Below are 140,291 nucleotides of genomic sequence, written 5' to 3' on the forward strand. Positions count from 1 at the left end.
AAAGAAGTCACTGTTGTTCCACCGTCACCCAGTTTCTGGTCCCAAGCTGTCCTATCCGTCTTCTGCCTCTTCTCATCTCCCCCTCTGAGCTCTCTGGAACTCCCATTCTACTGTACTCTCACCCTTTTCTAGAAATTTCTCCCAACCTCCTGGCCCTAATGGACACCAGGCTTCCATGGAGACAATACTTTCTGTTCAACAGGAAACTATTTTCTCTCTCATATTCCAAGTGCCTCTGAGCCAGGAGGTGGGAGCGGAAAGGTATTTTCCTTATTCCCTATTGTTCCATCCAAGTCATTTCTCTCCCTCCACATTCTCAAGAACTCCGCTTCCTTTGAAGTATACACCAACTGCGTAAGTCTCTCCCTACCTCTCCCAACTGCATCCACCTACCTCCAGACCAACCTCCTTGTCATTCTGGACTTTGGCTCCGGGGACAGTCTCTACTCCGCCCCCACACTCTGTCGGCATTCTGGTGACCTCACCTCCCCGGACAAACTTCAGTACTTTGACTTCTCAGTTACTTGAACTCCTCACCTCCAAAGATTTTTACCACCACGGCCACACAGCCACCCATTCACCCAGCACGCTCCAGCCCTCCGGTCTCTGGCCCGGGACTTCAGGCATCCCACACCGGCACCAACCCCCTTCCCTCCAGTTCTCTGATCTTTGTGCTCCCTCTGCCCCTGTGCTGAGTGTGTGAAGAGCTCCGATCTGGTCACCCCACTTCCTCCAGTCCCCCCTCTTATTTCTTTCCTCTCCCCTTCCCTGCTTAGATTTTCTCTGCTTAGGACCTTCTAACATCAACGAATTCTATTCATTTTATTAGTCGACTCTCTCCATCCAATAGAAATTGTGCTCCACAAAGTGTCTGCTTTTGTCATGCTATCACGCCACCCCTAGAGTCATGGCATGCAGCTGGTGATCTATAAATGCTGTGGAAGGAAGAAAGGAAGGGAGGAGGGAAGGAGGGAAGGTGACAACTTCAGTTAGAAAATAGAAGCACTCCTTTGGGAATGTCCTCGCCCTTCCACTGACCCACCTGCATCTTTTCTCCATCCCCTTGTGACCGTCAGAAGAGTGTCCCTAAGTCTCTCTGAGACCCTGTGTTCCACTCCTGATCTCCTCCCGCCCCTTTAAGAATGATTGATTGAACTCCTAAGATGTCCTGCCTCTCCTCTGCCATCACGGGTTTCCTCTCTCTGAATTAGATCGTTTCACTTGCTTCTACTCGCTTTCATTTTTCGGTATCCCTCTCTTGAGCCCGTATGTACATCCAACTAATGTGCCATTTCTCTGTTCCCTCAACCTGATTCCTCTTCATTCTTCAACCCTCTTCAGCGGTCATCTGCCCCAGAGAGTGACCCTCAAGATGGGAAATCATGTGTTCCAACGACAGAAAGACTCCAAGAACCTGGGTTCCCAGTGGCTCCAAGCAACCACAGGACCAGCTCTGGGCAGCCGACCGTCATTCTTCTATTTTGCGTAAGAAATTGTTTAAGCCATTGTTCTCTTGGGTTTTTCTCGTATATCTGTAAGATTAACGTTCTCTTTTCTGTCAAAGTTAAACCTGTAGTCTGAGCCCCACCCCCACACCCTGTATTCAATGGTAACTAGAGCCCTTCCCTTTGCCCGCCCCAATTTTTAAATTAGCCAATCACACAGACTGTAACCCTGAGCTCCTCCCATCAGGGCGAGCGGGCAGTGCTGCATTAGGGATAAAAGGAGGAGGACTGTCCAGCGCAGTGTGCTTGCTTGCCAGTCTGTTCCGTAGCACACCTTTCTGCAGAAGTAAATGTTGTCTTGCAGTGCAACTTCTGAACAGTGTCTGATTTCTCATGGCACCTCACTATTTCTAACGTATTAACCTAAATGATAGATTTTATCTCTCCTTATGTATTGCAAGAATCTTGATGCCAATAGCTGTGTTTGTTTCATTCAAAGTGTTTTGCAACCTCCAGGCGCGGTAGCGCCTGTAATCCCAGCGGCTGGGGAGGCTGAGGCAGTAGGATCGCGAGTTCAAAGCCAGCCTCAGCAATTTAGCAAGACTCTAGGCAACTTAGTCTATAAATAAAATATAAAGAAGGGCTGGGGATGTAGCTCAGTGTTTAAGCAGCCCTGGGTTCAATTACTGGTACCTGAAACAAACAGAAAACAAAAGTTCTTTGCAGAACACAGATTCTAAATAAGTGATTGCTGGGGCAAATGAGATCTTGAAAATCAGCCGGAAGCATCTGCATAGAAAACAAACCACCCAGCCTAAGCACCAGCCTAGGGTTAGCAGCTGAGGTTCCTTGGCTAGGTGGGTCAGGTGTCATGGTGGGATGACCCAGGCAAGGGAAAACAAGGAAGTAAGAGGAAGAGCCAGGTTGTAGGTAATGGTTCATGTTTAATTATTGGTGTAGACCGACTGGCTTTGTTGGTCAACTGGAGTTCCATCTCTAGGCTTCTTTTCTTTTTGTACCAGTTTCAGTGAGATGTAATTCACATGCCGTGCAATTCATACATTTCAAGCATACCATGTAATGGTTTGTAGTATATTCACAGAGTTATGCAGCCATCACTACAGACCATTTGAGGACATTTTTAGCACCTACAAAAGAAACCCCACACTCTTCAACAGTTGTCCCCATTGCCCCACCCTCATCCCAGCCATGAGCAACTGCTGACCTACCTTTCATCTCCATGGAATTACCAATCTGGACTCTTCATATAAATGGGATTATTCACTTTGTGGCCTTTTTTTGGTCTGATTTCTTTCAGTTACCATAATGTTTTTGAGGTTCACCCAGGCCGTAGTATTTATCAGGACTCCATTCCTTTTTGTGGGTGAATAATATTCCACTGTACAGACATACAGTTTTTATTTATCCACTCATCTGTGATGAACCTTTGGACCATTTCCACTTTTTTGAATATTATGCATAATACTGTTACAAACATTCATATATAAGTGTTTGCGTGTATGCATGTGCAATTGCTGGATCTTACCATAACTCCATGTTGAAACTTTTGAGGAATTGCTGGACTGTTTCCCAAAGCAACAGCACCATAGTTTTTTCCCATCACCAGTTTATGTCTCCACATCCTCACCAACAGTTGTCATTGTCTGCTTGGGGTTTTTTATTACAGTCATCCAGGTGGGTATGAAGTGGTATCTCATTCTGCTTTGCATTTGCCTTTTCCTGATAGCTAATGTTGTTGAGCATCTTTTCATCTGTTATTGGTCATTTGGACATATTCTTTGGGATAATGTCTATTCAGATCCTCTCTGGTTTTTAAATTGGGTTATTTGCCTTTTTCTTGAGTTGTGAGAGTTCTTTCCATTTTCTGGACACTAGTCCCCTCCCACATACATGATTTATAAGTATTTTCTCCCATTTGTGGGTGCCTTTCACTTTTTTTGATGGTGTCCTTTGAAGTAGAGAAGTCCTTAAGTTTTTCAGTGAAGTCCAATTTGTCTATTTTTTCTTCTGCTGCTTGTATTTTTGATGTCCTCTAAGATACCATTCCTGAATCCAAGGACATAAAGACTTACCCCTGTGTTCTCTTCTGAAAGCTTTACAGTTTTACCTCTTACGTTTAGGTCTTTGGTCCAATTTTAATGAATTCTTGTACTTAGTGTGAGGTAGGGATTCATTTTTTTTCCCCCTTGGGCAGCATTTGTTGAAATTCTTTTTTTATTTTTTATTATTTTGATTCACTGTACACAAATGGGGTACAACTTTACAACTTTTCATTTCTCTGGTTGTACACAATGCAGAGTCACACCATTTGTATAATCATACATGTACATAGGGTAATGATGTTTGTCTCATTCCATTATCTTTCCTTCCCCCGCCCCCTCCTCACCCCTCATTTCCCTCTACACAATCCAGTGTTCCTCCATTCGTCCCTTACCATCCCCCACCACTGTTATGTATCATCATCCACTTATCAGAGAAAACACTCAGCCTTTGGTTTTTTGGGATTGATTTATTTCACTTAGCATGATTTTCTCTAACTCTATCCATTTACCTGCAAATGCCATAATTTTATTCTTCTTTATGGCTGAGTAATGTTTCATCATATATATATATATATATATATATATATATATATCTCACAGTTTCTTTATCCATTCATCTACTGAAGGGTATCTAGGTTGGTTCCATAATCTAGCTATTGTGAATTGAGCTGCTATAAACATTGATGGGGCTGCGTAGCATTTGTTGAAATTCTTTTCCCATCAGATTGTTTTGCCATCGCTGCCAAAAACCAACTGATCATAAATGTGAGAGTTTTTCTGGACTCTCAGTTCTATTCCATGAAATCAATCATGTGTTTAACCTTATGCCAACCTCACCGTCCAGACTACTGGTGCTTCATAGTGAGTTTTTTAAAAATACTTTTTCAGTTGTAGATGGACACAGTATCTTTATTTATTTTTTTATGTGGTGCTGAGGATCAAACCCAGGGCCCCACACATGTGAGGCAAGCCCTCTACCACTGAGCTACAGCCCCAGCCCTGCAGTGAGTTCTGAAATTGGGAAGTGTGAGTCTTGCAACTTAGTTCTTTTTAGGGATTGTTTTGGGTATTCTGGATTCCTTGAATTTGCATATGAATATCATCATTAGTTTATTGATTTCTGGAAATAAGCCAGCCAAGATTTTGATAGCAACTGCATTGAATCTGTAAATAAATTTGGAGAGTATTGCCATCTTAACAATATTAGGTCTTCCACACCAAAAAATATGGAACATATTTCCATTTATTGAGATCTTCTTTAATATCTTTCAATAATGTCTTATAGTTTTTGAAATAATAAAATCTACACTGTTTCTGTTAAATTGATTCCTAAGTATTGTATTACTTTCAATTCTATTTTAGATGGGATCATTTTCTTAATTTTACCTTCAGATTTTTCATGGAAAGCATATAGAAATACAACTGATCTTTGTATCCTGCAATCATGTTGAACTTGCTTATTGTTTTAACAGTTTTTTAATGGCTTCCTTAGTACTTCTACACAAAAGATCATGCCATATGAGAATATAGTTTTACACCATCCTTTCCTGTTTGAGAAAATGAAATATTGTACTAGAACCTCCCCGTACAATATTAAATAGAAGTAGCCAGAGTGGTCAGTCCCATTTGCTTCCTGAAACTCAGGGAAATGTATTCAGTCTCTCACCATCAAATATGATGTAAGCAGTGGGGTTTTTTTGGTTTGGTTTGGTTTGGTTTGGTTTGGTTTGGTGCTGGGGATTGAACCCAGGAGTGCTTTACCACTATGCTACATTCCCAGCCCTTTTCCTATTTTTAATTTTTTTAGACAGGGTCTCACTAAGTGAGGCCCTAGGCAACTTAGTGAGATCCTGTCTAAAAACATAAAACCTAGGGCCTCACCTGGCTTTTGACTTGTGATCCTCCTGCCTCAGCCTCCTGAGCCACTGGGCTTACAGGCACTTGCCACTGCGCCCTGCTTAGCAGTAGAGTTTTTACAGATACACGAACCTGATGAAGTTCTTTACTATTCTTGGTTTGTTACTTTCTTTTATAATCACAAAGGGACATTGGATTTTGTCAAATGCTCTTTCAGTATGTATTAAGATAATCAGTATTTTCTTTTAATTTCTTGATATAACATTTATTGATGTGGGGATGTTAAACCAACCTTAAATTCACTTGGTGATGGTATATTATACTTTTCATATGCTGCTGGACTTAATTGCTTGTATTTTGTTGAGAATTTTGTAACTGTATTCATAATATATCTTAGTCTATAGTTTTCTTTTTTTGTGATGTCTTTGCCTGAGTTTAGTATCAGGGTACTGGTCTCATTGAATGAGCTGCGAAGTGTCTAGGTTTCTTTTTTACTAACATCTTGGTCAGTCTTGACCTTCATAACACACCATAAAAAGCCAAGGCCTTGAAAGGTGTATTGGAGTCCTTAAGTGGAATGTGCGTGACAATCAACTGGGTAGAGTATGCATTGGTTCCAAGTAGATTTCTGGTTCCAGGGCTTTGGGACTGACTCAGAAAGTCTGCATCAGGGCTAACAAGTCCCTCTGAGAGATTCTGCAATGAGTACCCTTTCATTTCCCTGTAAGAAACATTGATGGACTGGGCCAGTGCCTCAGGAGGCTGAGGCAGGACGATCACAAGTTCAAAGCCAGTCTCAGCAATTTAGCAAGGCCCTAGTGAGTTCCTGTCTCAAGATTAAAAAAGAAATTAAAAGGGTTGGGGATGTGGCTTAGTAGTAAGTGCTCCTGAGTTCAATCCCTCGTACCAAAAAAAAAAAAAAAAAAAGAGAGAAAAATAATTGATAGACTTACATAAGCTGAACTCGGCTAAGAAGCCAACGAGAATGAGCTGGAAAAGCAATGTTTTGTCACACAGGAACCTTAGAAACTTTAGTGTGTGCATGTCCATTGTGAAAATTCAATTGCAGAGTTAGAGTATGCATTGTTTCACAACTTATTTAGCCACAAAATCTGTTAGTTTTGGAGGGGTACCTCACAGATTGGACGTTCCATGGCGCACACTTTGGGAAACACTGCCCCAGAATTACTCCACTCTCCCTCCAGCCCCCACGGGGCTTTTTTCTAAGCACTCACCCCTGTGGCCTGCGGCTGCTTCTTCATGTGTCACCGTCAGTCAGAGTCTGTTGGGGCCTCCATTAGGGTTAAATGAGGCATTCACCTCGAGAGCCAAATTTCAGATGCCAAAAACTCAGTAATCAAGATTAATTATTATTTGGAGGCTGGGTTGACCAGATAAACCATCCTCCAACCAGTAGGATGAGGATGAGGTACAATAGTGAGGTGATGCTTAGTGATCATCATGAGTGGGCCCAGGCACCAGGGTCTATCTGGATGGGGCTGCAGGGTTTTCGGGGAGACCTGTTGTCTTTCTCCCCTCGGGCCTGTGAAACCCTCCAGAGGAAGGCCGAGTCCTTCTCCTTCACCTCTGAACTCTGAGTCCCTGGCACAGTGCACGGAACACAGGATTGTCCAACTCCATTCAGAGAACATATGTGGTGCCAAGTTCATCTTCCTCCCAACTTCCTCTGGAGCATCTAACCCAGTGCTAGGCACAAGGAGGCTTATTCAAGGCAAATTTGGGGGTGACTGGGTAGATTTCATCCAGACAGCTCCTCTGGGCCTAAGGTCAGTCTTCTTGCTTGTGCGTTGGTTTGGATGTGCTCCCAAATCTGAAAGGGGGTAGGGGGACCTATTGCCAAAGGATTTCTGGAAAAACTTTATCCTTTCCGGGATACCCTTTCTCTCCTTGTCCAACTGAGCTTGACCTCAAATGTGCAAGCTCTAACATTCAAAAAAAGTTGGGTCGGGGCCTGATTGGGCTGGTGGTAGATGTTTGTGATTTGTGCAATCATCGTGACCGGATTAGGCTCCACAGCTGGGAGGCCCTTGGCCATGACTTTGGGAAAAAAATCTGAAAGCCAAGAATAGTTACCCAGGGACAGTTTCCTGGACCCACCCTTCAGGCTGGTTCCAGGACACTCCAGTATCCCTACTCACTCCTGTATCTCATTAAAAGTACTTTATAGGTCTCCTTGTCTCTTCCTTGGAATTTCCATTTCTTTTTGGTTCCAAGAACTATAAAACCTCATCAATTAATTGGTAACCACAGGAATAAGAATAGGGTTCCCTTTAAATAGCTTGTGTAAAAAGTTATTACAGCGGCTCCACATTAAACTGCTCAAGAAAGGAAGTGAGTTTACTCTCTCAGGCAACATTTAGCCACAGATAAGCCTCCTACAGAAGACTCTTCTTTGTAATAAAACGCAGGTCCCCACGGCCCCTACTTGTCAACGCCTCATAAATTTACTTTGAGTTGCTTCATAACCTCATAAGTACAGTGAAGTCCTCTGGGAATTAAGCTTTGTAATAACTCGACTGTGTTAAACAAATAAACTTCAGAAAGCAGGGCAAGCTAGACCCCGGGGAAGCTCCGTGGATATGCAGGCAATAGAAGGGATGTCGTTCTAAGGAGGGGGAGCCCAGGCCCAGGGTGAGAGAGAAGGGTGATTTGCCCACATTAACACAGCGGCAAAGCTGGGGTTAGGACGTGGGTCTCCAGGCACCGGTTTCTATCTCCCTTTCCTTTCCTACCAGGAAGGACCAGCCCCTTGGCTCTCATTCCCATCCTGCTAGGAAGGCAGGAGAGAATCAGACAGCTGTGTGCCTAGGGATGAGAGTCAGCCATTTTCTCTCCTCAACTGGCCTCTGCATTTTAAATCTTTTTTTTTTTTTTTTTTTTTTTTTTTTTGCGGTACTGGGGATCGAACCCATGGCCTTGTGCACGCAAGGCAAGCACCCTACCGACTGAGCTATCTCCCCAGCCCTTCATTTTAAATCTTTTACATTTCCTTGTGCTAGGGAAATCTTTGTGCTGTGTCAAATGAATTTCAGACAGGTGAGAAGAAACGGGTGAGACCTTAAGGAGTTCCCTGAAGTCACATCTGCAGTAAAACAATAGTCCTTGGCCTTGGCTGCATGTTAGAATCACCTGGGATCATTCAAAAAGTCCCCAAGTACAGGTCACACCCCAGACCGACCACATCAGACTCTCGGGGTGAAGGGGAGGCATTAGGGTTTCTTAAAACTCCCCAACGATTCTAACATGCAGGCAAGCTCAGGAACCATGGAGTAAAACCATTATAAACCCGAGGAAGTCAACACAGGGCTGGAACGGCTTTGGTTGTAGTGAGGAGTGTCTGCCATTTATGTAGCCAAAGGTGTGTGGTTCTAGACCAGTCCCTTGATCTTTTGGGCTCTGCTGAAAAGTGAAAATAATTTTATAACCTACCACATAGGGTTATTATAAGAGTTGAATGAGATAATGCCTGTAAGGCCATAGCTCAGTGATTGGCACAGGGAAAACAGTAACTTTTAGCTATTGACAGCATTCTACATGTCAATGATATAAATTGACAATGATATTTTCTGCTATATTTTGAAATAAATCAAAATTGTACTTCCTCAATTTGAGGGATTTTTTTTCATTTTAACATCTTTAAAAGTGATGCATCTTAATTACTAATGGTGCCTGACATTCAGTGACATGTAGTAATAAAATACTCACCAGGGCCAAGTACCATAAGGACTTTATGTTTATTACTTTCCTTAATTCTCGCAATATCCCTATGAGAGGCATTTTGTTTTATCCAGCCTCATTTAGCAGATTGGTAAACTGAGGCCCAGAGTTTAAGTGCTTTATCCAAACACCCATAGTCAATGGAAATGGGAATTTGAGCCCTGGGTCCAGCTCTGGAGTCTGCACCTAACCTCTCTGCTCTAGAGCAGCTCCCGGAAACCAAGAGTCCAGTGAGCGGATCGGAGTCTCCCAGCTAGGACTTAAATCCATGACACCAAAACCACTGCACTCATTCCTCGCTCTGCTTCTGACCAGAGGTGGGTTTCTAGCTGTGGCTGGAGAAGCACATATGTGGCTGTCTGTATGTCCTCAGGGCAGGGCCTGGCCACTTCACCTGAACTGCCTGGCTGGTGCCCCCTGGCTTTCTCTCCCCTCGCTGTGATCCCTCCCTCACTCACCTCCACAGGCAGCCACTGGTGTATATTCTCCAACTCATTTGACATGATTTGGGCCAGTGTAACAGCATAGATCAATCCTTTTCTACCATCCCAAGCACCTCAGGTCTCCTGCCTCATTTCTTCTCTGTTCACCCTGTATTGGTCTATCCAATGGGACCTGGGCCACCCTCAACTGGTCCTCACCAGAGGAACCCTTCTCCTACTCCCATTGGCTGAGGGCATCCTGCAGCCCACTGGCAGTTCTGCTGAGGCCTATGTGTGCACTGCCTTATTTCCCCATGGTTGTCTGGTGAACCAGGTGGAATGATTACCCCCAACTTCGAAAACAATGAACCTAGGACTCAGGTTAGATGACTTTCTGAGATGGAACATCAACCCAGGACCATGTGACCAGAGAGCCACTGTTTTAGTCAGCTTTTGCATCACTGTGTCCAAACTGTCCGACAAAAACAACCTTGAGGAGCCCATGGTTTCAGAGGGCTCAGTCCATAGATGGCCAAGTCCATTATTCTGGGCCCAAGATAAAGAAGCACATCATGGGGGAAGGGCCCACAGAGGCTGGGCTACTTAGCTCTTCCAACTAAGATGGATTGATTAGGTTAAAGCTCTCAAAATCCAATCTTTCTTTCTTTCCTTTTTTTTTTTTTTTTTTTTTTTTTTTTTTTTTGTGGTGCTGGGGATTGAACCCAGGGACTTGTGCATGTGAGGCAAGCACTCTACCAACTGAGCTACATCTCCAGCCCCTGCAATTCAATCATTTTATCTCTGAATATTCCTGCAGAAACATAGAAACATTTGGGGAACACCTCCTATCCCAACCGTAACAGCTCCTCTTCCAGTCAATTCTTGTTGAATCCATTTACTGAATGTCTCTTGGGGACCAGGCACTGGATGTAGAGGTGAGCAGGCAGGATAAGGCTCGGCCTCGGGAAGCTCACAATTCAGTGGGGCAGAGGGCTCTGTTTACCCTCACACATGTAAACGGGCATCTCCAGATGCTGACGCACATGAAGGAGGCCAACAGGAGGGTGAAACAGTAACACAGTACCTGCTTACCAAGAGTGGCCAGAAGCAAGGACCTAAGACCAGAAGAGGGAGCCAACCTGGTTCCAGCAGGCAGGGTCAGAGAGCTGCCTTGCCACAGTCCCTTGGGGAGAGCCATCAGATACCTGTAAGGGTGCAGGCAGAACAATGACAGGATGGGATTTGAGTCCTTAAAGGTCACTTACTCGCCAGCAATGGATTCGGCCTCGGTCTCAGCACCTGCTGCCAGCTGGCAAAGGAGGGGTTGACCTGCAGTAATCATGGTTGACAGACTGAGAACCACATGTGCTACCCAGCCCCAACTCAGATTCTTAGGAAATAAGGGAAATAACAAGACAGCAAAGCGGCCAGACATAGCTAGGGGCGCTGGAAAGTTTTAATCAGAAATCTTACAGAAATTAGAATCTTAACCCAACCCACTCTAGCCAGATGGAAATCGGTCTCAACTTCAAGTTCTCTCAAAAGGCTCTGTACGCGTCCTGTGGTCATTGGCCTTGGCATTGAACGATCTCAACACTCACAGGCGGTGAATGCTTCAGCCTAGTGGAAATCTGCTGAACCCCAATGAGGACTCCAGTTTTTCGTCACATTTCTATTTGTGAAATTATGTACATTTGACGATTGAAAACCATTTTCCAATAAAAAGTTAAAATTAATGATGGTCCCAGAGTCGTACCACAAAATAGCAGTCATTCTCTTATGCCACTGCACCTGGTAGGTGCCAAAGCTGTGGTGCCAATTTGGTGGCAGCTAGAAAGAGGAGCAGGCCACAGAAGCAGGGAGGGGTGCACCAGGGCAGCCACAGCCCAGGGAGCCAGAAGCAGGTTCAGCCTCCAATCCTGAGTAGGGTGAAGGTGATGCGCCGATGTTCAGGGACCGCTGTCAGGGAAAAGCAAGATCTGTGGTACCTACTAACCACCTATCAGCACATCCCAGCAAAATTCAGAGCCCTCTTGAGGTTACCACAATCCTTGTCACCTATCTTGCCACAAGAACCAACATGCAGACACATGTGCACACACATGCATGCACACACACACCCAGAGGGAGGTCAGAGCCAACCGAGGGCAGAATTGACATATCTAAACTCTTGCCCCAGCTCTGGTCTTTCCAGACGTAAGACCTTGGAGAGGGTACCTAACATCTCTGGGTAAATGGAGTGAATAATCACCCGGGACATTCCTCATGGGTTGCTGTGGAGACTGATGAAGTCATGGTGGCCTTGGGCTGATTCTAAGGCAGGGGTCCAAGAGGGACATACAGGAGAGGAGGGATGTCTCCAAATCCTGTAGCCAGGCACATGGCAGCTGCAGCTCCCGGGCTCTAGGACTCCACACTGTGGGAACAGTGGGGCTGGCTTGGGTCAGGCCTGGTGACACGTTTTCACAGGGTCATCTCACAACACTATCAGAGGCAGGAATTCTTATCCCCAACTCTGTGGAAGTGGACCCTGAGGCTCGGTGAGGTTCTGTTTCTAGGGGAGCTAGCATTCTCTGTGCTGAAGGCCGAGTGGGGCAACACAGCTTCTAGGGAACCAGAAACACTGGGAACTTCCCCCAAGGGCTGACTTCTCTGTTAGGCACAGGAGGCATGGTGCCTAGGGCTGACAATACTTTTGGGGGTCCAAGAAAATGTTTCATTTTCATTTACTTTAAAATCAGAGGGAAAAAAGCCAGCCACAGTGGCACACTCCTGTAATCCCAGCCACTCAGGAGGCTGAGGCAGGAGGATCACGAGTTCAAAGCCAGCCTCAGCAACTTAGTGAGACCCTGAGCAACTTACCAAGCCCCTGTCTCAAAATAAAAAATAAAAAGGGCTGGGGATGTGGCTCAGTGGTTAAGTGTCCCTGGGCTCAATCCTGAGTACAAAAATATATTTTTTTTTCAGAAGAAAAACTGAACAAAATAATAATGAATATGTTCATATGAATCATCTTGGGTTATATTCATCTTTATACCAACACATTTATATATATATATATATATATATATATATATATATATATAAATTTTTTTTTTTTTTTTTTTTAAAGACTTTTCTTCTAGAGAAAGGGACCCATGAAGGCAAAAGCCAGATGCAGTCTGGTACTCCAGCCCCTCAGCATGTAGTGGCTTAGCAAGGCCAGGCCAGAGCAAGTCCAGCTGATTGAGCCAAACCCCTTAGTGAGGCCCAGGCTACCATTGCTTAGTCTAAAAAACCCCCACCCCATATCCTACTTCAAGTCCTTCCCACAGAGCCCCCCACCTTGCCAGCCTCCTCAGAGCCCAGAGCCAAGGAAGGGCGGACTCCAATTCCTGGCAGAGGTCAGCTTCCTGTTTTTCTCTAAGTGGAAGGTCAGCTACTGCTGGAAAGGGACACGGGAACGAGTTATGGGCCAATGGATACCAGCCATATGAGGGAGGAGGGGATATCGGCCACACTGGGCTCTTGGGCCCCTGAGCCCCTCTTCCTCCATCCAGAGTCCTCTCTTCCTGACACACTTGCAAAACACCACAGACCCCTGCAGACCCCAGCAATGCCTCCTTGTCCTCTCTGACTTCCTGGGCTTCAATTTGCTCATCTGTGAAATAGAGAAGGTGGTTCTATAGAAATTGCCCACCCAGCCGGGTGTTGTAATCCCAGCAGCTCAGGAGGCTGAGGCAGGAGGAGCGCGAGTTCAAAGCCAACCTCAGCAACTTAGCTAGGCCCTAAGCAACTGAGTGAGACCCTGTCTCTAAATAAAATACAAAAAGAGGGCTGGGCATGCAGGCCATATAGCGAGCCTCGTAGAGGGCCTGCCTCTCATGCTGGAGGCCCGGGTTCGAGTCCCCAGCACTGTGGGATTGTGGAAATAACAAACAAAAAGAGGGCTGGGGATGTGGTTTGGTGATTGAGTGCCCCTGAGTTCAATCCTTGGTACCTACCCCCCAAAAAATGAAAAGAAAAAGAAAAAGAAACTACCTACCTGCTAAGAGGACCCAAATCAGACACATGGGAGCAGGGAGGTCTTTGTCAACTTTAAAGACCCTGGTTGCCATTCATGCAGTGGGCTTTGTAACTGGGAGCTGCAGTAATAACTGCAGGTTTATTGCATCCTGCCCTGTGCTGGGCCCTACCTCTCTGTCCTCCATCTTCACAATGACCTCATAAGATTTTTCATTCTTATTTTGTGACAGGGAAGGTGAGGCTGTGTGCTCAGGACCAGGAAATGACCAGTGTGGTCCTTGTGCCCACACCATAGCCACCTTCTTTCTCCCGCTGGTGTGGGCTGCACCAGGCCAGAACCTGGGGAATCCAGGTGTCCTTCTGGCTGGTGGATTGTGGAATCCTGACCTAGGCGGCTGAGGAGTTGCTGCACGGAGGAGATAAGCTGCTTCTCTAGCTGGGCCCACAGATGTCAGGGGTTTATGCAAAAAGCCAGCCCATAACCGTCAACCCAAACCCCCCTACAACATGACTGAGTGCCTGCTATCTGCCAGGTGCATGCCCCCTCAGGTTGCTGTTTGGGGGCTTCTGCACCCTTCCCTTTGAGGGTATGGGGCCAGACATCTAAGTTCAAATTTTAGTCCTGCACGTTGTGAGTGTAAGACTCTGGGTAAAATTTCATAGCTCACCGTGCCTCAGTTTCCTCTGTAGAATATAGGTCAGTAATAGTACTGACCTTACAGGGATTAAGTCGTCAATGAGTTAATTCACATCAAATGTCATCAGCAGCATCCTCTCACCCCTCTTCCCTCCCAGGTCCCCTTCCTAACTGGCCCTCACTCCTTTCTGCTGCTAGCTCTGCCTCTGGCTCTCTCCTTTTTACTTCTCCTTCATCCCTTCCAGAGCCTTTCCTGAGATTGGGAGCTGACATATATGGTAAGCAGACACTGGCCAAGAACACCAGGCCATGGCCAGGGCAGTACCCACGTGGAGAATGAGCCCACGTGAGCGAGCAGGGTTCCATGCTGCAAAGGGCTCAAGGACTCTCAGCCTCTTGGGCCTGAGAGGGTTCATGAATCATTCCTGACACTCACTCTTAGCTCAGACTCAGATTCAGAAGCCCAAGATTCAAAAGGGAGGACAAGAGGCAGCTGGGCCACACAGAAGTTGGCTTTTCATCTGGATGATCTGGAGTGTGAACACCAAATGGCAGAGAATGAACTTATCTCCAGCAAAAGCAAGCTCAGGGCAGCCTACCTGAATTCAGGAACCTGTGGGAGATAGTGGAATAAAATAAGGATTTAGTGCTTGCTGCAGGATGGATGAATAAACCTTATCTGAGGTTTTAGAGACAAGAGCAGCTCTAGGGAGAAGGTAGGCGATAAGGAGGAGAAAAAAGGGAGAGGGTGTTTCTCCGAGCAGCTAATTCACAAAAAGTAGCCATAAGGCAGACACATCCATGTACCCACCCCAATCAACTGAATTTGCTCTTTACTCCCCCTGGGTGCCTTACCTCCTCCCAAAGACATCCCACCCTGACAGTAGTTCCTCTTGTGTGTGGCTGCATTCACTCATTCACTCAATGACTTATTCATGTAACATGGATGAGCCCTCCTGGCACTCAGGTCACTGGTACACAGAGGTGGACACCACCCAGGCCTCTGTCCTCCAGGAGCTCAAAGGTTAGAGGGGGAAACAGATGTGTGCCCAGCTACTGTGACATAATGTGAGAAGTTGGTAACCGACCAAGACTTGACTTTATCTTAGCAAGATCTCGTCCATCCGCAGTGAGGTGGGGAGGAAAAGGGATTCCTGGATTTGTCTGCAAGTTCAGGAACAGCTCTGATCCCAATTGCACCTAACCCCTAAGGACCCCCTGCTGCTCCTGACCCTTTTTCCACTCCCTACTGAAATCCATCCGTCCTGTGGCCCAAGCCACACTTGTGGTGCCTTCCAAGGCCATGAGGTCATGTGTTCCTTCTTCAGTAAAGACAGTGTTGAAAGATGGCCTTCTAGAGATAACCGCCTTGGTTTGGTTGCCTACTCTAGACCAGGTGGGCAGAGAGCCGGATTCTGGATGGGAAAGAACCAGCCTCATAGGCTTGCTCAGCCTTGGCACAGCAGGCAGGCAGCCACCCACCCAAGTGGGTGAGGCTCCCAGGCAACTCAGCTCAGCTCCTGGAGGAAACCTGGAGCCAGTCTGGGGAGATGGTAGTGCCCAGGGGAGCTGGCAGACCAAGTTGCCTCTCCGTCAGTCCTCCTCACTTCCCATTCCCATCTCCTGTTGGTCAGATGGGGCCTTGGCTGCCGCGGGAAGCTCACCCACAAAGCGGAATTCCAGGAACTCCAGGCTGAGCAGACTTCTGGTTGCCTTCTCAGTTCCTTTTTGCTTCTTAAAGGTCTCTGGTGCCAGAGTTGAGCCCCATGACCTGCCAGGCAGAATCCTGGCTGATCTCTCTTCTCTGCCCACCCCCCATAATTACACTTCTCCCTTCTTGGGCCTTCTGAGAATCCTAGAAGGTCACTGCTGGAAAGGACCTTATTGATAGCAAAAGAGGAAGCCCAGAGGCCCTGGCCCATCTAATTGTTCCTACCTGCTAGTCACCAGCCTCCAGAAGTACAGTCATTAATTAGGCACCAACTGGTTTGGGACACTCTTTTATCTCTGGGTCCCTTCTATAGGTAATGAAATAAAAAGGTTTAACTGTTCTAGAAAAGGGAACCCTGGTAACTCACATAGCCCAGGATAGAAAGAGAAAAAGCAGACCACTTCCCGTCCCACCTCCAGCAGCCCAGGAGATGCAGAATTTTCTATAAGGATGAGGACTCTCTGGAGTGACTGCTAAACTGAGTGTCTAAGTGCCAAGTGCTGGAAAATGGGAGCAGAGGTGACTCCAGACACAAAGGGGTTGATTTCTTCAGGGAATCTGGGAGGAGGCTTTTCTTAGACTGTGATTTGACCTGCCACAACAGGATGCCACAGGCTTGCACAGGAGTACATATGTGCAGTTTGGGGACAGGATCACAGTTAACCCCCTTTCTCTTCTTCATCCCTGGAGCCTCATGGAAGAGCTCTAGGCAGGACAGACTATGTCTTGCCTTCTTGCAAATGTCTATCCATTAATTTATTAAATTCTTTCTTCAGAGGAGATCTCTGAGCACCTGTTTCAGACTACAAAGGTGCAACTATAATCAAGGAAGATGAGGCACATGTTCCAATGGGAATGAGTAAAGACAGTCATGATAGAGTGAGATAAAGCACTATGTGAGCAGGAAAAAACTAGAAAATACTAAGGGAGCAGATGATAGCCCGTTGGCGAGACCCAAGTGCCAGGACCAACCTAACCTTGAAGGACATTATCTCAGCTTCAGAGAGGCTAATTTTCCCCAGAATCATGCATCTAGTAAGTGATAGATGCCAAATAAACTCATCTGTGTAGTTTGAATCTTGCCTTTGCCACTTTCTAGCTAAGCACCCTAGGGTAAGTTACTTACCTGTTCTGTGCCTCTGTTTCCTCATCTGTAAAAGGGGGATGTAAGCAATCTCCCTGGGCGACATGGGAAATTTTAATGTATTGGTATAGCAGTTCTCTCAAAGTATAAGGAGTCCCCAGAACTCTTTCAGGAGGTTCATGATATCAAAACTATTTGCACAGTAATACTAAGATATTATTTACCTAGATTGCTCTACAGTGAAGTTTTCCAGAGACCATATGTTGTGTGACATCACAACAAATGAAATGCAGGTATATGAACCCAACTGTCTTCAAATAAACTAGATGTTAAAGGGATTTGCAAAAATATTAAATGTCATTTCACTACTTTTTTATTTTGTGCAAAATATTTTTTCATAAAAATGTTATTTATATTAATTTGTAGTGAATTTTTTTCTTTAGGATTGAGCCCAGGGGCACTCTACCACTGAGCTGCATCTCAGCCCCTTTTATTCTGTTTTTGTCGTTGGAGACAAGGTCTCTCTAAGTTGCTGAGGCTATCCTCAAATTTGTCATCCTTCTGCCTCAGCCTCCTGAGTCACTGGAATTATAGGTATGTGCCACCATCCCCAGCTTGTTATTAGTACTTTTGATGAATTTATATTTTTTAAATTTCTCATTTTTAATTTCTAATATCATAAATATCACTAAATATTCCAGTAGCATGCTGGAGTCTGCTTGTCCTGGTTTGGGGAAGTGAAGGCAGGTTGATATCTTAAACTTGGCCATAGTGAAAGTATTTTACACCATGGAAACTGGTAAGTATTACAAATCAGGACATTCCCTCAACAAACCAATTGTTATACATTTACCATCATAACACCACATATAATCTGCATAAATAAATGCTCTTTAGGGTCCTCAAAAAATGTTATGAGCCAGTCAAAACGTTTGAGAGCCACTGAATTAGCACTTATGAAATTCTTCCATCAGTGCCTGGTCCATGGCTGGTACTCAGTGATTAATTGTGAAATTAATTAATTAATTTCAAAGCTCAAAGACTTAATCTCTAATGGACGACCTTATTTACTTATTTATTTTTTACCTGATGGTACTGGGAATTGAACCCAGGGTCTCATGAATTCTAGTCATGCACTCAACCACTGAGTTCTATACCCCTAAGCTCTGCCCTTATTTTTCAGTTGTTTTTGTTGGTTGGTTGGTTGTTTTTTTGGTACTAGAGACTAATCTAGGGATGCTTTACCACTGAGCTACATCCCCAGTCCTTTTCATTTATTTTTCAATTTTGAAATGGTCTCACTAAGTTGCCTAGGCTGACCTCAAATTTGTGATCAGTCTCCCAAATTGCTGTTATTACTTACAGGCGTGTGTCACTGCACCCAACCTGGCCTTACTTTTTGTTGTGTGTTTTCTAAGCTCCAAGATGCTCCTTTTGTTGCTGACTTGCTCTCAGCCCCTCCTTCAACCCTGGCTCCTCTTATCTCCCACCACAAAGTTTGTCTGCCCCTGGGTTTTAAGGTACCACTCATGCTCTGAACTGTGCCCCAGAGAACAACCCCTGCTAGAGACTTATTGCCACCTACTTGGCATGGAGAGCACACGTGTGAAAGGCCCTTGTTTACATTTCCAATCACCAAGCTAATTGTTTGTGTCTTTAGCTAACAAGCTGTGGGTGATTATAGGTCCACTGGTCGTTGTGGGCGCTGCTCAGAGGCTCTGGCTTTGAGATCCTTGAGGGCTTGCCTGGGTTCGGTTGTTTCATCATATTTTATTTTAAGAGAATTACTGGGCAAGTCTCAGCCAGATTATGCAAATCTGACTAAGTGTACTGTAAGAAGGGCCCTGGCACAAGCATCTCCAAACATCTCCTGAGCCAGGAATGACGAGGCTAGGCATTTGGGGATTCCAGTGAAAGATATTTTCAAAAAGGATGTAAATTGGTAACAGTTTATTTAAAAAGACAAAAACCTTTCATGACTAGAAGCTCAGTGATATCTAAGCATAAGAATTACTGAACAAAGGATAAATAATAACAAAGGATAAGAAAATAAGCTGCCTAGCTGGGCACAGCGGCACAGGCCTGCAATTCCAGTGGCTCAGGAGGCTGAGGCAAGAGGATCTCGAGTTCAAAGCCAGCCTCAGCAATTTAGCAAGGACCTAAGCAACTGAGAGAGAACCTGTGTCAAAATAAAACATAAAAGGGGCTGGGGCTGGGCTGAGGTTTGGCTCAGTGGTACACTGCTGCCTCATATGTCTGAGGCACTGGGTTTAATTCTTAGCACCACAAACAAAACAAATGAATGAAATAAAGGTCCATCGACAACTAAAATATCACTGAAAAAAAAAAAAAAAGGATAGGGATGTGGCTCAGTGATTTAACACCCCTGGGTTCAATCCTTGGTACCAAAAAAAAAAAAAAAAAAAAAAAAATACTGCCAAGGTAAAAATATGAAGGTGAGACTATTCCAACCCCAAAGTTGAATGAGGATAGAAAAATAAACATCCATACAGAATAAAGAGCCTATCCCTTCTCCTTGCTTTGTTTCCTAACCTCAGTTATTTGAATATCACATCTGAGTTCCAACTGTGGTGTTACTTAGAATTTTTTTCTAAATTATCTCATCTTTAAATTATTCTGAAAGGAAACCTCAAATTTCAAATGAACCCTTCATATTCTGAAAGGAAACTTCATACCCTACAGAGGGAACATCGGTGTCATTTGCAATATAAAATAAATCCAACAACAACCAAGTATTGTTATAAACTCTAACGAGGTTCTGTTGCGGGCAAGCATTCTAACCCTGAGGCTAACACTCTCTGTCCTAAAGAGATTAGCAAGATATGAATACACCGCCAGTGAAACCCACATCATGCTCAACCTCAAGAATGAAGTCCTCATTAGAATAAGTTATACTCCATGTATGCATAACATGTCAAAATTCACTCTACTGTCATGTATATCTAAAAAGAACAAATTTTAAATTTTTTGAAAAAGAAATTGACAAGGGGCAGAGAGAGGTATTAAGGACACACTGGCACCAAAGTGAGACTTTCTCACTTTCAAAGTGAGGTTTTCTTCTTGACTTCATTAGGATTAAAAGAAAGTGTGACCCACTTCCAGGAATTTATTCGATAGCTATTCTCCACTATGAATTCGGCTCCACAATCATAGTCACTGTAGACACTGTAGACCCTCTGAACCTAGAGCCAGCCTGGTGTTTAGTAGGTGCTTAGTAAATATCTGTTGACTGCATGGATTAATTGATATGCAAAATGAAATAGGTACAAGGATATTTACTGCAACAATTCTTATAGTAGGAAATGGCTGAAAACAGGTAAGTCCATTAGCAGGGGACCAGGTAAATTACATTTCAGCCTTACAATGGAATAGAAGACAGTGTTATAAAGAATGCGGCAGTTCTACCTATAGTATGTGGAACTCACCGATGTGTTAAATGAAATAAGGAAAGTATAGAGCAATTGTGTATAGTACACTTGCATTATTTTTTTAAAAGGCTATATGACATATGAGTTTGTAGACACATAAAATATATCTGGAAAAACACACAAAAGCAGGTACGAATAGTTGCTTTAAAAGAGGGGAAACTGGGACAGGAAGTGGGAGAAGCATGCCCTTCTGAAGTAGGGACAAAGGCTGCACATCACCCATTCAAGAAATGGACACGTGTAAACAAGAATTGGAAAGAGATCTAGCCCAGCTTGAGTTCCAATGTGAAGAGCTGTGGCCTGCCACATGCTGTCTGGCACACACTGGAGGACCCTGTGTGCCACTCTGGGGGGCCATGGTTTATAGGAAGGCTCTGTCAGCATGGTGCAGATTATTGGAAGCACTCTCGCCTCCAAACAGGCGTCTACTCTAATCTCCAAATCTTAACACCTGGGTTTTCCCTCCCCACCTAATTTAAGCATCCTTTATCTTAATTGGGTGAAACATATCTTGCTCCCCATCAGCCCATTAGCAGGAGGAGTCACGCAATCCTTGACTGGCATTCCTGGCATCCATTCTACCCATTATGTCATTCATCCCCGTCCACAGCTTTCCCAGGGGAGGTCCTTTTCTCAGAAAACAGGAGTGGCTCTCAGCGCACTGAGCTGCAGACCTGTCTCTTTCCTGTCTCCATGTTACCTAACCCCAATGAGCCTACACCTGAGACATCTGAAGGCTCTTGTCACTGTGCAATTTCATACTATGGCTACTTTTCGCTGTTGGACATTCTCAAGTTGGCTGAATCCTTAGAATCTCACTGTACATCCAGTATTGCATGTCACAGAAACCCAGCTCCAGTGGCTTACCTATGCAGCCAGAAGCTAAAGGTGGGCATCCCTGGTCATGTGATGGTTCCAGGAGGCTACCAGGGACTCAGGACCCGGATAGCTTTCTACTCTGCCATTACAGAAGGAGGTTTTCATTCTTATGCTGAGACACGGCTGCTACACCTCCAGGCACCTAGCCACATTCCAGATAGAAGAAAGGGCATAGGGCCAAAGGCAAAAGTACCAAAAGGGCATGTGCCAGCTGACTGGACCCTCTAGCTGACCTAAAGACAACCTCCAACTATGTCACTGGTCAGAATTGTCACCCTAGCTGTAAAGGAGCTAAGGAAGCATTTCAAACCAAGCAGGTCACCACCATGCATAAAATCAGAGTTCTGATCATAAAGGAAAGATTGGCTATCCCATAAGCAAAAGACTTTTTTGGGGGTTTTGGGGCTTGTTTGTTTGTTGGTTGTTTGGTACTGGGTACTAAACCCAGGGGTACTAAACCACTGAGCCACATCCCCAGCCTTTTTTAAACTTTTATTTAGAAACAGGATCTCACTAAGTTTCTTAGGACCTCGCTAAGTTGCTGAGACTGGCTGAGACTGCCTCAGTCCCCCAAGCCACTGGGATTATAGACATGTGCCACCATGCCCTGCAAAAGACAGTATTTTTAAGCTAACATTGTATTAGCTTTTTGTCAGCATAGTTCATCCACCTTGAGAGCTGGCACACTTCTGGAGAGCAGAGAAGATGGATCCTATTTTTTTTAATATCTTTCCCACTTTTAGCTTAGGGTTGAAATTGAACATGGGACGTATTTGGGGGTCATAGTAGGAAAATAAGGTTAGCTGGAACCTAAGATGGAACCTGGGAAGCCACTAGGAACAGACTTCTGAAGTGGTTGACAATAAGGAGCCACAGCAAGTTCTGATTCAAGGAACAGTTTCCGAATCAATTCAGTTACTGAATACCAACACGCCATATGGTGATAATAAACTGCCATGACGGTGTATACTGTGTGTTAAGAAAGATCAGGCAGGCAGATAAATAAGTGGGAAATGTGATTGGTGGAGAGGAGGCATTTTCACGGAGGACTTGATGGAGGGGTATGATTTGACAGGGGGCCGGGAGGCAGGGGTACACTCCATCTGAAGCCTTGGGTCTGGATGAACCAAGAGGTTTTTCAGAAGCTTGTCTGCAGGCAAGTTGTGAACAATTTGCCAAAAAAGTGAGTTGGGGCTACACTGTGAGGACATGGAGAGCAAGATAAGAGCTTGAACTTCACACCTGGGCAATGGGGAGCCATTGAAAGTTTTGAGCAAGGGAGTGACAGACAATGTAGGAAGGACTGGCAAGGAAATGAAAGGAAGAAAGAGGGGCAAGTGAGCTCTCATGGGGGCATCGGCAGGAAGGAAGGCAAAGGGAGGCCACAGACAAGGATAATGGAGATCAAGTCAACGTGACTCGGGATGAGACAGCAAGAAGAGTCCGAGGCTGGAGGTGATGACATTCACATAGACAGCACAAGGAAGAGTTTGGGGGACAATGTAGAGTTGAAGATGCCAGGTGAGTAGAGGGTGGAAATGCCCACAGGAGCCCACGGAAATGTGGGTTTGGAGCTCAGGTTGAGCTCAGAACTTTAGTGTTCGTTTGAAGGTCAATCCCTGGGAGAGGACAACGAAGGGACAGAGGAAGCTCAGATACGCTGGGTCCAAAGCCAGCACTCCTCCTCTTCATCCCAGAATCCTCTCTCTGGCTCCTGCCTCAGCAGCAGCAGCAGCCCAGGCACGCCCCTCCCAACCCACCCACACCCTATCGTTCTACTCACTTACTCAATACTGAGTCTCTCTCTCCATCTCTGTCCCAGTTCCACTCCTGTCTCCCCTGCCTCGGCCCCTTGTCTCCATGCCTTTGCCTGTGTTATTCCTCCTGCTCGGGTGCCCTTTCCACCTCATTCACCTGGCTTACTGCTAGTGTACCTGGTAGCAATCAATTCAAGCATCACCTCCTCCAGGAAGCCTTCTTTGATCTCTTCTATGTGTTACCTCACCAGGGGTTCCTCATTCCCTCCGTATTGTATTGCAGCCATGCCCGTCTTCCCTGTTGAGACCCATTCATCTCTCTCTGTCATCGGGGCCTAGTTAAGTGCCTGGCACATAGTAAGTGCTCCATTGATGTTTAGTGAACGACTCTGTGAAGCCAGGAGTGGATGGGGATTCTGAAGGAGAGGGTGTAGAAAAGAAGGAGCTCAGGAGTGAAAGTTGGAGAGTTCTTGATTTTTAAGAATGGGAGAAGGAAACAGAAACAGAAAGCACAATAGCTCAGAAACCTTGGGAAAAGGATTGGCTCAAAATGCCAGCGACTGCTGGGAATATTTTCTCCTCTTTAACTTCCCTTCTTCTTTCAGGTCGCAGCTTAGTCCCTCTAGGCTGCCCTCTCGGAGTCCCCATCACTAGCTTAGTCACTTTTATCCTTTCCCACCCTTTATCTGTGCTGATCCTGGGCTGTGTACCCTCCTATCCAGTCTTCGCCTTCTCTGGTCTGCACTGCAGGTGACTGACCCTGCAGGCTCCTGGGCCAGTGAGAGGTGTTAGCGGGAAACTAGAAGGCCAAAGGAAAGGAGACTCTGGGTTTTCGCCCCATCCTTCTTGGTCTTGAGAGGGAGCTTGGAAGTGGGCATGTCTGCCCTGTGGTTTCAGCTCCTTCCAAGTGACCCTGGCTCCCAAACTGAGACTGCAGAGCCTGGCCCAGTCCCTCCCACCAGGGGGCAGTAGTGGATTCCTGGTTCCTTTGCATCTGCTGGCCTTCTCCACTCTGGTATTCACTGTGACTTGTTTCCTACCTTAAATTCTCTTTCCCTGGTTGGATCCTGCCTGACACAGTACTATCTATCCCTCATGGGTCTAACCTTGCCACCCTGGGGATGACTTAAGTCCTCATCTGCAGGCACTTGATCAAGATCTGCCCACCCACTAGATTGGAGGCTCCCTAAGGGCAGGGACTGGTCTAGAGTCTCTTTGTTCCCTCCCTGGAGCCTGACGTACATTTTCAGTTACAGATAAGAACTTTGATGAGGTTATCTAACGGGGGGCAAAGAGTGGTTATCCATGGAAAGAAGGGATAATGGCCAGAGAGCAGACTGCAAGGCGTACACTCAAGTGGGAGATGAAACAGACACCTGGAAACAGTGTAAGGGGAAGCCAAGACAGGGGAAGCCATTGTTTATATCTTGTTTTTAGGCTGGGGAGCTTGATTGCATTTTCAGGTTAGAAGGAAAGGGCAAAAGAAGGGAGATGAAGGGCGATGTTGCAGGACCAGAGGTACTAGGAGGTTGTGGGTGGAACAGTGTGACCGAAGTGTCTCTTAGGAAGATTAAATCACCAGAAGGGTTGAGGATGGCATGGAAAGGAGACAGGAGGTGGGAAGGTGAGTTTGGAAGAGAAAACCAATCAGGAAGCAAGGCAAATTTGAATCAGGTCAGTTTCCTAAGAAGGTTCCAAAATCTGGGGGAGGAGGGTCTCAGGAAGGTATGTCCAGGACCTGATCTTGGTAACGTCATCTCTGCCCAGTGCCCCACAGAGGTCCCCACCTAAGCAGCTCCATCCTTGACCAAGATTGGCACTTCTCCTCCCTGTTACCTACATCGCCATGGCTCCTCCTCTCCTCCATTAGCTGTATGGTTCATGCTGCCCATTCCATTTCTCTGTGTGGGGTGAGATTGGTGGGCACCAGGAAGCGGCTAGAACCAGCAAGCAGCGGTATGCTGGTAAGTCTTTTACCAAGTAGCCCTGGCTTGTATTGTTTGCCAGTTTCCATGGTGTAAATATCCCCACCAACTCCAATTTCAATTTACAAACCTGAGGTCATGGATTGCAGAATAGGAAGAGTTGCATTATACCCCCGCCTGCATCCATTCACTCATTCCCTCTCCTGCCTCCCTGACCACCCTGCCCCTACCCCAGACCTCTGGAATGATGGCGGAAACAGGATGGGTCCAAACTGGGAGGGCAGCAATGGCACCACAATGGCAGCCTTGGGCAGGTCCCTGGTGGAAAAAGTAAAACTACTCTCCAGAAACATCCAACCCCAGCTCCCAGTCATCTCATATCTCAGCCTCATATCACAATTCTTCCCAAGTGAAACTCAGGTCTCACAGGAATGCTGGGCCTAAGATCCCAAGGCCCTCACCAGCCACTTTCTCACTGGACATGGCTGGACACCATAAACTGTGCTGACTAAGGCAGTAAAAACCAGAATATAATTTCCTTTCTCCAAGGCAAACAGAAAATAAAAAATGGTCCAAGGACTGCATTCTCTCACAGATGCATCAGGCTTACTCACTCTTCCACAGAACTAATGGACAGTTGGCTCCTTGAAGCCCAAAGTCTCTTTGTTGGAGTCCTGCAAGCAGGAGGGCAGGGGTTCTGGAGTCATACCTGGTTTGAATATTGGATCTTCCATAACAGCAAAGTGACCTTGGGAAATTTATTCCTTTCTGCGCCACAGCTTGCTCACCTGTGAAATGGGAGAACAGTAATATTACCTATTCTATGAATTCAGACTGCAGGAGTTTTCAACTGGAGGCAAACTTGGGGACATTTGACAATGTTTGGAGACATTTTTGTTGTCCTGCAGTGTGGGTGGAGGGGTGCTACCGGTATCTGTGTAGTGGACGGAGTCCAGGAAGGCTCCTAAACATCCTACAACACCCAGGATAGAGCCTTCTAACAAGGAGTTATCCAATCCAAAATGTCAACCATGCCAGGTTGAAAGAGCCTGGTGTAGCGAGAATGTTCAGTGAGGTTATGCACAGGAAGCCGTAAGCATCTGGCTTAATTTCTTAAACTCTCCAAAAACAGAAGCTGCCATTCTTTTGGAATAGCGCAGTCTCACCCTTCTATTTTCAGACCTGAAATAGATGGGATGTGAAACCCTCCTGAGTACTGAGAACCTAGTTCACTATTCAAGGTGTGAGTCACCCTGTAAATGCCAATTATTTTATTTAAAGCAGGGCCAAGGCTGCACAAGTGACTCAGGACTAGAAGCCTTCCCAGGTTGTTGTGTCTTAGGCCAGGAGGAAGTCATTTTGCCCTGAAGCTCTCCTTCCAGAGGGTGTGTAAGCATTTCAAGACTCAAATACCACAGTGCTCACTCCCAAGGGCTGTCAGATTGTTTCATCTTACCCCACAAACAGTGGGGCTTAGAAAGACCTGAGAAAAGCAGACAGAAAGAAGTCCCAATTTCCCAAATACTTTCTTCACTAGTGTGTGGTGATTATTCCTCCCCTGTAACCTGACCTGAAATTCCCTCTCGGGGAATTGCAACTTTTGGTCAAGAGTCAGTCTCTCTCATTAACATGCATTAGTATTCATGCATAGGTTTAAAAATAGATAATCTGGATGGGAAAGGTGGGGCATGCAGGGGAGCTAGGACCTGAGAAGTGTCAAGGGAAGCTGGATAAAGCACAGGGACACTGGGTATCCAAAAGAAGGGTGGAAAAGGAGAAGGCAAAAGCAAGCCACGGAGCGCCTGCACAATCTGGGCCTGTGCCCACATCTTTCCTGAGAAGTGGTGTGCCCAGAGGCAAACAGGTGGTGGGAGGGATGATACAGGCACCCAAGACCTGATACCAACCTGTACATCTGACCCAGCTCCACCTCTCCTTGAGTCACTGAAATAAAGACTGGGAATGGAAGGAGCTGTAGGGGCCCCCAAGTCCAGCTTCCTTCTTGCCCACCTTCTCCCAGCAGGTCACAAGCAGAGCAGGATATGCCCCAGAGGGACCCCCAACATGAAATGCTTTGGGGACCAGTTATGACATAGGTTGAGTGGTTGGGAATAAGACAACCAGCTGGGACTGTATGGGACTGCAGGCTCTGGTCTAAGGCACTTAAATACAAACAAAAAAAAAAAAAAAAAAAAAAGGTCAAACAAAGCACATTTTTGATCTTGGTGAGTGGGTGAGGCCCTCAGGTTGTGAGTTTTCAACAACTACCTGAATGAATGGTCTTCCTTAGCACCCCAAAACAGATGTCTGCTAGGTACAAATCTCCAGAAAGAGGCTGTAGGACTGTCTGCAAAGTCCCAAGCAGATGGTGGCCTGGCCTTGGCTCAAACCCTTCCAGAGATGGGGTGCTCCTTACTTCTCAAGCCAGCCTCAACCGCCACTGCAGGAGACCCTCTGACGGAGTCAGGAAGCCCAGGGTAGGAGCACATCCTTCATTATGCCAAGTTAAAATTTGAAATTTTTATTACAAATCAATACAAATCCACTGTGGAAACATTAGCAAACGTTGGAAAAGTAAAAATATCTATACCTTCTCCACTTCCCCCTCCCTCCTTGTCCCATTCTGAAAGAAGCGCTGACGACACCTCAGTGTATATTCAAACTCTGTCTTCTCATTTAGGTAAAGCTGTCTTCTCTCTGGGTCTGTGGCCTGTAAATTCAAGAGGTGAGGCTTCGTGCAGCGCTCACACCACACTGCTTCTCCAGCAGCCGAAAGGGGATGTACCACGCCACGAGCACGCTTCGCCCTGGGTTTCAACACACGTGGTCTGCCCTATGTAGGCCCCTGACTCCCCAGGCTTCTCGAAGATAGACACTGTAACCTTCTTACTCATCCTCGGGGACTCTACAGCGCCAGGCACACAGTAAGTGCTAGATAAAAGTATTTTCAACCAGACCACTCTCCGCCCCCGCCACGACAGCCGCGCCCTGGAAGCAGAGAGGAAGCGGAACGAGACCCGCGAGGGACAGCGCCTCTCGGTCTCCAAGGTAACCGAGTGAGAGCTGGGAGTGCCCACGCATGCGCACAGTCGCCCTTCCTTCCCGTAACCTCAAGAAGAATGCAACCGGTAAAAAAAAAAAAAGTGCCAAAATCCGAGTGCGCATGTGCAGTTACACCAACACCAAGACCGCCTCCGCCTCCTGTCAATCGGTCCGCCGCGCAATCTCCACTATAAACCTTGGCCGGAAATGGTGCCCATTTCTGTAAACCTAGACTCGTTAACCAATCGTTGCTGGGAAGAGGAACGACGGCAGACCGGAACGGGCCGTCTTATTGGCTGTTTTGGGGGAGTGGGTAGGGCCAAGGGTCGCGGTGTGGCCAAAGAAAGGAGGCGCGAAGCCCGGCAAAGTCGCAGCCGCGGGGGGAGGCGTGGCCCCGGGGGTGGCCGGGAAGGTGGCGAGGGGGTGGGGCGCGGTCCCGGGGCGGGGCCGGGGCGGGGCGACCGTGAGCTCTGAGCTCTGGGTTCGGCGGCCGGCGGCGGGAGATCGCTGGCCAGCTGCACGCCACACTCGCTTGGTTGGGGAGATCGGCGCTCGGCCGGTAGGTGACTGGGCGGGGCCGCAGTACCTGGATCTGGGCACCAAGGGAGCGCCGGGGATGGGTCGCCCCCCATTCTGGAGCCAGGCTGCGGCCTGGCCCACCGCGCGGTAACGGTGGGGATCAGTGGTCCGGCGTCGGCTGTCGGACCCACTCGCGCCGGACCCTGGACACCCGGGCTGTTCGCCCGCGCGCCCTGGCACTCGCTGCCAGCGTTGGTCCAGAGTCTGCAGGCCGCGCACCCCCGCAGGCCACAAGTTCGCCCCAAGCGCACATAGGGGCGCCCTGCTTCCCCTTCCCCAACACCCGTGCCGCCGCGCCCAGCTACCCCACCGCCAGGTCCGCCCCTCCAGCTCGCATATCCCCCTGCAGAAGTGCGCACTCCCACCTGTCCTGGCTGTAGAACCCTCCGGCCTTCCCTGGGAAGTACTTGATGTCACACCCCATCAACGGGTGAAGGAGCGGAGTCTGCCTTCGACACCCATGGGGCAGTGCCGGCCACCCACAGCATCCTCCCTTCTCGCTGACCTGTCGGTTCAGATGTAACATTCCCATCTCGGAAGCCCATCGTGGCCCTGGCAGCTTGCAGCCATTGGGCACCAGGCAGAAAGAGGCCAGTTGTACCGTGCAGATTCCCACCTGCCCAGGAGCCTCATTGTTGCTTGCTAACTTCAGTCTTTCCCTCCAAGTTGAGGTTAAAAGTTGGTCTCAGCACTCAAGGGCGTACTGGTGTGTGAATGAACTAATGTGGAGGGGATGGATGGAGAAAAGGTACAGAAATCAGTGGTGTCGATGACAGACAGAGTGAACACCAATGACCGATTAAGGACTCTAAAAAATGAATGAAATTAAGTGACGAGATGGAACCATGACACAAAATAACAGACTAAAGTTTATTCCAGGAAAAATGTTGAAAACCCTGTGACTAGAAAAATGGTCTAAAAGATTTCTAAAAGATTAAAGGACGATAGTATCTTAACATTAGTAATGCATTTCTTGCTTATTATCTTCATACATGTAACCTTTTCCCTTCAGCCCTTTGTGTTGTATGGTTGGCCAGTTTTATTGGTGAGGTACCTGAGGTAGTAGGCATATGTGGTGCCTGATGCTTCATAGCTAGGACTAAGGGTGGGTTTCTCACATTCCTGAATCAAGACCATATAATAGCATTCAGATAGAGAACGGATGGAGAAATGTTTGGTGTGAATTTATACTCTTAATGTGAGAGGACACTTGCAAGGTGCTTGTCTTGCTTAGAATGTGTTTCAATTTTCTCTTGGTGTTTCTAAAGTGATGTCAAAGTGAGTTACTTTGGAGTGATGCCAGGGCTTCTGAGTTTCTCAAACACCTTGAAGACATCCTCATTTATTTGGAAGGGTGTGATGAACTTCTCAGAAGATGTCAAAAATAAGGGTGTCAGCCTTTAATTTTATAAAGAGCTACCCAGTTATATGTACCCATAAATGTGTACCAGTAATTTGTGAAATCAGACAGCAATAAGCCACTAAGCTTAAGGTCATCTTCTGATTTTTTTCTGATTATAAGGAGCAGCTCTGAAGGGGGTTTTTGCCTCTGGTGTTGTCTGTTAGAGTTTGTGGGAGCGGCACCACAGAGACCCTGCCAAATGAGCCTTCGTCTATTAAACAAAAATGTCTGGTTGAGCCGTTTCACCTCAACAGATGGAGGTTTGGTTCCTCATTTTTGTCTCCTTGTGAACACTGACTCCTTTGTGATCTGCTTGGAGTGTTTATCTATCACTTAATGCTGAGAAGAGGGCTGGCCCTGATTGGTTGTCCAACCCTAGGCGACTATTGTGAGATTTTTGGTAAAGTGATAAAGAATCATTCCTGGCTAAGATCTGGTGAGAGATCTATAGAGGTGTAAAAGAGATAGAAACTTTATCAGAGGTTGTTTACTTGGTTTTTGGCCCCTCTTAAGAGTGTTGTATCACTTTGGCCTGTCACTTTTGGTTTCCTATTTTCTTCCTGTCTTAGTGGACAGCACATGGACTTTCCTAACAGGCCCGCCTGCCTTGTGAAGAGTTGACAGATTCATCCTGGTTGATTTGACAGATTTTCTTTCTGAGTGAAAGCAGAAATCTCAAAACTGAATTCAGTCCTAAATTAAAGGTTGAAATCAGCCTGATACACATACAAGCAGCTTATTTCTACTGATGGCTTCCATCATCTCACAGCTTTTTTTTTTCCTGGCAAAAGGTTAAAATGCAACTAAAATTCTGCTTTCGTGATTAATAAGTCACTACCGCAGTTGTGTCTGATGCTTCCTGTTTGCCCCATTTTAGTATTTCAGTTAAACTGGAAACATCTGAGCATTATGGGCACTTTTGATGGCACCAGTGTGAAATGGGTGGGGAGGACGATTCAGGGAGTGGTTTTGGGGAGCCCTAAGGATAAGTCAGCCCTCTGGGCTCTGCATACCAAGATCCCGAATAAGGGAAAGGAATGGGGGCTGAGCGTCCTTGTCCTCGCTGGGTCGGGTGAGCATTGAAAGTGTGAGAGCTCTGACTTGACCTGGTGCTGCTGACAGCAGTAGATTAGAGAGGGAAGGCCAGACGGGGGTGGGGGGAGACTGTATAGGAGAGCATTTCCACTGTGCTGAGGACATCGAGGTGTGGTGTCCTTAGCTCTGGGCTTGTCTTACTGTCTGAGTGACAGTACAGAAAAAAGTAAGTTTTCCTCAGTGGCCTGTGTATTTTGCTTTGTATTCTGGTTTAAAGGGTCCTCTTCCCTTCTTGCTGTTTTAAATATTTATTTATTTATTCATTCATTCATTCATTCATACTGCAGATCAAACCCAGGGGTGCTCTATCACTGAACTACACCCCCAACCCTTTTTCTTTTTGATTTTGAAACAAGATCTTTCCAAGTTGCCCAGACTAGCCTCAAGCTTGCAAATCTCAGCCTCCCAAATTGCTAGGATTACAGGTATGGGCCTGGCTGTTTTACATTCTTTAATCCCTGCTAAAAACCCCTTGAAATATATGCATCAGGAGTAATTTTGTAACCAGTCTTTATATTTTCTTACAGTACTTATATGAAGAAATAGAGGTCAGAAAAGGAAGCCCAGTAAGGAGACATAAAGTAGACAAGACTACTCAGGGAATCAATGTCTTGCCAGGATCTAAACCCACTTTTCCTGACATCTAGTTCACTGCTTTTTCTAACTTGCTCAAGAAAGGATCAGGGTTTGTTTTTGTTTTTGTTTTCCCCAAAACATGTCAATGTTTGAACTTACCTAAACCAAGCCGACTTTTCTATCATAGCAAATATTAATTGATATCAGTAATCCACTACTATTGATTGATATTGTTAATTATTCAAGGACTAAAAGATAAGCAGCCTATCATCTGGACGAGTCTGCTTATGCCCATTTATTTCCCAGATGCAGAAAGTAAGACAGAGAGGTCAAGTGATCTGTCCACAGCAATAAAGCCATAACCTGGTATCTGTGTGTCAAGTATGGTAGTTTTGGGCTGCCAACACGGACAGACAGGGAGAGGCAGGATCTGCTGCTGTCTGCCTGTGTGTCCTCGGGGAAATTGCTTCACTTCTCTAAGCATTGGGTACCTGATCTATAAATGGGATTAGATACTTTATGGACATTTTTAATAAGGAGAGGAGGTACATATAGTGTTTTGCTCAGTGCCTGGTACACAGTAAGTGGCAAAACAGTGGCCATCGCGGTTGTTGTCATTAGTGGCAGTCATGGTAGTAATAGCAGTAGTAGTAGCTGCTGGTTACTACAGTGTGACTAGACCTGTTTTCTGTAAGATGATGTCAAGAAGAGTCAGATTACCTGACAGGACAGGGAGTCATTTTCCCAGTAGGACCTCCAGGGGAACGTTTCTCTAGCCTAGAGGTTTTAGCTGTCAAGTTCTCCTAGTCTTACACTAAATTCTGCCCTTACCACACTCTAAATGAGCCTTAAAAGTACCAGGCTCTGTTCTGTCACAGTTGGCTATCCTAAGCAGTGGGCACCATCAGGGCTTCCCAGGACTTCCACCCTCTGGCAGAGCTGGACCTGTCAAGGGACTCCCTACTGTCCTGCATGTAGCTAAATAGGTTCCAGCACGAACTTGAATGAAAATAAAGAATACTGTATGTATATAAGTCAACAAGGACTTGTTCTTTGGGGGGCTAGGAGACAACGTTTGGTTCTGTATGATAAAATTCCACCACCACATCCCCATACTACCCCTCCCCCCTTTCTCCCTTGTAAATATGTCTTATCAGCTTATCACCAGTACTAGGTCTGGGAGCCCTGAATCTGTATAGTCAGGACTTGTAGATCTCCCTTAAATTCTCACAAGAAAAAAAAAAAAAATTATATTAGACTAAATCTTTTCTTCCCCCTTAATATAAAACAAAAATATAAATTCCCACCAGGTTGATGTTCCCTTTAAATAACATTTTGTTTTCTCTTGGGGAAGCTGTCTTGATGGCCGAAGAGTCATTTCTAAAGTGAACCTAGTTTTTAGAAAAAATAGATCACCGGATATCAGGCTTCATGTGGAGCTCGGTTCAGCTGAAAATGAAAGCAGCAGCCTGGAGCAGCCCTCACTTGACTTCAGGCTGGAGGCGAGAAGCAGTGTTTGGACCCTACTTAGTCGCTGGCTGGCCCCACACTGCATTTGATAGGTGCCTTAGTCATTTTCCAAGCAGCTTTGCTTAGGTGAGCAGAGCACTTTCTCTGGAAGGTGAGTCACCCATGCAGAGGTGTAGGTGACAGCGATTTGTTCCCCAGCACAGCTGCAGAGGAAGTCCTGAGCAGACCTTGTTGAGAATCCCTCTGCCAAAGATCACTCTTCTTCCAGCCCAAGGGCTAGGAGGCAGGGAGCAGGAAGCCAGGGGGAGGCTTCGGGCTTGCTGACTGACAGATGGCTCCCCTGGCGGGGGTCATGTGAACAGGGCAAAGAGCCCAGGTCAGCAGTGTCCCTGTACTCCTGAGTTGAGCCACCTTGAGGGTGGAAAATGGCCGGTTTCCAGGGACAGTCAGCAAAGCAGCAGGAGGGGAGCTTTGGCCCCAGGGAGCTGGGAAATCCCTTGGCAGAAAGCAAAGAGATACAAACTGTACTTTTGTATGAAAGACTTTTTGGGGAACCCTCTCCCCCCTGCCTTCCTTCTAACTACCTGAGGGGGAGGTTTGCAAGAGCTCTGGTGATTGGAAAAGCTAGATTTCACCCTGATCTCAGGAAGCTTTTGGAATTCTAAGCCTGCCTCCACCTGCATTTCCAGGGCAAGTGTTCAGACTCAGAAGGACGCAGCAGGTGGAACACCTGAACCAGCCTTCCCTCCCAGTTTCTGGTGGCTGCAGCTTCTGCTGACTCTCTTCCCACTAAAGGAACCATCAGGCGTCCTCAAAGCAGAGATTTGTTGAGATTCTCTGTACTTGACAACGCAGTTGGTGTCGAGTTGGACACCTGATGGTCAGGGACATCTATAAGCACGTCCAGTATCACCCACAAGGGGGCCTTGACTTTATGGAGCTGCAACAGAGGAGCTGTTATTCCTTTGCGTTTCCTGTCGTAATCACAGACTTCTCCCAGCTCCAGTGTCCACACCCCACCAGTCTGACCTAACCAGCAGTCACTTTGGATTGGCATGGCTAATAATCTTAGGCCTTAACTACTCTGTTAAGAAAGAATTTAGGCTAGGCACCGGTGCATGCCTATAATCCAACAGCTCAGGAGACTGAAGCAGGAAGATGGCAAATTCAAAACCAACCCCTGCAATTTAATGAAGCCCTAAGCAACTTAGCAAGACCCTGTCTTTCAAAATAAAAAATAAAACGAGTGCTGGGGATGTGGCTCAGTGGTTAAGCACCCTGGGTTCAATCCGTACTACCAAATATAAAAAATTTAAATTAAAAAAAAACAAAAGAACTATTAGCATTTGTACCCCTCCCTGTTTTGCAGAAGACAAAATGGTAGTCCAGAAAAACTGAACCAGTTGCCCAGGGCCACCCATCTCATTAATGACCAACCCCGAACTAAAACCTGGGCTCCTTTGTGTTGGGCTCTGCTGCCACTGGACAAAGGAGCTACTGCTGGGGCAGGAATTTTATTTTGTGAACCAGCTCCTCCTTTTATTCCCTGACACCAATCCTGTCACTCTCAGCCCTCCTTCAAGCTCCACCCGGCCTAGAAAGGGTGGAGCCCAGCAGCTGCTGCCCTGTGTCTAAGAAAAAATAAACAGAAAGCTATGTATTTGGCACTCTCTTGTTTCATGAGGTTTATGTAATCAAAAGGAGGCTAAGGTTGATAATACAGGCCTGGGCAGGGTTATCCGGAAGTCTCAAAGGTTGCCTGCACCTACAGGGCATTTTCCAACCTTGCCAAGCAACGTCTGACCCAAAGTAGGCATTTGGTGACAATTGGTGATTGCTTGCAAGGCTCCAAATCCACTGGGCACCTAGAAGCTCTTTCGCATCTTTCTTCTGTGAAGAAATGGCATGTTGCCCATGGTGTGCAGGTGGCCCGAAGAGCCCGAGTATTCGGGCATCATCCCAGCTGGATCTGTTGGGCTTCTCTCAGCGAGAGGCTCTTCCCTAAGGGCAAAGCATGATGTCATCTCCAGATGATGGCCACCTGTAAGTGCAAAGAGCTGTTGTAGTTGAGATCCACCATCCACGTTCTGCTAACATTGACCTTTCCTTTAACTGGGCAGAATCAGTGTTCCGGTTGGTACCCTGGAGAGACTTGGAAGGAAAGGGTGTTTAGCCAGCCTCAAATGAGAATGTGATTGCCAACTAAAATTATGCTTGGAGTCCTTTAGGTGAATGCAGCTTCTAGAGCCATGCCCAGCAGTCCCACCTGGCAGATGCTGTGCTTCGAGAAGCAGGCATAGCTCTACAGAGATAAGTGTAAAAGCTAGAGGTTGGTGTACCACCTCCCATGAAGCAGGCACACACACATCTGAGCTGGGTGAACTTTGTCCAGGACACAAGGTTATCTTCTCACACATTAGAAATAAATGGGTCTTAGCTGGTTGTAAGGAGTCACACCCGTAATTGCAACCATTTGGTGTCTGAGGCAGAAGGAATCCAAGTTCAAGGCCAGTCTCAGTAGCTTAGCAAGACCATCTCAAAAAAATAAAAAATAAAAAGGACTGGAGGTGTAGCTCAGTGGTAATGTGCTGCTGGGTTCAATCCCCAGTGTAAGGAAAAAAGAAAGGAAGAAAGGGGGTCCCTGGGTCACCACTTAGAAAAGGGATTGATAGGGGTGGCTCAGCAGCCAGTTTAGAGGACACATTCTTGCTAGGGTGCTGTCAGAATATAACTGCCATGATATGACCCCTCTGCAGGATCTGATTCTGTCCCCTCCTGTGTGCCAGATGATTAGACATCTCAGAGCCTGTGACTTTCATTTATTCTTCAGGAGTGTCTTGCTCAGGGAATGCTTGTCAGAGGTGTCAGCTGTGCCAGGCTCTGCAAGTTGCAAAAATAGGCAGATGTCCCTGACTGGTGAGTTAAGGGTTTTCAACTTTGTGGTGGTGCAGAAGCAATACACATTCAGATGAAACCATACTTCAGATTTGGAATTCGATCTTTTCACATGCTAGGAGACTCGCTGGTGATGCTGGGCAGTGACAATGATCTGCAGCTCCCAGGCAGCCCCACGATCTCAGGGGAAAACAAGCAGCATTCCGCAGTGCACTGTGCTGCTAAGCCACCATGTTTGGTAGGTCAGGTGTATTCGATATATTTTCAATTTATGTTTTCAGTTTACAATGAGTTTATCAGTATGTAATCCCATTGAAAGTCAAGGAGCATCTATAAATATTACAAAGTCTAACCGAGGCACAGTCTTCAAGGAGCTTATGATGGGGGGGGCAAGATGGACATGAAAGCAGACACCACATAGGTCAGCAAAGATGCCAAATCATGAGTCACAGCTGTGGGGCTGGAGGAGGCAAGAAGGCACTTCGGCCCAGGGGTTTCTTCTCCAGCCAGAGCTGCTGCTGATCATTGGCACAGCGCTCTTTGGCAGGAAGAGCCCGGCTCCTGGTCTGCAGGGTCTGGGTGGGACCACCCTCAACCTTTCTCTCATCCTGGGGCCTTGTCTGCTTGGAATAGGAGCTTGTTAACAATCTGGAAACTTTAACACTCTCTGGGAGAGGAGTGCATTTTCAGAAGTATAGGAACTGTCAGTAGAAATGTGCTTGAACTTAATTCAGGACCGAAGCAGACCGTTAGTAGACAGCTATTAAAACGGGGCTGTGCCAGGCGTGGTGCACACTGGCACGCACATGTAATCACAGCAACTCGGGAGGCTGAGGCAGGAGGATCACAAATTCAAAGCCAGCCTCAGCAATTTAGGGAGGCCCTTATCAACTTATTGAGACCCTGTCTCAAATAAAAAATAAAAAAGGCTGGGAAAATGGCTGAATGGTTACACACCCCTGGGATCAATCCCAGGTAGCAAAACAAACAAACGGAAAAACCAGGGCTGACCTCTCCTTCCTTTGTAGGTATAGAGAAGGGAGGGACCACACTGGCAAATCCCATGGGCTTGGTGCCCCTCAGACTGAATCATAGGCTGATGGCCCAAGACCTTAGAGTGATCACACTTCTTGAAAACTAGGCCCAGCATTCCAAGGCCTTTTAGGGTTACCTTAGGGAAAGCTCTCACCAGACTTGGTTGCCATCATAATCCAGCTGGCCACATGGCACCTGGAACATGGAAACTGCTGCCTAAGTATTCATGAGTGGAATTGCAAGAGTCGAATCTAAACTCCTCCAGGAGTAGTCTGAGATCATCTGAGAGTCCCACCCTACTTCCAAGCTCTTTCCTTCCCTCCCAGGGGTGAGCAAGAATGTGATCCGTTATTATAAAAGAGACATGTCATATGCACCCCACAGATGTCCTCAAGCTGGTCACTTGAGCCAGTTTGTCAAAGAGTATTTAGGCTGGTGTCTGAAACTAGGTCATGGTCAGGGTTCCACTGCCAAAGGGCAGAGTGGGCCATGTGCTTCCTTCTATTCCGCCCATGCCTTGGAAGTCTTCTATGGAAAGCCAAGTTATCTGGGTTTCTTGTTTATTCTGAAGTTCCTCAAACTAGTTCCTCAATTTCAGAACCAGTCACCAGTGACTACTGTGAACTTGAAGATTCCTCCCTTAAAGGGAGTCTGAGCCAGTCTTCTTTTCTTATTGCAGGTAGACCCTGCTTAAAGCCGGCACCACCTGTGACAACCAGATTTACAACCCCAAAAGGCAGAGAGGTGGTTATATTTCAGAAGAATTGACCATAGCCTAGGGAACTGCTCCTTGCTCTGAATCTATTCCAATAGGTCAAATAAGAGAGTTGCTTGTAATGATGGCCTCAAGGCTTGGCAAGATCACCAAACGCATTTTGAACGATCAAAGAAACTGTGTTCAGCATGATTCTAGAGACAAGGGCAGCAGATAAATACTTGGAAACTGGTCCTTGCTGAGAGGTGTAAACTGCAGCCCCTACTTCATGCTTGAGAATATTCAGTTACATGAAATATCGTAACTTGCAGATTTCAATGACACTTGAAATTTTTTTGGCATAATATACATAAAAATTCCTTGCTGAAAAAATAACAGAATGAATCAAACATCATTACCCTATGTAAATGTATGATTTCGCAAATGGTAATCCATCTACTCCATCTACAAACAGAAACAAAATGTATCCCATTTGTTTACAATAAAAATAAATTTTAAAAAAAAGTACTCTCAAACTTACAGAAAATGTGTAAAACTTAGAACGATGGGGGACCACCATACCCTTTTTTGACTTGGTTTGATTTTGATACTGGAGATGGAACCCAGAGTTGCAGACTCGCTCAGAAAGTGCTCTACCACTATTTTTCAGAACATTTAAGGGTAAGTTCTAAGCATTGTGGCCCTTTGCTCTCTAATATTTTAGAGAGCATTTTCTGAAAGCAAAGACACTCTCTTACAACCACTTTTAATATGACGTGTTTTTTAAATCTCTAGTCTGTATTCCACTTTTGTCAACTGAGCTGTAATACTCTTTTTGGCACCCCAGCTTTAGAACTGGATTGAATTTAGGATCAGGTAACCTCCACAGCCTTTTAGTGCCCTTTAACCTGGAACATGTCCACATAAATACCTGTTGGTATTTTATGACCCTGACATTTTTGAAGGACACAGTGACTGCTCACATTTTGAAAAAATAAAACAAAACATTATTCAAAAAAAAAAAAAATTCCTTGCTGCTTTTTTTTTTTTTTTTTTTTTTTTGGCAGGGATTGGGATGGACAGGGATTGGACCCCAGGAACACTTAGCCACTGAGCCACATCCCCAGCCCTTTGTATTTTTATTTTGAGACAGGGTCTCACTAGGTTGCTGAGGCTGTCTTTGAATTTGTGAATCCTCCTGCCTCAGCCTCCTGAGTCACTGCAATTGCAGGTGTACACCACTGTGCTGGGCTCTGCTGCTTATTGTATAAAGTGAAGTACATGTGAGGTTGGTTTTTTCCTCAGTACTATTTTCCCTCCATGTTCTCCTGCATTCCGATTGCAGATCGATCTCCCTGAATCCGTGATGCTCCCTGGGGCATTCTTTTCTTTTGTTTCAAGCTGTCCCTGTGCACAGGATTTTAGAGTTAAATTCAAAATGCCATTGTAATGCTATTCTTCTAAAGTTTTTCAAATGTCCTGTATCAGGGACCTAGAGACAAAGCATTGACCATATTAATGACAATGGTAGTTGATGTTGAACGCTTTGTTATTAAAGAATAGTAACTAGACAGGAAGCTCTGAAGCCAGCAACAGTAATACATGCCTATAATCCCAGGCTGGGGCAGGAAGATCACAAATTTGAGACCAGCCTGGGCAACTTAGCAAGACCCTGTATCAAAATTTTAAAAGAGCTAAAGATGTAGCTCAGTTGGTAGAAATGTTTAATCATTCTGTAAGTTAATCATTGTATAAGAAACATGCCTGCCCAGCATGTATGAGGTCCTGGGTCCAATCCTCAGTATTGGAGAGGGGGAAAAAATAAAAAAGCAACAGAGCCTGGAATTGGACTTATAAAATGAGTGGCAGATTTGAACTTTGTCAAGGAGTTGGTCCTTGGGATGGGCCCAGCGCTGGTCTAAAGAATATAGGCTTGCCTTGAAGTCTTTGCTCCCCAATCCTTTTTCCAGAACATAAGCTGGCTTGTTCATGCTTCCTAATTAAGATGCTTCCTCCTGGGTCAGTCCCTGGGTTTCTCACTAACAAATCTTTGGCTTATGACAGCTTCTGCATTTGGGTCCCAATTCTAAAGTTTAGATCATTTGAAAGGGGATTCGGTGTCATGGTTGTGAGTATGGGCTTTGATGTGAAAGTCCCTTGTGCAAATCTTGCCGTTGCCAGTTCCCTGCAGTGCTGCCTTGGGCAAATTAAATCTACTGTGTCTGTTTCTTCCTCCAAGTAAAGTGCCTTGCTCAGAGTTGTTAAGATTCAGGAATAATGCCTACATTACCTAATACACAGCAAGCATTAATAGCTGCCATTATTAATTTGTGTTATTATTGACAACTAGCATGTTAGTAGTGGAGACAGGCCAGATGGAGTCTGCTGAATGTTCTTCAAAGATATCCTCAGGGGTTGGCCTTGTCTTGCTGACTGCTGTGCCCCTCTGCTCCCAGGATTCTCCTCCTCCTCCAACAGTCTGTAATAGAATTCCTGCTACTAGGGCAGCTGGCTAGAAACCGGGAGTGGGGGTGAATTTCAGCTCTGCGTCGGCAAGGACTTGCAAATAACTTGCACTTCAGACACAGAAAGGACTGCTCCTCTTGTAACAGCTTCCGTCTCACTGGAGGAATGTTACCCGGACATTGACAGAGCGTGCCAGCTGCTGTATTGTATAAATTAAACATTGCTTCTTGTAGTTAATCATTCTGTAAAATCCTGCTAGGTAGGTTTGAGAATGCCTATTTTACAGATGAGACACCAGAGTCTCAGATTAAATAACCTACCATGGTGATCACACACCAGTGTTGACTATGACTCAAAGTTGGCTTCTGCAACTCCAAGGCCATCCTGTTATGTAGCTGGATAGCCGTCCCTCAGTGTTGGTAAGTGATATGTTAGAACAGATTATCTCCAAAGGCCCTTCTGATCCTAAGATCCGTCTACCCAGTTTTCTCCCTGCTGGAGTCTAAATGCCTTGAGGGCAAGGATCGCATTTTTCCAGCAATAACTAGTGTGTTTGGGAACCACTGTCTGATACTGCCTACTTCCCCAACCTGTAGAAATAGGATAAAACAGCATGCAACAAAAGGGTCACCCAGAAACTTCAGTCTCCAGGGTTTACCACTTAAAATCACTCAGACAAGTATACAAAAATGAATAAGGATGGGCCTTTTTGAAATATTACTTATAAATGAAAAATACAGCACTTGCCTAGCATGTACAAGGTATTGTTTGATCCCCAGCACCACAAAAAAAAAAAGAAAAGAAAAACAGAAAGAAAGTGAAAAATTAGTAGTAAAGTTCACCCATAGAAGAATAAGTGGAGAAATGATGATATATCTGTACCATGGAATCTCAGGAACCATTTTAAAAAATGAAATATTAACTGGGAAACGGAGAGTGGAGGATCACAAGTTCAACGCCAGCCTGTGCAACTTAATGAGACCTGTCTCAAAATAAAATTAAAAGGGGCTGGGGATGTAGTTCAGTGGTAGAACACTTGTCTAATTTGTGCAAGGCCCTGGGTTCCATCCCCATTACCATAAAAAATGAAATAGATCTTTATGTACTAAAGTGCAAAGTATTCATAATCAAGTTAAAGTGGTAATTTATATAATATTAGGTATTATACTCCCATGTTTATCTAAAATATAGTCCCATATTATATATATATGGTAACAGAACTAGAAGGATTTACACAAAACTTAAATATTTCTTATGTTGCAGAGAAGAGGGAATTCTTTGGGAATTTTTATTTGTTTGTTAGGTTTGGGTTTTTTTGTTTTGTTGTTTGGGTTTTTTTTTTTTTTTTAAGATGTTAATGGACCTTTATTTTATTCATTTATTTATATGTAGTGCTGAGAATCAAACCCAGTGCCTCACACATACGAGGCAAGCGCTCTACCACTGAGCCACAGTCCCAGTCCTTGTTTGGGTTTATAGAGTACTTGTGTATTGTTTCAATTTTTAAATTAACATTTTTTTTGTATTTAAAAAAATAACGATTTTATTTTTTAAGAAAAGGAGGGTTTGATATAATATGTAAGGAAGGTAGGAGAGACTAACAAAACTTGCCTCCTGGGACAACCCTCCAATTCTACCCCTTCATATAAGCAGCAGAGGAAGGACCAGTGGTTTTCTCTCCGGTTCAGTTCTTCTCTGTTTGCTACTCTGTGGGGCCACTATTCCTAAGAGCATCTGTTACATCCAGCATGAGCACAGGCCTGTAACCACTATACATTCATCATTGCATGATGACAGATAACAGCAAGGCTGTAGCCATCAAATCAAGGGTGGCTGATGGAACTGTCTCTGAGCACCTTCTTTCTTGAGTCACAACTAATAAAACTCACAGTCCCCAGGGAAAAAAAGAAAGAGAGTGAAATGAAAACCAAAACCAGAAGGGGCGAGCTTACCCATCTCCAGCCTCTTGTTTAGTAACCCAGCTGTCAGAGCTCAGTGACCACCTCAGAGCTGAGGTTTCCTGTGCGCCTGCGCGTACGTGGGGGCAGGCAGCTCACCCCGAATTTATCAAGCCCCCTCACAAACAAGACCATGTCCCCTACGTCCTTATCATGTACAAGGAGATCCATTTTTAGTTGGAGCTTGTTTTCATTATAAAAGTAATACAGAGAACATCTGTGGAGGGATATACAAGAAACTGGTAAGGGGGATCCCCGTAGAGGAATGCGGGAAGGGTGGGAGGGACTTAGGCTTCGTGGTATATTTTTTCTGTATTTTTTTAACCACTTGAAAACATTATCTATGTAAAAAATGAAAACTGAGAAGACTAACACATACTTACTGGAAAAAATGTGGAAAAATTCAAAAAGTATAAAAATATATTAAAGCATTCATAAACCCAACCCCAAGCGGGAACCATCGCTGTATGCCAGGGCTAGGTGTCTGTTTTTTATAAATGTTAATATTCGATATAGACTTGGTGGTCATACTTTAGATATAATTCTGTATCCTTTTTCTATTAACTTTGTATCCCATGGGCATTTCTTCATATTGTTAACAATTATTTATCCATTTTAATGAATAGGCAGTGATTTAATAATTATCTTTCCCCTCGGTTCCAATTTTTTACTATTATAGAAATACTCTATAAACTCTTTGATTATGTGTCTTTCTCTGTATTTCTATTTGTTCCATACCTAGGTTGCAATTCTATGAGTTGTGCACACAAAAATGGCTGTCATCTTTTGGTATAACCCATGATATCTTTCAGCTGCATTATTTCGATGAATGAGAGGGAGTGAGTGTGTGACTAAGGAAAGAGGACCAGGATGAGGGTGAGGGGAGAGGAGACAAGGTGCTATTGGCGGTCAGAAAAGGAGGCTGAGCTGTTAGGAGGGGCTTCCCGGAGGTGGAAAGCCTGAGCTTGCCTGCCAAGGACAAGTTGAAGGTGCAAGGGGCCCACCATGAGACCCTCATTGTTGAGTAGCTAAGGGGTTGTGGAGAGATCAGGCTGGCCAAAGCCAAATCCCATGTTACAGAAAGAGTGGTCAGATAGGTTGTAGACCACAGACTTGGGACTGGTTCCACAGGCAGTGCCAAAGATGTCTTTGAGCTTGAAGTTGTCTGAAGGACATGTTTTAGGATGAGCTCACTAGGGTGTGGACAGGCGGAGGTCAGGGAAGCTGGATGGTGAGACGGGTGCTGATACAAGAGATGTGAAGTGATTGCCTTGGGCCTCCGAGGGGGCTTTGTATACAGAAGCAGTACTTTCCGCACACTCGGGCCTGCTGATCCTGGCCATGGTGAGAATTGGAGGACAGTCATAAATTGTATTTACCCTGCAGTTTGGCCTGTGGAATTGGCAGTGAGACTAGTTTTTTGTGGGCATGTCAGGTTTTGGTTTTGGTTTTTATTATTTTTTTTGTAATTGATCGGTGAGACTTTAAGGATTGATGAACGGTCGTATTTCATATTCTCCTTAATGGGAAATGTGTTTGTAGAAATTGCTCTCCTGGGAAGCAGGCTTCAGGCTGGCCAGGGAGCAGGTTCCAGTGCTACTCCAGCTGCGGTTCACTGAGCGTGCCCTAGCGCGGGCACAGTGATGCCCCTGCTTCCTTCCCAGCGATCACTTGCCCACTCTGTCTCCCACCTGAGGGAAAGAATCAAGCAAGCCTTCCAGAGCTCTGTAGCGTGCGATGCCATTGTGCAAGGCTGGCATGGGTGTTCTGCACCACAGGCTACATTTCCATGTAATGCCCAGCATCCACCAGCCGCCCCTACCCTTCTGCAGCTCTGTCCCCAGGAGTGTACAGGAATGCAGAATTTTAGCCCCCTCACTTTTCTGAGAATAAAGCCCTGAGGGTATATGAGGACCAAGTGCACTTGCATGGCCTAGTATCTGAACCTCACCAGCAGTGTCATCTCCTGTGACTGTGTGACAAGTTTAGCCACCAGCAGCCTCGAGGCATTTGTGATTCTACACACACTCACCTCCGGGCCTTACCTTTTTGTGTCCTCTACCTGGAATAACCTCTCCTTTTTCTTGGGCAGTTCTTGCTCACCTCTTGAGACTCAGCCCAGGTGTCACCTCCTTTGGGAAGCCTTTCTAGACTTGTCCAGCTGGCCTGGGCGTCCCCATTGTGCCTGCTGTGGTCTCTGCCCTGTGCTCCTGTATTATGTATACTTTTCTGACGAGGTGTCTCTTTCCCCCGCCGACCGGACCTCGGTGCCCTCCCCGCACCCAGCACACCCAGGACCTGCCCCAGGCCCATAGTGCTCTAGGACGCTGTATTGCCCTGCAGTTGAATAGGACACTCTAATTGATGCCAACCCTGTCTCCAGCCATTGACTCGGAGGCTCTTTGTTGGATGTCTACAAGTGATTGTTAGGTCTTTGTGTCATAAGTATTCTGTCCAGTGTGACGAGTGTACGTTTTTTGGTTAGTATTGGCCTAGCATCTCTCTTTCCATCCCTCTGTTTTCAAACTCTTCTGTACAATTTTGTTTTGTTTCTTTTAGTCAGCATTTGGCTGTATCTTTTTAAATTCTGGAGTTCTTTTTGGGGGGAGTTGTTTGTTTGTTTTTGTTGATACTAGTGATTAAACCCTGGGGTGCTTAACCACCAAGCCACATCCCCAGCCCTTTTTTATTTTCTATTTTGACACAGGGTCTAAGTTGCTGAGGCTGGCTTTGAACTTGAAATTCTGCGTTAACCTCCCAAACTGCTGGGATTACAGGCATGCACCACTACACCCAGCTAATATGTAAACATTTATTTTTGGGAGGGGTAACAGGGATTTAACTCAGAGACACTCAACCACTGAGCCATATCCCCAGCCCTATTTTGCATTTTATTTAGAGACAGGGTCTCACTGAGTTGCTTAGCACCTCGCTTTTGCTGAGACTGGCTTTGAACTTGAGATCCTCCTGCCTCAGTCTCCCCAGCTGCTGGGATTACAGGTATGCTCCACTGTGCTTGGCTAATATGTAAACATTTTCATATGTAAATTTTCCAAAAAGCCAAGGATCTTATTACCTTTTATCCACTGAACAACCCATTCCACCCTTTTTTCTTAGATTGTCTAGATTTTAATGTTTTAAACTAATTTTTTATTCTCAGTTGTTAATTAAGTTGGCCAACATAAATTGCATCCGTTGCCATGCCTACCATTGTTTCTTGCATCACATTTCTTTCCTCTGGTTTACTTTTCTTTTTTTCCAAAGCACATCCTTCATTAGTTCTTTCAGTAAAGGCAGCACCATCTTACTGGAAAATCTTGAACATGTATATTGTGTGAGGATTTTTTGATTGCTTAAAGAAAATGATCTGTTTAATAAAGTTAAAAATCAAAACACCCAGGAGCATGTACCCGTGCAACTCAACTAGCAGTCTGACATGTTTGCTGCTGATTTAACCTTTACTGACAAGACCCCTCATTCTTAGTTCTTGAGTTTCCTGCCTACAAGGACTGAGAAATTACTACCAACAGTGAATGGAAAGATCCTATAGGTAAAACAGGTGTAATAATATTCACACGGCTAATAATACTTCTCAGTTCCTAGATGTCAACAAGCTTTTATTCCAGGGGAATGAACCGAGAATGTCCATTGTTGAATGTTGAAGCCCTAACCCCCTGCTAGATGCTCTCGTTGTGTAAATTGGGCCTCATTTGTTCTGGCAGGTAACTTACCTCTCTGAACCTTAGTTTCTTCATCTGTAAAATGGGAACAGTAGGGCTAGGGTTGTAGCTCGGTGGTAGAGTGCTTGCCTAGCATGTGTGATGCACTGGGTTCGAGTCTCAGCACCGCATATAAATAAAATAAAGGTTCATTGACAATTTAAAATATTTTTTTAAATGGAAACAATAATACCAACCTTGCAGAGTTGCTGCGAGGTGCATCTGTAATGCAGATAAAGCACCCAGCGTAATGCACCACACATGGAGGTATTGAGAGTGGTAGTGGCTGATACCTGCCTGGCATTTAGGAGACACTTCATGAACACCTGTTGAGTGAATGCAGGAGGCTACCATAAAGGCTTCCCCAAGGAAAGATAAGTGAGATCTGGGCAAACATAAAGGAAGAGGCAAGAAGGCATTCCCTGTGAGAGGAATGGGAGGCAAGGGGAAGGGATCGGGGCCTTAATTGCCATGGCTGCCTGGCTATTGAACGAATCAGTTTGTTTGGAAAGAGGCCAGGCAGGGCCAGCGTGGTGGCGCACACCTGTAGTCCCAGCAGCTCAGGAGGCTGAGGCAAGAGGACCGCGAGTTCAAAGCCAGCCTCAGCAAAAGCAAGGCACGAAGCAATTTTAAGACCCTGTCTCTAAATAAAATACACAGCAGGGCTGAGGATATGACTCAGTGACCGAGTGCCCCTGAGTTCAATCCCTGGTACTCTCCCCGCCCCCAAAAAAGAAACAAGAAAAGAAAGGGAAGGCAGGCAGGACAGAAAAAGGAACCAACAGGGCTGGGCATGTGGGTCCTTCTGGCCAGGTAGCTGTTTTGCCAGGTGGGCTCACTCCGCCTGGCACTGGTCCTTATTCCCCCTTCCTGCACAGCCCCTCATTTTTGATGGCAGAAGCTTGCCCAGTGTGGCCTGATGGCCAGGCAGGCTGAAGACTAAAAAGAGGAAGCATCAGGATAACACTGGTTTTCAACCAATGTCTTATTAAGGAAGTTGAGTCATTCCACTTCTGCTATTACCCTCTCCGGGCATTCAGAGAAGGGCAAGGTTTTACTTCCAGATGAAATGGACGTGAGAAGGATTTGCTCTGCACTCTCAGCGGGCATTTTAGAGATGACCCTATAAGGCAGATGTTTGCATTTTCCTTTCATACATGGAGAACCAAGGCTCCAAGTATGGAATGCCATAGCCATAAGTCAGCTGTAGACACCTTGGCGACAGGCTGCCAAAACAGAGGTGTCCCAGTGGCTAGGCAGTGGCTTCTAGCAGTCTGGTAAAGGGCACGGGAGTGAGCATTTATTTAGCATTGTCATTGTCTATTAGCATGTCAGTTGGCATGTCACATGGTGAAACTGCTCTGAACCCTTGAAACAACTCTGAAGAAGCTGAGAGAAGTTGGGGGCGCTGCTCGAGGTTAATGCACAGGGCCGGAGGCAGCAGCCAGGCTCAGCCCTGCCTCTTTCTCCTGTAGCTGCTGAACTTTTCTGCCACACCATTGAACTTCTCTAGGCCACACCTTCACATCTGAAAGTGAGATTGATAATGGTAGGTGCTTAGTAAATATTGACCATTGTTCTGGATTGGAGCCATCCAGAACACACGTTATTCTGAACTAGAAGGAACCTCAGAAGATTTCCAAGGCCAGTGGTTCCCAAACTCTTTTCTTCAGGACTTAGGATTCTGCAGGGGTCCTTGGTGACTGGAGGGAGTGGAGTAGGTGGAACTCTTGCCCACCTCCCTTAACCAGAGCCAGTTTCTGACATGAGTCACACGCCAGTTGCTGCTTCATATATTGAGGATTGGTGGGATTTCACTCCACAAAAAAGGCCATACTGCACTGGTTTTAAAAAAGCTGCCCAGGCTAGAACCCCGTAACTTCTGGTTCCAGTTTGGCATTTTCACTGTACTGAGCACTTAACTAAAAGAGGGAACTGAAATATGATTCATTTTAGAAAGGTTATCTTCTATAAAGAGCAACATTTAAGACATTATTTTTGTACCTTCCAGTGAATCAAAAACTCATTTAGCCTAAACTTCATTCCTGCCCAGAATCCTCCCAGACCAGAAATTTCACTGTCAGAGAAAGCTTTGCTATCGTAGCCTCAGATCAGAACTGACCTAGGAACTTTCTACAGTGATGGAAATGTCTTCCATCTGCACCATCCAGTGTGAGAGCTTCTGTAAGAAAGGAACTGATTTCTCAATTTCACTTGATTTTTATTAAATATAGCCACGTGTTGCCTGGCACTACCATTTTGGACAGTGCAGCCTTTGAGTATAGAGCAGGGGCCAAATGGCAATCCCTGGCCCCTTGACATCAGAATCAGCCAGAGAACTTGTCAGAAGTACAGATTCTGGGCCCAATGCCCAGTGACTCTGATTCAGCAGGTCTGGGATGAGTGCGTTTTAAGAACTCATTTGGTTATTCTGTTTGCACTCAAATTGGAAACTTGCATTATGTGAGCTCTTGGAATGAAAGAGGAGAGCCAGAATCAGTCATCAAGTCCTGGTCCTACACTTCTGGGGAGACTGCAGCAACCTCCTGGGGAATGGCAGACCCTCAGCAAATGTGTTGAATGCTGTGAGTCTTGTCCCTGGAAAAATGCAAATTGCATTTCAGTTCTGGGGCTCACAGGCATCCTCGAACTCAAACTAAGAGCTCCTCTTACAGATATGGCCCAGGGTGAATCTGGTACCACCCCCAGACTTCTGCTGGGGTCATCAAAATATCACAGAAGGAAATTAGGCAGTGTACATGCATCAAGCCAAAAAGAATGCTGAATGAATCCTGCTCCTTTCCTTTCTTCCTTTGTTTTGCGGGCTTGTGGGTGTGGCTATTGCCACCCTCTGCCCTTTGCTCCTAATGGGATGCTGAGAGCAGGGGCTGAGGCGCTGCAGATGGGGTGTGGCCAGGAGAGCGCAATGGAGCAGGATCTCCACTCACCCTAAGGCGGAGGCAAGGTAGAAGGACTCCCACCTATCCTCACTGCCCCCTGCTGGAGGAGAGAGAGGGGGCAAAGCTACAGAGCTATGAGTGGGGAGAACAAGCCAGAGACCAAAACCCAGCTGAGAAGGCCACCTGGCCAGCAGTCCTGGGGTGAATAGAGAACCCTGAGTTTTGTGGACCAGACTGTAGAGAAGCAGAGAGGAGGGAGGGAGGAAGCCCTTGTATATGCAGGAGAGCTGCCATCAGGCCAAAGCTTCCAGAGAACAGCCTCTTGAACTTGGAGGCTGTCTGTGAGGGTCTGAGTCATGGTCATGTGGCATGGGAAAGCCAGCCACAGGAGCAGCTTTGCTGCTTCCAGGCCATAATTTTGTGCCCCTGGGAGGTGAGTGACAGCCTGTTCACCCTGTGCCCTTCACAGGTCCAGATGCTATCTGCTGGGTCAGCTTCTCAATGGCCTCCCTTGTCCCTCTGCCTGACAGGCTGAGTGAGTCATCAGGGAAGTGCACAGGAGACTCTGAGCTTGGCGGCTCGACCTCGGCCTCAACTTCTCCCCAGGGAGAAGGAGCCTGGCATGTGCGTGGAGGGAGGATCAAGGCTCCTGGCCTGCTGCCCAGCTAGCCATCAAGACATATGTGTGGCTCCTGGGACTGAGGGAGTGCCCCATAGCCTCTCTGCAGGAGCTCCAGCTCAGGGTGAACTTTCCAGAACACAGGCTGTCTGAACCCGAGCACAGCTAGGCCTCTGAACAGCTAGTCGCCCCACAGCCTCATTTTCCTCTTTCACCAGCTTTGCTGTCTATTCTTGGTGCTCAAGGTCATCCTGTCTCTGAAGGTCAAGGAGAAGCACTCCTGGTCCTTTGATTGCCTTTTTCAGCCAATATCAGTCGTCTTGCTTATGCCCCACTGTGCTATGTACTGAGGGTGCCACCGTGTGTAGGGGCCCTTCTCCCCTCTGCAGTCCCCTGACTAGGGTGAGCATGAGTTTCTCCCTCATTGTGTTTGCTCATAACCCAAGAGACTTAGGGGTGGGCACACAGTCTCAAGTCTCAAGGACATAGGGCCTGGGATCTAGTTGGTGAGCTGGGTGACCTCAGGCAAGTCTCTGCTTAATTAGGACTCAAGTTCTATAATTGAAAAATGAGGAAATCAAGTAGTGTTGACCTCCCTGTAAGCACACCTCTACTACTGTTCTGTTTGGAGATTTTTTGGTTTGTTCTTAAGATCACATCTTCCCTGGTAAAGAGACTGAGAAAGCTAAGATCTACTCTAGGCCTTAGATCAGTTCTTCTCTGGAGCAGAGGGCTTGGGGCAGCGCATAGGGTGATTAAAAAAAAAAAAAAAAAAAAAATGGTTATCAGAAATAGCCCGTCTGGAGGCCTTTCACCTTTTGGAAAGTCAGAACATCCTTTAGACCTCTTAAGATGACCAGTCACATGAGGTTGCCCATCTGGCCTGCTCGGCACCTGGCCTCTAGAAGCAGGCATCTCTGCTGGAAGCTGGAGCTGCTCTCTGTTGAGAGCTAGGAAGCCCTTGAAGGCCAAGATGCAAGGAACAAATTAAGAGCTCGACAAGCCCCGTGCCACCTCGGAGTGGAGTGCTGTCTTTCATAGCCATCAGTGGGAAAAGATGGGAAGAGGCAGACTTGGTAGAAGCCTGGCCAGTGTTCTTCAGCTTTCCACCATCTCATTTAACCTTCGACCTTCCGGCCTGGAAGCAAAAGGCCAGAGGGTTAGTTTTGTCCTGTCCACTTGTGGTCTGCCTTTCTGCCTCAAGAGCAAACAAAGGTGTGATCCCGGTTTAATGGCGTTACAGCAGGGAAGACTACACCTGTTAGTGACAGCTTTAAGACTGACCTGCCATTAGAGGGCAATTATTAAAAACCTGTCTGCCTTTGGTTCCTTCTGAGGCTTTGTCTAAAGCAAGACACACCCCAGTAGAGCCCTGCCTTTAAAAAGTCCCTGTCTTTAAAGACATTTCCAAATGCTAATGATCTCAGTCTGCCCCTTTCGTGATAATTGTGGTCTCTGTGCTGTTTATGTGGATGGTCCGCAGCATGGGGGTTGCTCTCCCCTGCAGCTTCCTTGGGAAGGCTCAGGACTGGTGAAGAGAGGACCCAGAGACAGGTAGAGTCCCATGTTTTGCCCTCAGATTTCTAGAAGTCTTGGTTGGTGTTTGGGCTTCCAGTATAAATGGCACTACTAATGCCTGCTGAAAGAAAAATGGTATCTAGAAGTTTTCAGTAAGTGAGTTTGAACAATAGAGGAAGAAGCATGTCAGTCCCTCCTGGAGAACCACACACAGATGCATCTTGGGAAAGGAGCCAAGTGCTGAGCACCACTGCAGACTGAATATTAGACTTTGTAAGATATATATGCACATATGCATGCATATATACACATATATGCATATATATTTTATGCAGTCACATGCTGCATAACATTTTGATCAGTACTGGACCAGATATACAATGGCCCCATAAAATAATATAGCCTAGTGACGTCATAGCCACTGTGGCTGGTGTATGTACGCTCTGTGATGTTCACACAATGGTCAAGCTGCCTAGGATGCGTTTCTCCAGACGTATCCCCATCATTTAGCGATGCAAGGCTGTATGTATATCTGCCTCCTGCTAGGGGACAGCACAATACCTTGGTTCTGTCCACTTGGAGAGGAGCCACTGCACTGCATAGACATGTCCTCTGGGAAGGCAAGGCTTCTGTGGGTCAATGTAGTGATGGTTTTGGAGGATGAGATTCACCACCTGTCCTGGTGAAAGAGTTTGCCAAACAGTGGATGACTCAGCCATTGTACAGAGGAAGCAGCCAGGCCTGATGTTTATATTGTTGCTGTCTAGAGGGAACAGGCTGGAATCCTTGTTAGCCCAGTGGAGGAGTTTTGTATCTTGGGGTGCCAGTGGGGCCAGGGGTTCCACACTCGGAACATGTGTAGATGAGGAGAGTTGATTCTTTCGCTGCTTGGGGTGTTTGAAGGTCATGTACGGAACATGAAGAAGCAGAGACCATTTGTCCCCGCTGTCTCTCCTGACCCCGGAACCTGCCTTATGCCCCCCCCCCCCCGGGGCCTGAGCTTAGGAGTGACCTGCTCTGTGTCTGGTCTTTCTCAAGGTGAGAGTGAGCCTGGGAGATGGCAGTGATGGAAGTGGCCTGCCCAGGCGCCCCTGGCTCAGCCGTCGGGCAGCAGAAGGAGCTCACCAAGGCCAAGGAGAAGATGCAGTCACTGGGAAAGAAGCAGAGCTGCGTCTACAAGCTGGAGGCTGTGGAGAAGAGCCCAGTATTCTGCGGGAAGTGGGACATCCTGAACGATGTGATTACCAAAGGCACCGCCAAGGAAGGCTCTGAGGGCGGCCCAGCCGCAATCTCCATCATCGCCCAGGCGGAATGTGAGGGCCTGGATTGCTATGGGCATGGGGCTCGGGGCGGGCCTGCCAGTGGGCGACTGGCCACAGAAAAAGGCCAACTTCAAGGTCCCCTATGAAAGAGCAAGACCAGGTGACCACTCCATAACATTTTCACAAGGCACATTGGGGTCCAAGCCCCAAACCCGTGGGAACTATTAAAGTGCCAGGATGGAACACTGAGACGGAGCACAGGCTGTGCCCATTGTGGTGACCAGAGCAGGGGAAGAGAGCCAAGAGGAAAGAGTGCTGGGGACTTCTTGCAGGATCCTCAAGCAGGCCACTAAACAGCTGGGTCTGGAGCAGCCCAGGCGTCTGGAGAGGCCCAGACGGGAAGGGCTAGGTCTCCCGGAAAGCCCCACGAGGGCTTCAAGCCCTTCACCACCTTCCATCAGAGGGGGCCCCACCCCAGGGAATGAGCACCCTGCTCTTGGGCCTGCTGGACCAGTCTAGGGGCAGTCAGCCACTGCAGGGTGAGACCAACGTGGCCCTTTCTGTTTCTACCCCTGATGCCTTGAGCTAACTAGTAATGGTAGCTACCATAGCGGAAGACACTCCCAGAAGGGGCAGGGAGGGTCAGGAGTCCCCTCCTACCCTGTCACCTCCCCTCCAGCCCAGGAGCCTGAGAGCTCCTGGTGGCATTTCCCCATATACACACATCCTTTGCTTGTTTCCCACTGCCTTCTGGTTGATTTTTGAGGTGAAAGAATAAAAATTGAAATGGAGTGAATGCACCCATATGTACATAAATATAAGTGTAGAAGAGCTTATATTTTTTGAGCCACCACTATGTGCTAAGCACTGTTTGGAGTGTTCTGGGTGGCCTGTCCCACTGGAGCTTCACAGTCAGTGTAGTGAGGTGGGCATCCTCCAGCCCCCATCTTGTAGATGTCCCCTCTGCTCTTGACCAATAAACTGGAGGGAGGGGGACCCCAAGGGAGAGAAGGAGGGCCTAAGTGGGACTCTCTAAAATCTCTCTCCTAAGTGCTGACTTCCCGATTTTGCTCTTCTTCCTGCTAATCCAACCCTTTTTCCTTAACTTAATAGGTGAAAATAGCCAAGAGTTCAGCCCCACCTTTTCAGAACGAATCTTCATCGCCGGGTCTAAACAGTACAGGTAAGAAGCCACTGCCCGCCCTGCTGCTCCCCAGTGCCCCTGGCCCCCTGCTCGGCACCTGGGCTCAGCCCCTGGCGGCCGCCCAGCTTTCCCCTCCGAGCCGCGCTCTCAGCCAGGCAAGCTTTGCACAAGCTCCTCACCACTCATGGAGGACTCCTGGCTCCCATCAGCTTGACATTTTATTTTTATTCTCTTCCGAGTCCTGATGCGCCCCTGATTTCCCATCAACAGGGAGGGTGCTGGGAACAGAAGCTACTTCCAGCTGGCGTGCAGCCATGAGCACAGGCCAGAGGGGCCACCTTTACTGTCCTCAGGGAAAACACCAGAGGTAGCTTACTCCTGTGCGACCAGTAGGCATAAGGACTGTTAAAACAGTAAGGGACGCAGATTCGAGCCACTGGATGGCCTGTGGAAGGAAGCCAGGGCCAGGCTTTGTCTGTCCCCAGGCTCCCCATTCCCTCAGGTGAATTTTGGCAACCGAGAGTTCAACCTAGAAACAGTTCCCTCCCTTACCACCAGGCAGACTTTTTATCATCAGTATTTGGAAATTGCTAGTGATAAAGAGGCCAAGAAATGCTTGGTTAGACCAGGTGTGGTGGCGTGTCTGTAGTTCCAGCACTCTGGAGGCTAAGGTCGGAGGAGCCTTTGAGCCCAGGTGTTTGAGACCAGCCTGGGCAACAAAAAGAGGTCCCAACTCAAAAATTAAAGGAAAAAAGAAATGCTCAGTGCTTGGTTCAATTGCTTACATTGCCTCAGACTCCATTTGGCACAGAGAAGGGGGGATTCTAATGACCCCACTTCTGTCAGCATCCTGAGAGAAGCCACAGGCCTCCAGCCACTTTTGTGAGGATAGAAGGTGAGGCCAAGGAAAGGAGGCTGAAGCTAGGGTCTGCTCCACAGCTATTTTGCAGCAGCCCTGTAGTCAGTTCCTATAACACCTGGCAGGGGTAGGTACCAGACAGAGCCTCCATAGTGATTAGCCTCTAGACCACCAGAGGACAGGCCTCCTAGTAGCCAGGTACTAGCCAGGCAGCGGGTGTTCAACAGCTGCCTACTGTGGTCCCACAGCAGCCAGGTAGCTCTAGGAACCAGTGGTGGTAGAGAGGACAGAAACAAACTCACTCTTGTCCATCAGAACTGAGGATGCTTGCCCTGAGTGTGGTCCCCTGAGAGCCCAGGGTAGTAGGCAGCCTGCCTTGAGGTCAGGCACAGAGCTAGTGTTTTTTAAATGAACTATTTTGTTTAAGACTCATCTCCACCCTGAATGGCAAAAAAGTACTACCTTGTTTTGTTTGTTTGTTTTTGTGGTATTGAAGATTGAACCCAGGGCCCCACACTTGCTAAGTGAACACTCTACCACTGAGCTACATCCCCGGTTATTTTTTATTTTGAGACAAGATCTCTCTAAGTTGCCCAGACTGGGCTGGTCCTCACAATCCTCCTGCCTCATCGTCTTGAGCAGCTGGATTACAGGCATGCACCACTTCATTTTATGAGAAAACTGATGCTCCTTAGGGTTTAGGACCTTACCCACATTTGCACAAGTGCAGTCATGTGCCACATAATGACATTTTGGTCAACAGTAGACCACATACACAATATTGGTTCTATGAGCTATCACTTAGTGACCTCATAGCTGTCTTAGTTCATATAACTACAATGTGACGTTTGCACAATGAAATCACAGAACACAAGGTTTCTTGGAATGTTCCCCTTCCATTAAGTGATGCACGACTGGGATTTATGCTCAAGTCTGTCTCACTCTTATCTGAATCATTCCATCCTCCTGCTTTCTTGTACTCAAAACATGGATCTATCCCTTTTTTGACAGCCAATCTGAGAGTCTTGATCAAATTCCCAACAATGTGGCCCATGCAACCGAGGGCAAAATGGCCCGTGTATGTTGGAAGGGAAAGCGTCACAGCAAAGCCCGGAAGAAACGGAAGAAGAAGAGCTCGAAGGCAGGAGTGTCCTTGGCCAAACCCTTGCCCAGAACCCCCGAGCAGGAGAGCTGCACAGTTCCAGTGCAGGTGAGGCCCAGTCCCCAGCTCATGGGGCCTTCGGAATGGAGCCTGTGCCCCATCCTGGCCCTGTGTCCTAACACCTATTTCCCCACAGGAGGATGAGTCTCCACTAGGTACCCTGTATGTCAGAAACGCCCCCCAGTTCACCAAGCCTCTGAAGGAACCAGGCTTTGACCATCTCTGCTTTAAGAAGCTCGGCGAGGATCTACGGCCAGTACCACCTCGACCAGAACTGCACAAACTCATCAGCCCCTTGCAATGTCTAAACCACGTGTGGAAACTCCACCACCCGCAGGACATGGGCCCCCTGCCCCATTCTGCTCACCCCTTTCCCTACAGCAGACTGCCCCATCCCTTCCCGTTCCACCCTCTCCAACCCTGGAAACCTCACCCATTGGAATCCTTCTTCCTGGGCAAACTAGCCTGTGTAGATGACCAGAAGCCCCTGCCTGGCCCACACCTGAGCAAACTGACCTGCATAGACAGTCAGAAACCCCTGCCTGGCCCACACCTGGAGCCCAGCTGCCCGACTCATAGCTCCCGTGAGAAGTTTGTGGAAGAGTACCTGGTGCATGCTCTGCAAGGCAGTGTGAGCTCAGGCCAGGCTCACAGCCTGGCCAGCCTGGCCAAAACTTGGTCAGCAGGGGGCTCCAGACCCCAGAGGCCCAGCACCGAAACTGAGGACAACGAAGGCGTACTGCTTACTGAGGTAACTAATCCCCCAAACTCCTTTATAAATACCTTCACCACTAACTCCCAAGCCAGGAGCCACAGCTGGGGGTTAGGTGGGGCCTGTTATGGGAGCAGAGCAGACCTTGGGGGATGGTTCTCTCCCTGTCAGAGTCACTCATGCCCATGGTAACAAAGCAAATAGTAGCAAAGTACTCTCTGGGGATTGTTAGTCAGCTTCCCATTACTGTGACAAAATACCTGAAATAATCAGTTTGAAAGGACGAATGGTTTACTTTACCTCATAGTCTCAGAAGTTTCAGTTCATGGTCACTTGATCCTGTTGCTTTGGTGGTTTAGTACACCACAGGAGGAGTGCCTGGTGAGGAGGCCTGGTCACCTCCTGGTGGCTGGGAAGGTAAGACAGGAAGGAGTCCCAATATCCTCTTCAAGGACACCCCCCCACATGACCTAACTTCCTCCCACTAGGCCCCACCTCTTGAAGGTTCCACAACTTCCCAATAGTCTGACAACCAAGCCTCCAACATTTGGATTTTTTGGGAATATTTAAGATCCAAACTGCAGCAGTTATATTCCTTTCCACCTACAACCTCACTTTCCACAGCCTTTCTAGCCATTTGTATTTTTTTGTTCTTCTTATGAGCTACATCATTAAAACTGAATTGCACGTATTATATGAATAATACAGGCCAGTAATCCAGCAACTTTGGAGGCTGAGGCAGGAAGATCCAAGTTCAAGGCCAACTTCAGCAATTTAACAAGACCCTGTCTCAAAATTAAAAAATAAAATAAAAAGGGCTGGGGGGTGTGGGTTCAATCCCCAGTACAAAAAAATAAAAAAAAGTTTGTATGAATAATACATATACTGGAAAATAGAATAAATAAAGAGCAGCTCAAGATTTTATCTCATAACCTGATAAGAAGGATGAGCATTTTGCCATCATCATTACCCTTTCCTCCTTTCCTTCCTTTTTCCTCTAGTTCTCTTCCTGAATACCTTCAGAACTTTAAATGATTGTGCTTAGCTTTACTTTGGGGGGTTTTATTCCATTTACTTCATATTATCCCTTTAGCTCTGCCTTTTCTCATTGTTCCTCCCTTTCTTCTTCCCTTTGGCTCTCGAGTTAAATCTTTTCCTTGTCAAGGTTGTTGCAATTCCAAATATGCCCCACCATCACAAGCCTGAGAGGTCTTTCCTCACAAGAACCATCCGGCCCCAGGCAGCTGGTGCAGCTCACCTTTGCCTAAGCCCCCCTCTGGTCCCCCCTAAGAGCCTGCCTCGACCCCCTTGGGGTGGTGTCTTTGGTGGTGCCAGCAGCCCTGGCAAGGGCCCACAGTGGAGAGCCTTCCCCACTGTAGCCCTTTGTCCCTCTGCTGCCCTGACCACTGAAACTGGCCTCTCTCTCCTGCCAACCCCAGAAGCTCAAGCCAGTGGATTATGAGTACCGAGAAGAAGCCCACTGGGCCACGCGCCAGCCCCGCCTGGGCAGAGGCTCCTTCGGAGAGGTCCACAGGATGAAGGACAAGCAGACAGGCTTCCAGTGTGCTGTCAAAAAGGTACGCCAGAAAAGGCACATCAGGGTTCCAGGGGCCGAAGGGGAAGCCAGGCAAGGGCTGCCGCCATCCATGTTCTGTCTTTCAAGGTCAGCCACAGGGTTGCCCTGGCTCTGACTTGATAACAACCTGGCCATCACTAGCTGCCCTGGGTCAGCTGGAACTGGAAGGGAGCAGTCTGTCACATGGCCTGGGCTGGTTGCTGTCCTCGGTATGCATGTCTGTGAGAAGCAATGTGAGAGCACATGGCTTCAGGGTCTGAATGCAGCCAGGGCCACTGCCGACACCAGGGCCTGTAGGGGCAAGTCCAAACCTGGAAGGTGGTCGGATCCTCATGAAGTCCCTGCTGAGCTAAAACCTGCAAGCCACCCAGCGGGCTACTCTACACTCAGACCAGAAGGTAATTAGAGTCGTGGCCTCCACCTGTCAGGTGCCCCCCAGGAGGTGGCGGACACGGAGTTACACACAGGTCTGCTTCAGGTTCAAGCCCTGCCACCCGCTGGCCAGGTGCAGCACAGAGGGACATCACAGGGGAAACAGGACTCAACATGAGATGGAGGAGCTGGCTTGGCACAGCAGAATCAGGTTTCAGACCCAGGCTTGTCTGACCCATGTGGCTCTGTACCACTCTTCAGGAAGAGGGAATGGAAGGGAGAACTCGTCCCAAGGTCTTGATTAGCAGCAGAAGGCTGGAGTCACCTCTCCTACCCATCATCTCCTCAATGACTCGACACCACCCAGCTGGGCCTAGAGCAGCCCAGGCCCAGGTGACAATCAACAGCAGCTGCAGAGCCATAGACATTGAGGGTGTTGGCCCTGCTCTTTACAGCACTGTTCTCCCACCCCAACTTGGAGCTCCCCTCAGTTGGAAACCCCCTTGTTTCCAACCCAAACTCCAAACTCCAGGGTGAACCATTTTCTTGGCCCATGGTACAAGGTGACATAAGCTCAGATGGATTTGTTTCAAGTGGCTTATATCAAACACTCTGATCCCCAAAAGGAAAAGGACCAAGGTGCCAGACCAGACAGGCACTGCACACTCAAGTCCCATGCAAAGTGAACCCTGCCACCACCGTCCTGGCTGCCTGTGACTTCCAGGGGTGAGGCTCTAGGTGGGCAGCAAATGACCCTGGCTTCCTGGGTTTGTACTTGGGCCAAGCTATTGGAGTTCCTGAGTTCAAACCTCAGCATTGTGGGATGAGAGAGGAGTCAATCTGTCAGTTTTACCCCAAACTTCACATACACTGTGTCAAATAAGCAAGCACCACCCTCCCATCCACCACTGGCAGAAACGCATGCTGAGTCCCTGCCAGCACGGATCATCTTCCACTTAGATGCCAGGGCCACGTGCCTGACCTCCTCAGCTGCAGTTCCCTTCCCCAGGCCACCGGAGAAGGCTCAGCTGTCCCTCCTGAGAGGCCGTGGGAGGAGGGTGAGAGAGTGTGAAGTGTCCTAGAGACGGGCACCCAGTTCTGGGAGCTTAGTCACTGGGTTCTCAGCTGTTCCTCTGCTGAGGTCCTCAGAGTCCCAGGCAACAAGGTAAACAACACTGATGTGGTGGAAGAGGACAATACTCCATTTCTTATCCCCTGTGCCTGGGCAGCAGGGAATGCGCCAAGCATAAGACCTGGACTTCCCAGAACCAGAGCTGGCCACAGTCAGAACTCCACCTCCCCCACCCAGGAGCCCCAGCAGGGATGGCTTGTTGGCCTTCCACACAGCCGCTACTGGTTGGGCAGGCAGTGGTGTCCTTTCCCTGGGGTGTAGCGAGGTGGTAGAGCAGTTGCCTAGCACGCATGAGGCCCCAGGTTCAATTCCCCAACTTCACACACCACAGGAAAAGCTCCCTGATGAGGGGGTAGGGACAGAAGTGAGCAAGGGGTCAGAGGTTAGGCTGTGCATGGGGTCAGAGCAAGTCCATGCTCCTTCAATGCTCCTGGAAGGATTCCGGATGTGTGATGTGACATGGTAATGCCAGCATTCCCCTGGTCTTCCTTCTAGAACATCCTTGGCCTCTGGTCACATGCTGATTGACTATAGGTCTAGGGTTTAATGCAGAATTTTTAAAAATAAAGTTATCTTTGATCTTTATTTATTTTATTTATTTATTTTTGGTACCAGTGAATGAACCCAGGGATGCTCAACCATCGAGCCACATCCTTAGTCCTTTTTATTTTTTATTTTGAGATGGGGTCTTCCTCCTGTCTCAGCCTCCCAAGCCACTGTGATTACAGACATGTGCCACTATGCCCAGCCGATCTTTGTTTTAATTGCAAACAAATTCAGACTTATTATAAAATCATTTATGATGCCAAAAAGTAAAAGTCGTCTTGTTCCCCAATCCTATTCACCAAGATAAATGCCACTTGACATAAATCTTTTTAGACTTTTTATGTATGTATAAGCATGAGGTTATTTCGTTTATAAAAATGATACCCTGGGCTGGGGAGATAGCTCAGCTGGTAGAGCGCTTGTCTTGCAAGCACAAGGCCCTGGGTTTGATCCCCAGTACCACAAAAAAAAAAAAAAAAAAAAAAAAAAAAAATTAAATGAGATTATGAAAAAAAAAAAAATGATACCCTACTCTCTAGATTATTCTGTACCATGATATTTTCATGTTCAGAGTTTGAGTTCCTTGTGGTTCCTATACAGCTCTTGTGTTTTGTTGTTTGTTTTGGTTTTGGAGTTTGTTGTTATTGTTCTTTTGGTTCCAGGGATTGAACCCAGGAGCGTTTAACCACTGAACCACACTCCCAGCCCTTTTTATTTTTTATTTAGAGACAGGGTCTCACTAAGTTGCTTAGGGCCTCTCTAAGTTGCTGAGACTGGCTTTGAACTTGCGATCCTCCTGCCTCAGACTCCAAAACTGCTGTGATTACAGGCGTGCACCACTGCAACCACACTCTTGTGCTTTTTAACACCAACATGAAAATTTTTATTCCAATCAGTGAGTGGATTCAGAGGATTCCTGAACTCCTGGAATGTGATTCAAACGTGTGTGTGTTGATGTGTGGGCGCACACACTTTTGATGGAGGAGGGTCCATATCTTTTATCAGATTCCCAAACAGGTCTGTGGGCCAAAGATGGTTAAGAACCTTTTGTTTTAGGACATCTGGCTCAAGTATGGCATTCTGGGAGCCTCCCTTTGGCTCTGGGATCTGATCTGGGATAGTGTGGCCTAGGCCAAGTCAAACCAGCTGTCACCAAGCACCTGCTCTGTGCCAGACACTGTGCAGGGGCTGGGTGCAGAGCTGTGGAATCCACAGGCCTGACCTGAAGGAACTTGAGTTTAACCAGGGATAGGCTTTTACGTGGCATGTAGGTGACGCAGCCATCAGCCCGGACGTGTTTAGAATGAAAACAGAACAAGGATGAAGTAGAGACTGTTTTGATAGCAATGAGGAAATGGGGGAGCACCTAGTATTTCCTGGACATCTATGTGCCCAGTCCTATATTATTCCCTTTCCCATGTTGATATTGCTAGAATCTTCTAAAGAACTTGTAGAATTGCTTATGTCTTCTTTTTTCCTGATGGAATAAAACAGATAATACAAAAGAACTCAAAAGGGGAGAGTTTCAAGGAGGAAAAGTGGTCCCATGTCAGGCGCACAGTCTCTGAAGTGAGAAAAGTGGCTTCTGAATTTGGCAGTAGGCTGATTACTGTCCACACATCCCCCTGGGGATGCTCCCTCCTGAATGTGTGTACAAACCGCCAGGATTAAAGGCTAAGCCCAGAAAGTTCTTCAAGAGGTAGAGCAGGTGGCACCTCTAGCATTGGATTTCCCTGACCAAAGTTGTGGCTGTGGTACACTTTTCCCAGTGACCTTGGACAAGTCCCTGTCCAGGCTTCAGCTTCCTCGTCTGAGGTAGCACCACCTCACAGGCCAAGATATGAATAAGCGATACTTAGAAAGTGCTTAAACTGTGCCTGGCTTACGTCGGTGGCAGTGAACACTGGTTCTCACTAACATCCTCATCACATCCGGCCCTCTCTCTTTGGGCCTGAGGACACTGAAGTCCAGAGAGGAGAGGTGTACTAGTTGGGCAGCCGAGCTGACCCAGAGACTAGGGTGCTTTCCCCACGATCCCCTGAGAACAGCCCTTTCTCCTTGCTTCCTTTGGTTCACCCAGACTTCTGAAGCACCTTGTTTTTTGAGGTTTCCCATCTGACCCACTTTGGTCTAGGTGTTGGAAATGACTTAGCATTAGTGGGACACTTAGAGGACAAAGAGATTTCTTAGAAGCAAAACCAAAGTTTCCCACACTATCCTGGTTCACAATCCTTATTTAATATCTAAGGCAATTTTTCATGGCACCCCAGGCCAAAACAAATACCTAACCATCTGTTTATTAAATAGTTAGGTTAAATAATAAATCTATCATAAAACTTAGCAACCATTTGAAAGCAAAAGTTGAAAGAAAAACAATTTACTTCCTTTCTTAAAATTACTAATGTGACATAGGCCTTGTTGGGCACTGCATGGCTTCTTGAACTTTGAAATCAATTGAATAACACCACCTTCATTTCCTGTTCCACATCCCCCACAAAGTACTTTTTATCGCAGCAACCTCCAAAATCCTAGCTTCTTAAAAAACATATTATCAAAAGGAATACAGCCAGCTGGGGATAGCTCAGTGGTAAAGCACTTGCCTAGCATGCATGAAGCCCTGGGTTTGATCTGCAGGAATTAAAAGGAATTCATTATGATTTAATTTTGGAACTGAACCATCTCTAGAAGTATTTGACACCATCTGCAGACGTTGAGCATCCCTGTTTACCTCAAATGCAGAATATACCAAAGCATCCTTCTGAATTCTTGGTGCCTTGGGGTGCTTCACGTCACAGCTGGGGGTGGCGGGTGGTGGGGACACAGTGTTAAGGTTAAAGATATTTGCTGGTACAAATCCTTCAGGTGAATTAGTTCCAATCAGTTTCAGTGACCTTTTCAGAGCTGAGAACACTAACAAAAGTCAAAGTTCATGTAGGTGGTTTAACTGAACCAGATAATTCTTTAGCAAGGTGGCAGAGATTTTCCATGGATAGGCAAAAGCGCAACAGCCCCACATCATCAGAACTCCTGTTTGCCAAGTCAACAAGATCCCAAACAAAAACATGGGGGTCCCTAACTCATCTCTGTGGTTCTGTGACCACTGGCGCCCCCTGGTGATGCCACTCCAGGCTTACAGGAGAACCAGCAGCAGCAGCAAGGACTCTGCAGAAATCTAAGTGTTTAACAAGCTGCTCTTTGAGTTTGTGGGAGGAAGTGAAGAGCTAGCCCTTCCTGAGTGCCCAGTGGCGACCAGACATGGATCCGACTAGCATCTTTCCAAATCCTCGCTACCTGGAGCAGATATCACTGTCTCCACCATGGCAGAGTGGTTGATGGGAAGTATGCAGCACTTTTTTAAATGGCCGAGCCAGGATCTAAGCCCAAGATGTCTGTACCCAAGGCCTGTTTCCTCCTGCCATGGCAAGCTGCAGGTCCCTGCAAAAAGTAGTGGATGGGGGTGGGGAGATAGCTCAGTTGGTAGAGTGCTCGCCTCACAAGCACAAAGCCCTGGGTTCAATCCCCAGCACCGCAAAAAAAAAAAAAGTAGTGGATGTTCCCAGTCCTGCTGGTCACAGCAGGAGTGGCCCTCGTCAAAACCCTCCCTAGAAGCCTCATCAGTACCCAAAGCTAGGAAAAGAACTGACAATAGAGTAAATATAAGTTCAGGCCTATCTACATAGACATTTTAGTCCTCTGGGGAAAAGAGACAAATAATTACAAGAAGAGATAAGAAATGTGCTGAGAGGGGTGCTTAGGTTCCAGAGGCAGAAAAGGTGAGAAGCCTGCTTCTGAAGGGGAGACATGGCCCCATGTCCTAGAAATTGCCCAGACAATTGGGTTGGGGGGGAAGTAAGTTCTGGGTTTGGCATATTGAGGGTGGGAAGCATGCCAGGAGCCTGGATAAGGTTTGTGTACTGTTTTTCACACTGTCAGCATTGAGGAACTTTAGTTAAGTATGAGCAGTTGTCCCTGACGCCAAGGGTACACAGTACACAGTTTAGTCTGAGAGCCCAGCAGACCCACCTGGCCCATCTGGCCTGGGCATCACCTCTAGCAGCATTGGCAGCATCTGCATGTGGAGCACCAAGAGTCCCCATGGGATGCCAGTCACCCAGCTGGCCCCTCTCCCTTGACTCAAGCTGCCACTGGGCCCTTTCAGGTGCGGGTCGAGGTGTTTCGGGCAGAGGAACTGATGGCATGTGCAGGATTGACCTCGCCCAGAATCGTCCCTTTGTATGGTGCTGTGAGAGAAGGTCCCTGGATCAATATCTTCATGGAGCTCTTGGAAGGTAACGAGCCAGGGTCCATTCCTTCTCCCTCACAATTCAAGGGCCAGAGTTTCCCAGGCTGACCTTGGTCTCCAGTCAGTCACATGTAACTTCTTGGCCCTATAACATCTGCAGGAAAGGCCTGCTTTGCCACCACCTGCACTTTGCCCTTGTTCTTGGCTTGTGTGGAGACCTGGGAAAGCCCCATGTAAAGACTGGCCGTTGGTCCCCTAGGTGGCTCGCTGGGCCAGCTCATAAAGCAGAAGGGCTGTTTGCCAGAAGACCGGGCCCTTTACTACCTGGGCCAGGCCCTGGAGGGGCTGGAGTACCTCCACACACACAGGATTCTGCATGGAGATATCAAAGGTGAGACTCCCACCCCCACAGCTGGTCCCACAGGCTCTTCCCCCAGGCCTTCCTTCCTGGCTGCCTCCCAGTTCTTCTGGGCCTGCCTGGTCATCTCCAGTGGCAGGGTCTGCAGCGGGCTGACAGGACTTTGCCTTACGGGAAGGGAGTGTGTTCTCCGGGCCCTCTGCCTGGCACCCTAGTTAGCAGGGCATGGTTCCCACAGAACTGGAAACCAAGCTTCAACCCAAGAGTAGCCCCTGCTCCTGTCCCCTCCTGCTCAGATCCTGCCTGCTGCCTGCCCCTAGCCTGCACTGATACCCCCCCTTTCTCCATGTCTAATGAAATGAATCCGAAGCAGCAGCTGCCATGTAGGGTAGACCAGAATATTACCTCACTGGAGACCAGGCCAGGCAGCCCCGGTGGGCTAGGACCCGTCGTGACTCAACTGTTTTCCTCCCCTGTGCTGGGTGCTTGCCTGCAGCTGACAACGTGCTCCTGTCCACTGATGGGAGCCGCGCAGCCCTCTGCGACTTTGGCCATGCCGTGTGCCTGCAGCCTGATGGCTTGGGGAAGTCCTTGCTCACAGGTAAGGCCCCAGAGTGCCCCTCCCCATGATGACAGTAGCCAGTGCCCTTTACTAGGCATTAGCCTCCCGCCTTTGTGCTTCCACAGTGGGAACGAGCGATGTGAGCACTTTATGTCCCCCAATAGATGTAAACCCCACAACCACCCTGGCTTATTACAAGGCTCTTGTTATGTATAAATGCAGTCATGGATGTCAGGTACTCGGTTCTGTTGCTCCAGTTGCACAGTGAAGTGAACAGGAAGGCGGAGAACTCCACCATAGATCCCAGGCTCCCTAGATGGGTCCCCCCCGGCCCTGTACCAGAGATTGAACCCAGCCACATCCCCAGCGCTCCCCCCACCTTTTTTTTTTTTTTTTTTTTTTTTTTAATGGAGACAGGGTTTGCTAAGTTGCTAAGGGCCTCACTAAGTTGCTGAGGCTGGCTTTAAACTTGTTTGCAGTCCTCCTGCCTCAGCCTCCCAGGCTGCTGAGATGATAGGCATGTGCCACCACACCAGGCTGAAATGTCTATTTTGACCTCCATTTTTCTGATTATTAAAATAATCCATGCCCATTGTAAAATATTGCAAGTACAGTTAAGTATTAGAGAGTCAGGGAAAAGAATTCCTGCTATTCTTGATCACAGAGATGATCGTGAATATTTTTTTTTCTTTCTTATTTTACTAACATTTGAGAAGCACCATAGCAGCAATTAGTCTTCCATCCTGAATTTTCAATGACCAGTGCCCGCCCTATTTTTATGAATTCAGTCTGAAGGTCAGAGCCATGCTGTGGATGATAGGTTGCTCTGCACCCTCAGCAGAGTTCCTGGCTGAGCTCATTGCTGGCAGGTTTGCTTGGAGGCTTTTTTTACTTGAAGTACTTCAGGTGGCACAAATTCAAGGTACCCCTGGAATTAATTAACTGGAATGGGCGTTGCCGAGGCTCTTGCCCACCCGAGGTCACTGGTGATGTTTCTGTCTTTCCCTGGCCTTCTTAGCGGACTACATCCCTGGCACAGAGACCCACATGGCCCCGGAGGTGGTGATGGGCAAGCCCTGTGATGCCAAGGTGGACATCTGGAGCAGCTGTTGCATGATGCTGCACATGCTCAACGGCTGCCACCCCTGGACTCAGTACTTCCGAGGGCCACTCTGCCTCAAGGTCAGTGGTGGCTCTGGGACAGCCAGGAGGGAGGCAGCAGGGCCGTGGGCCTGGGCTGCAGGCTTGAGGGGGCCTTCCATTTTCGGTGACAGATATGAGCAGGGGGAGGCTTTGCCATAAATGTGAGATCCTGATTAAAAGTCCTGTCACCCAGCTGAGGGGCCTCATAGTTCATGCCAAGTCAGAACTCTCTTCTGTCCGTCCCTGGGCCACCTTCGCCTGCCCCCTGACGGCGGTTTGCTGCCTCACTCTGGCTTGACCTACCTGGCTTGTTTCCCTCTTCTAGGAAGTGTCCCATCCCTGGCTCTACCCCAGATCTTTCCATTCCTTGTGGCAGACCCCAGTCCAGCATGGGGGTACAGGAAGCGTCAGAGAGCAAAGACAGAGGACTGGACTGGGAACGAGGGGGAGGCGGGCCTCATGTGTTGTCTTTTGGCCCCCAGATTGCCAACGAGCCTCCACCTGTGAGAGAGATCCCTCCCTCCTGCTCCCCTCTCACAGCCCAGGCCATCCAAGAAGGGCTGAGGAAAGAACCTGTCCACCGAGCCTCAGCGACAGAACTTCGGGGCAAGGTTGGCCGGGCACTGCAGCAAGGTAAGAGCTGGCAGGGCAGAAAGCAGTGGACCCTGAGGGGGCAGGGCAGGGGGTGGTCAAGAATGGGGTCCTCAGCCTCCAGGAGCCTCAACTTACTACCTGGAGCAGGGGGTGACACCAACCTTAGGGGTGCTGGGAAGAGGAGGGGCAGTGCTGCAAAAGTGTGGGGGAAGGGCAGCAATGCAGAAAACCAGGCTGGAAGCTGTTAGGGATCCGAGAGCGCAAACGAAAGCCACGCACCACTGAACAGCCATCCTGCTAGGAAAAGCCAGAACGTTGGGAGTACCATGTGCCATGGGGCTGAGGGGCAGTTGGAGCCCTGGGCACTGCTCGAGGCTGTGTTGGCAAGGCTGCAGGCTCACCGGAGGGCACCTGGCAGCCCTCCAAAGTCAGTGGTTCAGGGAGCTGGCCCGTCCACTCCTGGCTGCGCTGCCAAAGGAATTCCACCCGTTCTGCACCTTGTTTGTGGGAGGAGAATTGGCAGGGGTGGGGGTCTCACCTGGACAGTGGAGTGGCACAGGGTGGGGGTTGGAGCAGCACCCAGTGCCGAAAGCCACTCCATGTTCACAGAGCAGTGGGGACTGAGCTGAAACCAGAGTGCTGAGTGAAAAGAGGAACCGACAGGAGGAGATCTGTGACACACACCTTTATTGTAAATTAAAAATCAACAAATAAGGGCCGGGGCTGTACCTCGGTGTGGCAGAGCGCTTGCCTAGCACATGGGAGGCACTGGGTTCGATCCTCAGCACCACATATAAATAAGTAAAATAGGGGCTGGCGATATAGCTCAGTTGGTAGAGTGCTTGCCTCACATGCACAAGGTCCTGGGTTCAATCCCCAGCACCACAAAAAATAAACAAATAAGTAAGATAAAGGTATTATGTTTATCTACAACTAAAAAAAATTTTTTTTAAATCAACAAATGAACCGGGCACTCCCATAATCCCAGCTACTGGGGAGACTGAGGCACAAAGGATCACAAGTTCAAGGCTAACCTGAGTAATTTATCAAGTTCCTGTCTCAAAATAAAAATAAAAAGGATTGGGGGTGTAGCTCAGTGGTAGAACACTTGCCTGACATGTGTGATAACCTGAGTTCAATCCCCAGTACTACAAAAAGGAAGAAAAAGAAAAAAATCAGCAAGTGAAAATGACACATTTTGCAAGAACACAACCAAATCAAAAAGGAGCTTAACAGAATGTAAAGAGGAAAGGCAGTGGTTATAGAAATGAAAGGAGAATAAGTCCAACAAACCTGTCACCAAAATCAAGTGGTAGTTACAATTATAAGGCTGCACCAGGGAACCACCCCCACACCAGAGAAGTGGCTCCCTGGGGAATTGCCCTGTCTGGGGATTGGGGTGAGGGAGCTGCTGGGTGGCTAGTTCGGTGTTGCCACAGAGCCATTTTTCGTTCTTGCTGTGGTGGTGATGGAACCCAGGGTTTCACTCACGCTGGGCAAGTGCTTTTCCTCTGAGCCATGCTCCCAGCCCCCAGAGCCTTTTTTATAGCTTTTCTTCTCTCAAGAAAATTCTCTGGAAATGATTTTGCTGGAGTTTTTTAATTTGCCACTAACATCTAGAAGGAAAACAGAATAAAAACATACAGTCCTATTCCTGCTCTGTGGGCCATCGGAAGAGGCCCCCTCCGGGGCCCACCTTACTGCCCCCTGTGCTCACCTCTCGCCCTTCTCCACTCAGAGGGGCCATTCCTGTGGGGCTGGCATCGTGCTGCCCGTTTTCATCTCCCCTCATGGGCTCTCTGTGTTACAGTGGGAGGTCTGAAGAGCCCTTGGAGGGGAGAATATAGAGAACCAAGACATCCACCGCCAAACCAAGCCAGCTACCACCAGGCCCTGCAAGCCCAGCCCAGGGAGCTCTCACCAGCCAAGGACACCACCGGAGGGGCCCGTAAGCTTCAGCCTCCTCTACCGCCAGAGCCCCCAGAGCGGAACAAGTCTCCAGCCCTGAGCAAGGAGGAATCTGGCATGTGGGAACCCTTGCCTTTGTCCTCCCTGGACCCAGTGCCTGCCAGAAGCCCCAGCTCACCAGAGCGGAGAGCAACCTTCCCGGAGCTGGAGCTACAGCAGCTGGAAATAGGTAAGGCAGCCAGGCTGTGGCCGTGGCCCAGGGCTCCTGGGCTCCTGAGCTCCTGAGCATGGCCCTGGGCCTCTCACCAAGGCTTCTCTCTACACCAGCCTGACTTCTTCCAGCCCTGCCTGGCCCCCTCTAATCTTCCACATTCACTTTCCACTGTTCCCTACAGAATTATTTCTGAACAGCCTATCCCAGCCATTTTCTCTGGAGGAGCAGGAACAAATTCTTTCATGCCTCAGCTTCGACAGCCTCTCCCTGTCAGATGACAGTGAGAAGGTGAGTTGCCCACGGACCGGGAGTCATGCTTCTTGACCCTGGGGGCTTTATGTCCAGCTAGGGGATGGGCTATGGGAAGGTGGTGGGCAAAGGGAGGGTGATGGGAGAGCAGGGGGGTTGGCTTTGGTTCCCTATAGAAATATGCCTTACCCTCCTTCAGCCTAGGACATGAGTAGCTTCTATCCCCCGGGAGGGCCCAGACTGCTTTTGTCCCAAAAGAGACAAAGACTGGAGATGGTTTCCTGAACCTGGGGACCTGAATCTGTGTCTATTCTTGTGTTTCAGAACCCATCAAAGGCCTCTCAGAGTTCTCGGGACACCCTGAGTTCCGGCGTACACTCATGGGGCAGCCAGGCGGAGGTTCCAAGCTCCAGCTGCAACATGGTGCTGGCCCGGGGACGGCCCACTGACACCCCAAGCTACTTCAATGGTATGGTCCCCTTTTCACTTTCTCAGCAGTCCCATAGCAGCTGAGCTGCCTGGGGCTAAGGAATCACAGAGAGTTTCATGTCCCCTTCCCCTGGCACCCTGAACATGAAGTCTTTGGCAGGGACCCTGATCACCCACAAGCATTTCCTGATGGGACAATAAAATACCATTATCCCCTTATGGGCTGCTGACAGAGTCCCAGAAGGTCCCCTAGCTTGGGGAGGAGAGCAGACTCTCCTGGCCTGGTGTCAAGAAGCTGAGTAATTAATGTCTTCTGAGGGGAAAAGAAGGAAACAGGATCCATGAGCATTTTAACCAAGAAGTCAGCCCTTGGACTCCTCTCCTGGGATTTGAGGTCAGAGGATAAGAAAGACAATGTATAATTTCCTAGTTATCGAGCTTGGTTGCATGGAGTAGTATTTGTGATTTTGCTAGGGCTTCATCAGCCTACAGCTCTGGGCCAGCGTGATTCATGACATCACGTCCCCACTGCCTGGGCCAAAGGCTGTCTCAGCTCAGGAAGCAATCTAAGTTGCCCACAATCTAATTTAAGAGTCTTTGTGTTCAGTTCCTCTCTGCTTTGCATCCAAGTTGGAATGCTGCTCCCCCCTGGGAGCCAACCTCAGCTCTTAGCAATGTGCAGGCTAAATTCCAGGTGTTGGCAGCCACGAAGAATTAGCAGGTGTGCACTATTAGGGCCACTCCATCCTAAATTTCAGCTCTGCCACTTCGTCACAGCCAGGCCTGCCTCTCTCTGTAGAGGGCAGAGTGACTTCTAACAAAAGGTTCCCCCATCCCCTGCCAGTCCCTGCTCCCTGGGGAGCCAGTAACTGCCCTCCTGACTATCACCTTGCTGACCATCTAGGTGTCAAAGTCCAAATACAGTCCCTCAATGGTGAACACCTGCACATTCGGGAGTTCCACCGGGTCAAGGTGGGAGACATCGCAACTGGCATCAGCAGCCAGGTAAGGGGGTTACACACTTAGAGGCAGAGTCCCCACCCTCCAGGAGGAAGGCTTTCAAATAAATAGAAATGATACCTTCTAGAATAGTTGAATGTGGCTTCAGATGTCTCCATGGGTCTCGGTGATTAAGAAGCCAGGTGGGATTCGCCTAGTCTAGCAGAATGGAAGGCTGCCTGTTCTGCTGGAGGAAGATGTCTCCCAGTGTGGTTGGGTACTGTCAGTTTTATACTTCTAGGTGGCTTCTGAGCCCTGTGCCACTGTCTCAATCCATTGGTTTCTCCACTCCCAGATCCCAGCCACAGCCTTCAGCTTGGTGACCAAAGATGGGCAGCCTGTTCGCTATGACATGGAGGTGCCTGACTCCGGCATTGATCTGCAGTGCACCCTGGCACCTGATGGCAGCTTTGCCTGGAGCTGGAGGGTCAAGCATGGCCAGCTGGAGAATCGGCCCTAGCCCTGCCTTCCACGGCTAGCTCCAGTCCACCTTGAGCAACCTTTCTTCTGGGTGCTCGATGCCGCCCTGAAACACAGGCCCAACCTGTTCCTGGGGATCTGCTGTCCCCTGGCTCAGTAGTGGAACCAAGGGCTGGCAGCAGCAAAGTGGGGGTAAATGATACACCCCCCAGGACTTCCCACCTGAGTCCTGCCACCTCTGCCAAGAAGATGCTCCAGCCACCTAAGGAGACCAAGGAGGAAGGCAGGATGACTCTTCCTGTGGGAACCAAGAGGGTCTTCTCTGCACTGCTCCACAGAGTTGGCCTGACCCATTTGGATCAGTGACCACTTGCTGGCAATCAGAGGGAAGCAGCTTCCAGCCTGGGGCAGGAAAAGCAAGAGAGCCCCTGGGCCTCTCGGCCCACAGGCAAGTGTGAGAGTGTGAGGGCCCATACCCAGGTCATCCAGGACCAGAGCAGCAGGCGTTCCCACCCTTGGCATTAGTGGGGGTTTCTGACCCCTTGCCTGGCCTTCCTGGCTGTGGACCCACTTTGGGATAGAGGAGGGAGGAATGCTGCCTTTATGGGTTGTTGCAGCTCAGCTCCTGAGTCAAACTCTGTTCAGCCAAGAGTCAAAGAAGGTGTTGAAGTGAAGTGGTTCTCAGCCCTTAGGCACAAGCATGTGTCCCTTTGATGCTCCCCAGAACAGCAGTCCCCTTGCCCTGCCACTGACTGGCTGGCACTAAGTTCCCTTGTCTATACAAGTGAAGAGTGACACGAGACACACCTGACAGGAATGGTCTGCAGATGGGGCACCATGGAGGCTAAAGAAAGTGACAGACATAGGCATTGTTGCCCACACACACACACACACAAACACACACCACACTGCCAACATCCAGCACACTTGCCCTGCCCAGCCCCTGGCCCCAGGGCACTGCCAGATACACTTTGCACTCCGATGACCTCAAAGCACTTTCCTGGCTGCCCTCCAGGAGGGCAGTGGCTCTACATGGACACAAGCAGGCCAGGGCATGGATGAAGGGACTCAGTCTTGACCTGTCCATGTGCATGTGACCCCTCAAACCTCTCCTCAGTTTAAGATGAGCACTCCCTCCCTACTGCCTCTGCCTAGCCTCTTCTCTGCGGGGAGCTGCTCGGGACTCATGTAGCATTAAATCAACTGTGAATCGTTTCAGGGAGGGGTACCAAGATCCCTCCTCAGAAGCAGCTTGTCCCCCACCCAGCCAACGTGGCCTTCATCCAGCTGTTAGCATGGAGCCAGGCTGCTCCAGGGAGAGCCGGCCCCAGCACATGAAGAACTGCAGCCTCTGAACTGCAGCGTTGGGTTGTAGAGAACTCTGTAAACAATAAAGTTTGGGGTGATGACAGATATCCCAGGCCATGGGTGTCTCTTTTTGTCTGCCTACTCACTGGACTCCATGATTTCTGGACTATCCATTCAAGACCAGTTAGGCAAGATGCCCTGCCCATTGCAGAAGGGAACACCCTGGCCAGACTGCAGGGCCAAGGGGAAGAGGGAAGAAGACTCCAGACCTGCACGCTTTGCCAAATACCCACCAGAAGGCAACTAGAGGTGGGATGCTAGGCACTGCCCAGGCACCAATCAGTAGGTGCATGTCACATGCGTCCACTCATCCCTTTTGTCCCTGAGGCCTGGCTGCCAATAAACTGAACTGAGTGCAGGCTGGGGCTCTTCCCACTTCCAGCTGCCTCACCTCAAGAGCTTCTGCATGGGAGTAGAGGGTGACGTTACCTGAATGAGCTCCTAGGACACAGAGCAGGGTCTGATTGAGGACCGATACCACAGGGACACAGGATACCTTGTACGAGCTGACTCCACACCCCCAAAAGCTGTGCTCAGTGTATGTGCATTGCACATGTATACAGCTTGGGTTGATTCATCGGTTCCGGAGGGATCCTGGACCCACGGAAGGGCAGCGGTCTTGTGTCCAGAGCGATGCAGAGTCCAGTCCAGCAACCTCCAACTTACCTGCGCCTGCCCTCTGCGTAATCTGCCCGCACTGCCGAGGCTCGCCAGCCTCCCCGACTACAAGCTGGCCGGGAATCCAGAGCGCAGTTCCCTTGCCTAAGGAGTCGCGGCGGGAACGTCACAGAGGCGGCGACATCACAGGCACCAGCGCCCCCAGTATCTCCAGCGCCCCCACATCCCCCCAACCAAAGAGCGCACTGGAGGCGGAGGGGCAGCAGCCACCAGCCCGCTCCCCGCCTCCCAGACAGAGCCTCGGTCAGCATGGGGCTGACAGGTGGGAGCGGCTGCGCAGGTCGGGCGCCTAGGGCAGCGGGGCGGGGGCGGGGAAAGGGAAAGCGAGAGGGAGGGGGCTGCACGGAACCTGTCTTGGGCGCGGGAAAGGAAGGCAGACCCCGCCAAAGCCTCCCGATAACCCGTTTCTCCGCCCCGCAGCTCAGCACCCCCAAATATGTGTGCACGACCGCGCACTCGCTCATCTTGGGCTGAATTAAGAGTGTTCTTGGAGGGGTGCTGGGCCCACGCAGGGGCAGTCGCCGTGCGCCCAGGAAATGACCCATGAATTATTCCTAACTGCAGCTCACGTCAGACTTCTTGGCTGATGCTTGGAACTTTGCAGGAAGGAGCAGTCTTTTCAACAAGTATTTATTGGTCACCTCCTTGATGACTTGCACTCTTCTCTGTACCTAGGAGCAAAGAGATCTGTCACTCTGTGCCCTGGGTCTCCCTTTTCCACACAGAGACCAAGATCTCAGCTGAAATTAGGGCTTTCTTCTTAGAACTGGCTGAACACAAGCCCTAGGCCAGTATTAAACATATGCCAGCTCTCTCCATTCCCAAAATTCATGGTTAAGAAATTTTCACAGACACCATAAATCACTCCTGTGACATTTATTGCACCCCTTTCAAGACTTACTTTTGTGTCAGACCCTGAAAAGTGGATTGACTCAACAAAGTCGAGATGTAGGTGGAACATTTAGGTTTGTCAGAGAAGATGACACTGGAGTTTTGAGTTGGGCTTTCAGGTATGTTTAGGATCTTGCTGAGAGAGGGTTTTCCAAATATAAGAAATAGCATGGGCAAAGACACTGAGGCACAAGTGCCTGCCATCCTCTGGATGAGCTTGACCTTGGGGCAAGGGACAGGGAGCGTGATGCCAAGAAATAAAAAAAAAAAAAAAAGAAGGCGGCAGAGGTCAGACCACACAGCATCTTTGAGGCCACACTGGTATCTGGTATGACTGGAGGTGGGTGTGATGGAGCACTCTCTCAGGGGTCAGTGAGAAGCCCAGGTTGAAGGTGAACGTGGTTGCAATGTTCCGCTAGAGGCCTGAAGAGATTTCAGACAGCACAGTGATTCTCATCTCCAGGGTTTGGAGCCAGCGAGGCTTGCCTTCAGGTTGTGTGCTATTCTTTATTGCCGGGCAACCTCGTGGACGTTTTCTCTGAGAGGACAGTCGTAGCCTCCATGCATAGGGAAGCAGTGAAGACAATGCGTGCAAAGCACTCAGCTCAAGCCCCAGCAGGAAGTAAGTCCTAGGTTTGTGTTGGCTCTGGCATTGGGAGGCAAGGAGAGAAATGGTGGAGAAGGAAAAGGAAGGCCAGGAGCTGCAGAAGCGCAGGGGTTACAGGTGTCTGAGGTTTCTAATTTACGCAAAGGATAAAGGATGACTCGGGGAGGAGAGGGGAGCATCAAGAGAGGAAAGCCTGGAAGAGAAAGGGTGTGTCAGGTTTGCAGAATGGCACTGGCCACACTGACGTCTGACCTTGCAGAGTGTGAACTTGAGATAAGAAAGGCAGGATGAACTGCAGGGTTCTGCAGAGGGAGGAGGATAAGAAATTTGGGTTTTTTGCAAAGACATTTGCTGAGCATCCTCCTGTGCCAGGTCTGTGCTTAGGATCAGAGACTCAAAGCGAGCAACCTGAACGTCCTGCCAAGGATCTCAAGAAGGGTGAGCAGGAGACCAAGTGCTCAGTTAGAGGTCTGCAGGGATAGACCTGGGGCAACTGGAGAAACAGCCCCTAACCTGGCATGAGGGAGTGGGGTCTGGAAGGCCTCCAGGAGTTGGTGAGCCCTCCAGTCATCACAGTGAGATATTGGGATTCCAGAGGGAGAAGACAGCTCGCTCGCCCATGGGCAGTGTCTTGGATGTGGTGAATTCGAGGTCAGGAGAGAATGGCCACCAACGACTGGAGTTTGGGTATAGAGCTCAGGAGAAATGCAAATAGGAAACAGATTTGAGAGTTTGCTGTGTTTCACAGACTTGAAAGCAATATGGGACAGGGACTGTGGTCATCACTGTATGCTCAGCCCGCAGGACAGCAGCTGGCCTATAGCAGGCACTTGACATATTCTTTCAATTTTATTAGACATGTACAGATGTCTCAAGAGTACTGAAGAGCCTATTCAGTGATGAAAAACAAGGATCCCTACATCCCCCTGTCAACTCCTCACTGCGGTAGTTCCATTTAAACTATTTTTCTGCCTAATTACCTTTTTATCTCTACAAGCTCACAAGCTCATTCTTGGTTTATCAGTTCTTTCCTGATCTAAAGACCCCAGCCAGCCTCCCCATTCTCCCAGAATCAATTGCTTTAGATCTGCTGATTCCTATAAACTGAATATACTTATAGTTATTTTCATCAATTTCAGACAGTACCTGTTTAAATCTTTTTTAGTTGTCAATAGACCTTTATTTTATTTATTTATATGTGGTGCTGAGGATCGAACCCAATGCCTCACACATGCTAGGCAAGCACTATTCTACTGAGCCACAACCCCAGCCCTAGACAGTATCTTTTTATACCCCACAAAGTAAGATGTTTTTAGGCTCCTCCATTCTCTTCACCTTTTTTCTCTGCCTTCTATCTCACCAAAATTCTAACCCATACTTTTGTTTTCTGAATATTGAGATTGGTGACATTTTCATTGTCCCATAACCACAGTCATGTTTTCTAAATATTTTCTATATATTGAGTCTAAAAATTGAAAGTTAATGAAGAAGATTTGTTTCATTGTAACTAACTTGTATTCATTGCAAAGCCAAGAAAAAAGTACCATGATTGCCTCTTCTTTTCTTATACAGCTTTTTGTTTTTCCTGGAATTTTGTATTGCCTTTTTCTTATAACCTTTTATTTTATCATAGTGTTAGTTTCCCTCAACCGCCATGTCTGGGCGACTCTTCTATCAGGTTTTCTTTTTCAGATCTACTGTCTAGAACCACCTGGCCTCTGCGCTAATCTGAACTGATTGTTGGCCTCTATGCAGTAGATAAAAACCAATAATAGAAAGATAACTAGAAAGCACTCAAATATTTGGAAAACAGTAAATACACTTCTGAATAACTCATGTATCAAGGAAGGAATCAAATTGGAAATTAGAAAATATTATGACTGAATCAAAATGAAAACACAACACCAAGAATTGTGGCATGCAGCTAAAGTTACAGCAATAAACTCCAATGTTAGAAAAGAAGAAAATTCTAGAATCTATATGTCAGCTTCTGTCTTAAGAACTAGGGAGAGCCAGTGGGGTGGGGCAGGGGGAGGGCGGCCATAACAAATGAAGGCCAAAGTAAACAAAAAAACAAATAATAAAGATCTAAGTGGCAACCAATGAAAAGAAAGCAGAAAATATAGAGGAAACCAGTGAAACCAAAAGAGGATCCTTTAGGATCCACAAAATTGATAAATTCCCAACCAAAAAGAAAGAGAACCAAAGTTATCTGAAATGAAAGGGATGATGTCACTACCTATCATAGACTCTATGATATCATAGATTCTACTTATGTGAAATGGATGATAAGGGGATATTACAACAACTCATGCAAATGAATTTGACAACTTAGATAAAATAGGCCAAGATGAAAATTCCAGAAGCTCACTCAAGAAGAAATGGCCATGCACGTGGCACGCGCCATAATCCCAGTGACTCAGGAGGCTGAGGCAGGAGGATGACAAGTTTGAGGCCAGTCTCAGCAACTTAGTAGGACCCTGTCTCAAAATAAAAAGGGCTGGGGATGTAACTTAGTAGTAGCGCTCTCCCGGGTTCAATTCTCAGTATCACAAGAAAAAAAAGGAAAGAAGAAACAGATATTTTGGAGATGGATGGTGGCAATGGTCTCACAACAGTGTGTATGCACTTGATAGCCCTTGACTGAATAAAAGATTAAAATAGGGCTGGGAATATAGGACGCGCTTAGCATGCACCGGGGGGTTTGTTCTATCCTCAGCACACACGCAAAAAAAGTTTACCCCAGTGAAAAGAAAAAATAGGCAAAACAACCCTCCATGTAGCTTTTAAAAATGTAATTAACAATTATCCTGGGGCTGGGGATATAGCTCAGTTGGTAGAGTGCATGCACAAGGCCCTGGGTTCAATCCCCAGCACCACAAAAAAACACAACCAAACAAAACAAAATAAAAAACAATTATCCTGGTAAGGAAGCTCCAGGCCCAAGTTCCCAAGCTTCACTTGTGAATGCTACCAACAGTAGGAAAAAGATAATACCAATTATTTGCACAAACTCTTCCAGAAAACTAAAGAGCAAATACTTTCAAGTCACTCTATGAGGCCAGCATCACTCTAATATCAAAACCTGGCCAACTCATTACAAGAAAAGAAAATTAGTCACCATATGCCTTGTGATATATATGCAATTTTTTTTTTGTGTGTGTGTGTGTGTGTGTGTGTGTGTGTGTGTGTGTGTGAAGATTGAATCCAGGATCACTTTATCACTGAGCTACATCCCCAGCCCTTTTTATATTTTATTTTGGGATGGAGTCTTGCTTAGTTGCTTAGGGCCTTGCTAAGTTGCTGAGGCTGGCCTCGAACATGTGATCCTGCTGCCTCAGCCTCCCAAGTTGCTGGAATTATAATCATGAGCCACCTTGCCAGACATTATATGTGAAAATTCTAAAGAAAATTTAGCCACCCAAATCCTGTAATACAAAAAAGGATAATATATGATAACCAAATGAGGTTTATCCCCAGGAATGCCATATTGACTTAACCTTAAGAAAATTCATTTATTTTACCACAACCAGAATATTAATAGAATATTTTAAAAATTATTAAAGAATAATATAACATTACTTGTCAGTTAATGTATTATAACATTATATATTCCATACATCATATTAACAGAATATAATAGAGAAACCAGATTATCTCAATAAATGTAAAAAAGCAATGGACAAAATCCAAATTCATGCCTAGATAAAATCCAAGCAAACTAGGAAAGAACTTTCTCGTTCAGATAAAAGCCATCAATATAAAAAACTACAGCTAACATCATAGTCAGTGTGAAGTGCTGTGTTTGCCCCCAGAGCTCACAAAGTAGGGCTATCCACTCACTTTTATTCACAGTCGTGTGGAGAGGATTGTCAGTACAATAAGGAAAGAAGAACCTGCCAGACTGGGAAGGAAGAAGTAAAACTGTTTTGATTCAGACACATCATTGTCTGTAAAAATCCTCTGGAGGCTGGGGTTGTGGCTCAGTGGCAGAGTGCTGCCTAGCCTGCGTGAGGCACTGGGTTCTATTCTCTGCACCACATATAAATAAATAAAATAAAGGTCCATTGCCAACTAAAAAAATAATTTTTTTAAAAATTGTATGCCATATATATATTTTAAGAAAGTTACTAGAACTAGTAAGATTTTAGCATGGTTGCAGGATACTATATAGAATAGAATAGAATAGAATAGAATAGAATAGAATAGAATAGAATAGAATTGTAATACGTATATATTTCACATATATGTATATTTATATATGTGTGTGTATGTGCCTGTGTGTGTGGTTATTGTTGTTGTTGTTGTTGTTGTTGATACTGGGTATCTAACCCAGGGACACTTTACCACTGAGCCACATCCCCAGCTCTTTTTACTTTTTTCTTTTGAGACAGGGTCTTGCTAAGTTGTTGAGGGTCTCACTAAGTTGCTGAGGCTGGCCCTTGAACTTGGGATCCTCCTGCCTCAGCCTCCCTAAATAGCTGGGATTACAGGCATATGCCACTGTGCTCAGCTTTAATATATTTCTATACGGAAGCAACAATTGAAAATTGGAATTATTTCATAGATCATAGAATGTCACTTGAATCCTTAATAGAATATCCTCAAGTCAGGCACAGAGGTCCCAAGCTGAGTCAACCTCAGACTTTCTTCCAGCCCCACACTCCATCATTTTTCCTCTTGTCCATACCCAGTTGCTGTTTATGGAAGGATTGAGGCTGTGGATGTTGGTCAGATTGCTCAGGGAAACTGTAAAGCAAGCGAAGGAAGGCTCTCCACTCAGGTGCAGAGGGGCAGTGCGTGGGCCACAGGGAGTTGGAGATGGAGCAGACAGGCTTGTGGAGGAAGCCAGGGGAGCTGTGGTCAAGGGGGCAGAACTGACTGTTGGGGTCCTGCCCATGGAGGTGCCCTCAAAGCCTCACCACTCAGTTAATACAAGATCCCCAGGGTCCAGGCTGAAGCACAGAGGTGGACTGAACCCCAGGCCCTGGATCAGCCTTGCAAGAACCACCACCTTCCCACCTCTGCATCTCTAGGAAGAAGTCACAGCACATTCTCATGTTCTTCTCAGTCAGAACCAGAACTGTCACTTCCTGCCCCACCCCAGGTTCATGGGGACGCACCATGCCTGATGCACAATTGCCCCCATCGCCCTGATTACCCCACCATCGACTCTTACCCTCTATCCTGGGGAGCAGAGAAAGGGACAACCTGGTGCCGCCACCCCCAGGGAAGATAATGAGCAGTTTCTGCACTAGAAGATACAGCCTCGAGGGAGGAGCCTGTCCTCGGAGTCCCTCAGCCTCCTCTGCAGAGGGTGACCCTAACTCACAAATCACCAGTGAGGGAGGTGCTGCCATAGACTCAGATCAAGCCCCTGGAGTCTGGTCCTGGCCTGGTTGGGGATGGATGAGCCAGAGGGAGAACAGCAAGCAGCAGAGGAGCAGGAATGGAGAGGAGGAAGGTCCACCTGAGGTGTGGTGGCCCCTGCAGTTACAGGCTCCTGTGGAGGACAGCAATGTGGGCAGGGAGAGAAGAGTTTCGAAGCCTTTGTTCAAGTCCAGCTGTGGGACCATGAGCAAATGAGCCCCCTCCAGGGTTTTGTGCAGTGAGCGAGATAGAGCCAGCAAGACTGGGGCAGAGGCGGCACTCCATTAGCACGAGGGAAGACAGTGAGCCCTCGCCCCTGTGGCCAAGGTGATGGAGGCAGACGGTCAGGGTCAGGACAGTGGAGGCAAGCAGATGTGGAGGACAGGCCCTGGCAAAGGGACAGGGAGAGGGGATGGCAGGCAGGCTGAGGTGAGGGAGGGGCTGGGGGAGGCAGCTGGACAGCACCCCCAGCCCTGACTCCAGGACCCCTCAAGGATTGTCCCTAACCCTGCGGCTCCCCGCCCTCACCTCTTTCTCCCTTGCCAGGTGCCAATGGATTTCCCTGCTGTGGCAAGGGGGCAGTGGACATCGTGGAGATACCGTGAGAACCAGTCCCCCCTCCAACCCTTTCCCCCTGATGCCATGTGGCCCCCACCACACCTAGAATCTCCCTCCATTTTGCCCATTTCCAATGTTTTCCCAGGGTCAGTATCCAGGCCAAAAGTCTGGGGGGGGGGGGTGTCTTCCATTCCCCTTCTCTCTCTGCCTTCAGTCCCTGACACTGGAGGAAGGCTGAGGGTTGGTGGGGCACAACAGGGGCATGGATAGGACCCGACCACTGAGGGATGCCTTGCCTGCTGCAGACAGAGCTATCAGGAGGGGGTGGGCAGGTGCCTAAGGAAGAAGCAGGGATCACAGTGACCAAGCCCTGAGGGCAAGGGTCATGAGCAACAGAGGGAACCCTCCCGTCCACACACATCTCTGGTTTCCAGATCTGCCAAGCCAGGTGTAGGCAGGTGAGTGGACATTGCTCTGGGATTTCTCCTCGATAGGAAGCCTTTTTCTGGGCTCTGTTTTTTCTCTTTTTCTGTGGGCTCACCTGCAATGTTTGATGAAAAGGAAGGTTCCCCATATCTCTCCTCCGACCAACCCAATCCCACTTTGGGGATGGTAGTTTGCTAAACTCACTGGAATTTAAGTATATCATGTTCTTGGTGGGAGAGGGGACACTGGGGAATGAGTAAGGTGGGGTTCATCTTACCAGTCCCTGTATAAGACAGGACACCTTGAGGGCCTCAGAAATCCCTTCCCCCTGAGCCAACCTTGTGGATCCCTATCACCCACTCTGACTCCTTCTATCTTAGGAATGACTTCAACTACCGCCGGCCCCACTCCCAATTGACAGAAGAGGAAGAAGACACAGAGGTGAGAGTGACAAAGTCCCCCTTATGGGGAGGCGGTAGGCAAGGGGCAGAGTACTTTGAGCCCCACCTTCCTGAATCCCCACCAACCCTTATCCTTGACAATCTGGGACCTCAGTACCAGACCCATGTGGCAGCTCTCACGCACCCACCCCCACCACTCGCCCATACTGCCTCCCACCCCCGGCAGCTCTCCAAAAAGAGTCAAGTGTGGGATAGAGATTTGGTGCCAGGGAGGACCTTGGGGGCAGGGACACCTCAGTTTTTAGTTGAAATCTTTCAGGTGGAGGAAGAATTGCTAGAGGAGAAGCCTCTGCACAAAGTTGACTCCCATGAAAACCTGGACTCCCTCCCAGATCTGGAAGACAGCCCAGAGATGGGGCGAGGGCTGTACCAGGTATCCAAGCCTGAAGCTGAGCCCCAGTGGAAGATGACCACCCTGGAGTGTGATCCCACCGAGCAGCAGAGTTACAGGATAGAGACCCTCCATCCCTACACCGAGGCGATGCCAACACCAAGGAACTTCAAGCAATGGAGGATAAGCTCCAACTCCAGCCTCCAGAGTGTCTCAGAGAAGGATCAGATACTCCCTGAGCATCGCTCCATCCGCGTGCAGACCTCCAAGCACCTCTTCTGGGCAAATAAGCTCATCCAAGCCTCAGAGCACAGCCTGCAACAGGCAGTAAGCAGGCAGTGCAAAGAGAGAGACACAGAGAAGACCCCCAGCCACCCAAAGCAGGAGTCCAACCCCAATCACCCACTGGGCCCTGAGAAGCAGTTCCAGATCTCCAGGACCCAGTCAGCTCTCGCAGTCTCAACCTGCCAGCCAACGCCAAGCCCCTGTCTGTCAACCTCCAGCCTCCCGCCGACCATCGGCCTGGCAGACCTGATCAATTTCGCATCTTCCTTGGCCATAGCCTCTTCCAGCGACATACAATTGCCCAATTTGGAGAAAATGATCAAAGCTTCTCCCCAGAAGTCTGTGGCACCTTCTACAGAGCCTGTGAAACCTTCTGCAGAGCCTGCACAGCCCACTGAGGACAATCCAAAACTGCCTGAGAATCCACCCAAAGCCATGGAGCCAGAGAAAGCTCCAGAACAGGAAAACAACAGCTTCCCTTCTTACCTAGACTTCAACAAGCCCGGGGTCAAGAGAACCACCATTGAGGGGGAAGTGAAGTTCCTCCAGACACAGGCCACCTCCCCCGAGCTGCAGAAAGCCAAGGAACAGTGAGTAGACTGGTGGCAGCTCCCCTAAAGGCCACAAGCGTGGGGCCTCATTCCTTGCCCAGCTGGGCAGGGGTGGAGAAGAGTGGAATGGAGGGCTGAGCAGGGACACTTGCAGCTCAGTGAGGCCTCAACCTCAGTGACCTCATAAAGGCTGCTGGAAACAAAGTTCCGGTGGACTGAGGTGAAGTGCTAAGGCTGCAGGAGGCTTGGGGACCATGGAGGGTGAGCTCTCCCAGGCTAGGGCGGGGACCTGGGTTCAAAGTGGGAAGGGTCACTAGTCACTAGAAAGTGGAAATGCTCTGCTTGTGTCTGCCCTGCTGAGAGTCTGCTGACTGCAGGCCTGGGCAAGGACACTACGTGGAGGGAGAGTGAGGGGACAAGGCTGTGTAGCGGCCCTTACCTCTGGTGATGAAGGGACACAGACCAGAACATCAGCTGCCCAGCCTCATGCAGCAGAAGGCCCCTGACCCCAGGACCTCCTCCCTTGGACAGGTTCTGGCCCTGCCCCTCCCTTGTCACCCTCTCACTGGGACCCCAGTGACACTCTCTCTTTTGTGTTGCAGCTCGGTGCCGGGAACCAAGAAAGGGAATCCATTATTGCTGAAAATCCATTTTAAGCTGTCATCCCCCTCCGTCCCAGAGTAATGACTAGACAAAACCAGTAAAGCCTCCAGTGCTGGCCCCCCAGCTCAGACTTTTTGTGCAAATGCTCCTGGACCAATGAGCTCACCTGGCTGCCACATCCTAGTCTCAATTTTTTTAGGGATGATACCCCCATATTTTAGTTGTCCCCGACTCCAAGGCCCCCAGAGGGCTCCGTCACCCTGCTCCTGGCCATTCGTCTCACCCTGCTCACTCCCTAGGGTAGTGCCACTTCACTCCACCCAACCAGACTTCAAGGCCACCTGCAAAGACTCACGCTGAGCCCTCAGGAGGTTTCGGAGTCCTCTCTAAGGCTTCAGATTCTTAGGCTGAAGCCAGGGGCACGCTGGGATCATCCAAGGGGGCAGCCCCTCGGGAGTGGGGCTGGGCAGGGAGAGAGGGAGTGTGAAGGGAGTTCTTCCTGTCTCTCCTCAGGGAAGACCTGACATGGAAAAGGGATGGTGCCTGGGGGCTTGAAGGAGGCCAAGACACTGATCCTCCAGGGGGCCATGGCCTGGAGCTGAAGGTCCCTCAAATACAGGGAGAGCCCACAATGATAATGGTACACACCCACACACAACCCAGACATGCACACACACCATCAGCCTAGCGCTCGAATTGCACTTCCATGCACACACATAGGAAGCCATGCAGATGCCCAGGCACACACATCCTGTGACCTTCTCATGTACAAAACATGCACACAGGTGCACAAAGCTCCCTGTGTCTGGGGTCAGGTCTTGGAGGCCCAGCAGGCAGGCCATGCAGGGAAGCTTCTGGCAGAGGCAAGATGGATGCAAAGGAAAAAAGAAAATTTGGAGTTAAGGGTGGACATGGATGTGGAGAGAGAAGGGGCACCTCTGGTCAGCCTCTGACCGGTTCTGGATGTCAGGCTCCCTGCCAAGGGAAAACCCAGCCTTGCAAGTCTTCAAGATCCTGGCAGGGGTTGAGGAGGGAGGAGTCCAGAGTCCAGGGAGAGGGATTTAGAAGAGGGGAGCAGTTGAGAATGGGCGGGGCCAGAAGGAGAAGCAGGCAAGAGGCTGGAAGGAGAGACCAGGAGATGATGCAGAGGTAAAGTGTCCCAGGAAAAGCCAGAACCAAAGTGTCAATAGGCTCACAGGATTCATCTTTCTGGAGTATTTTGATTTTTGTTTTTTGAAAAACAAATTTTATTTTTAGAGCAGTTTTAGGGGCACGGTAAAATTGAACTTTGAAGTACAGGGTTCCCACACACTTCCTTACCCACCCACCCCACACAACCTCCCCTTCTATCAACATCCTGCTCCAGAGCTACATCTGTCCAGAGTTACATCAACACTACATCAACACATCATCATCACACAAAGTCCATAATTTCCTTTAGGTTTCACTCTTGGTGTTGTGCCCTCTAAGGTCTTCGACAAATGTGTATTTTCAGAAAGGTTTCACACCTAAAAAATCTTCTGTCCTCAGCTGATTCATCCCTCCTTTCCCCCCATTCCCTGGCAACCACTGATCCTTTTACTGTCTCATTCTGCTTTTTCCAGAATGAGTTGGAACATTAATATACAAAGCCCTTTCAGATTGGCTTCTTTCACTCAGTAACATGCATTTGTTTCCTCCATATCTTTTCATAGTTTGATACCCCACTTCTTTTTAGCACTGAACAGTGTTCCATTGCCGGGTTATACCACAGTTAACTTATCCATTCACCTACATCCAAGTTGTTTCCAAGTCTTGGCAATTATGAATAAAGCTGCTATAAACATCGACATGCAGGTTTTTGTGTGGACTTAAGATTTCAGATCGTTTGGGTAAATACCAAAGAGCGTGATTGCTTTACCATATATATGGTATAGATTTGTTCTGTTTTGTAAGAAACCACCAAACTGTCTTCCCAGTGACGATACCAATTTGCACTCCCACCAGCAATGAATGAGTATTCCTGATATTCCACATCTTCACCACCAGTATTTGGTGGTGCCAGTACTTTGGATTTCAGTATTTTGATTCTAAAAGGCATGTAGTGTGTGGTATCTCCCTAATGATATATGATGCTGAATATCTCATATACTCACTTTCCATTTGTGTATCTTTTTTGGTGAGGTGTCTGCTCATATCTTTTGCCAGTTTTTCAACTGGGTAGTTCATTATTGTTGAGTTTAAGGGTTACAGTCCTTTATCAACAGTGTGTTTGCAAATAATTTCTCCCCATCCCGTTTTTCTTCTCATTCTCTTAATGTTGTCTTTTGCAGATTAGAAGTTTTTAATTTTAGTGAAGTCCAGCTTATCAATTATTTCTTTCACAGATCATGTCTTTATTGATTGTATCAAAAAAAGACATTGCCACCCCCATACTCAGTTAGGTTTTCTACCATGTTGCCTTCTAGGAGTTGTAGTTTTGTGTTTTTGAGAAGGATGTAAGGTCTGTGTCTAGTTCATTTTTTTGCATATGAACAACAGTCATGCCATCGGCAAAGATTTTATTTCTCCCCAATCTGTATATCTTTTATTTCCTTTTCTTATCATACTGCATTATTTAGGACTTCCAGTACAATTTTAGAAAAACAGTGATTAGAGGGGACATCTTCTGGATCTTAGTAGGAAAGCTTTGTGATTCTCACTACAAAGTATGAGGTTAGCTGTAGATTTTGATTTTATTTATTTATGCAGTACTGGGTATTGAATCCAGGGTCTTGCACATTCTAGGCCAGTGCTTGGATTTTTTTTTTTTTTTTTTTTTTTTTTTTTGTACTGGGGATTGAACCCAGGGGCTCTCAGTCATTGAGCCACATCTGTAGCCTTTTTTATTTTATTTATTTTATCTCAAGACAGGGTCTTGCTAAATAGATTAGGGCCTTGCTAAATTACTGAGGCTAGCTTTGAACTTGTGATCTTCCTGTCTCAGTCTCTGGAGTCACTGGAATTACAGGCATGTGCCACTGCACCCAACTTAAACTGGACTCTTTATTTAATTTAATTTATTTATTTAATTAATTAATTAACTTATTTATTTATTTATTGGTACCAGGCATTGAACCCAGGGATGCTTAGTCACTGAGCCACATCCCCAGCCCTTTTTATTGTTTATTTAGAGATTGGATCTTCCTAAGTTGTTGAGGACCTCACTAAGTTGCTGAGGCTGGCTTTGAACTCATGATCCTCCTGTCTCAGCCTCCCGAGTTTCTGGAATTACAAGCATGCACCACTGGGCTTGGCTGTAGTTTTTTTTTTGTAAATGTTCTTTATCAAGTTGAAAAGGTCTCTATTTCTTGAGTTTTTGTTATGAATGGGTGTTGAATTTTGTCACTTTTTTGCATGTATTTATATGATCATGTGATTTTTCTTCTTTAACCTGTTGATGTGATGCATTACAATAACTGAATCTCAAATGTTGCACTCCTAGAATAAATCCCATTTGGTTATGATGTATAATTTTTTATCCAAGTAGAAATAATAAAAATAAGAGTAGAAATCAACAAAATCAAAAACAGGAAATCAATAGAGAAAATCACCCAAATCAAAAGCTAGTTCTTTGAAAAGATCAATAAAATCAATTAGTCTGTAGCCAGACTACCAGAAAAAGAAAGAGAAGAGAGAGAGAAAAAGAAAGGATTGATATAATTTCTTCCTTAAACCCTTGGTAGAATTCATCAGTGACTCTATCTGGGTCTGGTGCTCTTTGTTTTGGAAGATTGTTAATTATTGATTCAACATCTTTAATAGATATAGGTCTCATCATATTGTCTATTTCTCCATGTGTTATTTTTGGCAGATTGGGTTTTTTCAAGGAATATTTCATCTAGGCTATCAAATGTATTCATGATATTCCTTTTTTATCCTTTGAATGTCCATTAGATCTAGAGTAATGTTCCCTCTTTCATTCTACTATTAATCATTTGTGCAGGGTGTGGTGGCACACATCTGTAATCCCAGAGACTCAGGAGACTGAGGCAGGAGGATCGCAAGTTCAAAGCTAGCCTCAGCAACTTAGTGAGGCCCTAAGCAATTCAGGGAGACCCTGTCTCTAAATAAAATATAAAAAAGGGCTGGGGATGTGGCTCAGTGGTCAAGTGCCTCTGAGTTCAATCCCTGGGACGCTGATGATGATGATGATGATGATGATAATTTGCATCATTTTTCTCTCTCTCTCTCTTCTTTCTGTTAGCCTTGCTGGAGCCTAAATGATTTTATTGATCTTTTCAAAGAAACAGTTTTTGATTTGGGTGATTTTCTCCATTGATTTCCTATTTTCAATATTGTTGATTTCTGTTCTTATTTTTATTATTTCTACTTACTTTGAATTTAATTTTCTCTTCTTTTTCTAGTTTCTTAAGGTACATCATGCTTTTTTTTTTTTTTTTTTTGCGTTGCTGGGGATCAAACCCAGGGCCTTATGCTTGCAAGGCAAGTACTGTACCGATTGAGCTATCTCCCCAGCCCTGGTACATGCTTCTTGATTTTAGATATTCCTCCTTTTCTAAAATATTCATTTTAATTCTATAAATTTCCCTCTAAACATTGTTTTTGAGGCAGTCCATGAATTTTGAATGAGTTGTATCTTTGTTTTCTTTTAGTTTCAAGTATTTTAAAATCTCTCTTGAGATTCTTCTTTGACCCATGTATTAATTAGAAGTGTGTTATTTAATCTCCAAGTAATGGGGAATGTCTCAGCTCTCTTTTCCCCACCAGAACTGGAGGTTGAACCCAGGGCCTCTGCAGGCTAGGCAAGTGCTCAATCATTGAGCTGCATCCCAGTCTTTTTTCTTTTTTCTTTTTAAGATGCCCAAACTGGGCTCAAATTTATAATCCTGCCCCAGCCTCCTGAATAGGTAGCTCAGGGATCACCAGCATGCATCACCATGCCTGGCCTCCCAGCTATCTTTCTATTATTGATTTCTACTTTAATTCCATTGTGATCTGAGAGCAGACATTATATGATTCCTATTCCTTTAAATTTGTTAAGGTTTCATGGAATATTTTTTAAAATATGGTAGACAGGTCTATATTGGGCTCACCTCACCCCCCCAGTTCCTGGCTTTGGGCCCCTGGAACCTGCTTCTCTGGGCCTCTGCCATCCTGACTTAATATCCAGAGTGGAGTCACAGTTCATATGTCATAAGGAAGGCAAAAACTCAGAAGAATAAAGCAGCAGGTGCCCCGACAGGGAGAAGCAGATCTCTGGTGAGGGAGAGCGTGTATCTCCAGCCAAAGACAAAATCCACCAGAAAGGCAGCCTGGGGGCTGTAGGTTTAGGGCACTGGAGCAGCCTCAGAGCATGTGACTCTGCCTTTCAGGCAGAAGAAGGCAGAAGACCAAGAGATCCCCATCCACACAGAAAAGGTACAGGTGATCAGGGCTGGAGGAGGGTCCTCCTCCCTCACGAGAGGTGGGGGGGTATCACTGCCATAGCTCTGCTCTCAGAACTTCCTGGAGGGAGGGCTGTGGGTACAGGCTGGGAGGAGGTAGTTCTGCACACCCAAAGGCCTGGTCCCAGATGCCCTGGAGTCTATACTCCAGTGGCCTGGACCCCTCTGCCCTGTCTTCTCCATGCCTCTAAGGCCTCCACAGAAGCCTCGAAGACTGCTCACACGAGATCCAGGAGAGGAGCGGTCCAACAGGATGCAGAAAGGGAGGTCTCAGCTGCATACTGCCCAAATGACCCAGATGGAGCCACCAGAAGCCATAGCCATAAAGACTGAGCCGACTACACAGAGGACAAGAGAATTCAAGAGCCCTGTGACTACCCACTCAGTTTGGTCAGGCCCGGAAGCCAAAACTCAGAGGTGAGGGTGGGGACTGGAGGCCACACCTGGGGCACTGGGTTTGGGTAAGGCCTCCCTGGCCCTGGCATCTCTCTGCAGCGGATGCAAAGACCTGTCCAACCTCTTCCCCCTGGGGCAGCGTGACAGACGAGAACCTACTGCCCCTGACACCCCGGCAGCTGACAGGTGAGGGCCTAGGGTTGGGAATAGGGAGGGAAATTAGGGGGTGCTCAGGGCAGAACTACAAGGGGTTGCCTGCCCTGAGGCTGGGGTTAATTCTTGTAAACCTTGCAAGAAGCCAGAATTTATAACCTTCCCTGCCAATATGATTTGCTCATCTCTACAGACCAGTCTTCACTGATGTGCCTGGCCCTTGTGTGTGTGTGTGTGTGTGTGTGTGTGTGTGTGCGCGCGCGTGCGCATAGCACATATAGGAGAGAAAGAAAACTAGATGGATTGGTGGATAGGTAAATGATGGTATTTGGATGGATGGATGGATGAACAAATGGACAGTTAGGCAGAATGAAAAGAAGGAAAGGAGGAGGGAAAGAGGGAGACAGGATGGAAAAAAAGAATGAGTTCCCCTGCTGCTCAGGGTCTAGGCTGTGGGGTGGGGGTGAGGATCATTTCCCCAGTGCAGACTACACAGAGGGCAAAGATATGTCCTGGTGTTGGCAGGGGTCCCTCAAAGCAGAATCATTTTCTACATCAATTTTCAGTGCCTGCTATATGCTAGGCCCCAGCAGGGGCTCCACAGCATCATAGTTAGAGAGTCAGACTGCCAGGTGTGACCTTGAACATCAGTTTTAAATGCTTTTTATATAAACATGTCCAAAACTTATGTTTGGATTTCAAGACTGAATGGGCACTAATGCGCCAATACCCAACTGCCACTACTGTTCTTTGTGTTAAAAGTTATAAATGCCCAGGGGAGTGGGGTAGCCCAGTTCCACCATAACTGCAATAGGCAGATCTCAGGGCTCAGAGTTCCTATGTGTGCTGTTCACCTGTCTGACTGCTCCCCTCTACCCTCAGCCTTCCAGGATATCTTCAAACTGTTCAGCTGCAGCCCAACAGGCACCGTGGACATGCGCAGCATGAAAATTGCCCTGCGTAATGTGGATATCCAACTGGGCCCACAGGAGATGTGTGAGGCTCTTCGGCTGGCAGACTTGGATGGTGGGTGCCCCATGCCTGCTCTCTTACCCTCTCCCACCTCCAGGTAGTCTCCTGATGAATGCTACCCCTGCCCACAAAATTCCTACCTGGTTCTATTTTAAAGTTCCCTCTTCTGGGAAAAGAGCCCTCATCACCACTATCTCATGGCCTTCAAACACTGCTGCTGAGTTAATTCTTATCCTGATATGTGGCTGCCCCAAAGCAAGGGTTATTTCTCCCCTACCCAAACTAGGGTCTACCTTTGGCTTCTCCTGTGGACCCAGTTGGATACCCACATTGCACAGGGCAACTTTCATGCTGGGCATGTACCTATTGGGTTGCAGCTGAACAATTTGAAGATATCCTGGAAGGCTAAGGGTGGAGAGGGACAGATATCAAGGTTAACCACACACGTGGGAACCCTGAGATCACACATGGGAACCTCCTCTCTCTTTCCAGGTGATGGAATCGTAAGCTTCAAAGACTTCCTGGGTGTCCTCACTGACAACCATTACTTGGTTCAGTGCCTAAGTGAGCAGCGAGACTGGTGTGGCAGGGGTGGGCCTGGCCTGGGGAGGCCCCTCCTCACCCTCATTTTGCTGTCTCCAGGGCAAGTGAGAAACCATAGGGTCTGTGACCACCGGAGCCTAAAGACCCTGTTCATAGAGATGCTGTTCAAGCTGCTGAACCAGGGCTTTGTGCCCTCCAAGTCCGCGCAGGAGGTGATGAGGTGGGCACAATCATCCCTAGCTCCCAAGCCCCAGAGATAGGAGCCCTGAGTTCTGGGCCCTTTTCCTGGTTCCCAAGTCGCCCCAGGTCTAAGAAAAGTGGCTTCCTGTCCTCCTTGGGTTTCCCCACCTGTGAGATGGAGAGAATGAAGGAGGCATTGTCTGAAACGGCTACCCTCTCTCCTTCAAGTTACTACTTCAAGAAGCAAAGGACTCTGCAGCTGAACCCGGGGTGTAAGGGTCGGGCCCGCGGCCAGGGCCGGCCTTCGCGCGCTCACGCTGGCCTCAACTTCCTCTGTCAGGCGGCGCGCGTCAGCGGCCTCTCCAACACTGAGCTAGCGCGCTCGCTGCACACACTGTACAAAGCGGGTGCGCGCCCAGTGGGGCGCGGGCGGGGGCCCGAGGCGCGGGGCTGGGGACCGCGAGAGAGGGGACACTCTCGGTCACACACAGTCCCCACCCCCATTTCTGGCCTCCGAGGACCCACTCCCCGCACTGTCCCCTCTTTCTCCTCCCGGGCGCCCGCCCCAGGTGCGCGCTGCCCCTACTCTCAGATGCCCAAACTGGCCGGGCGGACGAGGCCAGAATGCAAGACGCGGAGCCGAATCCCCGGCCCAGACGTCCGCCTTCCCAAGCCTCACCAGCCCGGCCGCTCCAAGCTCCCGCCCAACCTGGGACCTGTCAGCCCAGGTGAGAGCAGACGCGCAGGGCGATCGATGCAGAACAGGGACCCCGGCGGAGAGGGGCGGGCGGGCTGGAGAGAATCAGGACAGGGCAGATGGGGCGGAGGCGGGACAGCAGATGCGGCGGGACTGGCGGGCGGCAGGCGAAGAGTGGGAGCAGACCGAAAGAAATGGGGTCGGGGTAGGCGCAGGCGCAGAGGGAGGAGTGACTAAAGTAGTACCGGCAAAAGAAAAGGGGGCGAGGTATCCAGGTAGACGAAGGCCGCAGCGGAAGTTGGGGGCAGCCGGAAGGCGGACCGGGAGGCGCTAATCCTGTGAGTCTCCGCGTCTCCCAGCTGCTGGCTTCACGCTCCACACACCCCCTCCGCCCTCCCGCAGGGTACGTGGACGAATCGCTGGAGCAAATGCGCCTCTCGAAGCGGGCTCCCTCCCCTGCGACTCTAGTGCAGAAGCAACCCTTCTCCCCTTCGCCAGCCTCTTTGCAGAAAACTGTGAGGAGCTTGTACAAGTAAAGCGTTTGCCGAGCGAAACAGCTGTGTGTAATGGGAGTGGGCATGGAGCGGACGCAGATTTTTTTGCAAACATCTTTATTAATCTTGTATAAAAATAAGGTCCAAGGAGAGTCCTTGGGGCTGGGGGTTGATGGGGGAGGGCAAGGTGCACTTTATAAGTTACAGGCCAGGCTCCCGCTCAGGTTAAGTATGGCTATAGGGGGGTTGGGGGGGGGGGGTGCTGCAATCAGCATTTGGGAGTTCAGACCAGCAACTCTGCCCTCCTCAGCAGAAGGAGGCCGCACTGGCCCATTTAAGGCGAGGCCAAGGCAACGGACAGCAGGAGGGGCTGCCCAGTGGACCGTCTTCCTTGAGCCCCAGCCTGCGCCCAACCTCACCCCCTACAGAATCCACCTATGGAAATAGGCTACAGCGAGAGGTCAGAGGTGACCTGCAGGGGGGGTCCTGGAGGGCGCCGACGAGCACTGCGACGGCCTGTGTCTGCGCGGATGTAGGGCTGGTTCCGCAGATCTGGCAACCAAAGGAGATACGTTAGCCCTTCAGGAGTCTGCCCAGAACTGGTACCGTGCTCCCAGGTACAGGCTCACTCTTCTAAAGAACCCAGGTTGTGTGCTTAGGGAAGGGGCGCTGTTTACATTTGCCAGACCTCCCACCTGCCCCGAAATACATTCCAGTCATGCACTGGCCCAGGAGAGTGACAGTGCCCACAAGGGTCCCAGAGCTGGCAGCAGCGATGGGACAGGTACCTGGGGGGCTAGAGGGGCATCTCCTCTCCCAGGCTGGCCTCACAGAGGAGCCGGGATGTCCGCTTGCCAGTGCGGGCGGTGAAGGGCACTGTCTTGAGCACTGAGGGGTGGGGGGTGGGGAAGGGAAAGGAAAAAGGAAAGAAAAACAGAAAAGGTAGCAAGAGGCAGTGAGGTAGCCAGACCCCTGGAGGGGGTCCCGACAAAGAAAGCTTAGAAGGACCAAACAGACACCTGGCCAAGCCCTCACCTGTGATAATGTCTTCAATGGCCCCATCACGGTCACTCTCATAGATGAGTGGCTCCTTCTGCTGCTTCCGTTTCAGCTCAGAGATGAGGTCCATCTGTTGTCTTCGGGCCTTGGGTGGAGACTGGAGAGGATGTATATAGCTCCAATTCCAGGATCCCTCCACCCCACACCCTGCTCAATTCTACAAAATCTGCCTAGTGCCTCACAGCAGGGACAGCTGACGGGAGCAAAAGGAACCCACTCCCATCCCTGGCTCCTAGGGCACTGTCTTTGTCTTTGTACAGGGTCTGTCCCTAACAATGAGGGATGGGATGGGGCCAGAGGGTGTAAGGATACCTTGCATCCCTGCATCCCAATACCAGGCTCAGTGGCAGTTGCATACCTTGGGTGCTGGGGGTTCCCCTCTGCCTGAGGTGTCGGCACCTGCCTCCTGGGCAGCTGCTTCTTTCTTCCACTGTTCCACCTCTTGCTCAGCTTTCTGAGGGGTGGAGGCAGTTCTCAGTGAGGGCAGTCCTCATTCCTGCCCTGTCCCACGGGAGAGAGAAGCAGCCCCTGCCCCTCCCACTGTCCATGCAGAAAGGCTACAGGGTACCCAGCCCACCCACCCAACACACGTACCTTGTAGGCCTTGGTGAAACGGCTGAAGAGGGAAAAGAACATGGAGGGGGATGTGGTCTTGGGGTTTTCTCCGAAGTACTCCACCACAGACTCATAGGCCTCCTGTGGGCACAGCCCATCAGCCCTGCCCGCATGGACCCCTTAGAGCCTGACGCTGCTCCGCACCACCTTAGGACATTGGCCACTTCATCTGCTCCTCCAGGCAGGGTGGCACCTCACTCCTATTTTATCCCCAAGGGGTCCCAGCTGTGGCCACACCCCTCCCCCCACCTAGTGCTCCAATGGCAAGGACTCCTTCATTTCCCCAACCTAGCTTCCCTGGCTCCAAGCCAGGCCAGCCCCAGCCCCAGCCCACCTGAGCAGTCTTGCTGTCTGCCAGTAGCTTGTCCATGGTGGGCGAGTTGGCCCTCAGGAACTCCTTGAGCACCATGCAGTCATCCTGCCGCACAAACTCCCGCTGTGTTAACTCCAGGCCTCGCTGCAGGGAGCGCACATCCCCCAGGACACTGTCCAGGGACACTGGGTGGGAGGTGGGGCAGCATGAACTCAAGGACTCAGGGAGGCAGCATTCTCACCCATTACGTCTTGCAGTCCCCTTGCTTTTACCCAACTCATATCAGCCCAGTGGCCTTGGGACTAAGCCCCTGCCTGCTCAGGGCCCTGGCTGCTCTATACCTGAGCCTGCCTTGTCCAGGAAGTGCAAGTCACTGTGGAAGCCAGTGAGTTGTGGGTACTTCTCAGCAATGACCTTCACCAGGTAGTGCAGCAGCGTCTGCTTTCGGTCAGTCGACTTCATCTCCAACAGCTGCACAAAAACCTGTTGTAAGCCACAGGCCACCAGCCAGCCCCCAATCCCCCAGGCCAGACCCTCCACCTCACCACATCCAGACTCTGGAGCCGGAAACCGTAGGCTGCCCCACGCTTGCTGCTATTCATGTAGTTACCAAAGGCCAGGACAATCTGGGAGAGGCAGGGGAAGAGACTCAACAGAGTGCCAGGGCTGGGGAAGCCCCTTAAGTAAATATTTCACAAGAGAGATAGTGGCAAGAAGCGAGCCCTGCACACACAGCCCCATCACACTCCTGAATGGACCCCTCTCTCCATGACACATGTACTTGCGTGTAAGCACATCTCACATGCGTGCATGGTTAACACAGAAGCATACCCAATTTTGTCCTCTGTTGGTTCACCCCAAAATTGGTTGCTACTATCCCCTTCTAGGTTGTGGGTTTGCCACCCTTTCGGCAACCATTACTACTGGTTCCCTCCTGGGACAGTCACTGAGCAGGCGTGGTAGCTCTGCCACTCACACAGCAATGCCCAGAGGGGCTGAGCCCTCTGGCATTAACAGTACCCTGTTAAAGACATGACTGCTGTCACCGATCTTCACCCCGATCTAGATGTGTCTTTCAAAGCATGCACATGAAAAGTGGGGACATTACATTCGTGGCAGAGCCCTCTCACATAACTTAGAAGAGGCCAGAGTGGGCTCAGCCTCTGGGCCGCTTGCCCTAGGCTCTCACCTCCAGGATCTGCCGGAGTTTGTCAGAGGACTTGATGGACATCGAGGCTGCAATGATGGCATTCAGTTGCTGGGGGTGAGATGGGGGAGATAAGTTGGAGGCTCCCTCATCGAGAGCTCAGGCCCTCCCAAATGGAGCCTGGGCTGAGAGATGCCTCCCCCAACCCCAAGCCCAGGCCACACCGCCCTGCCCGCCCCGCCCACACCGGCATGAGCAGCTGGGCAGTATCCGGGAAGTTGCCCAGGAAGGTGAGCGTGGACATGCGCTCGGGCAGGCGTGGAATGCGGCTGAAGCGTAGCATGAAGCGGTCCTCTTCCGACAGCTCCTCCATGGGACGCTGCTCCCGCTCAAAGCGGGCAATGAGGCTGCGCTCATACTCCGTGGGCAGGAAGCGGGTCAAAAGCTCCAAGAAGTCCAGGCCAAGAGCCTGCAGGTCGTACCTGCAGTGGGGAGCAAAGGAGACAAGGGGCATTACCCTATATCCACCAGTCCAGAGAACAAGACTACATTCCTTCCTTTGGTTGATTAAATGAACTTAAATATTTACTCTTTGCTGACAGTTTCAGAGAACAAGAGAAGAGGTAGGAGTTAAGGGAAATGGGAGTTGGGAAGCCCAGGTCCCCATCATTCATCAGTGGCAGATGCCGTACTATAAATCCCTCTGCCAAAGAGGCAGGAAAGGAGTAGAATGTCCCAATCTAGGCCTGGACTCAGGTTTCTTGGCCTGAGTGGAAACAAGGTTCCCTATCCAGGGTTCCGATGAAGCTTATAGGCTCTGTCCCACAGCTGGGGCTCTTACTAGGATCTGCCTGGTGATTCCAGCCTACTAGAGGGGTTGGTCTGCCCAAAAGCCCAGGGCAAGGTACTCACATCTCAATAGCCTGGCAGATGCGGTCCGCTCCCAGATTGCCCTTGCGCAGAGTGATGGCCAGGTTTTTGGCCCGGTTGGCCTCAATGAGTGTTGCTTTACTGGGGGCCTTGTGAGCTGCCTTGCCCTTGAAAGCACTGAGGTCCAGACTAGGGCCTTGGGACTTAGTCTTGAACTGTTCCTCAAAGTCACTCATGTCCAGCTCCTGAGGGTACAGGGGGAGAAGGTGGGGCTGGGTGGGGCCAAGGTCTGGCACACTCCTGGCTGAGCACTATGTTCAAGGATAGACCAAGGTTGAGCCCTGACAGGACACCAGCAGGGAAACAAAGCAGTAACCCAAACAGACATAAGCCCTGATACAGGAGAAGCACAATAAACATTGAGAAAGAAGAGAACCACACAACCCAGGAGATGCAGCTTTCAGGCCATTATGAAAAGGATGAACTGGCCCTCAGTAAAAAGGGAAAAAGGAAGAGCATTACAGACAAAGGGAACAGAATGCTCAATGACTAAGAGGCAACAGAACACAGCCCTTTTGGAACATCGAGAGTGGAATCAAGAAGGCTAAGCCCCTGGTTGTGGGAAAGTGGTAGAAAAAAGGACCTGAAAGGAAAAGAGCCTCCAGGGTAAAAGGAGGGCAAAGCCTCCAGGGGAGTCAGTATACTACACTGGACCAATGCACTCATGCAGTGTAGCTTAATGCTTACCCAGCCTCCACCTCCTCTGTGAAACTGATCCTGGCAAGCCCCCTCCTCTTTGATGCCCCTACTAGGGCAAGACAGGTTCACTCACCTGCAGCACTTTCTCATCGTTGAGCTCTGTGAACACGGTGCCTGTGATCTGACTGGGTTTCAGGGCCACCCAATTCAAGAGTGGCATCCGGAACTTGGTCTGGATGGGTTTCTTGGCCTTTACTCCTAGGACGGGGAGGGAGTGGTGAGCAGTGGGGGCTCAATAGGCAACCGGCCCAGCGGGGGCCTGACAGGGCAGGCAGGAGGTAGTAGAAGGCCCCGGGCAGAGGGTGCTGGAGGACACTGAGGACAGGGCCCTACCCATCTCCCCCAAGACTTGGGCTCGAGGAGGTCCACTCCACTCACCTAGGCCCATCTCTGGGCCGGGCCCGCCAAGGGCATCAGGGGGACCTCCGGGAGGCGGTGGGGGCGGTGGTGGCACTGGTCCGTCAGTGCCGAGAGGTGGCGGCGGTGGCGGCGGGGGTGGGGGTGGTAGGTCTCCTGGCAACGGCGGCGCGGGCGGGGGCTCCGGGCTACCCGGGAGGGGCGGGGCCGGTGGGGGCGTCGAGGGAGGGGCATCCTGCAGGAACTGGAGGCCAGGCAGTGGGGGCGGTGGCGGGGGCGGTGCTGCTCCAGAAACCGAGTCTGCTGCAGGTGGGAGAACTGAACCCGGCGAGGGCGGGGCGGGGGGAGCGAGTCAACTTCCGGGCGAGGTGGTCTGTCTCCTCCTCCCTGCCCCGCGCAAGCCCACAGGGCCCATTTCCACCCACCTACTCCTACCTGAGCCACACCCACGACCCAAACCTCCCTCTGCCGCCTCTCCCCACCTGGCCCTTGGTTTCCCTTCCAGACCCTGGTTCCCCCCGCACCGCCGCACCCTGTCCCAGCTTGAAGCTCCCGCACACCTGGGCTGGAGGAGCCGCAGGGCAACCCCGGAGTCGGAGCATCACCGCCGCTCGGGGTTGCCACAGCGACTGGGATGATCTCAATGGAGACGGCATCCCCCGGCCCCCTCAGGATTCGGATTAACCCCTTTTCTTCCAGCTCCTCGACCTTCAGCTCTAGGGCGGAGGGCCGCCGTGCCGGGTTGGGAAGAGGCACTTTCTCAGGCTCCGGGGGACTTTTGGAGACGCCCATGGGGGTTGACTCGCTGAAGCGCTCCTGCAAGTCCCAGGGAAGGGGTCAGTGCCCACCGGCAGGCTCCGTGGCACAGAGCCCCCATCCTTTCCCCCGGTAGGGAAGAGATGTCCAGTCCAGAAGCCCCGGCTAGCCTGTTCTTAGGAGCCCACCCCAACCCACACCCCCTGCCTCACCCGCAGGGTCTCCAGTTCCTTGCGGGCCTGGCTTAGCTGCTTTTCCAGTTCAGCAATCTTGGCCATGGATTCGTTCTCCGCGTCCCGAAGTCGCTCTGTCAGCTGTAGCACCGGCACATGGTGAGCTACCACCCGCGGCCAGGCAGCACTGGCACCGCCGGTGAGGGGGCGGCATCAGGCAAGCCTGCCTTGGAGGCTGGGGGAGGCTCCCAGATTCGCTCAGCCCAGCGTGCCAAGGGTGGGCCGAGCCTGGTACTTGAACCCCAGTAAGAGGAGGGGAAACTAAGTCACCCCCGATGAGGAAGATGAGTGGGAAGGAGGAGACTGAGAAGGGAGGGGCCCCAGGCACCCAGTTCATCCAAGTCGAAGTTTGGGGTCTGAGCATCTGTGGAGGAGGCGCCTGCCTTTCACATAAATCCCACACCGTGTAGGAGCTCACTGAATGCTCATTGAGAAAGACACCCAAAAGACTCAGGATTTGGATTCAGGCCAAACTCAGGGGCTAGGCAGACAGCCGCCTCCAATTCACATCTAGAACCGAGCTTGCCCTTCAGTGCCTGATGCCCTTGGGCCCAAGAACCCTGCGACAGACACACGCGTTCTGTACGCTTACTATGTGCTGGGCTGGGTTCAGGACCAGCTCTCACCAGCGACACCTGCTCCTGCAGCTCCTCCATGTGCTCCAGCACAGCATTCTTGGTCTCAGTGTCCTCCAACAGCGCACCCACATCAAAAATGTTGTCCAGATAAGCCTGAATCTGCACCTGCAGCTTGTCACTTTCCGTGAGCCGAAGTCTCTGTCCCCAGATAGAATGAGCAGGGTGAGGCCCGGGGCATGTCTTTCTGACCATCCACCACCACTGGGACCCAGAGGAAGGGGCCTCCTTTTTTTCTTTATTTTTTTTTATTGATACATCATTTGCATATGATAAAATTCACCATCTCGAAGTATACACTTCAATAGTTTTCAGTACATTTACAAGGTTGTGTAACCATCACCACTTCTAATTCCAGAACATTTTCCTTTTTTTTTTTTTTTTTTTTTTTTTTTTTTTTTTTTTTTTTTTTGCGGTGCTGGGGATTGAACCCAGGGCCTTGTGCTTGCGAGGCGGGCACTCTACCGACTGAGCTATCTCCCCAGCCCTCCAGAACATTTTCATCACCCTTCCCCTTAAAAAAAAATCCTATACCCGTTAACAGTCACTCCCTATTCTCTCCTCCCCAGCCCCTAGAAACCATTCATTTACTTTCTGTCTGTGTGGATTTATTCATCCTAGACATTTCATGTAAAGAATCACATATGTAGCCTTTTGGGTCTGGCTTCGTTTATCTAAGGTGATGTTTTTAAGGCTCATCCACGTAACATGTCAGTACTTTGTTCCTTTGTTCTGGCTGAATATATTATTCCACTGTAAGGATACACAAGTTGAGGCTGCTCTTCACCTTTGTCAATCTTGGCTCTCAAAAATCGAATCTCAAAGGCCCTACTCCTCCAGCAACCTCCCAAAGGAACCTGGGCAGAAGCTGCAGTTTCTCTGCTTAGTCTGGACCAAGAAGCCCCAAGACCTCCACCCACCTTCCCAGGACCCACCTTCAGCACGAGCCATTCCCACCTCCTGCCTACTATCTATGGGCTCCCTATTATGTCCTGAAGTGAGAGTGCCTATCTGAGCTGGTACTCCCAGAACCAGACCCAGGGCCACTGGCACCTATTCCAGCATCTGCCACAATAGCTGCTGGACAGGGTGCCTATCCCGTGCCAGGCATTGTTGCACACATTAAAGTCATTATTATTTCTATGATTTTCTTGTTTGACAGATGGGAAAACTGAGACTCAGAGAGAGGAACAGACCTATCCAAGATCACATGACTAGGAAGTGGCAGAGCCAGGATCTGAACCCAGATCTGCCAACCACCTGGCCATAATCTATATTGGTTGGTGGTTGTGTCAGGGGAAGGCGGAAGGAGTGCAGGGCTCACCTCCAAGTACAGGTCCAGACCCAGATGAGTGAACTCATATTGCAAGAAGACACGGAAGTTCATGTTCTCCACAGAATGCACCACGATGTTGATGAACTGCATGCAGGCTACCTGGGTGCCAGGAGAAGAGGGAGTCTGTGATCCTCTAGGTAGGGGGTGCTCGGTGCCTTCCAAATCCCATTAACCCCCAAGTCTCCCTCCCTCTCCACAGTACTCACTCCACTAACACAGTGTTGTCACCTCCATGTCCCCAGTTGAGCCCTCCTCCCTCAACACCCACCCCTCCCCCACGGGAGGGGGCACAGCCCAGAGCCTAGCCACCCAGGCCTTAGCTGCTCCCTGAACCCAGCCTGGCCTGGGCCCCAGCCAGCCCCTCAAGCTCACCATGAAGTCGATGTTGCTGTCCTCGTTCCGGAAATAGTCCATGAGCTTTTCAAAGCGGTGCTGCTCCCCGCATACCTGGGTAGGGAGAATGGTGCTCACTGAGAACCCAGTAGCACATCTCCTACGCCATCTTTGGCTGCCACTCTCATGTCTGTACAGGTCCTCATCAGTTACATCTAAGTCAGGCCATGTCAGACTTCTGCTCCAAACGCCACTTCTCTCTCAGCCTCCTCCCAGAGCTCCTCCTTTCCACTGACTGCTCTGGTCATGCACATGGGCACATCTCCACCTCAGGACCTTTGCACTTGCTGTTCCAGCTGCCTCAACAATGAGCATGCCCAGCCCTCACCTCCCTCACAGCTTTGCTCCAGTCTTACCCTGTCAATGAGGCTCCCCTGACCACCCTGCAACCAGTTCCCCCTCCCCCCAGTGTCCTTTTTACCCCACAACATTTGTCATTTCCTAACACACTGTGTAATTTTCTTACTTATTACATTGTTTATTATGTGTCTTCCCCTGCTTTTTTGTTTCTTTTGCTTACTGATACATCCCAAGGTCCCATTCCTGCCTGGTTCATAGTAGGCCCTCAGTGAACATTCCTTAAAGGAATGAGTGAACATATCCAGCTTCATGCACTGTGTTCTCACACAACCGTTCTGGCAAGCCTGTCGGCCAGCGTGGGCAACCCCAAGATGTCAGGATCAAGACCAGGTGGACCTGCTAAGGCTGAGAGTCAGAGGCTTAGCAATCCCTATAGTTGTCCCTGTCACCATCAGGCAGTACCCCTTCCTGACTCTACCTTCCTTGCAGAACTTCCTCATTCCAGATTGTCCTCTGGCTTCCCCAGATGCCTCCCCAGTATCCTCAGCTGCCCCACCAGAGACCACAACTGCCAACCACGGGACTCTAAGCAACACCACTGGGGCAAGTGTGTGTTTGGACAGGGGCTCCAGTACCTCCTTGAAATTGTCAAAGGCTGCCAGGATGATGTCATGTCCCCCCCGCACCAGGCACACAGCCGCAAGCAGCTCCAGCACCAGAGCCTTGGTTCTGGGGAGAGAAGAGGCAGGCTGTCTCTCAGGAACCAGCAGTGCCCACAGCAAGGGCGGGCATGGCCGGGCTAGCAGAGGACAGGGGCCTTGATGGTGGGATGAGTCTGGGCAGCAGTCCTGAGAATTGGGGGACAGAGTGCACAAGGGGTTAAGCAGAAGAATCTGCATGTGGAGACAGATTAGGGACGTGGACCTTACCTGGGGTTCTTGTTGTTGAGGCTCAGAGCGATCTCATTCACACAGGCTGGGTGGTTCATAACAAGGCTAAAGCCAGACTGGGGAGAGAAGAGGGGTCAGCGCCTCCAGGAAGGCCCCCAGGACTGCAGCACCTCCTGCATATTTGGTGCCATACTGCTCTGATCCCTAATGCCCTCAACATAGAAAGTTCTTCTTCATATCCAACCACACCTCTTCAGCAGCAGCCAAACCCTAAAACTGTCCCTCTTTTAAATTAGCTCATCTTCTCAAAAGCCAGTGACAGCCACCTTGGACATGGCAAGTCTTTAAAGGCTGACAGCATAAGGGAGACAAACTTCACCCACGGTGCTGTTCCTCCAAACAGCACAGCCAAAGGCTGCTCTCTCCACAGACCTCACTGTCCCATTCTACTTGGCCCCCGTGTGAGGCACATCCATGCCTCAGTCGTGTTCAGGGGCACTTAAGGAGACCTGATAAGGGGGCAGCAAAAATGTGACATCCCCTCAAAACTCATCAGCTTCAAGATCCTGTACCAGCCCAGATCCCCAGGGTTCCTTAGGGTGGCAGGGAGCAGAGAGAAGGATATTTGGTCCCCAAATCTCAGCAATTTGCACAACCCCCAGTAAAGACAGGCCCAGCTCCCCGGGTCCCCTAGTCCCATGGCCACCAGCCAACCTGGTAGTTCATGATGGCACGCAGGCACATGATGCAGACGTGGACATCATCTTTTTGACTGACGATCCGGGAATTCCGCAGGGCCTTCCTGCTGTGGGCAGGGGTCAGCCTGAGTGGGTTGCAGAAGACAACAGAGGTCAGAGCCCTGAGAGCCCCAGCTTCCTGCTCCCCCTACCAGTAAGATGACCCCTGGAATAAGAGAGGGCATATTGGAACCTTAGGTCATAGCTTCCCATCTACCTGACCAAGGAGGCCAGCTGAGGGCAGGTGGGCCTCCTTAGTCCTTAGCTGGGGAGGGTGGATTGAGGAAGCAAAGACCCTTATGGGGACTTAGCATTAAGAAGGGCTACTGTGTTGTCGGGTGGGGAGCTTAGGCATGGAAACAGCTATGAGAAGACTCTCCACAAGGTGGCGCTCGTAGCCACTTGGGCTCATCTTCCATCTTGAGAGGCAGATTGTGAATGCAGATGGCTGTGGTTCAAGAACATTCCAGGTCACCACTTACTAGGCAAGTTACTTAATCTCCCTGTACCTCGCTTTCCTCAGTCATAAAATAGGTATGGCAATAATAGCACCTTCTTGACAGGGTTGCTGGGACTATGAAAAGAGCTCAGAACAGCTCCTGGCACCTAGTAAGGACTACATGTGCGTGCTCAATTATTCCTGGCCAAAAAAAAAAAGTGTGATGTTTTCATTTTTGCAGAACTGCCAACCGAGACTTCCACGTCAGTCCTCTTGATAATTCCATCACATTTCCAGCAACACTGAGAGGCCGCACCTGCGTCCAAGTCCTCGCCTCCACTTGCTACATCACTCTTTTACGTCATTACACAAATATGCCTGTCTTTGCTGTTCCTTCTCCCCAAACTGCCCTTCCTTGACCCCACTGTTGCCTATACAGTCCTGTCCATCTGTAAGGCGTAGTTCCAGCATCACCTCTTCTGAGAGGCCTTCCTGATGCCCCAGGGAGTGGCCGCCTCCCTTTTTGAAGTTCCCAGTCATCTCTGTGACAACGTGTCACATTGGATTGTTCCCCCACTAGATTGTGGGCCCCCAAAGGAGGATGATCTGGCCTGTGTGTACTTGCCACATACCTAATACATAGTAAGTGCTTTAAAATGTTTGTTGAATGAATATGTGAATGAATGAACAGAGAAACATTGTGAGAATTTGGGGGTTAGTATGCAATTGGTTCCCTAGACCCAAACTTGGAAGCTGGGTTCCACGTGATGCTCCAGGGTCATCTCCTTCCTCTTCCCACCTCCCAGCAGAATGCCCTATATTCAGATAAGGAGACCTACCACAGTAGCTGATCCCAAGGATGTCAACTAATGCCCCATCCAACCCACCCACCCTCCAGGGAGCTGGCCAGGCAAGCACCGGCCCCCCAGGTGGCTACGTACCGGGGAGAAGGGGGGCACCTGGAGGCCGCATGGGAGAAAACAGGGGGTTAGATGGGTACAAGAAAGGTCCCACCACCCAGAAACCCCCTCCTTATCCCTGACCCACCCAGGTGCTCACCCCTGAAGGCTCCTTAATATATTAGTGTCCTGAGTGCTGTGTGAGGCCCTGACTCTGGTTCCCCGTGTTTGGCTACCCCTCCCACCAACCCCCAGGGCCCTGTGTGGCGCTGTCTAGATATGGCAGCGTGGGGGTAAATTCTTCATTCTCCTGCCACCCTGTCTTGGGGACCACATACTTGATGGTCAGGTGGCGACTTTTGGGCACTGATGAGGGCGGCCCCTTGGTAAGATCTTCCACCGACTGCTCCAGGGGCTTGCTCTTCTCTGAGGTGGCGGTGCCATTATCTGTGCTTTCCATGTCATACCTGGAGATACGATGCAAGGGGCTTGGAGGCCAGCACTGCAGGGGACACTTAAGAAGGGGATGGAGGAAACTGCCGGGTGGGCCAGACCTGCAGGAGAGACTGGGCAAGAGCAGGAGGCTGTGTTCTTGGCTCTGCGCTGAGCACAGTGGGAAGTGAGGGAACATCCCTCCTTGGACAGGGCATGGCTTCAGGAAGGAGTGTGTGGGGCAAGTACAGGGCCCCAGGGGCTGTGCAGCATGGAACTGGCCAGAGGCATGGGCCAAGGCCCAGGGACCATGGATCAAGAGGAGTGGCATGAGGGCTGGAGAAGGTGCTTACGTGACAGAGCACTGGGCAAAGGCCAGGTACTCCAGGAGCACATCCAGGCCGCGGTTCTCCTCGTTGAGAAACTCCTGCACCCACCTGCAGGGCACAGGCTCCCTGAGTCCCAGCCAGGAAGTGCCCTGCCTCAGCTGCAGGGCAGGCACAGCAAGGGCCCCTGGATGGAATGTCCCAGGAAGACACCAACACACCCAACCTCAGGAGACCCAGTGAGGCCAAGGGCTGCTGGGGGCTCAGGAGGGTCATGCAAGGTGCTGACTGAGGATGGGCAGGAGCGGAGGAGAGGTTGCTGGACACCCACCAGGAGGTGGTCCATAGGCACAGTCCTATGAAGGGGACAGGGAGGGCAAGGGGAAGCTTTCATAGGCCCAGAGGGGAGGACTGAGGCCCTTGCTCACCCAATGTGGTTTGTCCTCAGGGAGGTCTCCAGCTCCCGCAGTACTTGTGTGGACTCCTGAACTCGCCTCTTGAACTGTGAGCCAAGAACAAGGGAGGGGGTGGTTCCCCCATCAAGCCCTCAGGTCATCAAGCCCTGAGACAACAGCCAGCACGCCCACCCTCCCCCAGCCTCCACGCAGGGCCTTTCACACTCCACCTCCCCACCACCTCCACACACAGCCCAGCCGAACAGACACTCACGGATGCGTGCACTTCCCAAGCCCAGGTGCACAGGGTGCACACAAGCTACACACAGACACAGAATACACACACACCCCCTCCCTATAGACATACAGTGTGCACGCACGCACACACACACACACACACACACACACACACATTCCTACACAAGCACACTGGGCACATACACATTTAAACATGCACATCCTGGCTCCACACACTCATGCACATCCATTCAAAGCACACTGGGGACATAGACACAGGGTGCTCACACACCCATGCATGGATACATGGGGTACACACACACACACATACACACATGCACTGACACGAACCCACAGAAAAGTTGATTCGCATGGCTGTGCCAGCCTCCCAGAGTCTGGATGGTGCAGAGGGAAAGGGAGAGAATAAAAGGGGAGACATATACCCCCAGGTTGGACATCCAATCAGCTGCTACCTTTCGGCTGACCCCACCGGTATCCAGGTAGCTCTTCAGTTTCTGGATATAAGCTGCAGGGGGGTTCTTGACTTGAAACCGCTCCTGAGGAGATGGATGGGGTACAGGGAGCTAGTCAGAGCTGCCCCAGGACAAATGACCTGTCCTGGTCCCAGGATCCCTTTCTCAGCTCCAACCTGGGGCTTCAGGCTGTCTTAAGATGCCTCTGAAGTACCAATGGCACAAACCCAAACAATCCAGCCCAGGCCTAGCCTGCCCCTCCTGCCTTGGGAGGCCACAGTCCTATTGTAACCACCGGGGTTTCCAGGTAGAATGCTGAGGGTCAATCCTGCAGTCAGCCTGGCCCTGGGGGGATTCAGTCTGACCGCTCCCTGCCCTCCCTGGACTAGAGCTGGGCGTATAGGCAGGGGGGTAGGTCCCTGGCAGGCTGAGGCCCCCCCCTCAGGACTCTGCCCCCAGACATCCTATTCACCTGTGTTATAGGTGCCTGTGTGGGGACTCCTCTCCTGTGTTCCACAAAGCAACTCCTAACTCAGCCACCCCAGCCCCGGGGTAGCGGGGAGGTTCACACAAAAGCAGGGACCATGCAAAGGCCCCCACCCAGAGGACTCCCATCCCTCCCATCCCAGACCCCTTGGATGTGCCCAGCCACCCCCAGCAACCCTCTACTTCTCCAGCCTTTGAGCCCGACCTCTGAGGTGCAAGGCCAAGCCCCTTCAGCAGGACCCCACACACACATGCGCATACTCACACACAGCTCCAGAGCTTCCAGTGGCCTCCACCCTCTGCCCAAAGCCCAGTCTTACCCTAGATGGCTGCCTAGCCAGCTCATCCCAACCCAGGCCATTAGAAGGAGGCTCTGCCAGCCCCGGGAGAGGCCCTGGCTCCCCAGATCCCCATGCCCAGCCTCCACAGCCTCAGCTGGCACCCTGCTCCTGCCTCCACCTTATAGGATCCCCCAGCAACCAAGCCCTGCCCTACCCCAGAACTAGGAGGGGGTCCCTCCTGACAACAGCAACCCAGAGGGCCGTGAAGGTGGCAAGCCCAGGGCCTGGACCAAGCTCTGAGGGACCCAGGTCTGAACTGGCTACTTGACTATATCTCCTCTAAATGTGAAGGAAAGGGAAGACAGAGATTCCTGCCCTTTCCTGCCCCATCCAGTGGGCTCAACAAAGATGTAAGACCCAGGGTTGACACCTCCCTTCCCCAGCCCAAGTAGGTTGGGAGGGTCAAGAGAGGCTTCTCAAGGCCAGGCTTGGTGGCATATGCCTGTAATCCCAGCAGCTGGGGAGGCTGAGGCAGGAGGATCACAAGTTCAGAGCCTCAGCAACTTAGTGAAGCTCTAAGCAACTCAGAGAGACCCTGTCTCTAAATAAAATATAAAAAAGGGCTGAGGGCTCAGTGATTAAGTGCCCTTGGGTTCAATACCCAGTAACAATAAAAAGAGAGAGAGAGAAAGAGAGAGAAAGAGAGAGAGAGAGAGAGAGAGAGAGAGAGAGACTGCTCAGGAAGCTCAGCAGGAGGATGGTGAACCAGCCCAGTTGCCTGGCCAATGCCCTGGCCCAGCTCCTGCCAGCTCCTCAGGAAAGCCCAGCCTTGCTCATGACTCACAAGGTCTCCAAGGAGGCTGGTGTCAAAGGAAGGGAGATTTGGGGTCCTACAGAGACCCCCAGCACCCTCCCCAGATGCCAACCCAGCCTCTAGGTAGGTCTTGGCCCCAGGGGCAGTATAGTAGTACCTGTCTCTTCCCAGCATCAGCCTGCTCAGGACAGGATGCCCCAGTGACAGGAGAAAAGGGTGGCAGAGCCATCCTGACACCCACCTGGTCACAGATGAGCTCCCACTTCTTCTCGTTGTCATACTGGCTCAGCAGCTGGACCTTGTCTGGGGGTAAGTTCATGCAGTTCTGGGAGGAGGAAAAAAATAAGATCCCTGAGCCTGGGGCCCCTAAATGATGGGGAAGGGGAGGACGGGTATTTTCAGGGAACCTACTGGAAGGTATGTCATCCTTTCAACTGAAAGACAAACAGTATTGAGAAAGCCAAGGCCCAGAGAGGTGGAGCACCTTCCCCAGGGCCCAACAACATGAAGGGACCCAGTATTTGAATCCAAGTCTGTGGGCTCACCACAGCCCCCTGACACAGCTGGCATGAGGCAGATGTATGCATTCCCTGGGGGCCTCAGACACCTCTGGACTCTCGTTTCCCCATCTGTAATAAGTGGGCATCCATCTCTCCTCCCAGCCAGGTGGGAAGCTAACAGGAGAGCCATCTCCAACCAGGCTTTGGTGTGGCTGTGGACATGTGCAAAGACTTGGCCCAGAGCACCTATGCCTCCAAAGCCTCTGCCCTCTCAGTGCCTCCCTCTTCCCCTCCAAGAAGGAAGGGAGCTGAGGGCAGCCATGTCAGCCAGGCTGGGAGTTCCAGGCAGGTGTGTCATGGCTGCAGAGGTGGGGGGATTTGAGCAGGGATGGTCACTCAGCCACAGGAACTGGGCGGAACAGCTAGCACACTGGGTCTGTGATGCTGGTGGCCCAGGCTGGGACTCCCCTCAGGAGCTAAGAAAGGTCAGCAGAACTCTGTGTGGCTCCTCTTTCTTAGCCACAGTGTCTCTGTCACCACGGGGTAAGTGTAGAGTTCAGCCCAGGGCTGTGGAATCAACCCAGGGGCTCCCTGGACCCCAGGACTTGGTGAGTCTCCCTAATAGATTCAGAAGATAAGGTCAGTTCACCCCAACAGGGAAAACCCCAGGTTTGTTGAGGGCCTATGAGTCAGATGCCAAAAGACAGTTCTTGCCCTCATGGAGTTTCCAGTTTAGCCAGGGTCTCCACTGGTGGTGTGGGAGCCCCCAGAGAGCCCCAGAGTATACCAGGCTCCTGTCCCTAGCTCTGGTGGTTCGGGCTACACACTCTCAGTCACAGGGTTCTGAGGAGAGGTCACAGCTGGAGCAGAGTAGGGACCACACCCACACAAGGCTCCTCAGCCAGCTTCCTCTCTTGGGCACTGGGCCTAAGTCTGGGGCTCTGGCCAGACTTCACCCCAAAAATCACTGCCTTGAGTTATCCTCAGATAACAGGAAGCTGGGTGTTCTCAGCCCTGGTTGCCTAACCTTTCCGGCGGAGGCCCCACTTGAGAGGTGAAACTGCCCACCCACCAGACTCCCAGTCAGCTGGGGTGGGGTACGTCATCCCTGTCCCCCATTTCGAAAGTGAGCCTGGACTGAGGAATCTGCCACAGTCCCAAATGCTGTCCTCCCTGCCAGCAGGCCAGGGCCTAGGACAGCTGTGCTGCATCCAAAGAGACCACTATGGAAGGGACTTTCGAGCTGGGGGGAGGGGCCTACTCTGCTGGGGGCGCTTGCCAGGCCATTCTTGCTCTCTGTCTCCCTCTGAGCCAGATCCACCCCACTCCGGGTGGGACAGGGATGAGGGCTGAGGGGAAAGGAGGAAGCAGGGGTGACTGGAGCAGTGGCCAGCACAAAAGAGGGAGATGCAGGGGTAGGTGGCTGAGCACCAACATCTGAGCCTTAGCGGGGATGGCCACTTTCTGACATGGGACCTGAGCCCTCACCTGCCCTTGAGACCTGTTTGGCTCTGAAATGGCCCAGTGACAGTTCCAGTCATAATCTCAACTCCAGCAGCTTCACGGGAGTGTGCACAGTGCCAGGTACTGCTCAGCGCCCTGCATGCTGCCAATGGTCTTCTACCTTCTTCACCACCATTGGCGCCATTATGCCCACCTCACAGGTGCAAGCACAGATCAGTGGTGTGACCTGCCCAAGGTCAGGACGCCAGGAAGAGAGGAGTCAGAAAGACTGAGCCAGGGCGCTGGTCTCCTCCCCAAGGGCAGCCCAGGGTTACTACTGGGGAGGGGAGGCCTCGGCTGGGGCCCGGCACACCTGTCCCCACTTTGGCGGAGGGCAGGGCGCCCCTTTGCTCCTTCCCCACCTGGGCCTCCTCAGCCCCAGGCCCACGTGCCAGCCTGCCAGACGTGCTAAATTTAGGCTCAGAAATCAGAAATAGCTCTGACAGCGCTGAGCACTAATTAGCAGCTGCTCCCCGGCTGTGATGGTGCCCACCCAGGAGACGGGTACCCAGGGTGGGAGAGGGGCCAGCAGATGCCACTCATTTGGGGTGAGGTGAGGCCACCCTGAAAAGAGGAACAGAGCCCCAGACCCGGGTCCTGAGTAAAGGAGATGGCACTGTGGGATGGAGGCTGGGGGACAAGAAGAAGGCTGGCGTTGCTCAAGTAGGATAGGAAGGGACAGGCAGCCCAGGTGTGTGTGCAAGGGGCACACCTGCCACCAGACAGGAGGACAGAACGGGGGCAGCTGTGGTGTGGAGGAAATGGAGCTTCATTCAAGAGACCCAGCCCAACAGCTTCTTGGCCTCCTTGAGCCTCAGCTCCTGCCTCCATAAAATAGGCACACTCCCACCACACAGAGCTCCTGGGACTGCTTGTGCAAAGTTCTGGTTCAATGTAATAATGTTCTTCAGCGACCCAAGACGAGGAGAGGCATCTTGCACATGTGGGGGCACAGGGTTCAGGGAGCCCACAGATGACCCCAAGATGGGGCATGGTAGTGTGAATAGAAGTGTGGATACATACAGAAAAGACAGGCCTGTCTCCAAGAGGCTTGGTCAAGCATGAGCTGGCCCTCAGCCCCTTTTCTGCCACCCTAGTGCCCTGGGTCTGCTGAGGAGGGAGATGGGATTTATCTCTGGAAGTGTGGTTAAGAAAAGGAGCTGAATCTTCCTATGAGAACGTATGGGGACCACTGTCCTCCCTCCGTGTCCCTACCGCCTACCAGAGAGCACCTCGCCTCTGCTCACCCAAGACCAGCCTCTGCAGGCTCAAGCTTGGAGCCTCCCCGCTTCGGCACCGCCCCACTGCCGGGTGTTGACTTCTAAAGGATTGTCCCAGGAGACTGAAGGGCTCTGGCCACATCTGGACACTGACCACACCCTACAGTTTTGCTTTCAATTTGAGCACAGTCTGCATCTCAACCCAAGAGCCTCCCAGCACCTCTGCCCTCTAAACCTCAGGATGCCCCTGACCTTGGACACCCACAAATCCCAGTGTCAGGCCAGTTCCACAGGGGTTCCTCAGTCCAGTGGGCCCAGAAACTGGGCCTGTCCCCAGCTCCCAGTCCCCATCTATCCCATCACCTCTCTACTTTGACTTTCAAGCTCTCAGAGCATCTCCAGAAAAAATCAATAGCATCTACTCCTTAAAAATCCCAGCATAGACATTTTGGAGCTCTTATGAGAATCCCAGGCTTAGAGGAGGCCATGGGCCTGCCCTGCATTAGGTGCTAAAAACCCCCAAAGCTAATAGCTTCCCCCACCTGAGCTCAGGGGTCCCCAGCGCAGGTATAAAAGCAAGGAAGGCGAGAGCCCGGACACCAGACCCTGCTCACATAACCCAGGCCGGCAGAAAAATAACAACAGCCATGATGGCGGTGACAGTAATAATACTCCCGAAACACTTCCTCTGGGCCAGGTGCCATCTTAAGTGCTTTACGTCTATTAACTCACTTAGACCTCAGCAACAAGCCTGCAAAGCAGACAAGATTAGCATCCCCATTTTGCAAACGGGAAACCGAGGCACAAAGAAACTCAATGGTTCGCCCAAGGTGACCTAGAAGACAGGCTGGTTAAGAAATCTGGTTTCGGGGCTAGGGAGATAGCTCAGTCGGTAGAGTGCTTGCCGTACAAGCACAAGGCCCTGGGTTCGATCCCCAGCACCCAAAAAAAAAAAAAAAAAAAAAAAAAGAAATCTGGTTTCCTCTGAAGAAAGAGCAGTGGGGGCAAAGAGAAGTGTAGGTCCTGGCCCCAGGGGTCTTCCGAAGACAGCGCAGCCCTGGTCCCCCCATCGGAGAAACCAGGAACAGCCAGCAGCACTTCCTGCCACCCAGCACCCTGCACTTCCTGTTGTTACCCACACTGAGCTCTTACTCACTGGGGAACCCCCCCCCCAGCGCACCCTCTGTCAGGGGAAGTGCAGGCCTCCCCACCCCCTCCCCATGTGCACAGTGCTACCGTTAGCACCACCGCTGCCCCACCCTCCAGGAGAGGTAGCCTCCCTCTCGTGGTTTCCGGCCACCAGGCAGTTTTTCAGTATAGGCCTCCCTGTTGCTGACCTGCTTAATGACAAGCAGGCAGCCTGGCCTGTGATGGCTAGAGATCTGGGGGTGCCTCAGGAATGCATGGCAGCCATGGGTGCTCTTGGCAAGGGAGATGGGACAGGGGAAAGGCAAGGTCTGGGCTTTTTCACAGAGAAGGGCCCCAAGATGGAGACCAGGCTTCACTTCCTCACCGTGGAGAGCATTTATTAACGCTTGCTCCATGCCAGGCGTGGTGCTGAGCACTTTATTTAATTCCCTCAATAATTCTAGGAGGTGGATTATTATAAGGAAAATTGAAGCTTACAGACGTTAAGTAACTTGTCCAAGGTCACGCAGGTAGTAAGGAGTAAAGAAAAAATTCAGCCCTAAATTTCATGACCCCAGTACCCAGGAACCTTCGCTGCCTTTCTCCTGAGTAACCCCTGCTTCCTCAATGGCAGAGAAATCTAAGCCACCTCCTAGAATTCTGGAAAAAAAAAAAAAATGCAGAGGTGGTACCAAGAACAGCCTCACCTGTTCCTGCCCATCTCACCCAGCTCTTTGCCAATGGCTCCAGATGTCACTGTGAATCATGCCCACCACATCCCTGGGTTTCCAGGGTCAGCATGTGCCAGCCCTGCCTGGGAATGTCACCCACAGTCTCTGCCCAGCCCAAAATCTGACCGGAGGGCCACACCTCATTAAGATCTGTGGAAGATACCCCAGAGGTTGGAAGCACAGGGCCTGAGCTACATGTCCCCGGACTTCATCTGCCCACCCCCAGGAGGGAGCTGGTCAAGGGTGCACACCTCAGTCAGAATGGAGACATCCACTCCTGCTCTTTACTATCAGCCCCAGAGGGAAAAGGGCTAATCTGGAGGCAGGACTCCCAGGGACCACACCCTACCTGCAGCTGTCTTCATTGCCCCGCTACCTGATCAGGTGACCATGTCCCTGGGCACAAGTCAGAGCACCCCAGGTGATAGGCCCTCAAGGGGCAAATTCCTCTCCAAATAGCTCAGTCCCCTCTTGGATGCCAGCATCACTCTCAGCCTTGGGACGTCATCCAGGCTCCTCTTATCCCTTTGCCCCAACACCACAGGCTCCTCTTTGCCCAGGCAGATCAGGGGTGTCCTGTATACATGCCACTTCCGGCAGGCCTGAAAAGGACGACTTGTCATCCAGATCTGTCACCCTACATGCCTCACAGAAGAAGGCATGAGGGCTGGAAGACACCCAGCCTTGGGTTTGGGCGTAGGAGAGGCGAGAGCTGGGAGCCTGGCTGGCTGGTGTTCCCACCATCGCAGCATGCCCATGTGGCTGGGCAGCCATCGCTCCTCCACGGTTGCTAAGGCAGCAGCCAGAAACCCTGGCTCAACCTGCACTCTCCCCACCCCCATTTTAAGCAGGGGCACCCCTCTCTCACACAGCCTTCTTGGAAAGGTCACGCCCCTCCTTTCACCCTTGCATGGGAAAAAGCCTCCTTGTACCCCCTACCTGGCTGTGGGCCTTGGTGGGAATACCTGTCATCTGGGAGTCCCACCACCAAGAGAGGAGGAAATGTTTGGGGCTGCTGGGCTCTTACTACCCACCAGGGATAAGACAAGGGGCCAAGCTGAAGCAAAACAAAGAGGTTCCCTGGGGCCATGTGATTAGATCTGAAAGTAAGGTGTCATCTCCAATCAAGATCCCTGAGGTTGGTGGCCCCCAGCAATCGAAGTTTTTTCTCTTGAACATCAACTAAGGACAGGACTCAGCTCTGGTCCCAGGGATGGCGGTCAGATGAAGAGCCACTCTCAAACAATAAATGCCAGACCCATGGGTTCACCTAAATCCTCCTCCCTGGGCATTGCAGGCAGAGGTCAAAGCTGTTACCCCAGGTTGTGGTTCATGTCCCTGTTGGTAGAAGAACGAGATTCTTAGCTAAGTGACCTGAGTTTGGGTTAGAAGACAAGGCATGGGTTGAACATACCCAAGAAGAAGGTGTAAACATGCCAAGGTTCCTGGGGATCAGGGAAGAGTGGGGCCCCCAGTGGGTGTTGTTGCCCTAGGTTTCTCCCCAGCCATCACCCATTTCTTCACCAGGATTCCCCCTGAGATCCATGTCTGGGCCTCCCCCACCCCAATACCCTGGTACTGGCAGTGGGTCTGGGGGCCAACGGGGGGGGGTGCGGAGGGGGGGTTGGTATTCAGTGACATTTCATGTCAGACTCAACCAGTCAATTACAGTCACAAATCTAAGCAGGGCAATCAAGTCCTCAGAACATCACCACTTGACTTTTGGGTTTTCCATTGGTCTGAATTATTCACTCACATGGCTCCTCCCTATTAGTGTGCATAACAGAGAGCAGCTTGGGGCCTGGGCCTCACCCCTGAAGCCTGCCCCACCCCCAGCTACAGACAAACACTTGGAGGGAAAGGCAGACTCATTCCCCCACTATCAGGCTGGTGGGAGTCCAGGGATTCACCACTAATTCAGGTTCCCCAGATGGACCCAGAGATTGTCTCTCTTTACATGCCCTTCCCCCATATGCTAAGCTCGGCTTAGCTTTGCCTTGTTCTGTGGAGATGGGGAGTAGCGTGGTGTGTGGTGTCCGTTAAAGTCCCTCTTCCTCCCCTATCAGGCAAGGCGGCTTCAAAAGGATAGACCCCACTCCAGCCCAGAGTTCCTCCAGATCCCTCCTAACCTTCTCCCGGAAGGGGCAGCATGTGACTCTCAGGGACCCTTAGGAGGGATCTAGCCCTGCAGAGGATCTAGCAAGTAGGGCCTAATGACTGGACAGAGAGGAATGATGTCTAGGATGTGGTTGGGACAAAGACTGAGCCAGCACTACTCTGCTCCTGGTGCCTGCCTTGGGCGCCCACCCTCAGACCTTCAGTGCCAGCCTGCTCAGACTAGGAAGTGCCTCTGGAAAACAGCCCAGCCTTATTCTCCTGTCACAAAGTATCCAGCAAGGGAAGGTTGACAGCAGACAGGCCATCAGGCAATTAGAGAAAGGAGCAGAGAAGAGGACTGAGGTAGGGAGGGGGAAGTGAGAACAAGTGCCCTTCCCCTTCCCTACTTCTGCCCACCAGTCTTAAGGACCCCTGGCTGCTTTGGAGTCCCCACCGAACCAAACATTTTGACCTCTCCAGGCTCAGCCTGAATGGATGAGTCCCTCCCCAGTGGCCTAGACTCCAGCGTCCCCACACCAATTCCCCTGTCAGGTGACAGTGGAAGGGGGCTTCTGACTTTTGCTCCACCCCGAATCAGTGGCCAACCCATCCTGACCCCGCCCTTCCTAATGTACTCCTTTCAGTAGTTCGGAGGGGATGCCCAAGATGAGGAGCTGCAGGCAGCCTGCCGGGGCATATGGGGGAGTGAGAAACACAGACACCCCCTCTGCACGATCTGACAACCCACTCTCAGCAGCCCGGGCACCCGAACACACCAGGACCAAACACTTGCGCTAGGTCTGCGGTTTCCAGGAGGTTAAATTTGTAACCCCTTCCATCTTTGACCCCGAGACACAGAAGGGCAGATGCTGGAGACCCGCACCCAGTGGCTGGGCCTGCGTGCAGTAGTGAAGGGAGTGCCTGGGGCCCCCTTGCGTTGCGCTCCCATCTTCCTCACAGGACATTTTAAAGACCTTTAGACCGAGGAGCAGGAGGGTTGTCTCAGGAAGAGAGACTAGGCGACTGCAGAAGAAAGTTTTGGGGGGAGTGCTAAGTCACTCTGAAAGAAACCACTGTCACTGCCATCCCTGGAGGGGGCAGCCGCTGGGAGGGGGATCTCCAAGCGGCACCTGAATCCCCGGGGGCGGGGACGCGTGCCGAGTCCCTGCCGCCCCTCGCCCGCGCCCCGCGCGCAGCGGGTCATACTCACCAGCACCCGGGTGAACCTCTCCTCCAGCTCCCCAGCCGCCGGCATCGGCTGCTTGGGGGCAGCGGGCTGCTTCGGGGACGGCGCAGCGGGGCCCGCGGGCTGCTCTGCGCTGCCGGCCGCGTTGCCCATGGTGGTCCCCACCCAGCCAGCCAGGCGCCTCCAGCCTCGGAAATCCAGCTTTCCAGGGGAACGGGACGGGGCTCCCGGACCCGGTGGCGAGGGTCAGCGGCTCTCGGCGACGCGGGAGCTGGCTCAGCGGCTCGCAGGGGCCGGGGCGCGGCGTCCCATCGGGGCGGCCCCGTCCGAGGGAGCGCGGCAGCGAGCTGCAGGGTGGGGGGAGGAAGTCAGGCTGCAGGCCGCCGGGGCCAGAGGGCTGGGCCGGGGGCAGGAAGCTGCGGCGCGGGCTCCCCCCTCGGCGATTTTCGAACTTCTGCTGTCGCTCCCGGTGCGCGCAAACCGCAGTCCGCCGCCGCCGCCGCCGCCGCGCACCCAGCCCCAGGGGGGCGGGCTGGAGGGAGGGGGCGGGCACCGGGCGCCGGCCGGGGGTCCTCCACAGCCATGGCGCGGCGGGGAGGGGGCTGCGGGCCGCTCCACCTGCCACGGAGGCGGCAGCGGGCGTCGCTTCACCTGCCCGAGCCGCAGGCGACCAAGGCGAGGCCGAGGCGGCGGCGCGCTCGGCGGCGCCTCCGGGTCCTAGAACCGCATCTCTTGGCTCGCCGGGAGCGGGGGATTGGCCCCGGCCGAGTGAGGTGGATCGTGGCCTGGGGCTGGAGAGGGCAGACCACGGAGTGGAAGGTTGTCAACAAATGCGAGCGCGGATTAGGGATCCGTAGTGGTGCGGCGTTGGGGATCAGGGGATGCGCTCCCCTCTTGGGTCCCCAACCGAGAAAGTGGGAACCCCCTTCCAGGCCCCCCACTTCTGTGTCTGTCCTCTTCTGTTAGTCCAGATATCAGCTGAGGACCAGAGGAACCATTCGGAAACAGAAGCTTCCAAACAGGGTGGGGGCACCGACCCACGGCAGTGGAGACCCTCACCACCTGTCCCACTTCTACCGACGGTGTGCCTGTGCGGGCATCCCCAGTGGTTTTAGAATGGAGGAATCCATGGAAAAGGGCAGGCTGGAGAAACTGGGGACCATCAAGACAGTGCCAAAGAAAAGCAGGGGTTGAGGAACGGAGGGCTAAGACAGCTGCCAGGCTGGAAAAGGAGCAGGCACCACAGAGGAGGGAAATATCTTGGTCGCTGTCCCCACCGGCAACCTAAGGTGGCCTCTCGCCTTTGAGAATAACAATCTCCGATGTCTGCTAATTTCCAAGCTCTTCTCATTCATCCTGTGAAAGGTACGTATAGATGTCCTCATTTTAGAGATGGGGACACTAAGCTCAAAATGGTTAGTGACTCTTCCAAGGACACACAGTAAAGAAAGGGCAATAACAGGCCTTTCTGTCCACCTCCAAAATCTACCCTGTCTTGGGGTTGCTGTCCCCGTCTCCCACTGGGCCTCTTAGATGGGAGAGTATGAAGAGGTAGACCTTCAGGTCTAGGGCTCAGTCTCCAGTCTGAATCTAAGACTCTTCCAGTTGCTTCTCTCCTTCCCCAATTAATTTGTGGGGCTCCTCATTGGCCCCATCCTATACTACCAGGACTTTGGAGAGGGAGGGCCCTCTGAGTGAGCCCGGAACTTTCTCCAGCCAGTCCAGGTCAGTGCTATAAGTGATCCCTCCCCTGATAGTTTCCTCCTCCTTCTGCCCTTGAATTCATAACCACTGTCAAGAATTTCAGCAGGAACTGGAAAATTAACTATCTAATCTTGAGGAAGACCCTGGGATGAGCTGGCCCCTTCTCCCAGGCTGACCTAATTTAAGCCTTTCTTCAGGCAAGGTGACCAGCACCCCAGTTTGTTGAAAGATGTGACCCCTGTGTCATGTCCTGGCCAGGGACCCCCAAGGTGGTCACAGCAATATTGTCCTTGAGCCTGCTGGGAAGGTGACCCATTGCTTGCCAGTTGCCACCTCCTCCAGTCTGAAACAAATGATAGCCTTACCCTTGGGGCCTTGCCCTTGAGATTAGCTGGGACCTCTCTTTTTCATTTTTCTTTCTTTCTCTCCTCCATCCCCCTCAAGAATTTAACTCCTGTTTCCTCAATGGCCATTTCAATTCATTGACAAATTTTCCATAGTACCAGCTGTGTGCCTGGTGCTGTGTTTAGTCCTTGAGATTCTGTGATTCTTCTTCTGATGAGAAGAATCCCTACCCTTGGACTGATCACAGTCTAGCAAGCGACAGACTCCATACATATCTGGGAGAGTCACTGCTTTAAGGCAGTCTGTGAGATGAGGTGCCCATGCTTCCTCTTGCCCAGAACTACTTCTTTGAGGAGGGCAGAGAGGGTATGAGTGTGCCCTGCAACTGAAAACCCAGAAAGACTGTAATGCAGCCACTGCCAGTCTAGTCCTCAATTTCTGGGGTCCTCAGGTCATTGCTTACCACTCATCACCCAAAGCCTGGCAAAAATAAGGCTAAACTAAGTAAGACCTCTTATGCTGATAATTATCATTTCACCAAGCCTGAAGTCTTTCTCTCATGCTGATCAGAACTGAGTTACCAAAAAAGTAAATAAATAAAGGAGAAAATGCAATCAGTTGTTACCTATTAAATGTGCTTGGTTTGGCAGGAAGTAGCTCTCCAATGACGGTCCACAGAGGAGGAAATCCTACAAGGGAGGGTTGGTGGTCGAGTTTGGGAACAGTGCTTTGGTGGGTCTGTGCTGCCTCCTTCTGGGAACAGGCGGTATGACAGCCAAACCGTTCAAGGTTTTCAGTGGAATCAGACAGGAGTGATGTTTCACCTTGTTATCCCGGATGGAGGGATTGTGCAATCACTGGGAACACTCAGAGCTCAGGTGACTAGGGGGTTTCCCCAAGATTCGCCTCCCTTCTTCCCCTCACTATTATTAAGTAAGTGCCTCTATTTAAAAAAAGAAAAAGGTAGCAGTGTTAATGTATCTTTCCAGAGATATTTTGGGTACATACAAGTAGTGTGTGTGTGTGTGTGTGTGTGTGTGTGTGTGTGTTTGACACAAATGATAGCGCACACTTCACACTGTGCAGCACCTTGCTATTTTCACTTACTAAACCTGCCTGTATCTAGTCCTCCATCACAGGGGTCTGTCATAACATTTCACTATTCCCCCACTAGTAGAATCAGTGCTGCCTGCAGGAAACATCTTGGTACATATATTTATTTGCATTTATGTGTATATCTGGCTGGAAGCAGTGGCACATACCTGTAATCCTAGCAGCTTGGGAGGCTGAGGTAGGAGGAGTGATGTTCAAAGCCAACCTCAGCAACTCAGCAAGACCCTGTCTCTAAATGAAATACAAAAAAGGGCTGGGGATGTGACTCCGTGGTTCAATCCCCAGTACCAAAAAAAAAAAAGAAAAGAAAACTTGGACTGGGGTTGCAGCTCAGTGGTAGAGTGCTTACTTAGCATATATGAGATACTGAGTTCAATTCTCAGCACGGCACGTAAATAAATAAATAAAAATAAAGGTTAAAAAGCTTATGCGTATATCTATCAGATAAATATATAAATATGACATTGCTGTATCAAAGGTTTTGTTTTAAAAGTTTTGGTAGATATTCACAGAATTGCCATCTAAAAGTTTACACCAATTTCTACCCCCCAACAATGAACAAGGTTGCCCATTTCCCCACATCCTCGCAAACATAGGATAATAACAGGCCTTTGATCTTAGGTGAGGTCTCTTTAAAAGTCCAGGTCACATGATTGTTCCTTTGGACTGTGGGTTTCTCCATGGCAGGAACTGTCTTTTCCATCACTGCACCTCCAGTATAGTTTCAAGAAGTATTTGCTTAAGGTCAGGTGTGCTGGTGTACCCCTGTAATCCCAGCTACTCAGGAGGTTGAGACAGGAGGATCACAACTTCAGGAACAGCCTGGGTAACTTAGTGAGACCCTGTCTCAGAATGAAATTGAAAGGGACTGGGAAAGTAGCTCAGTGGTAGGGCACTTTCCTAGTACAGGGGGAAGCCCTTGGTTCAGCTGTTAAAAAAAAAAAATTAAAAAAAAAAAGTGTTTGCTAAATATTGAATGAAAGGTACAGGACTGCATTTAGCAGGGCTCTGGATGGGTAGATAGAACGATGAAGGTGATGCTGTGCTCCAAAGCCCTCAGCTCAGCCGGACACTCCAGGGTGAGAGAAGTGGCCACATGCCTCTGTGGCAGACTATTTCAGAGACTAAAACATTTAATTTAAGGTTGATTTGATGTTAACCAAAAAGCTTCTCCCGCCTCCGTCTGCTGAACTTTCAGGGGCAGCCTGAAAATTGAGAGGGCCAAACTGGATGTGAATCCTGGCTTTGCCACTTCAATGGGGGTCTTGAATTTCTTCCCCATTAGCAAATTCAGGAACCTCATCAGTGAAAGGAAACTAGAAAAACCCCCAACTCATGGAATCATTTATGGTTCATCCTTTGAGTCTCCCATCCCCAAATCACTGGTTAGCCCCAGATACATTTCCTTTAGTCCTTACCCCTCCTCATTAAGCCTGGAACAATCTGGCAAGTTCATCCTACAGACAACCCCACCCCCAGGCTATCGCTGCATCTTTATCGCCCTCATGACCACTTCTAGGGCACTAGATGCAAAGGACTTTATTCATAGTACTTTTTTTTTAAGTGCTGGGGATGGAACTCAGGGTCTCACACATGCTAAGCAAGTGTTCAACCAATAAGCTAGACCCTCAACTCATATGCATCGTATTTTTAATAGTCTGTTCTAGATATTTTCTAATTTTTATTAGGAGTTTTTCAACCCAAGAATTATTTAGAAGTTCATTTTGACATTTCCAAATGCACGGAGTTATCTTTTTTTAGATTGTTGATTTCCAATTTAGCCCAGGGCTCAGCTAGGCTGAGCAAAGTGGGTGGACCGAGGGAGCTGCTCAGAGTATCCAAGGCCATTCATATGGCTAGGGGTCACCTAGAGTGGGGAACAGAGTCTTGCACCTGGTAGGCAGTAAGTGTTTTGATTTTGTTTTTCTTTTTGTACGAAGAATTGAACCTAGGAGCACTTGACCACTGAGCCACATCCCCAGCCCTATTTATTTATTTATTTATTTTTGAGACAGGGTCCTACTAAGTTACCTTGGGCCTCACTGAGTTCCCAGGCTGCTTCAAACTTGGGATCCTCCTGCCTCAGCCTCCTGAATCACTTGGATTACAGACACGCACCACCGTGCCCAGCATAGTAAGTGTTTAATGAATGCTGCCTGAAGGAACATGTATGCCCGGCCTGCTGAACACCCAGGTGTTGAGCCCCCAGAATTGTCATATTCATTTGATTCTCATGGTAATGCACCTAGGTTGGTGTTATTAGCCCCTGTTCTTGTTTGAATGTGCCCCCCAAAGATCACATGTTGGAACATAATCCTCAATCTAGCCTTGGGAATGGGACCTTTAAGAGCTGGTTATGGCAGAGCCCTCATGAATGATTCATGTTATTCTGGGAGTGAGCGCCTGATAAAAGGGTGCGTTTGGCTCTCCTTGTGCATGCTCCCAGCCCAGGATGCTTTCCACCATGTTATGAGGCAGCCAGAGAGCCTTTGTCAGATATGGATCCTCAGACCTGGATTTCCCAGAACTATAAGAAATAAATTTCATTTCTTTATAAATCATCTAGTCTCAGGTATTCTCTTATAGCTACACAACAAACAAAGAAATTTCATTTCTTTATAAATCATCTAGTCTCAGGTATTCTCTTATAGCTACACAACAACATTATTTACAGATGAGAAGACGGGCTCAATGAGATGAAGTGACTTGTCCCAAATCAAGAAAATGGCAGACCAGAGACAAGAACAGGAGGAATGGGGAAGAATTAGACCCAGAAAGAGCTCCCAACCTGGAGGGAGAGTGGTGGGGGAAGGTCTGTGTGCCACAGGGACTACTGAGAAAGGAATGCTAATCCCAGATGACTCCTGATGTGTGAGTGTAGGGCAGTAAAGCAATGGAAGCCCACTTACCATCCATCTAACTATTTAAAAGTAGGGGTAGTGGTGCATGCCCATAATCCCAGCTACTCAAGGAGGCTGAGGCAGAAGGATCACAAGTTTAAGGCCAGCCTGAGCAAATTAGCAAGACATGTCCAAAAATTTAAAAAAGATTTTTTTTAATTAAAACGAGAGCTCTGGGGATGTAGCTCAGTGGTAAAGTGCCCCTGAGTTCAATCCCTGGCACCACAAAAATAAAGGTTAAAGTTATAAATCAAACCAACACAGATAAATAAAGTGAATTCTACATTCTTACCCTGGCAAATGTACTTTCTAAAGGAAAGTACACACAAAAATTCTAGAACCACAGCTCTGCACTGGAATATGACAGTTGAGGGAGAGCCCCCACTTTCCCTTCCTGCCCGTGATTCTGTCCCGCATTATGAGAGCCCCCACTACTGACACGTGCAGATACCTCCGCTGCATATCCAAGTCCCATCCACATTTCACCAACAGCACCCTCAGCCTCCCCCCTGCTGAGGGCTGTGCACACCTCCCGTGTGCTCTGCCCTTAGAAGAGCTGGGATGAAGCGCGGGCAGCCCCTGAAGCAAGCCTGGGACCTCTGGGCAGGGAATGCTGAGTCCCAGGGGCAGAAGATCTCCTAGTCCTGTGCAATCCAATATGGTAGCCACTGGCCACGCCCCTAGTTATTGAAATTTAACTATTCAAAAGGAAATAATTTTGTGTGTGCCTGGTGCTGGAGATTGAACTCAGGGCCCCTACATGCTAGGCAAGTGCTGTACCACTTAGCAACATCCCCAGTTTCAAAATTAAATAAAGTTTAAAATTTAGTTCCTCAATCACACTAAGTCACACTTTCAAGTGCTCAGTAGCCACATGTGGGTAGTGACTACCACATTGCACAGTGCAGATGGTAAACCCTCCCACCACTGAAGAAAATTCTGTTGGTCAGTGCTGGTCTAGAAGGGGAGGCAGGACTCCTAAGGGGTTGCTCACCCAGAGGGGAGGGATACCACTGGAAGAGCCAAGAGTGGGACCCTTCTTGTCCAGGTGTAAGGGCAGAATAGCCTGAGAAATTGGGAAGGCTTGGATTCACTCCCCAGCAACACACACACACACACACACACACACACACACACACACAACCAGCAGCAATGATCTGTTAGGAGAAACACAAAACACCACCAGTTTGGAGTAAAGGGTATGGTGCTAAAGGGGAAGGGGGTTCTGGAAGGATCCACAGGATCAATACTCAAGGTTTAGGCAGACAAACCTTGTGAGACTTGAGCTGAGTGGCTGACAGGGTCAGGTGTGGCAGGAGGAGCATGATCAGCCACATCTGACCGTGAAGAAGAAGGAAATCTTGAGGATCAGATGCAGAATTCATTTTTAACCACCGACCAGGAAAAAGAAGCAGAGGGGAAAAAAGGGAGAGATCTTCCATTGGAGGACATGGCTTTCATGGAAGGGTAAAGACTAACTCAGGTTTTTATTTTGTTTTGTTTTTATTTTTTATTTATTTTTTTTTTTGGAGGTGGGGTACTAGAGATTGAATTCAGGGGCGCTCAACCACTGAGCCACATCCCCAGTGCTATTTTGTATTTTATTTAGAGACAGGGTCTCACTAAGTTGCTCAGCACCTCGCTATTGCTGAAGCTGTCTTTGAATTCCCGATCCTCCTGCCTCAGCCTCCTGAACTGCTGGGATTAGAGGCGTGCACCACTGTCCCTGGCTTAGCAAAGTTTTTTTTTTATTTTTTTATTATTATTTTTTTTAGATGTCGATAGACCTTTATTTTATTTATTTATTTATATGTGGTGCTGTGAATCGAACCCAGTGCCTCACACATGTGAGACAAGCGCTCTGCCACTGAGACACAACCCCAGCCCCCAGCAAAGGTTTTGAATGAGGTGTTGGTGAGATGGTGAGGGCACTGAAGGACAAGAATGAAGGAAGCAGAACAGATTGAAGAGCAGTAAACAGCACCACTTCAGATTCATGGACTCCAAGAGGCATCCACTGGATCAGGCCAGGCAAGAGGGAGGTGGTGCAGGGCTGCCCTCCCGGGTGTTGGAGAAGAGAGCAGATGTTGAAGCTACTAGAAGGCTGAGCTCTCCCTAGGGATGTGAACCAGAAGAATCCATCTGCGGACAGAAACTGTGAGGATGTTTTCGCTGGGGTTCAGAGGGTGCGCAAAAAAGACCAGGATCTAAAGAAATTACTGACAAGCGCCTCCTGCAGGAGCAACTCGGCATCTGGCTACCTCTGTATTTCCCAGGGCAGACAGCAAGCATCATTTGTTGACAAGGCGATGGGCGGAGACTGGCGAAGCCAAGCTTGGCCTCCAGAGATTTCAGGGAGGTGGCAGTCAGCCACGTCCTGGAGGAGGTCAAGAGGTTGAGGACTCTCGAGTTGGGCAATTAGGGTGTCCCTAGAGGCCTTCAAAAAGAGGGCTGTCAACAGCAGCTGCTGGATTTCAGCATGCAGAGAAGGCGAGAGATAGAGAGCCTAGGCTAGCCATCAGCAAAGAGAAAACACACACAGAATTAATGGTGTTGTTCTTAAACTGTTTTGAAAATTTAATTTTTGACAGACAACTTGAGGGTTAATCCTCAAAGGTTCAGGACTTTTGTGAACCTCTCAAGGTGGAAAATCCCATCCCAAGAATATAATAGGGTTTGTATTCCTACCAGGGATTCATAGCTTGAATCTGTGATAAAAGAAACACCAGACAAACCCAAAATGAGGAGCATTCAATTAAAAGCAAAAGGGGAGCCGGGTGCAGTGGGGCAGGGCTGTAATCCCAGCGACTAGGGAGGCTGTAGAAGGAGGATTGCAATTTTGAGGCCAGCCTCAGTAATTTAGTGAGTCCCTAAGCAATTTAGCGAGGCCCTGTCTCAAAGCAAAAAAATAAAAGGACTGGATTCTTACACTTTTGAAAAATTTTATTGGCACCTGGCACAGTGACACACATCTGTTATCCCAGCAATGTGCGAGGCTCAGGAAGGAGGATAGTAAATTTGAGGCCAGTCTCAGCAACTTAGTGAGAGCCTCAGGAACTTAGTGAAATGCTCTCTCATTAAAAGTGGATTGGGGCTGTAGCTCAGTGGTAAATGCCCCTGGGTTCAATCCCTAGTAACTCCACCCCCAAATTTCATTGGCCCCTCTGAAACATTCATACTAGTACTTTAACCATAGGATCACTTTGTCAAGCTCTTATCAAAAATCATACTGGGGTTTTCACTGCAATCACATTGGATTTGTAAGTGATTATAAAAGGACTGCCATCTTTGCCATATAGCACCTTCCCAAGCATAAATGTTATTTCTCCATTTATTTCTCCATTTATTAATCCATGAAGGTCTGGCGTAATTTTTAGACTTATTCTGAGGTTTTTGTAGGATTTGTTTATTTGGTTGTTTACATCTGTTTCTATGATTTCTCACTACTAATGTGTAGAAATGCTGTAAAATATTGTACAGACCTAATGTTCAACATCTTTGATGAATCTTATTTATTAAAGTTATTCAGTGTTAAAAAAAATACCATAAAAAATTAAAAAATAAAAATAAAAGGACTGGAGATGTGACTCAGTGGTTAAGTGCCCCTGGGTTCAATTTCTGGTACCAAAATAATAAAAATAATAATAATAATAATTGCTCCAGATTAAAGAAGCACAAAGAGACACAACATATGCAATGTGAGATCTTGGTCTGGATCCTATATTAAAAGGAAAAGATTCTAAAGGATCCTTATTGAGTCAGTGGATAACACTGGAGTATGTACAGTAGATTAAAGTTATCAGTATTAAATTTTTAAATTTCTGGTCTCCGTAGCACACACCCATAATTCTAGCAACTCAGAAGTCTGAAGCAGGAAGATCACAAGATTGAGGTCAACCTAGGTGACTTAGCCAGACTCTATCTCAAAAAAAAAAAAAAAAAAAAATTAAAAAGACTGGGGTCTCAGTGATAAAGTGCCCCTGAGTTCAATCCCCAGTCCCAATTAATTAATTAACTAATTTCCTGAAGGAAAAAATCGACTGTGGTGATGCAAAAAAAATCCTTATTTTTAGAAAGTAAATGCCCACTGAAGTATTTGTGGGCCAAGGGGCATGTCAACTGCCACGTAATCTCAGTTCAGAAAATGATATATACATATGTGTGTATCTGTGTGGGATCCAAACCAGGACCTCGAGCATGCTAACTTCACTCTGTATCAGAGTTAGGCCTACGCCCAATACACATATTTTAATATACATATAAAAGTATATTTTTTATATATGCGGAGAAAGTGAACAAAATTTTAACAACTGGTGAATCCAGGTAAAGTACATAGGGAATCTTAGTATCTTCTTGGAACTCTTTTGTAAGCCTGAAATTATTTCCAAATAAAATATTTTTTAAAAAATACAACCACAAAAATTTCCAAACCAGGCGTCTTCTAAAAGTTAGGGATCCTTATTCTGCTCTTTTTCCTTAGCGCTGGCAGGGAGCTGGCCCAGGGTGGGCCTTGGGTTGGTCAGAGTTCTGGATGAACAGGGTGGAATTAAGGGCGCAGGTGGCGACCTGAAGGGCAGGGACCCGCCGCTTCGCGACACTCATCGACCCGCGACATTTTCTGATTTGACAGCTTTGGGGAGGCGGCGGACCCCGGGCCAGTAGTGACTCATCTGCGGGGTCCCAGAGCGGTGGGGGAGCCCCGCCCCGCAGGGAGGACCCCGACCGGCAGGTGCCGCTGTTGAGCCAGCTCTAGCTGAACCTGGCGGAGGATCAGCTTGGGACTTGGAGTGGGTCAGCCCAGGGGTTTTCTTCCAAAACCCAGCCCACCAGGGACTGTGAATGGCCTCGCTCATCCTTGCCTCAGTCTGGCCTCCAGCTTCCAGGGCCTCAGCTCCCCCATACTCCCGGCTCCACCACGGATGCCCAAGGCTACCCTTCCGATGATGCCAAGTGGAGGAGGGAAGGTACTCCGGACAGCCTGCAGTCCTTGGCCTTAGAGTCTACGTAGCAAATTAATCCTCCCCTTCCCTCCACCCAACTCCCTCTCTCCCTCCTCCTCCACATCCTCCTCCTCTTCCTGAGCAGCCTGATCTAGTCGATCTAGTCGTTCAAAACAAACACACCTCCTCAGCCCTTCCCACGCCTGCCTGCCTGCCTGCCAGGGCCTTTCTCTGGGAGTTGTGGATCCTGAACTCCAGCTCCTTCTTCTGGATCCAGGGTAGAAATGGGAAAGGGGTGCAGGGTGCTGAGGTAGGGGAGGGGTTTGACAGTGTCCTGTGATATTATTTCTTCTCTGTCTGGGAAGGACTTGCCCTCACAGGTCTCCTGCAGTCCTGAGGGCTGGGACATGGAGGAGTCTTTCCTACCTGGGAGGTGAAGTGGCCGTTTATTTCAGCTCTCTGCTGGTCTACCCTGACACGAAATAAAAGGAGCCTGGCTCCAGAGAGGACCAATATGGTCACTAATTCCTTCAACAATCTTTCACTGAACTTAGCACTGTGCAAGATGTCAGGAGCTTTATCTAATTCAAGCAAGCACCTTAAATCCTAATTAGGAGCATCAGAGACAGGTACCCCTACTCTAAGATGACTTGTCCAAAGAGCCCATTTAATCCGGTGCTTCTCTGTGACTTCTCCCAACCAGCCCAGTAGGGTCACCTCTCTCCTCTTGGAGGTCTCCTCACCTGATAAATCCCAGTTACCAGTTGTCACCAGTTCCCAGAATTTGTCCTAATGGTACTACCACTCTACCAGACTGGGCCTCAGACCATAGTGACTGGCTGGGGACAGTAAACCTGGGGGCTATGCACTAGCCCTTACTATGTGACCTTGCAGTTCCTTAGGGGTTGGAGGTCTAGCTCAATGGGAGAGCATGTGTTAACATCAGAGATTCTCACACACACACAAAGAAGAAAGGAAGAATGAACAAAAGGAAGGAAGAAGGAAAGAAAAGTTCCTCAACTTCTTCAATTTCTCATCTGTGTATCAGTGTTAACAGCAACACCTTCTTCATGGAGTTCACATGAGGGTAAAACGAGATGCATAAAAAGTGTTTAATTCAAGTTTTTTTTTTTTTTTTAATTTTTGATACTGAGGATTGAACTCAGAGGGTCTCTACCACTAAGCAACACCCCAGCTCCTTTCATATTCTCACTAAAAAATGAACCTTAGCTACTTGGGAGGCTGAGGCAGGAGGGTGGCAAGTTGGGGGACAGCCTTAGTCTCCCAGGGTCTTAATAATACCCTGTCTCAAAATTTTAAAAAAGGCCTGGGGATGTAGCTCAGTGACAGAACACTTGTCTAGCATGTGCGAAGTCCTATGTTCAATACCCAGTACAAAAAAAAATTTTTTTTTGTCTGTATGAGTCTAGTTTTTTTGTTTGTTTTGTTTTGTTCAATACTAAGGATTGCGCCCAGGGCCTCGCACATGCTAGGCAGGCAGTCTACCACTGAGCTACACACCCAGTTCTTTATCTTGAGTCAGAGTCCACTAAATTGCCCAGACTGGTCTCAAACTTACAATCCTCCTGCCTCAACCTCCCTCCCCAGTTGCTGGGATTACAGACATGTGCCACCACACCTAATCTATGGAGATTTTTTTTGTTTAACTTTTAAAAAAATTTTTAAGGACCGGGGGTATAGCTCAGTTGGTAGAGTACTTGCCTCACATGCACAGGGTCCTGGGTTCAATCCCCAGCACCACAAAAAAAAATTTTATTTGTAATGGACACAATACCTTTATTGATTGATTGATTGATTTACTTGGTGCTAAGGATCGAACCCAGTACCCCATGCATGGGGGCAAATGCCGTACTGCTGAGCCACAACCTCAGCCCTCATAGAGAAATTTTAACAGTGCCTAAAAGCCTAGTGTTACATATTGTGTAAGTTTACATACACAAAAAAGATATGCAGGAACTGGATGAGGTAGCACACTCCTGTAATTCCAGTGACTTGGGAAGCTGAGGCAGGAGGATGACAAGTTCCAAAATAGCCTCAGCAATTTAGGGAGATCCTGTCTCAAAAGTAAAATAATAAAAAGGAAAAAAATGGAAGCAAAGATAAAAATTTAAATTTAAAAAATGACAAGGGTTAGGACAAAGCTCCCTGGGTTCAATCCCCAGTACCAAAAACAACAGAGAGGGCTGGGGAGATAGCTCAGTTGGTAGAGTGCTTGCCTTCCATGCACAAGGCCCTGGGTTCAACCCCCAGCACCGCAAAAAAAAAAAAAAAAAAAAAAAAAAACAGCAGAGAAGGACAAACAGAGAGAGAGAGAGAGAAAAGCTAAGAAGAAAAGACATGGGGGGGGGATGTCAAATACCAAATGCAGAACAGGTTTCCTTTTAGTGGGAGAGAAGGGACTGAGATATGCCCAAGAGACTTCAAATGTTTTTCTAGCCTTATTTCTTAAGCTGTTTTTGTTTTTGTTTTTACACTGGGATTTAACCAAGGGACACTCTGCAACTGAGCTATATACCCAACCCTTTTTATTTTTTTGTTTTAAAACAGGATCTTGTTAAGTTGCCCAGGCTGGCTTCGAACTTGGACTGCATACCTGGATCAATCTCCCATGTAGCTGAGATTACAGGTCTGTGCCACCACACCTGACGTGGTTTGTATCATGGGTGTTCACTCTATTATTCTGAACACTTTATACTTGTCTGATTAAGATAGTTCGTAATTAAAAGAACTCAGTGTTAAAAAGTAAAGAAAGGCAGCTGGGTGCGGCTGTAATCCCAGTGACTTGGAGACTGAGACGGGAGGATTGTGAGTTCAAAGCCAGCCTCAGTAACTTAGTGAGGTCCTAAAAAATTTAGCGAGACCCTGTCCCTAAATAAAATGTAAAAAGGGCTGGGGATATGGCTTAGTGGTTTAAGCACCCTTGGATTCAATCCCCAGTACCAGAAAAAAAAAAAAAAAAAAGAAAGAAAAGAAAGGAGAAGGGAGGAAACTGTGTTTTATTTATCTTTGTCTTTCTAACACCTACCTATCCAGTGCCTGGCATCCAACAAACATTTGGTGAATGAAAGACCACTTGATCATTGGACCATGAAAGCATTGGAACTAGGGCTCAACACCAGTTCTTCCTACGCCAAATCCCAAGTCCAGGGCACTTGGCACCCTGCCGCAAATAGGGGGAGACCGAGGAGGGGAAGGAAGAGTGGAGGCTACAACCTGACTCAGCACTCTCTGCACCTGAGTGGAATGACAGAATTACTGAATTAAAGAGCACACGAAAAAAAGAACAAAATGGCTTCATTAATAGGAACTCTGCAAATTCAGAACCCAGTGGCCCAAATTTCTATTAAGTCAATAGTACCAAAATCTTTTCACAGCTTTCCCTTTATCTGAAAGCTTTTAAGATTCATCTATACAACACACGCAGCTAGATTCTTTTGTCTCTTCTACATTATTGCACTGTCTTCTCCTTGGGACAGAAATGGGGGCTCTCTAAGCCAAGGTCTGGTTCAAACAGGTTGTGGTGTAGATCTGAATGCTGCAAGAGAATAAATGAACAGCCTTTAGCACATTAAGTCTTTGAGAGCAGAGATGTCACTAATTGCACATGCATTTTATCTGTTTATTAGGCCCCGTGTGGGATGCAGCCTCTGAGAAAAGCACTTTGCACAGCTCAGAACCTATGGAAGCATGCCCGGCCTTGAGGGGGCTTCTAGGAATGCAAACGAGGAGCCCGAGCAGCCCTAATGAGCACACTGAAGGGGATCTGTAGGCTTTGAAGAGTGTTTTTAAAGAAGAGACTAGGTCTCACTTCTGTGGGAGGTTGTGAATGACCCCACTGGGGCAGAAGTCCTGAGAAGCCCATCTGGTCATAGCATCCCCACATCGTGGCCGCACAGCAGACTCCTCTCCCTCCCTGTTATGCACCAAGGCAATGCCCAATGCCCAATGGACTGGGCAACGCTGATGAAGACACAGGTGCTACTGAGTCTGAGTCCCTTCGAGAACACTCTCATGCAGACTCTCTGTTTAGTCTGTCCTCTAGCTGCCAGCCACCCCCCAACCAGGAAGGTTGAAATCAATGAAACGATCACTCACTTACTTGTTTATCAGTCTAATACTTATTAAAAACCTATTTGTGCTAGTCACTGGATTAGACATGGGGTTGACAAAGATGAATAGAAGGTTCTATACTCTCAGGATCTCAGAGTCAAGCTAACAGATCATCAGGATTTGGTCAATGATGGAGGGAAATACATGTCAGACCTCAGAGGAGGGAGGACTGGATGCTTATCTACCTTCATGTCTTAGTCCATCTGGTGCTGCTATAACAAAATACCACAACTGGCTAATTTATGAGGGAAAGAAATGTATGTCTTCCAGTTCTGGAGGTTGAGAAATTCAAGGTCAAGAGACACACATCTGTTTTCCTTGCCAACAGCACTCCTGCAAACATGGTGAACATTCCTAAAACCCGCTGGATGTTCTGTAAGAAGTGTGGCAAACACCAACCCCATAAAGTGACACAGTACAAGAAGGGCAAGGATTCTCTGTATGCACAGGGAAAGCAGCGTTATGACAGGAAACGTGTGTGTGGTGGGCAGATGAAGCCCATTTTCAGGAAAAAGGCTAAAACTACAAAGAAGATTGTGCTGAGGCTTGAGTGTGCTGAACCTAACTGCAGATCTAAGAAAATGCTGTCTATTAAGGATGCAAGCATTTTGAACTGGGAGGAGATAAGAAGAGAAAGGGCCAAGTGATCCAGTTCTAAGCTTCATTGTTTGTTTTGTTATAAAGATAATACAATGTTGAGGTTCTCTTCAAAAAAAAAAAGACCCACATCTGGTGAGGGTCTGCATGCTGTTGTCATTCTATGGCAGAAGGTAGAAGGCACAGGGGCAAGAGATGATACTCTAGAGAGAACCCAAAGAGTGGGGCAGAACTCATCCTTTTTATTAAGGACCTTCTACTCCCTTGATAACTTTCTCCATTCAGATTTGACAGATTAATGGATTAATTCATTCATTTTGAATGTCCATGACCTCATCACCTCTTATTAGGCCCCACCTCCCAACATCGTTGCATTGGGGTTAAGTTTCTAACCCTTGAACTTTGGGGGACACATTCAAACCATAACACTCCCCAGACTCACCCAAAGCCCCACCCCCATAGGTACCCTGCTTCCCAGCCGTGCCCAACACCTGCCTCCCCAGGTCATTGCTCTGGGCCTTTGCCCTACTCTGCTCTCCCTGAGGGATGCTCTCTCCTCACTGAAAAATCCCTACTCCTCCCCAAAGATTCAGCTCAAAATGATAAGCGCCCCCTGGAAGGCAGGGTGGCACATGCCTATAACCCCAGTAGACAGGTGGATCTCAAGTTTGAGGCCAGGGGCCTGGGGATGTAGCTCAGTTGGTAGAGTGCTGGTCTTGCAAGCACAAGGCCCTGGGTTCAATCTCCAGCACCACCAAAAAAAAAAAAAAAAACAAAAAAAAAACTCAAGTTTGAGGCCAGACTCAGCAACTGAGACCCTAACTCAAAATTTAAAAAATTTTTAAAAAGTTAGGAGTGTGACTCAGTGGTAAAGCACCCCTGCATTCAATCTCAAGTACCAAAAGAAAAGAATAAAAAGGTAATCCCCAAATTCAGGAGGGTGGTTCATCTGGGATGATGCAGTCAGGGAAGAAAACCCTGTGGGCCATTTTTCAGTTCCTAAGTAGGCTCTTCATTGCATTGTTCTATGTGCACCTTTCTCTTATCACCTTTCTCTTAACATATTTCAAAAGAGACTCCGGTCAAGCTATACCTTCGCCTTGATCCCCACTTCTTGTTATGCTTCCTTGTCAAGACTTAAGGTGGACTATCCCTTACTATCAGACAAAAGCAACTTTCTGTGTCTATAAATGCATGGAAGCGATTGTTATCACACTAGGATGCTGGTTACCCCTGGGGTGGGGCTGCACCGAAGAAGGATAATGCTGCAGCTTCAGGAACAACCATGACAATGTTGCTTCTTAAATCAGGAGTGGTATGAGGGTGTCTGTTTTATAGTTAAAATAGTTTACAATAAATATTTGACTCAGGAATGGCGATGCATGTCTGTAATCTCAGCAACTCAGGAGGCTCAGGCAGGAGGATTTCGAACTTGAGGTCTGGGCAATTCAGTGAGACCCTATCTCAAAATAAAAAATAAAAAGGACTGAAGATGCAGCTCAGTGTAGAACTCCACTGGGTTCAATCTGTAGTACCTATATATGCCTACACACACACACACACACACACACACACACACACACGAATATTTGAATATTCAAGTAATATATATTAATATGAATATATGAATATTTGAAAGGCCATTCTGGAACTGGGTGTAACTTAGTGATAGAGCATGTGTTTAGCATGCATAAGGCCCTGGGTTCAATCCCAGCACAAGAAAGGAAGAAAGGGAAGAATGAAGGAAGGAAGGAAGGAAGGAAGGAAGGAAGGAAGGAAGGAAAGAAAGGGAGGGAGGGAGGAAGGGAGGAAGGGAGGAAGAAAAAAGAAAGATAGGCATGACCCTTTCCTAGGCATTAAACATGCACTGAGCAATGGCACTTGACTTGCTGGTACAAAGCAGAGGTATTAAAGGAGACCCAAGGCTGTAGTACGTCACTGTAGTGAGTCATATTGGGGTGGCGAAGAGATGGGCATGGGCACTGGAGTCAGACTGCCTAGGTTCAAGACTTGATGTGACCTTTTACTAGCCACATGACACTGGGCAACTTTAACTTCTTTATCCTGCAGAATGCTCATGGGCACCAAGTGAGATGAAATGTGTAAAACTTGCACTGGTTGGCATCTAACAAGCGTTGGATATTGTTATTACTTGTGTTATGACTTAATGTTCATGTTGATTCCACACGAGTCATTTCAGTTCTCCAAAACTCACCCTCCCCATCTGTGAAATAAGAATCTGGTCATCATACCCAAAGAAACTCACCTGAACGAAACCACCTTGAACTCTTCAGGGTGCTTCATAAACGAGGATTAGCATTTAAAAGGAAGGCTACAGCCAGCCAGCCAGATGTGGTGGTGCCAACCTGAAATTCCAACAACCAAGGAGGCTGAGGAAAGAGGCTCACAAGTTAGAGGCCAAGTTAGGCAATTTAGGGAGACTGTCTCAAAATAAAATTAAAAAGCATTGGGGATGTAGCTCAGTGGTAGAGCATTTGCTTAGCATGTGTGAGGCCCTGGGTTTAGTCCCTAGTACAAACCCAATGTCTAAATGACTGGAATGTACCCCAGAATAATTAAATTTGAATTTCTTCCTTTTTTTTTTTTTTTTTTTTTTGGTACCAGATATTGAATCCAGGGACACTCTACCACTGAACTAGGGTATTTAGAAACAGGGCCTCAGTAAATTGCTAAAGCTGGCTTTGAACTTGTAATCCTCCTGCCTCAGCCTCCTGATCTATTGGGATTAGAGGTGTGCACCACAACGCCTGGCTTAAGCACTGGAACTTTTAAAAACTCTCCCAGGTTGCTGGATGCAGTGACACATATCTGTAATACCAGCAACTCAGGAAGCTTGTGGCAGAAAGGATGGCAAGTTCAAGGTCATCCTTGGCAATTTAGGAAACCCTGCCTCAAAATACAAAAGGCTGAAGCCAGGTGTAGAGGTACACACCTGTAATCTCAGTGACTAAGGAGGCTGAGGAAGGAAGATCACAAGTTCAAGGTCAGCCTCAGCAATTTAGGGAGGCCCTAAGCAACTTAATGAGACTCTGTCTCAAAGTAAAAAGTAAAAAGGGCTGGGAGGCTGGAATTGTGGCTCAGTGGTAGAGCACTTGCCTGGCATTTGTGAGGCCCTGGGTTTGATACTCAGCAGCACGTGTAAATGAATAAAAGATTCATTGACAACTAAAAATATACATATATTTTTAAAAAAGGGCTGGGGATGTGGCTCAGTGGTTAAGCACCCCTGGATTCAATCCCCAGTACCAAAAAAATAAATAAAACTTTCCCAGGCAATTCTAGTAGGAAAATTTCCCAATGGGCACTGAGATTGAGAAACAGGGATTTATTGGTCATAAGAGTTCTGCAAGGGGAAGCAGCAAGGAAGCAGTCATGTAGAAAGTCTTCTAGAAGAGCCAAGTGGTGGTTGCTAGGACTGGGGGCGGCAAGGAGGGAGTTACTGTTTAACACTACAGAGTCTTAGTTTGAGAAGACGAGGAGTTCTGGGGATGGGCGGTGGTGATGGTCTCACAACAATGCGCACGTATCGAATGTCTGAACTGTATTCTTAAAATGGTTAAAATGAGGGCTGGGCATGTGGCGCGGTGGTAGAGCACTTGCCTGGCGTGCATGAGGACCTGGGTTTGATTCTCAGCACTGACGAAAAAAAAATGGTGGTTGTTAAAAATGGTTAAATGGTACAATATCGTTTTGTACATTTTATAACAAAAAAGAATACAAGAGAGTTATAAATTTAGGAAGATATTTAATACAGCCTAAAGGAGTATTTTGCCTGCTGCTTTCCAAGATATCTATATCTATAACTGCATGTCTGTCTGTCTTTATATATAGATCTATAAATATATGCTTTGAATGGAGATCTGGACAAGTACAACTTTTAAATGTATTCTAGAAAAATTAACAATCTAAGAATATCTAGGACTCTTCAGTAAGATGATTAATAAAAGGGAATAGAGTTATCAGATATTAAAGCACGCTATGCAGCTATAACAACATTTTTTGATTTATTTTTTTGGCAATACTGACAGTAAACCCAGGGATCCTCTATCACTGAGCCACATCTCCAACCTTTTCTTTTAAATTTTATTTTGAAAGAAGGTCTCAAACAAGCCAATCCCAAAAACACAAAGGCCACATATTTTCTCTGATAAGGGGATGATCCACAGCAGGGGTGGGGTAGGGAAGAATGAAGGAACTTTGGATTGTGCAGAGGGGAGTAAGGGGAGGGGTGGGGATGGGAAGGACTGTAGAATGAGACAGACATCATTACCCTATATATATATTAAAAAATTATAAAAAATTAAAAAATGAAACAGGGTCTCGCTAAATTACCAAGGCTGGTCTGGAATTTGTGATCCTCTTGCTTCAGCCTCCCAGGTAACTGGGATTACAGGCATGCCACCACCATACCCAGTTTATAATAACTTTTATTTATGTATTTACTTATTTAATTTGGTATTGGAGATTTAACCCAGAGATTCTTTGCTACTGAGCTACATCTCCAGCCCTTTTTGTTTTTTATTTTGTTACAAGGTCTCACAAAGTTGCTTAGAATCCAGTAACTGGTTGATGAGGCTGGCCTCAAATTTGTGATCCTCCTGTCTCAGCCTCCAGAGCTGCTGGGATTACAGGCATGCACCACCACACCAAGTTATAACTTTTTTTTTTTTTTTTTTAGTTGTACAAGAACACAATACCTTTATTTTATTTATTTATTTTTATGTGGTGCTGAGGATCCAACCCAGTGCCTCACATGTGCCAGTCAAGCCTTCTACCACTGAACTACAACCCTAGCCAAGCTATAACTTTTAAAATGGAATTGATTCATCAATAAATGAGAAATAGGGGCTGGGGGTTTGGCTCACTGGTAGAGCACTTGCCTAGTACATGCAGGACCCTGGGTTCCATTCCTGGCACTGCAAAATAAATAAATACCTTAATAAAGGAGAAAGAGAACTGGCATAGAATATGAAGCTCACAGATTCATATGTGAAGGTAATTTATGATAAACAAGTAATTTCAAATCATGGTGAAAAGAATTTTTTAATAGTGTTCAGACTGTAACAAATGGTATAATGATTTGGAAAAATTAAAAATTTTTTTTTTACAAACTATTTTCTAGAATCTGCGACTCAGGGAAGGAAGAAGGGCAGCTTGGGTGCACTGCCCAAGGGGCCTGGGAAGTCAAGGTCATTCAGAAGGGGGCCTGGGAGACCGGTGGGGGTGCTGCCTATGGCTAGAGACACAGCTAATGTGAATTACAGGTGAGGACAGTTGGGCCAGGGGCCCAGAGGGAAAAAGAGACCTTTTCTCGGAGGCCTACAGGGGCTATAGCTGACTGCCATGGCCAACAAAGGAATGGAGGTCTAGCCAAAAGCATGGTGGTGCCTGGGGCCCCAGGGGGCCTCAGAGTGGGATCTGGCTGGCCAGGCAGCCCCAGGGCTTGGTTCCAGGCATGACCTGAAGGAGTCTGTCTGGGTCCTTCCTCAGTGCAAAGAAGTCACCGAAGGGCTGCCTGGAGGCCAAGGGGTGGGGGCTGAAGAAGTCACTAGGACTAAGAACTAAGTATAGAAGAGGCCCAAGGAAAAGAAGGCCCATTCCTTTCTTCTCTGTGGAACACAGGGCTATGGTGGAGGCAGCTCTGGAGGCCCACAGGGATCTCAATATCCTCCCTACAACTTGATCTCCTTGGAAACTTCCTCTTGGAGCCCTGGGGTAAGGAGGGACAGGAAAGGGGGGTCATCCTGGTTGCCCGGAGGCTGGAGACAGCAGGTGCCTCGAGGGCTGGCCTGGGGTGTTTCTTCCTGGATGGGGTCCAGAGAGGGTCTGTGGAGCAGGTGGTCTCTGGAATGTCCATGCCACAGGCAGCTGCGACACAGTGGCCAACTGGGGGCCAGCTGCTCAGCCTATCCCCCTGTCAGGCAAGGCCCCTCCCTTCTCTGTTTCCACAAAGGACTTTCTGTTTAGGGGCTGGATGTTCAACCATGGAGAAGTGGGTGAGGGACAGAGCACCGTCTCCTCCTCCTTAGGAGGGGAGGGAAACCACGCTTCCCATCCTTTACCTGCTCTCAGCCCCACAAAAGCTGCCACCCTAGAGAGGCCAGAAAAGAAAGCAAAGAAGAAACTCTTCTAAGGATAAGGGAAGGAGGGACTGAGAAGAACTCCCAAGAACTACCTTGGAATGAGCTATTCATGATTATGCAATGCCCTGAAAGTAGTAAAATTTATGGCTGCTTCCCTTTGAGAGCACCTCCCACACAGCTGGCACTTAGCTAAGCCCTTAACTTGCTTTATCTCTTTGAAGACCGGAGAGTACAGTGGTCAAGAGCTCAGACTGCAATCAGACCTAACCGGCTGGGCCCAGCACAGCAGTTGTGTGGCCTTGGGCAAATTTCTCAACCTCTCTGAGCTGAAGTTTCTTCATCTCCGGGGTCTGACCCCAAACCTCACAGTATGAGTCACACTGTCCCTGGGGCCACCTTCACTGCCTGGACCTGCAGGGAGAAGCAAGGGTAAAGGTGGGGAATATGTTTTTCATGCCAGGCAGAATAGCCTAGTAGGGGGGCCAGGATCCTGGACTGGCTCAAAGCTCCTGACCCCCTTTGAACAAATGAACACAGGGAACCCTGAGTGAGAGTAGAACTGGGATGAGTCACAGATCTTAGGACTCCTGGTCCAGTGTGCCCTCCACAATGGCACCCTCAGGGTGACCGTGGTTTTCTAGTATAGGCACTGAGTCTTTTCCTCTTGACTGGATATATTCTGGAATATACCCAGGGTGAGTAAACCCATAGAGACAGAAAGCAGGTGGGTGGGTGCCAGGGTTGCGGAAAGGAAAGAATGGGAAATAACTGCTTAATGGATTTGGGGTTTCCTTTTGGATTGATGTGAAACTAGGTTTCAGTGGGATACATACATAGTGAACATACTAAATGCCACTGAATTGCTCTTTTAAAGGGTAAATTTTATAGTATGTGAGTTTCACATCTACTTAAAAAAGATAATAGTACCTGAAGGAGAAGAGGAGTTAGGGAAGGTAGCCGAGGGGCTGAGGTCTGGGGTGGGGGACACTGCAGAAACAGGCAAGCTGGAGATAGGGGAAAGGCTTGAAGGGGAGGTTCCCCACTGCAGGGAACCTAGGAAGCAGACTTTGATCTGGACTGGGGGCCTTTGGGCTTTAGGGGGAAAAGAGAGAGCCAGAAGAGGGAGTCTGGGGAAGGTCAAGGGTGCTAGCAGTCTAGCTGCTTGCTTCCTCTCTGACTGGAAGCTGCTGGAGGGTGGGGACAGGGGTCTCACCCTTGTCATTGTACATCACAGGGTCCTCTTAAAAACCCCGGCCCTAATGGAAGGAAATTGAACACGTTAAGTGGCAGGAAGATCTGCCACCGCCCACACCAGAGAAGTGAGGTTGGCACTGGGCTGAGCCTGTGCGGCCTCCAGGCAGCAGGGAGACTTCCCAGGGCCAGGGCGCCTGCCCAGCACCCTTGGCGGTTCAGCACTCCCAGGGGGAAGGGGCTGGGGGAGCACCACGGGATCCTTTGTCAGACCCAGGAAAGAGAGTGGGGGCAGCTACAGGAAGTAGGGGGTGGGAAGTTCCCTCCGGAATCTATCCCTCACCTCCTCCTCTCTCCCTTGCACAGCTCCTGCACATGCTCAGTGTGCCCATGAATTGGGTTGGCGGGGGAGGGCACTGACTGGCACCCCCACTTAAAGGGCCAGTGCCATCATTGCTGTTCCCAACAGGGGCAATGATACCTGGCTACGCTTTCCCCTCTACTGAGTTACTTCACCTCAGACTCCCTTCCCCACTTCCTGGCAGCTTCCTTCTGACCCATTCCACTACCTCTGCCCCCTCCAACACCTCTTGTTCCCTGATCACACTGCAGATAGGGGCTATCCCCTGGGCATAGACCCTGATGGGGAAAAAAAGAGGGATCCAAGGCCAGTCAGGCAGGGGTGGTGGAAAGCGTTAGCAATCCCTCCTGTGAAGTAATTGCTCTCTAGGCCTCCCTCCCCTGGTCCAAGTGACCAAGAGGGTCCTAGACAGTAAAGGGGCTGAGGGAAGTAAGTCACCGAGCACTTGCTCTGCAAAGGCCTGGGATGGGTGGTCAAACCTGTCCTCCCCAGCTGAGGGCCTGTGTTGGGAAGATGTCTGTGGTAAACTGGAGCTGTTGTCATTGCAGTGGGATAAAACAGAAGCTCAGGCCTCAGCGGGAGGGAAGGCAGGAGGGGAAAATGGGGGAAGCACAGAAGGGACTCGCTCCTGGCCCCCACCTACAGTTGAACGGACTGTCCCCAGTTCTGAGCCCCCATGATCTCCATCCACACCCTTCATCTTAGGGTTGGGGCCCTGAAGTCAGAGGACCAGATTAGGGCATGGGCTGAAGTCGACCCTGTTCACTTCAGTCCTGCCTGACACGTCACTAGCTAGCATCCTTTTTCTTTTCTCACCCTGTCCCCACCAGCTTTGCAAAAATTAACTCACCTATATGTTGCTCTGGCCAAGAGCCCTTCAGCCATTTTGTGTGTGTATATATGTTGGGGGAAGCTGGCAGTCTTCCCTCTCCAGGCTCCTTAGCTCCTGGGCCAAGAAGGGCCAGATTTCTCACCTGCCCCCTCATGGATCCACCAGCCCACCCAGCTCCCCACACAGCCCCAACACCTTCTCCCACACGAGGCCTATATTCCACCCCCACACTCCAGCAGCCCTCTGGAATCTTCTCTCCCCTCCTAGTAGCAAACACACACACACACTCTCTCTCTCTCTCTCTCTCTTTCTCATAGCCTCCTGCAGGGTAACCGATCTTCCTCCTGGCCCTCCCCATCCCTCAGGCTTCAGGTTCGTTCTGAGGAATGTAGCAGCTGGAGGCTGGAGGCCTTGGGTCCCAGGCTAGCACCCCACTGGGGAAGGCAGGGCTCTGGGTGGCTTCTCTGGAGTCTAGAAAGCTACTTCCTTTCTGAGTCTTGGGTTTCCTGTCTGCAAAGTGGGGACAATCATCCTTGTTGCCCTTTCTCTTTTGGTACTAGAGATCGAACCCAGGACCCAGGGGTACTTAAATCACTGAATTTCATCACCAGCTCTTTTCTTAAATTAAAACAAATATATATTTTATATTTGAGACAGGGTCTTGCCAAGTTGCTGAGGCTGGCTTTGAACTTGTGATCCTCTTGCCTCAGCC

General features: G+C 49.0%; 5 protein-coding genes and 1 non-coding gene across 18 annotated transcripts; 4 read left to right on the top strand and 2 right to left on the bottom strand.

The window, feature by feature from the left end:
- Window positions 1-18,049: 18,049 nt before the first annotated feature.
- Window positions 18,050-18,122, bottom strand: Trnas-aga (transfer RNA serine (anticodon AGA)). Its single transcript has one exon. It is a non-coding gene; the product is annotated as a tRNA-Ser (tRNA).
- Window positions 18,123-28,476: 10,354 nt separating this feature from the next.
- Window positions 28,477-72,228, top strand: Map3k14 (mitogen-activated protein kinase kinase kinase 14). Its single transcript, XM_047545621.1, has 16 exons — window positions 28,477-28,573; window positions 51,979-52,253; window positions 53,316-53,385; window positions 55,217-55,415; window positions 55,504-56,118; window positions 57,519-57,656; window positions 63,865-63,994; window positions 64,208-64,339; window positions 64,803-64,907; window positions 65,887-66,050; window positions 66,494-66,644; window positions 68,416-68,742; window positions 68,909-69,015; window positions 69,301-69,445; window positions 70,310-70,410; window positions 70,700-72,228. Exons 2-16 carry the CDS (start codon window positions 51,998-52,000, stop codon window positions 70,862-70,864), a joined length of 2,805 nt encoding a protein of 934 aa, XP_047401577.1. The 5' UTR covers window positions 28,477-28,573; window positions 51,979-51,997; the 3' UTR covers window positions 70,865-72,228.
- Window positions 72,229-72,410: 182 nt separating this feature from the next.
- On the top strand, window positions 72,411-83,622 carry Spata32 (spermatogenesis associated 32). 2 transcript variants are annotated; one of them, XM_047545622.1, is made up of 5 exons: window positions 72,411-73,132; window positions 80,285-80,339; window positions 81,103-81,163; window positions 81,443-82,389; window positions 82,953-83,622. In XM_047545622.1, the coding sequence occupies exons 1-5, from the start codon at window positions 73,120-73,122 to the stop codon at window positions 83,032-83,034; spliced, it is 1,158 nt and encodes a 385-aa protein (XP_047401578.1). In that variant the 5' UTR covers window positions 72,411-73,119; the 3' UTR covers window positions 83,035-83,622. The 2 variants fall into 2 exon arrangements, with proteins under 2 accessions (XP_047401578.1, XP_047401579.1); XM_047545623.1 differs by lacking the exons at window positions 72,411-73,132; window positions 80,285-80,339 and adding an exon at window positions 80,371-80,442.
- Window positions 83,623-88,134: 4,512 nt separating this feature from the next.
- On the top strand, window positions 88,135-91,856 carry LOC124981015 (uncharacterized). Its single transcript, XM_047547171.1, has 7 exons — window positions 88,135-88,796; window positions 88,915-88,961; window positions 89,811-89,954; window positions 90,393-90,464; window positions 90,543-90,663; window positions 90,852-91,351; window positions 91,723-91,856. Exons 1-7 carry the CDS (start codon window positions 88,561-88,563, stop codon window positions 91,854-91,856), a joined length of 1,254 nt encoding a protein of 417 aa, XP_047403127.1. The 5' UTR covers window positions 88,135-88,560.
- A 64-nt stretch (window positions 91,857-91,920) lies between these two features.
- Fmnl1 (formin like 1) lies at window positions 91,921-115,816 on the bottom strand. Of its 12 annotated transcripts, none has more exons than XM_047546307.1 (28): window positions 115,386-115,816; window positions 107,238-107,321; window positions 105,386-105,499; window positions 104,739-104,812; window positions 104,338-104,421; window positions 103,891-104,118; window positions 103,595-103,612; window positions 102,192-102,300; window positions 101,517-101,593; window positions 101,223-101,316; window positions 100,267-100,341; window positions 99,883-99,993; window positions 98,550-98,699; window positions 97,903-98,004; window positions 97,495-97,750; window positions 96,956-97,252; window positions 96,651-96,775; window positions 95,861-96,063; window positions 95,196-95,430; window positions 94,991-95,059; window positions 94,347-94,427; window positions 94,143-94,272; window positions 93,823-93,986; window positions 93,468-93,569; window positions 93,232-93,327; window positions 92,850-92,970; window positions 92,603-92,702; window positions 91,921-92,366 (listed from the first exon to the last, which is right to left on the bottom strand). In XM_047546307.1, exons 1-27 carry the CDS (start codon window positions 115,512-115,514, stop codon window positions 92,611-92,613), a joined length of 3,420 nt encoding a protein of 1,139 aa, XP_047402263.1. In that variant the 5' UTR covers window positions 115,515-115,816; the 3' UTR covers window positions 91,921-92,366; window positions 92,603-92,610. The 12 variants fall into 12 exon arrangements, with proteins under 12 accessions (XP_047402263.1, XP_047402274.1, XP_047402273.1 ...); XM_047546318.1 differs by having other exon boundaries at window positions 103,891-104,019; window positions 105,416-105,499; window positions 115,386-115,814; XM_047546317.1 differs by having other exon boundaries at window positions 103,891-104,019; window positions 115,386-115,812.
- A 14,367-nt stretch (window positions 115,817-130,183) lies between these two features.
- On the top strand, window positions 130,184-131,440 carry LOC124981172 (60S ribosomal protein L36a-like). Its single transcript, XM_047547352.1, has one exon. The coding sequence runs from the start codon at window positions 130,737-130,739 to the stop codon at window positions 131,139-131,141; it is 405 nt and encodes a 134-aa protein (XP_047403308.1). The 5' UTR covers window positions 130,184-130,736; the 3' UTR covers window positions 131,142-131,440.
- The last annotated feature ends 8,851 nt before the right edge of the window (window positions 131,441-140,291 follow it).

This window comes from Sciurus carolinensis, chromosome 3 (assembly GCF_902686445.1).
Source record: "Sciurus carolinensis chromosome 3, mSciCar1.2, whole genome shotgun sequence".
NCBI lineage: Eukaryota > Metazoa > Chordata > Mammalia > Rodentia > Sciuridae > Sciurus > Sciurus carolinensis.

Coding starts and splice junctions, on each gene's coding strand:
- Map3k14 (XM_047545621.1), top strand. CDS start 51,998: ATGGCAGTGATGGAAGTGGCCTGCCCAGGCGCCCCTGGCTCAGCCGTC. Junction 53,386..55,216: donor GCCGGGTCTAAACAGTACAG/GTAAGAAGCCAC, acceptor CTTTTTTGACAG/CCAATCTGAGAGTCTTGATC. Junction 55,416..55,503: donor GCTGCACAGTTCCAGTGCAG/GTGAGGCCCAGT, acceptor ATTTCCCCACAG/GAGGATGAGTCTCCACTAGG.
- LOC124981015 (XM_047547171.1), top strand. CDS start 88,561: ATGCCTCTAAGGCCTCCACAGAAGCCTCGAAGACTGCTCACACGAGAT. Junction 89,955..90,392: donor TCGGCTGGCAGACTTGGATG/GTGGGTGCCCCA, acceptor CTCTCTTTCCAG/GTGATGGAATCGTAAGCTTC. Junction 91,352..91,722: donor CCTGGGACCTGTCAGCCCAG/GTGAGAGCAGAC, acceptor GCCCTCCCGCAG/GGTACGTGGACGAATCGCTG.
- Fmnl1 (XM_047546306.1), bottom strand. CDS start 115,514: ATGGGCAACGCGGCCGGCAGCGCAGAGCAGCCCGCGGGCCCCGCTGCG. Junction 101,594..102,191: donor GTGCCATCATGAACTACCAG/GTTGGCTGGTGG, acceptor TTCTCTCCCCAG/TCTGGCTTTAGCCTTGTTAT. Junction 98,700..99,882: donor GTCTGGACCTGTACTTGGAG/GTGAGCCCTGCA, acceptor ATCTGGGGACAG/AGACTTCGGCTCACGGAAAG.
- LOC124981172 (XM_047547352.1), top strand. CDS start 130,737: ATGAGGGAAAGAAATGTATGTCTTCCAGTTCTGGAGGTTGAGAAATTC.
- Spata32 (XM_047545622.1), top strand. Junction 80,340..81,102: donor GTGGACATCGTGGAGATACC/GTGAGAACCAGT, acceptor CTTCTATCTTAG/GAATGACTTCAACTACCGCC. Junction 82,390..82,952: donor CTGCAGAAAGCCAAGGAACA/GTGAGTAGACTG, acceptor TTTGTGTTGCAG/CTCGGTGCCGGGAACCAAGA.